The following is a 121,896-nucleotide window of genomic DNA, read 5'->3' as shown; positions in this document are numbered from 1 at the left end:
CTCACAACTCCACCAGCACTTACTTTTCTTCACGCTGAGCTTTTGCTCATCTTGTTTCCTACTGATGTGCAGCTGGACTCCCAACTTCTCTCTACATTCCCACTGGTTTTCACTGAATTTCAGACACATACAGCAAACAACTTTTAATGTTTTTAATTTACAGTATTGATTGCTCTGAGTTATGCCTTACTGTTGGTACACAGTAAATACATTCATCTGAACAAATCACTTAGTATGAAAAAATGCAGTTATAACATTAAAAATACTGCTTTACACTGTGCGCAACAGAACCTTCAAGAAGTAATGACATCGGCTACAGCCAGGCACACAGGAAGACTGTTTCCTTTTAGTTTTTCAACACATTGATTCCTGCACCCCTTCATCTGAAATTGCCTATAACAGTAGATTTCAGGAGAGTTCTTCTGCTGAATTGTGAAGATTTGATAACTCTCAGCTTGGTCTTCAGCACTTGTATTTCCAGAATAAGATGTTTTTCTCTTCTATCCATTAGACTAAGAATGGTTGGTTTTAGAAGATTTACTGAACAAAGGGTTTCAACAATACTTCAAAACAAGATGATTCTGAAGGGGAGTTACGCTCTATTGGTTCATGCAGCTGCTGAAGTCTGGATAAATTTGCTAACATGCTTCCCATAGATAGAAGAAAAGTGGCTTGGCACAACTGCCATTTCACAAACAGTACTTAAGTCAGATGAAATGCATTCTTATCACAAGCTTTAGACAGATTAAAACACAATACCTAGAACTGATTTAATTTAGAAAAATAATCTTTTTTTTTCCTTTCTAAAATCTTTAAGTAATGTAACAGAACATGTATAGTGGAAGATGCCAAAAACCACCTTGTTTTTTAATCTCAAAGAGTTGGGCTGCCAAAGTTATTATACTGCTGACTATTAATCATTTGATTACTTATATATATTTTTTTTAAACAACAAAGAGGCAGGAAATGTTTGTTTATTTTTTTAATTATATGATCAAGAATGACTGAACATTAGAGTCACTGAAATCAACCCAATTACATAGTTCCCATTAAGTTAATGGCTGCCAAACAAGCATGTACTCCAGCGACCCATCGTGAGCAATGTTACCTGATGGGTGAGACAGATTTTAAGGTTAGACACAGTACATGTAAAAATAGAAAGTTTAAAAACCAAACTCATCACAGACATTTCCATAGCCATCTCCTCCGTGAAATAAATAAGGCAGCAGATAACTTTTACTTTGCAGTGGCATCTTTGAGGTATGCTATTAAGTCTGCTCTCTCAGCCTTCTTCTTAATACCCGCAAAAATCATCTTTGTTCCTGGGATATACTTCTTTGGATTTTCCAAATACTCCATCAGAGTATCCTCACCCCAGGTGATACCTAGAAAGAATTAAAAAAAAAAAAAAAGAAAAAAAGTTAGTGACTTTAAAATAACAAACATTTTGATTCTTGTCCTTCGTGTTATTTTACTTTTCTGGTAGATTTCAGTACTTGTAGAATTATCACTGAAAACTGAATATTTTTGTCTCTAGTATCTCAGAAGAGCAGCTTTAAGTTTACCTTTATTCTTATTAGCATCTGTGTAAGAGAACCCCTCAGCCTGTCCAGTCTTGCGTCCAAACAGGCCATGCAGGTTGGGTCCAGTCTTGTGCTTGCCGCCCTTTTCAACTGTATGGCACTGGGAACATTTCTGCACAAAGATCTTCTTGCCCTTCTCAATATCTCCCATTTTCAGTACTAGACCAAGAACATACAGAGGTCAGTATCACAGTTTCAAGGTCACCTTTTCGAACAGTCCCGCTGGTTTACAAAACAGTATATACAGCCCATCAATCTAATAATTCTCCAGCAGGATTTGTAACCACAAGCTATAGCTGCTGGGCTTGAACATTAGCATAGAATGGTTAGACTACATAAAAGGCGTCAAGGTGATTAACATGTTTGAAGAGGAGGAAAAACCTTCCCTCAGCCAAAATAACTGCCCTACGGCATATAAATAGTGCAAGGATATTTTTTAAAGCCTAAATTGGACACAGCCTCTATATACAGCTTGTATACCCACCAAAGGAAAGTCTCCTAGTCACACAATTCTGTGTGAGGGGTCAAGACTGTTTCGTTTCTCGGTTTCAGCAGAATCGCACCCGCCCGGGGCCAAGGACGGCGGAGCCGAGCTGCCCCCCTCCCGCCACGGCCCGGGACGCCTCGCAGTGCCCCACTCACGCCTCCCGGCCCCGGCTGCCCTTGAGGCGGGAGGACCCTCCGGGCAGGCCCCGGTGGCAGCCAGGCCTCGCCGTGACCTTCGCTGCGCCCCGACCGCGACCCCGGGCTCCGCGGAGGCGGGAATCGCCCTCTGGGGACAGACGACAGCGCCACCCGCCCGGACCCTCGCGGCCCCCCGCCCGCCCCGGGCCGTCCCGCTGCCCCCCGCACAACGGGCCCCGAGCCCGAGCCGCCCCGCCGGGCCCCGAGCCCAAGCCGCCCCGCCCGCACCTGCCCGTCCGGCCGCCCTGCTGACGCGGTAACCACTGCCCCGGTTGCTCCCGCACCACCCGGCGTCTGAGCCCAAGGACACACCGTACCCCGCCCTATGTAACCCAGCGGCGCCGCAGCGCTCGGCCCGCCCCTCACGGCGCCGCGACCAATCAACAGCCGGTGTGCTGGTCTTCCATTGGTTACCGAGCCTGCCCGTCAAGGCGGACGCACACCCCGCGCTCTGCGACCCCGCGCTGGGCCCGCCCCTCGGCGCGGCAACCAATCAAGACCCGGTCCTCAGCCCTCTGATTGGTTCACATGCCTGTCCGTCAAAGGGGACGTTCGAGGCCGGCGCGGTGTTTCCCCCGCGCTGCGGAATTGGCGTCAGACGTAATTCCGGTGAATAAAGAGCGGCGGGGGAGGTGGTGTCTGCGCATGCGCACAGAGGGACGCGAGGCAAGACCTGGGCGGTGGGGTGGGCGGGGCCTGGACAGTGACGTCAGTGAGCCCCGCCCCTCCTTTTGCTCAGGAGGGACACGTGGGGGTGGAGGGATAGTGAGTGTGTGATTGGATCTGATAGCTTGTTTGGGATGGTGGAATCTCACCGTAGCAAGGATTAGAAATGTTAAGAGAGTATTATGGAAGGGAGCACCACAGAAAACAAGAAGAAGTCCCTGCCTTCCAGTACTTAAAGGGGGCTACAGGAAATTATAGAATCATGGAATACTTTGGGTTGGAAGAGATCATCCAGTTCCATCTCCCTCCAGACCAGGCTGCCCAAGGCCCCATCCAACCTGGCCTTGAACACCCCCAGGGATGGGGCATCTACAGCTTCCCTGGACAACCACTCTCATGGCGAACAAATTTCTTCCTTATGTTCAGTCTAAATCTACCCCTCTCCAGTTTATACCCATTACCCCTCGTCCTGTCACTACAAGCCTTTGTGAACAGCCCCTCTCCAGCTTCCTTTTAGCCCCTTCAGGTACTGGAAGGTCGCTGTAAGATCTCTGAGCCTTCTCTTCTCCAGGCTGAACAAGCCCAACTCTCTCAGCCTGTCCTCATATGGGAGGTGCTCCAGCCCTCTGATCATCTTCATAGCCCTCCTCTGGACCTGTTCTAACAGCTCCATATCCTTCTTATGTTGTGGATTCCAGAACTGAACACAATACTTAAGATGAAGTCTCATAAGAGAGGAACAGAGGGGCAGAATCCTCTCCCTCAACCTGCTGGCCATGCTTCTTTTGATGCAGTCCAGGATATGGTTGGCTTTCTGGGCTGCGAGCGCACGTTGCCGGCTCATGTTGAGCTTCTCATGAACCAGCACCCCCAAGTCCTTCTCTGCAGGGCTGCGCCCAGTCACATCATCCCCTATCCTGTACTGAAATTGGGGATTGCCCCAACATAGGAAAGCTAGGAAGGGGTTCTTTATCAGGGAGTGCAGTGATAGGATGAGGGGTAATGGTTTTAAGCTGAACAAGGGGAAATATAGATTAGGTATAACAAAATGTCTACTGAGGCTCTGGAACAGGTTGTCCAGAGATGTCGTAACTGCCCCATCCCTGGAGGAGTCCAAGGCCAGGTTGGATGAGTCTTTGAGCAACCTGATCCAGTTGCAACATGTCCCTACCCATGATTGGGGTGGAGGATAGGGGGGTGGTGGAACTATGTGATCTTTAAGGTCCCTTCCAACTCAGATCATTTTATGATTCTATGTCTTCCCAGCAGTCTGAGTGGCTGTGCTTGAAGAGAATGTGTTGGTATCCATACATGGTGGACTTGTAAACAGAATTGGAATAATGAATTTCAGATATGACCGCCACCTCACTCTCCTTGATAAGGAGGAAGAAGAGCTCCTGAAAAAGCATGGTGTAATAATGTCCAGTGATCGAAAGGCAGTGATCATGCAAGGTGTACTGTTTGCCATAACTATGGGCACTAAAACTATGTGAATTCCCCACTGTGGCATTTGAAAAACTTTACTTTGGGTGTGCGCTGCTGTCCTGTGCTAGAACTGGTATAATCATGCTCCTGTAGTTGCCCTGTGGAGCGATGCTCATCTGAAGTGCTATCATGAAGAAGGGGGGAATGAGAATAGAGTAAAAATATACCAAAGATTCCTCTGATGGCAGAATTTTGAAGATAAGTTATGAGAATATCCAGCAAATTATTACTTCCATGTTGGGAGATGGTGCATTGTTTTCCACTGCTTATGATGTCTATAGCATGAGACACGTGTTTGTGCAATTTAACAGTTAAAACTGTAATCTTCTTGAGAGTATGCTTAACACAATAAAACTAATTTGCCTGTGATACACAGATAAATTCATGTATTTCATTGGGGGGGAGGTAATATACAACGCAATGGAACCACTCTAAATTGGTATCTTGACTTCTGTGGTTGCTAAACTCAAATCTCAAGTCATGTCAGACTTCCAGAATTGTAAGGTTGACTGTAAAGATACTAAAGATAGTTTAAAATCTAAAGGCATTTTCTGATTCTTTTATTTTCCATTTGTTGTTGAACCTTCATCTTGCACTTAACTCATGTTTTTAGGCTTTTACCATGATTGTAGGAACTGTAAATTTTTTTAGTAGGGCTTTTGAATCCTATATTATTTAAGGAGTGGGATACATATAACTTTATATCACGAGACTCGTTATAAGATCTCTGGTCTCTCTTTAAAAGAGGAAGGAGCTGAAAGTATGTTTTAAGCTGCTTGAGAAATTACAGTAGTGTAAATTCTTAAGCTTCTTTTAGCACTTGATGTGAACTGATGCCTACTGACATACAGTCAAAAGTTCTTTCTCTTCATAGAATGCAATATTAAAACATCTGTAACTTTCCATTTCTGTTGTGCTTTGCCTTCTAAATATGTGTGCTGCATACTGAGCATTGCATATGGAGCTTCACGGTTAACCCTTCTGATGGATGTGGAGGGACATTGTAATTTTAGTTTTTCTCCAGGAAGCTGTTTTTGTAAACTATGCCTTGAAATTCAAGACAGTTGAACTGGGTTTTGTTACACTTTCGAAATAACAAAATAATACTTTCATGGAAAATACTGGATTTGTGATATTTTCAGTACTAATGATTGATATGCTAAAGATCAGTCTGTAAGATGTTGTCTTCTCTGCCTTACATCTGCCCGCTTGGATATCTGCCAGCAGTCATGATGCAATAACCTTTCGTGAAAGTGTAAATGATATGAACAGAGTATTTTTGGGTTTGTGTACTGTACTGTTAGTAGAAGCAGAGGTTCTGTCTAATGTGAAAATATACTAGTTTAGAAGATTTATTTCACAGAATCACAGAATAGTTTAGATTGGAAAAGACCTTTAAGATAATTGAATTTCCATGAGTAAGAAGAGGTATCTTGAATGGAGAGGACTTAATTTGTGTAAGCCTGTTTGGGCGTTACTAAGTGTGACTTTGGAGCAATGCAGTGGTAAGAACTAGTCTGTAAGTAAAATAGGCAGTGCAGGATGGGGTGTTGTTCAAGTTGCCCAGTGTTTTATGTTTTGAAATATTCTGCAACAGGACAGAGTAATAGTGAAATTTTGCCTTTCTCTGCTGAATATAGCATCTGTAGTGAATGTTAGTGTGAAACCTGCACATGTTGTATAACTTCATCTGTAGGACAAAATGTTGTGGGACTTCCAGAGGCAGTGCTGAAGACAAAGTCATGCTTTATGTGTTGCCATTGCTGGCGTTAATGAAAATGTCTTGGGGTGCATTTTCAGTGTATTATTACTTTCCTATGTGTATTAACATTAATTAGAATGTTTGCCTTGGTGTGGTTTGCCTAGCAGGTTTGTAATTTAGTCTTTCCATTATTCACTGTGGGTACGTCTGAAATAGCTTTGTCTTTTTACAACCTCAGACCATTATATACTAGAACAATAGTTCTTTTGTAGTCAGGATTATTGCTATGTAATTCTGTCCCAAAGGAAGTAAAAATAAACAAAATATGTACTGAAGTCCAGTACTACGGGAAACATGGGAAAAAGCCAACCATTTCTCTTACAGAGGTACACTGCAGATAGAAGGACAGACTACTGGGTGTGGACTGGAATTCAGGAAAACGTGGTATTTTTTTTTCCCCCTCAATTCTGTTATAAACATCTTGTTTGGTCTTTGGCAAATATCTTAGAAATCTCTTGTGTTGAAATCATCAGGGATTAGGCGCTTGAGTACCTTGGCCCTTTTCATCCTATTACTGTGTGGAAGTGGGCCAAGCCTGAGCTGCTGCTAGTTATCAGCTAACTGTCCCCGTGTTGGTGAGTCCGTGATTTGTGCTGCAGTCACAATAGTGTGAGCTGGTTTTAAGAATTTGCTTTCCCCTAGGTCGCAAATTTTACCATAAAACAATACCGACTGATTTGCACCCTTACGATTTTTGAATTGTACTGAAGCTGTTCAGTGGATCTGCCTTTTTTTTTTTAAAAAAAAAATCTTTGCCTTTGAAAGTGTTCAAGAGAAAGGAATATCTCTCTATAGTTTTTTCAAAGCCTGGTTTATCATCATGAAAAAGTGATTTTGGGCTGGGCTTGAAAAGTACTTGATGCTGGGATCCTTCAAAAATATTCTGCAGTAGCAAGCATCTGCTTTGAGGGTTACTTGTCAACACTCTTAGGGACCAAGTCCTGTCACTTGGAATGTACCGATGGCTTTGTGCTTGTTATGTCTTTCACAGGACATTTGAATGGAAGATAGGAACCTATTCACCAAAGCAGTTGAGGGACAAAGGTGGAAAAGATTGTAGCCTGAAGGGTGAATGAAAATGCCTGTTGAGTGGTGTGCATCTAATCTTTGCTGCTTACTGTGCTTTACGAGGTCTAAGACAGTAAGGGGAAATACGCTACTATTTTGAACAGCTGGAAAGGCAATGTCTCTGAGATGCTGCAGTTGCCAAGACTCACTACATATTAAGCCCCTTTTTAAGACAAAGCTAAATTTGTGAAGAACATCTACTTCTGTGTAACGTTTTTATCAAACTAGTCTTGGTTTTGTTTTAAGCTCTGTTTATAGTAATTTCTTATGGCTACATATTTATGCTTTGTGCAGTTGTCTCAGATGGCATTGTGATTTTATGTTTTTTTAATGACAGTTTTTTATTAAACTGAGTATCTGAATTGCATTCAATGCAATTTTCCATGACTGAAAAGATAGAAACTATTACTAAATTGAAAAGAACTGCTGCTAATTGTCACATGCTTGTGCTATGAAGATAAAATATTTGGGAATGGGATATAGAAGTACTTTCTGTGCCCTGGGGTGCAGTGGCATTTGAAGGATGTGATCTCAGCAGATGAAGGCAAAACTTAAGAATCCTTTCCATATCTGCTGCTCCTGTTGTTTTGGAGAGTGAGTTTTGTAGGGCTGTGGATGCAGCTGCTTGGCGCTAGGGGAGATAAGAGCTATCCTACTGTGGGAGGTTTCAAGTGGATGAAGGGGTTGAGAATTGCCTGGCCAGGATGTTTTTGTAGACTCCAGTTAGGTGCAGGGTGAGGCAATGCTGCTCATCATCTCAGTCAGCTGTCAAAAAATGATTGGGACAGGTGTAACAGAATGTTAATATTTAAAGTTAAAGGCCAGAGCAGAGTTCTGACCTCAGAGCAGCAAACAGATAACACAGGTAGATACCAGCCAATCCAGCCAGAGTGCAAAGCAGAGTGGAAGACTGCCAAAATCTTTCATAGCTGGATCAGTGGCTCAACCATTATAATGTCAGGACTTACTGAGTGGTAAATGTACTGAAGCGTCTAACAAGCGTGAAAATGCTACTTTGTCTGTTCTTCAATGCTTACAACACATGATGAAGTGTCCCCAAGAGAAGTGTAAGTGGAGGTCTATGTCATTCCCAATATCTGGGTGGTGGGAAGCTGGGTAGATTATGTATTTGGTTTGCCTGGCAAGGTTTTGGTAGCAGGGAGGCTACGGGGGTGGCTTCTTTGAGAAGCTGCTAGAAGCTTCCCCTATGTTGAACAGAGTCAATGCCAGCTGGTTCCAAGATGGACCCACTGCTGGCCAAGGCCAAGCCAATCAGCGATAGTGGTAGCACCTCTGGTATAGCATATTTAAGAAGGGAAAACAACTGCTGCATAACAGCAGCCAGAGAGAGGAGTAAGAATATGTGAGAGGAATATCTCTGCATATACAGAGTCAGTGAAGAAGGAGGAAGAGGAGGAAGTGCTCCAGGTCCTTGAGCAGAGATTTCCTTGCAGCCTGTGATGGAAACCATTGCAAGGCAGGTTGTTCCTCTGCAGCCCACAGAGATCCATGGTGGAGTAGATATCCACCTGCAGCTTGTGGAGGACCTCATGCTTTAGCAGGTGGATACCCAAAGGAGTCTGTGACCCCGCAGGATGTCCGTGCTGGAGGAAGCTCCTCGCAGTACCTGTGGATAGAGGAGCCCATGCTGGAGCAGATTTGCTGGCAGGACTTGTGACCTCATTGGGAACCTATGCTGGAGCAGTCAGTTCCTGAAGGACTGCACCCCATGGAAAGGACATGTAGAAGGCACATGTGCTGGAGCAGTTCATGAAGAACTGCAGCCCATGGCAAGGACCCATATTGGAGAAGTTCATGAAGGACTGTCTCCAGTGGGAGGGAACCCATCCTGGAGCATGTGAGGAGGAAGGAGTGGCGGAAAAAATCTGTGATGAACTGACCACAACCCCCATTCCCCATCCCCCTGCACCACTGGAGGGGAGGAGATAGAGAAATTGAAGGTGAAGTTGAGCTTGGAAAGAAGGGAGAAGTGGAGGGAAGGTGTTTTAAGATTTGATTTTATTTTTCACTATCTTACTCTGACTTTGGCAATAAATTAAATTAATTTCCATGAGTTGAGTCCTTTTTGTCCATGACAGGAGTTGGTGATTTTGCTGTATGTATCTCAACCCCTGAGCCTTCCCATTATATTTTCTGCCCTTGCCCAGCTGAGGAGAGGAGTGATAGAGCAGCTTGGTGGGTACTTGTTGTCCAGCCAGGGTCAACTCACCAAATTAATAAGATCCAGTGTTCAGAGTCCCTCTTCTTCAACTTAAAACAGTCACAGAGCTTTAGCTGAGGCCGTTGACTCAATGATCCTCTTTTCTGTGTTGAGATACTGAACTGCTCTGCTTAAGTATTTGTTCTAGGAGCTTCTCGTAGACTGTTAGAGGTCTGGTTGTCTGTAGACTCATGGAATGAGGCCTTGGACCTCAGCAGAAGACACAGAAGTGTGGCATATATCTTCTCTGTAATCAGTTCTTGGTTCCAGGGAAGTAACACAACAGTAGCATCTTTTTCGGATGAGTATAGAGGAGTACTGGGTATGAGACATAAATGCATAAAGTCACGTAATTAGCAGTGGAGCATAGGATAGCAAGAAAGGACTTGCAAATGCAAAAGTTGTCCTAGGATAGGACTGCATCACCTTCTCTTTTACTATCAGAAAACTCATTCTGAATCCTTACAAACCAGCTCCTGTATTGAAAGTAGGCTAAAAAGAAAGGTGATTTAAGGTAGTAATTTAATAAAAGACTATTTTTTGGACTCAAGGTCAAAATTAATTAAGTTAACTCACAAGGGCATTCACATTTGAAAGATTCAGGACCTAGCAATTTGTCAGTTTAGCTTTTCTTAAAAACACTTCTGTTTCTTTTGAGGTTTTGGAAGAGAACTTTAAGGGCTCAAGAGATAAAACACAAATATAAAGATATCCTTTTGATAAGTCCATTATGTTTTTGAACTTTAAAGCTAGTCTCAAGCTATTTTGGAGTTTACTGGAAAACTGAAAATAATAAGTGTCCTTGTGCATTGTCTGAAAGCCTGGTTCCATCTGACACAATAACATGCTACAAACCCACTAATTTCTAGTAGCCTCGATTTCTGGTTTTAGTTGTGAAGTGATTGTTCAGAGTTACTACTTTTTCAAATTATTTTTTAATGATTTTTTTTCTAATGAACCGAACAGATGGAACCATTTCAGCCATATCCTGTTTGGAGAGGATCACAGTTGCCTACGTTGATAATATATTTGCTTTGTGTATCTGTGGAAGCCAAAGATTACTGTGCTGTCATTTACATGGTCAGCTGGGACATTATCTTTGAATAATACAAGCTAATGAGTAAGGATTTCTTCTGCAGCACCTTAAATGAAATATCGTCAAAGTAGTCTCCAAAGCATCAACTTAGCCCTGAGAAAAGCTCCAAATTAAGACTCCTTTTGTAAGGAGATTTGCACGGTTGGGTCTTCTTATGTAATGGTGATGTGCTAATGTAAAGTAATCTACTAAAGCCTATACAGTTCTTTTATTTAAGCTATAGGCCAGACAGTGGGACCTTTCGTGAAATAAGAGCACTAGTATGGCCCCACAATTCAGATGAGAGCTTACCTTAGGATTTTCAAAGGAGAAACCAGTTACAACATAAGCAGGAATAAGGCTGTAAACTGGCAAACTTAGCTCTGCTCTCCCACAGAAATAAAACAAGTGTGCTATGGCAGGCTTAATGCTTTTGCTTGTAAACCGAGTTATACAAGGGCTTTGTGTATTGCACCAGGAGAAGCTGTTGTGTGTGAAGCCTGACCAAGTCACTAGACAATATGTTCATGATTCATAGATCTACAGGCTGTCTTCTTCATTGAGAGGAAATCGCTGCTGCAGATGTGGGCACCCATGGGATGTTTCTGTCAGTGGAGAGGTGGGATTCATCCCTGCAGGGATCTTATGCTAGTTTTGTGGCCTGTGAGCAGCTAATTGCCTGGCTGGTAGTTTTAGAATCAGGTTTTAATATCGTGGCCTTGTTGTTGCTTGTTTTTACAGAAGTGTTGTATCAGAGCAATTAGTGGTTTAGCACCGTTTCTGATAATGATCAATGTGCTTTGTGGAAAGCAAAAAGTACCTAGGACGAGCTTATTGTCCTAAAAATTGAAGTCTTGGAGCACTGAGAACACTTAATCCAAACTACTAGTGTTGCAGATGTTTTTCTTATGCTCCTGGGCTATATTTCTAAGCCTTTTTAAAAACTGATATTAAGTTCTTTGCCTTTATTGTGTTCCAAGCAGAAAACTAAACAAGTGAATTAGGGTGTACTTTCTAAGTTTCTTCTTTTGTCTAATGAGTTTGACCAAGCAAAAAGTCTCAAAGCTTGTTAATTCAGTGGCTTACAGATACATGATACGAATGATTGATGAAACTTTTCTTATGTGTTATGTACTCATTGCTAAGCTGTAGCTTATAGTAATGGGTTGTTGTTGTTTTTATTCGTTAGTGTGTGGGGGTTGCTATTGGGTTTTTACGTTGTTTTGTTTGGTTGTTTTGTGTTTTGATTTTTTTTCCCCCGGAAAGAACAAGTTCCATTTTCACATTCAAGTTCAGGCCTTCCTGAAAGCTGCCCCCTATACAATGCTTCTGTTTGCAATGTATCTGTGATTTTGTGACGCTTGTTTATTGGTGGCTTTGCATCCAAATGATGAACATTCCGGTAGCATGTCTGAGGCGGATTGGCCTGCTCTTGGCTCACAACCCATTTCTGGTCTGTGCTTTCTGTCACTTTATGCTACTGACCTAGACTGGCTGCTGTTTTTATTTTACTCAGGATTGTGTCTGAGTAGCTGGCTATGACAGTAGGAACTCTGTGCAGAGGTGGAGGTGTCTGAATGCTGGAGGAGCCCTGTTCTCGCAGAATTGATTCATGGGGTTGTCGACCTTGAAGTTAATGCACAGTGCACCCTCTCTCGCTTGTGAGAGACTAGGCAGAAATGTTTCTTGCTATATGGAGAATAGAGGAGGATTTACACTGTCATGTAGGTTTCTTATTTTAGCAGAGACTGCTTATTTTAGCAGACAATTGTCTGAGACTAGTGAAATGACTCCATTAGGAGTCTCCCAGGCAAAGAGCAGCAGCGCAGACATTCATTACTGTCTTACCATCTAGGGACTTTAGAGTCAGTCTTTGTACTTTGGAAAAGAAAATATTCTGCTCCACCCCAATGGATAAGAAATGAATGAGTATAAATGTCTTGTGCTCTCTTTTCTTCTGTAAGCATTTGTCTTCCATTTGTGATCTTGTAGACAATATGATAGTATGAACGGTGACTTGCATTGGTGTGTGTTTAAATACTTTTAGGAACTGGTGCAAGTGGGACTGAAGATGCTGACTGGCATGTGACTTTTTAGCTCTCTCAGCCACAGTTTGACCCACTGCTTAAATACTGTTACCTTGTTTTAATCATTTGTACTGTTGAAGCTTCAAATAGGAGTGCAGAGTCAAAATTGCACTGTATAGGAACTTTTCGAACATAAAGTATGATTGAGACCTACAGCCAGAGAATAGACTTCAGCACTTACCATGCTGAACAATCACAGTATTTGATGTTTAATGTATGTATCTTCTAAGTGGAATAATATTGTTTAGATAAATCAGCCTCGCCCAGGATAGGCCTCTGCCAATCTCCCTTTGGAAGCCAGAGGGAAATGAAGCTGCTCAGTTTGGAATTAATGTAAGCTGCTTATTTGAATTTTCATTTCCAGAAACCAGCTGCTGAAATTGTTCTTTAAAGTGTTCATCATCATAAAGTGAAACATCTGTTTCTTCTTCTTCATCACATTGGAGAAAAAGCTAGACAACTTTTCCATTTCAGATACGGGGATTCAGTTATCAGAAACTTGTTAAGTGCCATTTCAAAAGGGATTTCCTTACTTGGATTATTCTTTTAATCCAATAGAAAAAAAGCAGGACAATTTGGGGACTTTTTATCTGAGGCCGTATTTGTGCTATAAGAAAATGACAGCATCTTACTTAGTTGCCTGCTTCTTCTGTGTCTGTGCAGTTTGAACCCGGAAATACTGTAAAGCCAGCGGTGTTGTGGAAGGGAGGGGTGAGCAGGAATCCACTCCCTCTGCTTTACCTGCTGTATTGCATAGTCAGAATGAATTATATGGGTGTATCTACTCTGCATGACAATATACAGGTGTCATTGAATGGCATAAGCCATTACAGGTAATGAGGCATTAGCAAAAAGCAGCTCAATTTGATTTGCTATGCTTATGTACCATGTTATGCTTAATTTGCATGAGTAGCATTTAACATCAATACTATCTTTTCACTTCTATGTGGGCCACACAATATAATAATTCTTGAAGACAATTAAGCGTGGAATTTTACAATATAGCTTTGTATGTTCTATATTGTAAATCTTTGCATTAAAATAGGATCTGATAATGTTACTTAAGCACCCTTAAGGAAGAAAGGCAAATCACTCACATAATTGAAGGAGGATGAGTCATAGAAACTCTGCCAAACTGAAACTGGTGTAGTTAGTAAAGAGGCCGTAGTCTGCAACAGTAATAGGTCAGTAACCGATACCCAGTGTGCAGTAAGGACAGTAGGTTGATGAGTTCAGTGGGGTTGTCCTGATTTAACAGCAGCTGAACATCTAGCCAATATGTTTCAGTCTCTGCAGTGCTGCAGTATCCACATGAGAGCTGCCAGCTCATTTTATGAAGACTGTTTCTCGTACTTCTCAAGGCAAAAGGTCGTTTGAATTGCTGTTATATATTAGTGGCAATTTTAAATGATAAGATTAAAAATAAGCAGATAATCATAATAACTCTTCTTGCAAACCCTGAACAAGTCATTAAACCATGACTGTCAACCAGCTGTGTCAGGACTGATTTAGTATACTGAACTTTTGCCTCTGCTTTACAGCGAGCCTTGCCCTATGCTTAGGTATTGTCAAAGGGAAGCCTTAATTCCGCTAGCTGAATCTGGTAGTACTTTTGCCAGTATTACTTGTGGTGGAAGCATGAGTTTCTTAATACTTGCAGTATTAGTTGTTTCACATCTTCACCTAGTTCTCCAGTTAATCTGCCAACTGCTTTCATGTAATCGTTACCCAGGGTAAGGGGATTCATAGGACCTCTTCTTTAATGGAGACATGTTTTATTGTCACACATTTTTATTGTTTAGGAAAATCAGAATTAATGCACGGTCCACATGGAAAACCTTAGTTTACAGTTTGTGTGGCCTTTTTTAATAAATGACAAAAAATTAATTCCTTTGAGAAATTTAGGGGCTAACATTTTGTGACCTTTCATTCCTATCCCAAGTAAATTAATTTAATGAAAAATGCTTACCTGTGAAGTCCCAGCTGTATGTTGTGATCCTCAGAGCCCTTTCAGTGTTTCATAGTATATTGGTTGTTCTTGGGGAGAGGTTATGTTCTCACTCTTTAAAAGTGGAGTTGGATAGTATATTTGACCCTTTACTTCAGCCAAGTTAGGAAACTGAATGAGAAGAAGAAATAGGTACGATATAAGCCAAATATGTGTGCTGGGTGGAAAAGACTATTTTAAACTTTTGAAATTACACGTGTCACATCGCCCTGCCGCAGTCGTCTGTTTAGTAAATGCTAATGAAAGTAAAATGTAATGGGAAAATGTCTTCAGTACAATATTAGTACTCAGGTGGAAGATTCAACAGGTACATAAATCAGCAGAACTCAATTCAAATTTGGAATGAAGTTCTTAATCATAGCCACACATGATAGGCAGAACATTACGTGCTATATAATCTTTCTTTTGTAGTCATAGTAATAGATTGCCTCAAAATGGACTGTCACGTTGTTTCTCTTAACACATCCATAAGACTGTGTGTCTGTAAGGGCTGTATCTTTCTTTATTCACCACTATTTTTTCCTACACTATTCATGACTTCTTTCTGTCAACAAACTTCAGACTATCATCCTTTGGAAAGAAAACTAGTGTTTAACCAAGCTGAAAAATAGTAGAAATGTGATCGTTTATGGATGAATTCACTCTTCTTTACGAACCAGCCCAGTGTCCATCATTAAACCTGGGTAGCAGGTTTGGAGTCAAAGATCACCCACAAAGAGAACATTTATCTTCTTGAAGACATGGAAATAGAGATGCTAGACTGTGAGTGTGTTGGCAGGACTTGTGGAGAGGTAAGGAGGAGCAAAGATCTAGTGCTGCCCAAACCCATTTCTTTGAAGGGCTGCAAAGCATAATCTGGGCTTATGAATGGCAGGCACCTGCCGCTCTCAGAATGTGTGGTCAGTAGCTATTACTGTTTCTTCATATCTCCAGAGCCTTCTTATCTCCAGAGCTACTTGCCTTGGTCCTATGAAAGCTCGTTAATACTTAAAGGACTTCAGTCATGGGACAATCTGCTAGCCTATGATCTTTTTTATGTATTGTTGAGGTGGCTGAAAACTGTCTCTAAGGCTTTTTACTCTTTCTATGCACGGCCTGCAAGTGTTTGGAACAGTACAGGAGTTCTCTGTGTAGAAATATCTCCTGTGAAAGAGATGCAGAGAAGTTTAATAATAATATTTTAAGAAAAGACATTTAGCTTTTTTCTGTATGAACTATGTACTTGGAAGTATGTGTGCTGTCCCAGCCAGTACACAGCCTTCTTCTAAGGGTCAGAGGGAATACTGACAATTTCATGCCTATATGAATTACCTATAGGGGAAATAATTAACATGTTCTAATGGAACACCATTGATCAGAATGATAGATGGATCCACATTTTAAGCTGTAGACGTATGCTCACTATAAAGACAGCTGTGTGAGCTGCTGCGAATGTCTCTTCTACCTTGGGAGACTGCCTTTATGGAACTGCAGACAGAACTCATCTTTACTCTTCTGTTATGAAGTCAGCAGGGTTGGATCAGATTACGCATTTATTCATCATGAGTTAACCCAGTTGTCTCTTTTGGAAGTACTCAGTGTTTTTATCTACACCATCAGAGATGCAAGGCTAGTTGGCTTAGGCATAGAGGTGGTGACAAGCAGCTGAGGGCTGGATCTTATACCAGATTAAGCTGCCTCTCTAGGCAGCCATCTGCCTGTGGCCAACTACAGGAGCTCTGGATTGATTCATGCACCAGGAGGAAAGATCCTTAAGTTTTCTGTGCATGGTTCTTACAAACAGCAACAACAAACAATAAAGCTTGATGAATTGTGAAGCTGCCTCTGTACTCATAATGTTACCATCAGAGGAATAACTGAGTGCTACTGGGTGAAACTGCAGTGCACACTTGGAAGAGCCTTATTCTGTCACTGCTTTTTTTCTCTTGTCTTCCTGCCTCAGTTTCCCTGTTTACCTCACAACAATGCTGCCAGCACTAACTACATAATAGCTACTCTGAGTTTTGTAAAGGTGAGATGTAGATAAGGCGCAAAGCTTTTAAACACAGCCTTCCAGGGATAAAAGTCACCTGAGCGTGCTCTGGGTTATCTGTACTTAACTGGAGATTTCTCCTTCAGTCACTGAGAACTGGAGTGTCATGATCTTGGAGGAAGTCAAACCGTATGAAGAGAACAGCAAATGAAGCTAAAGTGTTTTCTAAGCGCTGGTAGTAGTTGCCCCCTTTGCTAGTAATTCTGAACCTGCTAAGCTTTGCTGAAAATAGGTCTTGGCCTCCAATGATCCTCCTGTTGTGCAAAAATAGGCTGTATAAGCTCACCTCCACGCATGATTAGTGTTTCTTAAATTGCCAATGATTGATGAAAACTGACTAAAATGGCTACTCCTAGCATTACATATTCCATGGAAAGATTTTTGGGTTTAGATGAACAAATACTTCACTAAAAATGCTCATGTACTCAATTATATACATAGCTGTAGAGCACCATGCTGATGAGTGGGAATGGTAGCTAATTAATGCAAATTGACATCCTACTTAACATTATCAGCTTTTACTCTGCTGAAAAGCATCTTATCCATGCCAGTGTATGCTATTTCACACAGTTATTGCCAAACCCTTCCTGGCAACACTGCCTTGGCACATGGAGGTGCTGGCTTTCTCTGGTCCCAAATTCCCCATAGCTCCGTGTGGTGAGCAGTGGCTGTGGACTCCTCTTCAGTTCATGTGTGTGATCTTTGAATTAGTCTTCCAAAACAAAGTATCTTTCAAACTCCCAGTGTGGTAGAATACATCCAGGGAAAAGCAGAATAAGAACAAACATTTAGTGCTCTTTTCCTCTAATATATTATGTAAAACACTCTCAGGATAAATTCTGCTGGGGTTAAAAGCAAACACCTCGTGATAGATTGCATAGTGTTTTGTAAATAATGAATGTCTAGGGCTTCATCCCTGTTTTTGAAAGAAATAAGAAGAGTTGCTTTTTCTCTCTGGACCTTGTTCTACCATCTGTGTAGTGGTAAAGTATTTTAAATTATTCAGCTCTAATTTCAGGGTACCTTTGTTGTCCTCAGCAAAGGTATGGCAGGCTTGACTTTAGCCCCCAAATTGACAGTTTTTGATCCTACTGATGCATTTTTTTTTTCTTCTTCTCTTTCACTGTTTTGGTCTGTGAAGAATTATTTGTCTGGCAGAAGATATCAGCTAAATACACTGCTTACTTTGTGGGGATTAGTAGCTGTGTTAAAAAATCTCTTGGCTTCTAAGGTTACCAGGTGTTCACATTAATTGAGTTTTTTCACCATTCTCCGTACTGAAGTATCCTTCATAAAGACTACAACTATCAGTACATAAAGCTCTAATTTAAGCCAAGATGAATAGTTTGACCATTGGTATATTCAGATTCTGGCTGTTAAGCTTCAGTAGAAAAGAGTCCTGACTTCAGTAATGTTTCTAAGTAATTTTCAAGAATAAATGGTAAACCCACAGAGTCTTACCTCTGGCCTTCCTTAGAACAATCACATCAAAAGCCTTGCTAGGGATATTGGGATGGAAGGGCTGATGACCACTTCAATCAGTCCCAGTGTATCAATGCTCAGGTGATCAGAATTTTGGGAACATGGTGTACCTAGAGATGTGTGTCTGGTAGGGATGAGAGGTGGGAAGTGGCAAGCACAGTGGTCTTGGGTTGGTTTGAGCTGGCGGGAGGAAGGACAGAAAGAAAGATAATTTCCTTATTTTGTATTTCACAGAGTTTTAACATTAAATGTAACACTTAGCAATAACAGGGAGAAATGTGAGAATCAGAAAGGTGATATCATAGTTCTTTAATCCCCTCTTGCTTGCACCCTGCAAAGAATTCACAATGAGGATTCCCTTTCAGCTTTGTACATAATCTGTCATACCAATTAACATTTACTTTTATGTGGCTTAAGGGAAACAAACTGTGGACTTCTGATTCTTGCACATCTCCAATTAATAGTAACTGAATTTGTGCTTGTGAAATCAAGATTTGCCTCTAAGAAGGCACATATTTCTGTGAGGAAGGAAGATAAAGCTAAACTGGAGATTTTTATGGGGTAGTGAGAAATGGGATTTCATGGAGCGTCCATGTTCCTGTGGCTGTTCTTTTCAGCTTTCATTTTTCCATGGTAGGATAATTAAAACGCTTATTAAATTAGGAGACTCCTGAAATCTTCTGAGGAAAATGAAAGCAGCAATTTATTCCAGTAAGAGAGACTGTCACCCTGGTTGAATTCTTCTAAACTTTACAGCAACTGCATACAGTCACTTACTGAGAGCAAATGCCTTTCCCCAACTGCTGTATAAAGCAGAGTCACAGCCTTATACAGGATCCAAATTAATTTAATTCCTGAGGCTGTGCATCATGCCCTAATGAGCTGTCTTACCAAGCTGGGCTTTTCTGAGGCTTTTCTCACAAATCTCCTTTATACATACTTTAGATTCCTTACCTGTACTGGGTAGATGCTCCCAAACACTTTAATTCACATTAGGTAAGAGGCTATGAACAACACAGCTAAGAAAACCCAGTTAGCCAATAGGCAAGTCAGCAAGATCAGTATTTGTTAGGTGAGTGGATGTGCTAGGCAAACAGTGCTAACCTACTAATATTAGAGGTTCATTCAAGAGAGAATTTTTTGCCTAGTAGTGTTGCTGCTGCTTATTGCCAAGGAACCAGCACTCTGCAATTGTGGCTCTAAGAGGGAGAGCTTGCCATTTTATTTCATTAAGGAAAGATAAGATAAAATATGGTACTTAGTCTGGTTGCTTGCCAAGCCTATATTAGGGAAGAAGAATATAATAAATAGCTTACCTGAGTTGACCCATATTCATTAGCACTTCCCATGTATCGTCTGAATCGGTGCAATCAATATACATTAGGGACAAATCAATGTGTAGGCAGTGCAGACAATAATCTTACTGATACCAGGCATTCCATGAGGAAGGTTTTGTGTTGTGAGGTGCCAAAGACTGAGAAGGAACTAGGAACAAGTGATGTACAAAATGTCTTTGTAAAAGAAGCAAGGGAAAAATCTGTCTCCTTACACTTTTGTGTAATAAGCTCTATATTAATTAACAATGGTATGTTCTATTATTAAAACCAAGTTCTTTTATCAGTAATGCAAAACAGTAATGCAAAACAGTGTCCTGTTTCCACTTGCAGAGAAAATACTTATTCATTCCATGCTGATAAATTATTTATATTTTACCATGGAGATTTATTTTATGCTTAAAATAAATTTAAAAAAAAAAAACAGTCAAAAGAAAACACTAACTTTGGAGAGTGAGAATTTAATCCCTGAGGCTAGCTAAGAGTCTCTTGGCAATGATACCAAATCAGAAAAATGTCTAAGATTTAAAACTCAATTAATTTGCTTAATGTTTCTTTGTGATATTATAAAAAGAAAAATGCTTGAAAGACAATATTACTGGGCTAATTTAAGTGGTTCACCTAGAGCTCCAAAATCTCATGCATTTCATGAAGAAGGCTTAATTACCTGGTCTTGCTTGTGTCTTTACCATGTATGGGTAGGAAAGATTGACTGCTGGTAGTCTTTTTAAAAGCTTTATTATTTGTACAGTGACCGTACAAAGTATCTTGATTCTACAAGCTGTATACCAAAATCTTCATACTGCCCCCTTGTTTTTCTCAGTGAGGAGAGGGATGTCCCAGATTCATTCCGAAGCAGGAGATGGTGATAACTGCTCAGGACTCTTCCTTTTGTTCAATTTGAGGGTAGAGCTACTTGGGATACTAATGGGCCCCATGGAGACTCCATCATTTCAGCCTTAGCAGTTCTTGTGGGAGCTCTCTTCATCCCACAGCCGGAGATTACTCAGTAGCCTGGTTAATGGTTAATGGGAGCTGTATCCAAGCTCTGTTCAAGTCACGTGTGACTCAAAAGCTGCCACTTGGCCACTCTGTTATTGAATTAGTTTCTGTAAAAATGGGTGTTGGGCAGTTATAAAGAGGAAATATGCCCTCTTGCTCAAAGAATTTAAATACAGTCCTGTGCTTATTTCTTTCCATACAGTAATGGGTGTTTTGAAGATAAAGTGACAGATCAATTTTGTTCACACGTCCTGATACAACATGCAGAAGTCATGCATTTCATTGTCAAATCTGTGCTGTGATGCTATGGAACTCAGTGCATCAACATGAGGTGTGATATCTCACAAATTACTGCGCCAGCACGACTCATGCCTCAGCTGAGCTGAACAAAAGATGTACTTTTAATGTGTGATGCTACAAAGATAATAGAACTTAAACAAAATGTTGGATTCTGACAACCATTTGTATATTGTTACATTTATAACAACCTAGGATTCTGATTCAAACATGTGCCTGTTGAAAAGGGAAAGCTTTTGCAGAAATAACCATACTTGCAAACCAGCAAACTTTAGAAGTCTGTTCCCAAGATACTAATTGTTTTTCTATTTCTACAGTTAGAGCTGGTTCTGTATGCCTGCTGGTGCTGTAGACGTGAAGAAAAATAATTCTTAGTGTTTGTCTTCAATTCACATTGTGTTACAAGACTTTTAAATACAACCTTCCAGTGGTAAAATTGAAAATAAACACTAAGAAGTATTTTCAATTTCTATTTCCATTCACACTGTGTTACAACGTGAATCATAGCATCCTTCATTGCATTCATTGGACATACTCCTGATAAAAGTATGCAAAACCAAGGAAAGTCAGTCTTCTTTGTGCTCTGGCATGGTATATTTAAATACCTTTGTAGAGCACTTTTCATTATAACTTCTAAACTCAAAGCAGTGATAAAATAAGGCTGAACATGCATTTTCATGACTATTTAGAGAAGCTTTGGAGCTCAGGTTGGAACATCAGCAAAGCTTTACATTTTCAAAAGTGGACAGTTGTTTAGACTGTTCCTTATATTTTTAAAAGTCAGACTGGGTAGTCAAGCCTGAAACCACCCAGAATGGATCGCCGTATAGAAAGGCAGAGCTATGGCTGGAAAGGAAGGAAGGGATAGCAGCTTTTCCAAATTTGGCACTGACATGCTTTCACCAAAGTTCTAGTAGACTTCTGCTGGAGTCTGCTGGTATCATACAAGAAACAGTTGTTCAGTATTATGTCACCTGCTCCTTTACATTCAGTTCACAGAGGATGTAGAGTCTATCAGTCTCTTGAAAAGAAGTCAGATTCAACCTGGAGAGACTTATTCTCCCAGAACAAGTCCACGAAGTGATCCAGATGGACACCATCCCATTACCCTAGCAATGAATGCACTGTGGGCACTCGGCAGACACTTTTTCATAAAACAGGCAGAAATCAAGTTTCATGTGAGAGTATCCTTATGGAAATGCTGGCTTGCCCACAGTGGCTCCTCTCCTCGTATAGTTCCAAGCACTGGGTGCAGAGATGCACTTTTTCAGTGATGCTAATGAAAGACACATTGGAACCTGTGTGACCTTTATGCGGGGCTTGACAAAGGTGGCTTTCACTTCGTGCTGTTTTTCTACTCTCTGACTCTGGTAGAAGCCTCTGAAGAGCTGATTCTTCTCTCAGGTGTGGAGTGGGCCTGAGAATCATACAGTATGGGGAGGCTCACGGCCTTCAGCTTCTTTTCTACATCAGGCCAGAGAACTTTTTGCTGCTCTTTCCTGTTAATTTCCCACGTACTCAGTAAATTATTAAGAGACTAAGATGTATCACTCTTGCCATTTTTAACAGGTTGGAAATTATGACTAGAGAATAAAACATTTCACATGTGTGAATTGGCTTTCTCTGCAGCCCTTTATTCTTTCAAAGGGAGACAATCACTTATCTCACCTGAACTTACAGCCTGCTTGATCAGGGAGCCGCAGGTCAGGGAACCACTGCTGGTAGGGGAGCTAGGGGACAGCCAGAGGAACTGAGGCATGGTGTGGCATGATAAACTGTGAAAGCAGCTAAAAACCCACAGGGAAAAAAACCAGTTTTGATTTGATTGGTGCTGTCACTGAACCCACAGAAAACCTCACCGATGTGACTTGTCTTTGGAAGGACAGCGGCAAATGCTTTAGCCTGTTGTTTGTGTATAACTAGGGTTCTTGGCCATGGCTGAAGAGTGTTTTTCAAGGCCCTTCAGGACTTTTGCAGTCTTGCCTGATGTGAACTTGAGGACACATTACACCTTTAGTTGGGAGGAGGCAACTTCTCTTCTCCAGTACATTTCCCTGGGAGGTCATACTTGTGTAGGCCACTGCTAATGCACTTGCATAAGCTCATCTGTACAAACTCAGTGATTCATTTTAGTGCAAAACTGCACAAGGATATGTAGTGTGCATACTTAAGGTAAAGACACAGATGTCCCATGGAAGTGTACAGATTTATTGCAAATGCCTGGTAATTAACTTCCCACAGAAGACAGTAATGGCTCAAAGGATCCCTCGCAGGCTATAAGGTAAATATACTGAGACTTAATAGCTCCCAGGTAGGCCTACAGAACACCACTCAGAGAGTATTTTTCAGGAAAGATTCCATGTGGCTGTCACCACCTAATAGTCCCTGGCAGCACGAAGAATATTTGCTCTGAAGGGCCTTGGACTATGAACGTGGAAGATTTTTTTTTGTGAGTGTTTCACTTTTTGTTTTAAAGGATCTATTCTTTCCTTCAGTTTAAAAATCTTTCAAAGACCAAGAAATATTTTGGAAAAAGGTATTGCTCAAACTAGGAGAAAGCATAGACCATAAAATATTTTTAGCATGCTTTGTGTTAAGGTATGAGCCCAAAATAATGAAGAGAGTATATCAACGTGCTGTTGTTGAAATTTTCAGAGTTCAATGTCATGTGTTTTCAGTATCATGGGTTTCCTGGGTAAAACCTCTTTCCTCCATATACAGCTAGCACAAGAGCATAGAATCACAGTAGTCCCTGGTTACTTCATCTTAAGGAAGGAAATCCCCAGAGAGGTGCCATGATCTCTAATTCCACCTGTGTACATGGACGATCCATTTTGACGAGGAGCTGGCATCAGGAATGCTCTTGCTATGAAGTGAATGGATGCCAGACCATCCTCAATGAAAAAGCATTTGAGGTTGGCCAGCTTAGGAATTACTGAAAACACAGTGGGCCTCCTACTCCATGTAAGGGGAAGGTTTTAATGAACTGCACAATTTGTCTGTTCTGACTCTTTCAGGGATATCAGTTTAAATGTCACACAACGGGACACTTACCTGAATAGCAAGTCACAGTGAACTAGATTATTCCTCAGCATCTGATGGAGTTTTCTTGAGGATGGATTAAGCAATAAAACGAACATCTGGTTTCACTGTGCAACATAAGAGTGCCCACTTTGTGTGGATGTTGAATTTTAATACATATTTAAATGTTCTCCATTATCTTAGAAAAGTGCATGGGCCAGTTCTTGTCAGTGCTTAGGAAACTTGTTGGAAGAAACCGGCTGAGAAACTTACTGCTTCCTTTTATCTCTTAATCAAACTAAACAGAAGCAGCACAGCCAATGCCTCTAATGTAGATTGCTGGTCAAAGGCTGTCCCAGTAACAAAGAGTTTTGGCTTGTACACTTGTCTGGTTAACCAGACTCAGTTCTGCTTGTGCTGCATTTGGTAATGAGAGAGAAGCCTGCAAAAAGCAATGGACTACAAAGATCAGGGTTGTGGGCTTCCTTGTGTAGCTTTTGTGAGCTGTTTACAGTTAGCTGTCCTGCTTTTCTAGTGTGCCTGAGTTTACACAGCATGGTGAGCAGGTACCTCACTTGCAGGGAGGCTACAAGGAGAGTGGTGGGGTCAAACAGTGCCCCTTGTAGCCCTATAAAGGTAACCGACAGAAGTCATTGCAGAATTATTCTCAGGATTCTAATATGGTACAGCTATCAATGCTGATATGAGAGGTGTAACTTCTTCATTTTCTGCTTTTGAAGAATTTAATTTTACACTTTAAATTACCTTGCTCTAAAATCTCGGTAGTTTGATCAAGTTTAAGCGCTTCATTGGTGCCATCAAGTGGCAAAATATTGGACTGCAGAACTCCAGCAGCAGCCAAATTCACTCGGATTTCTCTTGAACAGCGGCAGTGAGGAAAAGAATCATTGCCAAGCCTCCTCCAAGAAGATCTCTCTCTATGTATATATACCACGAAATTGAGTGGAATACACACGGTGTGATGGCTACTTGAGTTACTTCAATTTAATCTGGATTCTAACCAGTAGAAAAGCTAATATTTGTATTACAAGTTGATAAGTATGGACAATCCACAAAGCAAACTCAGAGGCCCTTGTTGAAGAGATACTAAGCTGAAGGGGCAAAATGCTATTTTCTGAGTTTCCTTCTTAACTGTGTTTGCTCTCATTTGTTGCTATCTAATCGCTTTTTACCGAACGTGGCCCTTCAGATTTCATATCATATCTGCACTTCATATTGTAAGTGCATACTATCATCAGAGTGAAATAAATGTTCGACTTCCTATTATATTCACTAAATTCACAGTCTGTATAATGCGCAATTTAAACTTACAGCTCAACATTCATGCACAGGTGAGTTTTTTTAGCTGGGTGACCCCATAGTACTGCTCAGTGGGAAGGCCTCTGTGCAAAGAGAAAGCATAAACATTAGAGAGCTTATGCTCAATTTGCTTATAAAAATCCAAATAAATTGACATGGTTTTGTCTTGATTTCTCGGATAACCCTTAACGTAAGAAAATCATCGACGCTACCTGTGTGGAAATCTGTCATGAGTTTCAAAATCTAGCGTATGCAGGACTGGATTTTGGAGGTGCTGAGCACCCATGCCTGAATCCAGAGTTCCTAAGAATACTGAGTATTTCCCTCTCTGGAGCCTGGACTTTACAGCTGCTCATCATGTACACCTAACACTCAGTAGAAGCTGTGGGATTATCTTGAATGGGTGCAGGCTCTGACTTTTGATCCTACAAGGAGTTAAGTTATTGCTGCATTATGGGGATCACTTTCAGATCCTTCTGATGCCAAAGGTCTCCCAGAATCCAGCCAAACTGCATGGTCTTTTTTACTGAAAAGAATCTGAAGAGAAGACAGCACCATACCTGTCTTTGAGTTTAAAAAATGGAAACCCAACCAATTAGTATGGGACATCAGGTTAATAAAAAACCAAAACAAAACCCACAACAAGAGAGAGAGCAAATGAGAATGGCAAAGTGAAGCTGGAAAAAAGTCAGCCATAGCCAGTAAGATCTTCCTAATATTAGAAATTGTGTTGTAGTCCTGATCTGGCCTTGCTAAAGATGGGCTTAACCCAAACGGTCTAATCAAGTGTCTGTTAGTAAAAGGAATGGGAGGCCTGGCATGTGGATGGCTTGGCTACTTTGCTTTTGGAGCAGTGCCTCTGCAAAGTGGCAGCAATTGTATCTGTAGGAATAAACCTTTATGTTCCTTGTAGTTACTTTAATCAAGAGGTGGATGATTTTTGCTTTGGAATCCGCCTCTCCCATTCAGAGTAGTGTATGTAGTTGTAGTTTGGCTGTAACTTGGAGAGAGGCCTGACTATAGTTGACCTCCAAGGTGAACCCGTCTGTGACTCCACTGCTTGGAAAAAGAAGTTGTCATGAACTATTCTCCCTATACTCTCCCTGCACCCCTGACATCTACTGGGTAGCATTGGGCATCACTTAATTTAATTTTCCTCTCAAAGCTGGCTTTGCCAGCCCCTTGTTTGTCATGTGACAAATATTCCTTTGGTTTCTGTATTCTTACACATAGGAAATTTGCCCGCATGTGTAAAAGCCACAGATTAGTTACGTAGTGGTGCACTGGAAAACATATTCTTCACTTTTTGCTCATAAAACTTTATAGGCATCTTACAAAATTATTAAAAAACCAAAGCACAGGCAAACACAACCCTCTTACAATTAGTTTTTGAACTACAGAGTCTGTGACTCTGCTGCTTGCCCTGTGCACTATACTTTCGCAGCCCAAAGTCCTGCACATATTATAGAAAATACCAATATCAGGATAAAGTAATAATGTCTTATTTACTATAAGGCTATATTTAAATTAATCCTAACAGTGGGATTTTATTGAAGTACTTTTGTACAGTCCTTATGAAAAAGCAATGTTTGCTCCATAAAAATCAGATAATTTTCACTGTGGGTATTTCCCAAACTCTTATATACAATCTGTATTTTAAACATATTTATTTAGGCTTTTCATAGTACCCCCAATGAAATTTGTGCCAGTGCTATCAGACGCACAGCCATGAAAATACTTCATTTGTATCTTACCCACTTTAGCTTTCTCCTCTATAATCGTTTGTGATAGAGTAAGTTTCTAATTAATTTCTAGCCTGTATCTTCGGTAGATTTCATTGAGATCACTGAAGGTGGTGGTGTTTGGGATACCAGAGCACAGCTACTGACCTGGAAGCTAATCTGTGTAACACAGAAACTAAGTGTGGATGAAAGACTACTCTAATTTGCCCCTACAACAGCAGTGTCAGGACTGTGGGTATCTGTGCTCTGAAAAACTCTTCTGCAGTATCACTTCATTGAGAGAGTTGCCCAAGACAAACAACAAATAGATGTAATGAACTTGGTTTTATAAAGTAACTTGCAAACCTTTTCTCCCTTTCTGACTGCTAAGTTGTTTTTCTGAGATGGGACATGTGGTTCCTGTGACTCTACCTTCTCACCAGGTATTATGCCCGAGTTGGCCAAAAACCTTTGCTTGCTAGCAGTGTGAGGGTAGGAATGTAAAGACAGCTTACGCAGTCTATATACCACCTAGGCATTTTCCACCTTGTAGAAAAGGGAAGGCTTATTTCTGGACCTCTTTTTCTCTTGAGAGTGGGATTCACTTAGGTGGATCAGGGGCTCTGCAGTAGTGTGCCTGAATGACAATTCAAGGGACTGCATATTTAGAAAAGAAAAACACTAGAGCAATGAAGATTTTTGTTTCAAGCTCATTATACATTCTTGCAGTGATACTGTCACTATGGGATCACAGCACCTTGTCATGCTCCTGGGATGGAAGTCCCATCAGCATCATTTAACAAGCGCAAGTGCTGGATTCTCCACCTGGGATGGGGTAATCCTGGTTACATGTACAAACTGGGGGACAAGAGGCAGGAGAGCAGTCCCGTGCAAAGAAATCTGGGGTTTGCATTGATGAAAAGTTGAATATGAGTCAACAGTGTGCCTTGACAGCCACATGGGCCAGCTGTGTACTGGGGTGCATCAGGTGGCTGGTGAAGGGGGCTGGTTGTCCCACTCTGCACTGCACTGGTCTGGCCCCACTTTGAGTACCATGTGCAGTTTTGAGTGTTTACTTATAAGAAGGACATCAGACTATTAAAGTATGTCCAGAGGAGGACAGATGAGATTGTGAAAGGTCTCGAGGACAAGACTTAAAAGGAACAACTGAGGTCACTTGGCTTGTTCAGCTTGGAGAAGAGAAGGCTGAGGGGTGACCTTATCACAAGTTCTATCTTCCTCAAGTGGGACAGAGGAGGGGCAGGTGCTAATCCCCTCTCTCTAGTTACCCGCTATAGGACATGAGGAAATGGAATGAAGCTGCATCAGGGGAAGTTCAGATGGGATGGTAGGAAAAGATACTTCAGTAAGAGGGTTTGTCACTGGAACAGATTCCCCAGGGAAGTGGTCACAGCACCAAGCCTGTCAGAGTTCAAGGAGCATTTAGATGATGCTCTTAGTCATATGGTTTACTTTTAAGTACTCCTACAAGGATCAGGGAATTAGTATTGACCCTTATGGGTGCTTTCCAACTTGAGATATTCTATGATTCTATGACAATTTTACAGTGAGGCTAGTCCATGATAATGCAGAGAGCAAGGACAGGAAGGCATGTTTCCAGCCTTTGAGTCATGTTTTAACTCTTGGACAGACATGCAGATGCCTAGTCTGCATCTTCCATTCCTGTTAGTCAGGGAAGCCTCCGGGGCTGAAAGCTGTTCTTGAACTTCTCCAACTCAGACTGAAGCAGTGGCATGTTCTGCCTTCAAAGCTTTCCTTAAGTTAGTAATGGGGATTTGAAACCTGGTGATTTGAATGTCTGAACAACAGAGGTTTAGTGTATTTTGTATGTAGTTTGCCTATCTATCAGCTAGTCAGTCTTTCTTTGTTTTATTTGTTTTAAATAATGCTATCTTGATGAACAAGAAGTTTTGGAACTGGTTTCAATGGAAGTGGCACCAACCCCAACTTCAGCTGTTGTCTAGACCGTTCTCTTCTTTTACAACAGCTTTCTGAAAAAGCTTAGCACTGACTTTTCATGTTTATGCCTATGGGATTTGTGGATATGGTGTATCAGTCTAAGATAGGCCAGTAGTGACATTTTTAAAGACACAAAGGGTGTTTAGGACAATAGCCAAAAATAAATAGTTATCAAATGATGGACAAATAATACATATGGTTATTTGGAACTCGAAGACTTTCAGCGAAACACTATGCAGAGATTTGTGGGTACCAATATATTCCCACATTGATATTTAGAGCAATGTGAAAAGAGTTGAAGCTCAAATTGCCCAGTTTTAAAGAGCAGATATTTGCATACAACCTGTCACTTAAACATTTTGACTGTGAGAAGTATTTGTCTAGCCTACCTTGGCAGGAAAAGGATTCCGTGAACTCCTTATATCTGAAAGTAAAAAAACAACAAAACAGAACAACAAAATGTCCATGTGATGTACAGTGATGATTACTTAGAATCTTTTAAACAACAACAATTTTCTTGGTTCTGAGCTACTCGGTCTTATCTTGAGTAAAGCTGTTGTGGTGAACTGGTGCTAGAAGAAGCACAGCAGTGATTGGCAATTGTTAATGAAAGTTGAATCAAGTCTGTTGTGTTTTGATCCGTGAGAGGAAGGAAGAAGCTGATAGCTATATGCAGCATGTACTGTTAGCAGCATAATTAAGTCTCAGCTGCCAACACATAGGTACCTGCACTGTCCTTCAGTACTACATCAGTGGCATATGGACACAGAATATATGCAATGGCACAGATGGAAGCTTTAGCACCTGATTCCCAGTGATTTCAAATTTGTTACTTGTGCCTTTGAAAATCTCTCCTCCCCAACTCTAGAGAGACGAGAAGTGCTACTACGTAGTAGCTGTAATTCACAGTGTATGTAAGCTGTGTCAGGCACTTCACATAGGTGTGCTAGTGGATGAGGGTATTCAGTACATTTCCATACATCTATATCATTTGAAATAAACAGTTCAATGCGTTTAGATGCATTTTCACCTCTTGTAGTTTTGGTTTACAGTGTTGTAAAGGTGGACACGAAAATCATAGAAACTAAAACTTTTCATTTGTGTGGCAGCAGTTTTCCAGCCAGGAGAACATACATAGCCAAACATCTTCTTATTAAGGTGATAAGTCCTATGAGGAGCAGGGAGTTGGACTCAGTGATCCTTATGGTCCCTTCCAATTTGAGATATTCCATGATTCTGTAAAAGCCAAGTGACTGGTTTAAATTTAACTAAGTTGTTCAGGATTTTCTGAAAGCCTTGTAAAGAAAGTAAAGAAGTTGTGATATGCTATGGGGATGGTCACCCTTGGGATGTTTCGCTGATGTACTGACTTCATTTGTATGAAACCAGAATGAGTGTAAGTGGATGGGTTGGGGACCAGCAGCCATGTCTGTGTTTGTTGTCAGCCCTTCCATCACTGAGAAGTCCTGATTCTTGCTTTAGCTACACCTCAACTGAACTGCCATCTTTTTCTGATATAGGATGTTTCTTTACTGTAGAGTGAAGCTGCAAACCAGTAAGAGTGACTTTGTTGACTGCGGTACAATCACTGCACTGCTATCGCAGCACAGGCTGTGGCAATTCATGCAGCTATTCCAACTCGCTCCCTCATCTCCCGTTTCTGAAAGTAGGGAGGCAGATAACAAGTCAGCTGCATGGCTCTGGTGTTTGTACTCATTAAGCCAGCTCTCAGTGGAAACAGTAATAAATCATTCCTTGTTGACTGATATCTACAGGTTACTAAGCTGCAGAACAGCCACTTTATCTTAGACAGGAAAGAGAAGCGTTGCACACAAAGGTCTAATCATCCATTCAGGCCAAACAGGACTTTGTTAAGCTGAAAATATTTCCAAGTCTCTTTCTCACAAATAAACATTTGTAGCTGATATTGATCCAGGGATGCTGAAGATCTCAAGGACACATTAAAAAATGTCTCTGCCCAGAGAATATCAAATGAGTGCTAGAGCAAACAAAGTTTTAAAGAGTGTATCGTGAACAATCCTTAAGAATCTCAGTAATATAGTCAATGATTTAATAGACTGTTGCCATCTCTAACTTTCACAACTGTAAATTTGTGATTCCAGCTTTCTGGCTCTTTTGTTGTGACAAAAGAAAAAAAAAGTTATTTTTAAAAAAAAGTTACATTTTTCCCTTCAAATTTGTGTTGTTGCAGGGAACTCAAAACAAAGTATGTGAATACGATGCTTTGGCTTGTGAGCCTGTGAAGGGCTCTAGTAACTGATTTGATCAGTGCATGAAGCCAACACTTCTGAGGGGCTGTGTTGCCAACAGCTTTCAGAAGGTCTGTGAAAGAGAGTTTTTAGAGGGAGAGGATTAGGACCTGCCTGAGTGTGAGTATGCATAGAGTGCATTCACACTGGCGTTTTAATTTGGATCAGGAGTCCACTCTTGATATGAATCTCACAATATATTTTGCAATGTCTTGAACTGGGTTCCTTCTGAGTGAAATTAACTGGAAGATGTACTCAAGGAAGGTGCCAGGAGGGCGCTGCAGCCACAAATGGACCCTCAGTCCCTGGAATCACAGTAGACGTAATACAAAATAAAGAGCACATGAAATGCATTTTTTCTGGACCTCAGATCCTCAGCACCAACTGTTTCATTGTATACACCTTCTCCTGTAGTCCACAATACTTGCAAACTGAGACATGGTTCCTGAGCAACACACTGATTTGGAATTCAGTGACTTTTTTTAAGGGTGAGAATGGCTGAAATGTTTTTTATTAACTCTTGACCGATAAACATATAAAGAACTATATACATAATCTTATTGTATGAATGCCTAATCTGACTATGTGATCATAGGGTAAAATCCTTAGGGTACTTTCTTTGTGTGTGTGTGTATATATATAACCTAGCATTGTACAAATACACATATGTACCTCTGGTTATTTATGGGCGCTGTTTATTGATGCAAATATTGGTAACAAATACTTTAGTCCGAGATGATATAGTAATAAAATTAATGGATGTGGTATTCTTAAAAACTGAGAACAACTGTGTTCTATTTATTTATTTGCTTGTAATTATATGACTAGAAAAAATGCAGCATTTATAAAATATGTGTGTTTTTGTAAAACGTGCAACCACCTTCTTTTCAGGCATAAATTGGTGAGTTCATGTGAGTATGTGTTTATATTAGCAGAAAAATGTTGTTTACTGCCTCTTTACAATACAGATTAGCCTATTCACAGAGAAAACAAATGTTATGATCTGGCCATGCTTATTTCTTTTTGTGTTTCAGAGTTGGTTCTAACATAGTTATCAACTGAAAGATGCTTTGTTCGTGTGTTCAGATCCTGACATCATTGCCCGTTCTAAGCTTCGTTTTTCCTTTTGCTGGGTATGCTCTTTAGGATTTTATCCTCTGAATCTCTCCTGTACACTCACTAAAATTTAAATCAGGCCTATAATTCAGTGAACTTTGAAGTCTGTCATAGTTAAAACGGTTCAGATGGAAATTCACCCAAATTCCTGTAATGCAAGGAATACGACAAAAACTTGCCTCAGGGAAGGTACATAAGTGGAAGGCATCAAGACACAGTTTGACAAGTGTAATAATCCAATTATATCAAAATAGTCTGACTGGAATTCAGATGGTGGATATGAGACATTACAAATAATGGAAGAAATTAACAGTAGTAGTAAACCAGAAGGCTGTCAGTAAGATGGGAACTAAGAAGTGATTGTGCTATCAAAAGAGATAAAATCTCACATGAAAGAACACTGGAAGGCTTAAGGCTAACTCTGAAATCTGTTATGTATTTAAAAATAAAAATTTAGATTAAAAAAAATTGTCACAAGTACTAAGCAGCATGGAGGTTCAGCTTTCCAGAATTTTAAAACCTGCAGGAATTCTGCTGTATCCTACCCCTTAGCTAACAGTATAACTGAGCCTGTAAAATACAGTAAAAATACATTAATACTTGAAACTTTCTGATTACATGTTGCTGACTACAGAAGCAAAATGCAAGCTTCTTGTAATTTTAAATTTAAAGTTTATCTCAGTAATTCTAGGTCAACCTGTAATCTGGGGGAGGGGAGGAGTTTCAAAACAGGAGTAGATAAAAGAATAACATGATAAATGTTTGTGATCAGTTTGTGAAATATGCTTTTTCCGAATGAGAAATGCAATATACATGTTGTTTGTATTATTTATTATAGTTATTTTGGGAGATTTTGAGCCCTAAAGCCACGGTATAACATATTTTGGCAGTGCTCTTTTCAAATGTAAACAACATACTTCCCGGGAAACTGATAGACTATTGCACAAAGTAGAAAATGCTTTGTTTCATTAATACAAGTGTGTTGCAAGAAAAACATAAACATTCGAAAATACTTTCTGTAACAGCAAATACTTTCAATGGAATCATTTACCTTTATGGATTCTGTTCTTACTGGTCTTGTGAGACCATTGGATGAGAAGGAATTTGAAGTGCAGTTAGAACCTCATTGGACTCAAAGGTTCTCGATAGGATTTCAGTTCTCCCAATATCTCCGTAGTAGCAGGGCAGGTCATGCAGCAGCATGTTTTGTATTTGAGATTCTAGGGAAAGATGCAGGGATAAAATACCAAATACTAAAGGTTTTGTTAGTGTATCTGGATGCTAAGGAGGAAATACAGATGATAATTTCTTCTGCCTAATTCTGGCAAGCTTTGACAGGAAACAATGTTTGCTTTTACTACTGAGACTGATTATTTTTACTGCCTTAAGAAAATAAAACAAAAAAAAGAGAAGCATATTAAAGAGATCAGATACTGTTGCTGTGTATTACTGATGAATATAAGATAGAAATAAACTTTTAAGTAACAGGAGGGAAAAGTCTGGACTTCCATTCAGGAAGTCTCACTTGTGGAAGTCTCACTTGGTGAATTTAGATTCACTGTAAAGTTCTGGACCCACTCTTATAAGGATTATATTAAACTCACAATACTTTTCATAGAAAATACTTTTTTTCCTTAGTTGCTATGACTTTTATCTTTCTGCCTCTGTACTGAGCAGGTATGCTTTAGTCCTCCTTCCACTTGAATGAAGTTGTATTTCAACACTGGCTGATCAGCTTTTTGTGACCAGAGGTGCTGTATTAGATCAATACAAAACCTTCTACTCTTTAGAACACAATGCTGACGTTTGTATCTAAAAAAGTTGCCTCTGATTTGAGCTGCTCTGTTGTGCAAGAGAAAAGCACAAAGACTTGTACTTTCTACTCACAGCATCAAGAGCCTTCTCTCAAAAAACACCAGCAACTTCTTAGATGAAGTATGTGAAGAATCACAGAATTGTTTAGGTTGGATAGGACCTTTAAGATAGTCGAGTCCAACCATAAGCCTAGCACTGCCAAGTCCACCACTAAACCATGTTCCTAAGTGCCAGATCTACATCTCTTTTAAATACCTCCAGCAGTGATGGCTCAATCACTTCAATGGGCAAGGCACTACTGCTTCCTTCCCCTCCACCAGGAGGCAGCAGAGCATTCCCTTCTATCTGTGTCTTGCTTCTGGGAGAATCTTCTGTTTTCCTGAGGAAGACTTCTGGAACATATTTGCGCTGTAACAAGCCCAGTAAGGCTATGTAATAATGTTTAATAGAAGTTCATGGGTTCACAAGGAAGCACTGAATTCACTCTGCAATCCATGAGCTGTGACCAGTCTCCTTTTGACCAAAACCCAGTGGAGAACGCTCCACAAGGAGAAGGCTCAGAGTTTTACCTCCTTCCATTTTGTGTTGCACCTTTAAACCACTTCTGCACTGCTCTGCACTTAAGCGTCTGCTAGCTTTCAGGTATGGATCTTACAATGACAAGCGGAGTCTGTGAAGAGTCTCAAGGAGAAAGGAGCAATATGCATTAATCTCACTGGCCCATGTTTAGTATCCTGGCTTTGGCAAAGCTTTGACAAAAAGCCTATTTTGATCAAACTCTCTTTTCAAATACATATTAGTGAAATGCAAAAGATTTTGCTTTGCCTTATTAAAATAGGACACTAATTTGAAACTATGGGAGATGTGTTATTCTTCTAGGATGCTTTACGGCTTGGACCATATGTATTGTAAGAAAAGAAGCTGATGTAGCACATCAAGTGAAAAAAATTGTATTAATTCTGTCATGCTGACAGTTTCTAGAGTATTGGGTAGTCTGCTATGGTATCTATGTGAGCACTATGGCAATTTTATACTGATGACTCAAATTCGGGTACTACTGGCTTGCAAAGAGAAAAATGTTTAGAGTTGTTGATTTGTAATCTGCAAGTGGTCAAGAAACAGAAGTCAGGCTTTCCTTCAGTCAAACTGCTGTGATTCTGTAATGTAATGCGGTTCTGAGCCCATACTGCCCAGACTCTAGCAGATTTTGCCCTCTCTCTGACTTGATAAACCTTTCAGGGAAACGTGTTTCTGGCTGTGACAATTATAGCTGGCCCCTACGACTAGTAGCTTTATTTCTTCCCCTGCTCTCACACATACAGGGAGGTGCCACAGTTCACAGCTTCTCTTTGCAGCTCCCCAGCAGCAACTGTCCACTGAGGGAGGGATCTATGCCACCAATTTTACCTTATCAGTCTTCTGGTATTTCAGCCATTGTCCATAGACCCGATTGTGATCTGACTGCATTTAGTTCCAAATCCACAAGGTACGTACAGACTTAAAGGCATCTGCAGTCTTACCCATCGTAACATCACCAGTCCCACTGATACATAGCAGTCTACACCCACTCATCAAAAGGATTATGAACATGTGTCCCTGCAGCTGCACTAGTCCAAAGCCACCACACAAATCCTAAAACCTGCCTTCAGCTCCAGAACTATAGTTACTTGCACAGCATTTCCCGGTGGCTGGTTTGGGAACCTCAAGTCCCAGCCCTTGACTCCTAGCTTTAGCAACGTGATCCAGACCAAGGGTCAACACGTCCCTATGAACAATGCTGTTTGGACACAGTCCAATGGATGCAGAAGGACACCCACTTTCTGTCCAATTCTGTACCCTGGCAAACTGGCCCAATTCCTTGGCAGAAGCAGCCAAGGGGGTAATAGCTCAGTGAGGCCACACAGGCTAGAAGGTTCACTGTAGACAGGGGAAGACAACAGCAGGAGAAAGGTGATGAAGCCAGGTGGAGTCAGGTGCTGGCAGGACCGAAGTCCCAAGCCTGACCAAAGGGATATTCCATACCATATGACAACATCCTCAGCAATAAAAGCTGGGGGAAGATGAAGGAAGAGGAGGTGGGTGTTTGGAGTGGTGGTGTTTGTCTTCCCAAGTAACCATTACTCGTGATGGAGCTCTGCTTTCCTGGAGATGGCTGAACACCTGTCTGCCAAAGGGAAGTGAATGAATTCCTTGTTTGGCTTTGCTTGTGTATGTGGCTGTTAAACTGCCCTTATCACAATCCATGAGTTTTCTTGCTTTTACCCTTCTGTCTCTCTCCCTCATACTATTAGGGGAGAGTGAGTGAGTGAGTGAGTGAGTGAGCGGCTGAGTGGTGTTTAGTTGCTTGCTGGGGTTAAGCCATGACACAGGCACAGAGCTTTCAGAAATCCATGACTAAGGCTCACCATGAGCCTTCTGATGAGGAAAAGCTTGTAGTGGTGAAGGCCGGACACTATGGGAAAGTGCTACATTTATGTCCTGAGGAATGATACTTGAGTAAAACTTTCTAAATGTAACCTTTCAAATATTGTTTTCAAAACCCCAAAGGGATGTTATTCCAAAGGGGGAGACAATATCTAGGGAGTAGCCTCTCTCTTCCCAAGCTTTATTGTCTCTGTCTTCAGAAGGCACAGGAAACTGTGTAGAGCAGACCTATGAACTAATCTTACCTTCTCATCTCAGCCTACCTGTGACTATATTTTGAACTGTGTTCCAGTAGTAGCTGACATCACGGTGAGAGAGTGTTGGGGATCTTTTGGTTGATATACAGAATGAGGCAGCTGGTGGTGTCAGCAGATGGTTAGCTGGTGTGTGAGGGGGATGGATGTTAGAATACACTTGGGGGCTGGGGTGAAAGGCACTAGGAGGTGATGGGATTTTTAACCTCTCCTGCATGAGGCAGTAAATATAGCCACAAGCCAAGCCAAAAGTAGTTCATTATAGAAAATTCAATTGGGAAGAACTGAGGGAACTCATGTGGGTGTCAGTTCAGTTCTTGATAAATTGGCTAAGCCTAGAACATTTCAATTAAGGCAAGCAGTACAGCAGCAGGAGTTCTGTGAATTGCCACTTCTCATTCCCATTCTCAGGGATATCAATATTCTTTGCCCAGGTCTTGTGTGGGATTTTCACACCATCCTTTGAAACAGTTGGATCTGGCCACTAGAGGAAGTTGGATTCTAGTTGGTTGGCTTACTGGATGCTTCTGGCTTACTGAATATTTCTGCCTTCCTGTGTTTGACAGACATGGTGATAGATTTTGATCTGTTTTACTTTCTTCTGCTGACCTTTTCTTTTCTCTCAATGTGGTTTCTGTTTGAGTTGAATTGGCATCAAAATAAATGGGTAAGTTTAAAAAGAGTGGTTTTGTTCTGTTGTTGCTTTCACCAGGCAGGGCAAAATTAGCTGGAGGTCCTACTTTTCTTGGAAAATCATTTTAAGAAAAGCTGGAAGCAAGTCTTTTGGCAAGCAATAATACACAAATAGCTTTTCTGAATACCTATTAAATGTGCTGTCATGTTATTATTATCCAGTGGAGACGGTAATTAGTGTGTTATGATTTTGGACCACTGGTTTGTTTTTAACATGGATGGCTTGGCCATCACATTAAAGTGAACTACACTTTAATGTTTGTGCCATGTACAAGTGATATAGCTGTATCAGTAATTCCCAGAGTTCAAAAGTTTAATATATTCTGAAAAAAAAAATATTGTCAGTGTTTCTTTTTCATGCTTCATCTTAGTCTAAAGCTGAGTGTACAGAAAGGCTCAGCAGAACCTTTTCCTTCATTTCATTAATTTCTCAGCTGTTGAAAACCTCTGTTATTGCCTTCCAAAAAAACTACTATGGAAGATTTAGAGTTGTGGTTTTGAGATACAATGGGAGTGACCTGCCTTAGTTGTTATTATAGAGGGTGTGCTGACTGGAGGAAAAAGGCTTTGGGCATCACTTCTACCCTCTTAATCTCAGAATCATAGAATCACTAGGTTGGGAGGGACCCACTGGGTCATCAAGTCCAGCCATTCCTAATAATCCCTAAACCATGCCCCTCAGCACCTCATCCACCTGTCACTTAAATACCTCCAGGGAAGGTGACTCAACCACCTCCCTGGGCAGCCTGTTCCAGTGCCCAATGACCCTTTCTGTGAAAAACTTCTTCCTGATGTCCAGCCTGAACCTCCCCTGGCAGAGCTTGAGGCCATTCCCCCTTGTCCTGTCCCCTGTCACTTGGGAGAAAAGGCCAGCTCCCTCCTCTCCACAACCTCCTTTCAGGTAGTTGTAGAGAGTAATAAGGTCTCCCGTCAGCCTCCTCTTCTCCAGGCTAAACAACCTCAGCTCTCTCTGCTGCTCCTCATAAGACTTGTTCTCCAGCCCCTTCACCAGCTTCGTTGCACTTCTCTGGACATGCTCCAGAGCCTCAACATCCTTGTGGATCTTGTGGTGAGGGGCCCAGAACTGAACACAGAACTCAAGGTGCGGTCTCACCAGTGCCGAGTACAGAGGGAGAATCACCTCCGTGGACCTGCTGGTCACACCATTTCTGATAGAAGCCAAGATGCCATTGGCCTTCTTGGCCCCCTGGGCACACTGCTGGCTCATGTTTAGTCGGCTGTCAACCAACACCCCCAGGTCCTTCTCCTCTAGGCAGCTTTCTAACCAGACTCCTCCTAGTCTGTAGCACTGCATAGGGTTGTTATGTCCCAAGTGCAGGACCCAGAATTTGGTCTTGTTGAACGTCATGACATTGGCCTCAGCCCAGCGGTCCAGCCTGTTCAGGTCCCTTTGCAGAGCCTCCCTACCCTCGATCAGATCCACGCTTCCACCCAGCTTAGTGTCTTCTGCGAACTTGCTAAGAGTGCACTCAATGCCTTCATCCAGGTCATTGATAAAGACGTTGAACAGGGCTGGACCCAGTACTGAGCCCTGAGGAACCCCACTTGTAACTGGCCTTCAGCTGGAGTTAACTCCATTGAACACCACTCTCTGGCCGCAGCCATCCAACCAGTTTTCCACCCAGGAGAGTGTGTGCCTGTCCAGGCCAGAGGCTGACAGTTCTTCACACAGAAGAGGTCACCCCACGTGTAAATCTGTCAGTACTTAAGTTGGATGTATCTCTGCACACCTGTATCTCCACATTAGTGAGTTTCTTCGGGAAGTAACTACTGGGAAGGACTTGGGCCCCTGATTCCTCTCTGCATATCTCCTTTACCAGGCTACAGTGGCTGTTCTGTGTTAATGGGACGAAAGGGTCAGGGAAGGTGGATATTAGAGAATCATGGAATCACAGAATAGGTGAGGATGGAAGGGGCCTCTGGAGGTCATCTTGTCCAACCCTTACTCAGGCAGGGCCACCTCAAGCAGGCTGCCTAGGACCATGTTTCCCAGGAGGGAGACTTCACAGCGTCTCTGGTCTGGAACACCTCCTGTACAAGGACAGGCTGAGAGAGTTGGGCTTGTTTAGCCTGGAGAAATGAAGGCTCCCAGGAGATCTTATAGTAGCCTTCCAGTACTCAAAGAAGGCCTACAGGAAGGGAGGGGCTCTTTATCTTGGTGTGTAGTGGTAGAATGAAGGGGAATGATTTTAAGCTGAGAGAGGGGAAATTTAGATTAGATATTAGGAAAAACTTTTATACTGTGAGGGTGGTGAGGCACTGGAACAGGTTGCCCAGGGAAGCTGTGGATGCCCCATCCCTGGGAGTGTTCAAGGCCAGGCTGGATGGGGTTTTGAGCAGTCTGATCTAGTGGAAGGTGTCCCTGCCCATGGCATGGGGGTTGGAACTGGATGATCTTTGATGTCCTTTCCAACCCAAACCATTCTATGGTTCTATGACAAGATTCTATATTACAGATGTTCTGCAGTCAGTTCCCTATGTAGTCTATTTCTGCCACTTCATGGTTTTTCTTGAGAGCTTGCCCACAGTTTTCCTTTTACCCTGGTGTCCTATTGACTGCTTGCTCCTACAGTCCCACAATCAAGGGCTATTGAAGGTGTTCCTATGCTGTGGCAGACGTGTAAACAGAATAAAGAAAACTATACCTTTTTCTGTGCTGAAGAGAGGAAGGAGCATCTCCTGAACTGGAAGTATAATCTGCCTTCTTAAGAAAAATATTCCGTGCCCAGGGAATAAAGATGGCTCTGACAGACAGACAAAATTGTAATTTGTGTTTGGCTCTGGTAGATGTAAGATCTCAGGTCAGAACTTTTTAAACCTTCCTGTTGACTAATGCAGAAAACACAAAGATTTGCACAGGCAGTTATTAAAGCATTACTCCCTCCATGCTGAAGCAGAATATGTTTCCGGTGGCGTAAAGCGACATAGCCAGTGGAAACAGAAAATAGAAAGATAATTTCTAACTGATTAAAGCTGTGTTTCTGTTACTTACATGGCAGTAGGTTGAGAAAAGGTAGGGCCAGCTCAGATAAACAGGGAGAAAAAAAATTTATCTAATTTGTATTTTTCCTCTAATAGTGGTGGTGAAAATAGAGGGATGTGAGCATTTCAGTAAAGAGGACTGAAATGTCAGTCTCTGGACTTTTCACTGATTTTGGAAGCCACAATATTGTGAGAGTTACATATGCATTCAGAGCAAAAAAGACCCAAAGCAAGCTGTTTATTAAAGTGAGAAATGATACATATTCTTATCCTTAAGCTGGTGCTTAAAGTCAAAAGTTAGAAAGCATTGATATACAGCTTAATAACACCTCTTCTTTTCTGGCTTTACATCAAATGCTGTTGTGATTATTTAAAAATGGAAAGCTGAATACAGCCAGGCTTTGTTAACGTTGGAAGTTCATGAGATGGCTTTTGTAAAACTAACTAGTTTGTTTTCCCGAACTCCTCCACAGCCTCTGAGGGCAATTCAAAGCCCAGGTCCTGTAAGGGAATACACAGTTGTCCCGGAGACCAAGCTTTACAAGGAATGCTCTTTCTGCCCTCTCGTGGAGACTGACCAGTTTTGCAGCGACGGGAATATCTAAGACTGGCATTGCATTTTGCATTTCAATAACCCCAAATGTCCTGCTTTTAGTTTAGAGGACAAAGATAAAATTCGGTTTCTCTGAGCCATTTTTTTCTGTATACAATGTACTTGTGTATATCTTTCATTTGAGTAGACAGTTCACTATTTATACTACCAAATTAATTACATACAATTTTCTTAGTTTTTCCCTCATAACCTGGAACATGAGGATGTGACTCGCATGTTAGAAGAAACAGGCAAGGATCATTTCTTTTCTGGCAACTAAGGTAATTTTAGTTCAAGGACCAGTGCCTTCTTTTTGCCCTGTTCACAAGAAAAATGTTGCATAACTGCACACAGCAGCTTCTTCACGACTTTAGTGATTCTTTAACTTATTTGTAAGTAGACCTCAGTTTCCATGTCATGCCAATCAATCAATAAATACATTGGTTCCAGCAGAGTTACTTTAGATTTATCCCAGACTGAGGGTAGGATCAAACCACGGTGCCAATTTATATTTTACAAAGATCCTATACAGTTTAAAGTTTACCATGTATCTCTTGTATGAATAACGCTATCAAATACAGGCTTATAGAGGGTTGTGCAGCTTCAGTTAAGGCCAAGGTGAGGTGCTGCTGCCTATCACCTTTTCTGACAATGAAGTATACAGAGACAAAATAGATATACATCCATGCAGAGTGTTTGCACTCTAGTGCTTGTTAGCTAGTGAGGATCTGAACAAGAAATTGTGTGGCAGACGTATGAGAGGATATAATGCAATAGTGATTTAAAAAGAACAGTATTATACAGCACAAGAATAGGTTATTCACTGTCAAAATAGTACTAACAAATGGGAATATATTTCTTTTAAGTGTTGGAAAACAGGCAAAAAAAAGCCTTTACTTTATACATCACCTGCAGACTTTCTCCTATGTATCCCTTTTCACAGTCAGCCCAGGTTAACATATCTTCATCTCTGTGATTTCTCACATAACTAAGAATATTGCCATTGTGCAGGCACAGCCTGCGCTGCTGTTATGCCACTGCCAAACTGCGCACCCTCTGCACTTCATACAAGGCAGAAAAAGAACCCAGAAAGATTTTATTACTAGTAATACATTTTAAATGGGGATGGACTCTGCAATCCTTCTGGCCACACTTGGGGATTCATACATTCATATGCAGCAGAAAAATGTGAAATACATTTGTTAGGAAATATATTGAAATATGGAACTTTTAGAAGCATGCATTGGTGGCTGGGACGGCACTGGAAGGACCTTCTGAAGATGGTCTGCTCTTTTCCCCTTCCCTGCTCTTTCCACACAACACTGACACTTCTAGTTCAAGAATGATTCAGAATCACTTGCATTCAAACCTCTTTCAAGATTCCATAGGCCATATGTGATCCCAGTATAACTACACTGTCGGTAACTTGTGTACCTTCACTGGTATTTAATTTATTCACAGACATCTAGATTAAGCTTCTGACTTTTCTTTCATAGCTGCCAAAAGAAATCAGTGGCTGAATTAGGCTGTACCATTTCATTTGAAATGGAGAGGCAAACTTGCAGCTCTCGGAATTTATAATGGTCTCTAAGGGCAAGTAAGTACTTAGTCAAAAAGGTAACCACACTCACAGACAAACTGAACACCAAACATATGCTTTTATTTTTTTCTTTAGCCACTCTCTTCAACAGTAGAGTTGAAAGGATGTTTTTCTCTGTTCTTTTACAAATAAAATTCTACATATTTGTCTTGTAAAATAGTTAATTCTCAACACTTTTATTACCCCAAAATGCAGATGTGTTTTATGTATGCAGAGTTGAGCAGCTAGGAGAAGCAGCTGACTTTAGGAAGTTCCTAAAGCTCTGTTCTCTTTCATTAACTCATGCAAAGGGACCAGCTAAGCCCTGCTGTGAATGAACAGCACATGGAGCTCATCAGACTTCACTGACTGTTCGGCATCTCCACAACTGTAAATCTATTTGCTTGAAAAAATTAGTATGAAGCTCCTCAGATATATAAGATGACCTGTTGTATACTTTGAATCTCTAGTGATGCAAAGTAGTTTAATATGTTCTCTGATGTGAGGCAGGGTGACTTTAGGAACCAAGGATCAAAAATCCAAGCAGAGTTCTGAGTTAGGATATGCCTAATAATTGCCACTGATTTTGAACCACTGCTCATCTATCACTTTTTGCCAGTATATGCACAAATATGTTATTTGCAAAGACAGATACAGTGACTTAATGCACCCTACAGTACATGTATCTCATTGTGCACGTCTGTGCACCTATGCTACAGTATGCGGCGTGTGAAGTTTAGCTCCTGTTTCTAACATTTAACTATTTCTTTCATTATGGAAGAGGTATCAAATATATATGAGGAGAAAGGAGTGTAAATGTTTTTGAATAAGTATAATGCAAAGCTGTAACTGAAAGGATGGAAAATACTCCTTATTTGGTTATTGGCTGCCCCTAGCCAATATGTGTAACATCAAACCTTTGGGTCTATCTGAATTGCAGGAATTCTGAGAGAAGTGAAAGAGGGAAGTTTCTGGTACATACTTTGCTTTCAGCTCTTTGTTGAAACACAAACTGACTTCTATTTCTTTTCTGTTTTGTGCCTACAATTTTCAGTGTGTTGGATGTCACACCAAGGATGATGAACATGGTAACTGATAAGTGCAGTAGAAGTCAATTGCTATAAGCATCAGAGATGAGATAAACCTATTGAGTGCAAAAGCTTCAAACCCAGAACAGATGTCCTAAATTTGACAAATTAGGGAGAAAGAGCTAAATGATCAGTAACTTTCAGAAGGTGGGAATGATTAGTTTCCTATCTACCTGTGATATTACTGGTCTCAGCTAGGAAGCTTTCTGCTGTGGCAAGTGACCTAAACTTGGTGAGGCACTTGGGATCAAAGTTACAAAGACATGTAAAAATCTAGAAATAAACATTGTGAAGTAATAGTTTTGTCTCATCTTTTCATCTCCTAAGCTGGAAGAATTGTAGAATCAGAAAAAAGTCCAAGTTGGAAGGGTCCTCTGAAGATCATCTTGTCTAACCTCTCGTTGAAAGCAGGGCCTTAAAAGCAATAATTATCTGCTGAGGTGCTGCTGTGTGAGACAAAGCAGTATTTGGGTGCCTCTGAAAATCTGGGACGTAGCAAAATGAGTTTTCCTGTGTAAGGCTTTTCTGACCTATGTCTGTCTTAATCACCTGATTCCTTAAATTTTAAGGCTTACAAGCAATAGAAGCAACTTTCTGCTTTTCCTTCTCTTTTGTGCACTATCAGCAGGTTGAAGGATGGTCATAAAAGGATTAATAAATTAGCATCAGCGTATTAAATAGCATTTTGTACCTTCTGCCTCAGAAAACTATTATGATCCTGTACTTTTCCTATAACACAAGCTCAATGGTAGCTTACAAGTATATCTGAGTTTTCTGTAAACCTATCTAGGATTTTTTTCCCCACCACTTAATTCTAGGGCTCTAAGTGGTTAATTGGGCTGACATCTGTAAGAGAAACCCATTTATCGATGGTTTACAACAAAATTTAGATTGGATACAGTTCCAGGTAAGGCCACAGGACCAAAATTCTGGGTAATCACTTCATAGGATAAACGTGCATAAGTATGAAAAGAATAAAAAATGTGCTTTATGCTGTCCATTGTTCTTTGAGATAAGAGAGCAGCACAGCTGTGAACCAGATATCTATGGGTGTCCATGCATCTCTGTTAGATGCACTTTAGTGGGTGTTGCTAATGACCGTTTCAAATTCGTGCTAATGGGTGCTCTTCAGGAGGGGACAGTTTTTAAAATGTCTTGTTTAGGGTTTGGAAATTTCTAGTGGTCTGTGATGACCAAGTTATCATTTTTTGAAGAAAATGCTAAGGAAGATGCAAAAGCAGTTGAATCAAAGACTGACAGTTTTCAAATGCCAGATGCCCAAGTCTCTGGCTCCTTCTGAGGGTAAAACAAGTGTCTCTTTATGTTCCACTATATCTGTCCAATTGTTATTTTGAAATCAACAACATGATGAACCCTTGGACTTGTAAATCAATCAGTAGATGGTCAACTGTCTTCTCTATAAGTTTAAGTCAGAATCTAAAATAAGCCTGGTGTTTTTGCATGGAGGCTTTAATAACAGACATAAATATTATATATATGGCAAGAAAGGCTTGGAGCTCCTGAACCCTACTAGTATTCATGCTAGGAAGCCTCGATAGTCTGTCACTTGATTTACTTGAGTTCCTTCCTTGCTTTTTCCTGATTCATGAATAATATCTGTATATGGATAATAAATAATCTGGTGAGTAATAGCTATAGCAATGTATGTTGCCTGTTGTGCCCCTTTTCCTCCAATTGCACTATCCAGTGATTGTTTTCTTGGCTCACATGCTCTCAAACCAAACAGAAATTTTGCACAGCATAGCATAATTTCTCCTTTATGTACTATTCACCTAGCTGTTCCTCTGCTGAGGGAAAATAAATCAACAGCCATCTCCTGTATCCATGCTGTGGAACTTGCGTTAAGAGGGCAACCTAATTGTACTTGCTGCTGAGGCAATGTTTAGGCTTCTGCTTTCCTCCCATAGCAGCCATCATTAATGCCAATTGATGTGGACCCTTTCCCTGTTGCTAGGTGATACGTGCCTTAAAAAAGCAGCTTGTACTGTTGCTCAGGGATTCTCACAAATCTTGTTTGCTCCTGCTTCACATGATATGCAGTGAGGTTTGCAGGACCAGATCACAACTCAAGTTCAGGTCATTTCCTTGTGTAGTTCATTTAACTGTAAATCACTTAAAGATCCCACAGTTTTCCTGACTAAAGGTAGAATGACATCCTGTTCTGGTGGCAGGCAATGACAAGACTTCTTCTTTATATAGAAGTGGGTAGGCTGGATCTTGAACTTCCCTGCACAATTTGTTGACCAGTGTCCTTTAGCATGGATTTGGCAGTAGCCAAGTGTTATGCTGCAGAACTGATCTTCCATAAGAACTTTTCAGATAAATTATTTTCTGCTCCTCAGAGAGAAGCACAAATATTAGTTTGGGTCTCTTACTTTCATAAGGTACAATCTCATTGTTTATAATGTATTAAGATGTCCCTATCTCTGTGACGCTTCAAGTCTGAGTGAGTAGAGAAAGTAGATATTCTAAGGACTGTAGTCTTACTACTTCAGATTGAATTAGATTCACCAGCCACAGGTTGAATATTGTTGTGTTTCAAGTAGCCTCATTAACTTTATAGAGGTATCACAGCCCAGGCTCTGTCCTAGCTATGAATTTATCTCATAAAAAGGATCAATTGGGTTAAGTTTTTTTCCAGGTTCTTCTAAAGATACGTGGAATGTAAGGATATCTAGTTACTGTTTTTTCAACATAGAAGACTAAGAAAAGAGAAAGAAGTAAATTAAATTCTCAGATACCCAAACCCTGAGGAAGAAGGGATAACAAGATGGTAAAAAAGAGCCTTAGATAACTGATTAGTAGTGATCAGTTATCTAACCCTTAGATAACTGATTGATGAGCCTTAAGGGAACCATTCAAACCCTTGAGGAGCTTCAGCCAGAGCTCTATAACCAGTTATCATAGATCTCATGGGAAAGAACAAACCTACAATGGGATATTTGAGAGGCCTTGTTGGATCACATAAAAGTTAGTATGGGTGTTTTAAGGGTTGTGGGAAAGTGCTAAACTTATTTTGAGATATTTAGGGGAGAGCCAAATACAGTAAAGAAGATCAAGATACATGGGGGAAGAACAGGCATGGGAAAATGAAGAAGAGGGAGGATAAAAGAGCTTGGCTGCATGCAGTCAAGCTGCTGTCAGTATTTTTTGTCAGACTGTGCCCTGTGCCTGATTATCCCAGAGTGTTTTATCTTGTTAAACTTAATAATTTAATGTTTTCCTATGTGAGTGTGCTCTCTATTCTGTGTGCATGAGTGTGTGTGTATGTACCGACCTACTTAGCAAATTTCAAGCCAGGCTAGCTGGGGAGTAGAGTGAGTGGTCTGAGTGCCAACAGCTGGAGGTAAGAAACCAAGGGTCAAAGGAATCTGCAGATCTGAAGGCTAGAAGCCATAGCATGGATTGCTGAATACCAGCTATTGAGCAGACTTAGCATCTAATGGCTTCTTACAAAGGGACCCATTTATGTATGTTATTCTAATATGAATTTAAAGCTGGACTAGCTGGTGAGCAGGAGAAGAGGTACAAAAAACAGCTACCAGAGAAACCATAGACCAGGAGAGCAGAGGGACCAAGGGGATGAGAGCCAGATGCTGGAGAGACTACAGGTCTGAAACAGCTACAGGAGGGACCTGTTTGCATGTGTTTGGGTGAGACGTCTGCTGGCAAGCTTTCAGTTTGGATTAGCCTGGAAGTGAGAAGAGGATCAGACCATTTGTATGTTTGTGTCAGTCTTGTTGATGTTTATGTGGAAACTGTAAAGGTGCTTTCTTTCGTTTATTGGTAGTCAGCTGTGGCTGTATGATGTGTGTATGTACAAGTGGTGTGAGTTTTTCTTGGGGATGCTTGTCCTCCCCATTGGCCAGACGTGGTGTCAAGGTAATGCAACATCTAAGGGCGTCTAAGAAGAAAGAATACTTTAGAACCCGTAGTCCCACCAGATTTGGCTTCCCTGTAACAGGTGCAAACACAGTTTATCTTCAAAGTTTACTGAAAATTCAGAAGCCTAAGCACACAATATTCCTCTGAGAAGGGAATGGTTTCCATTAAAAATATGAAATGCAAAGATGGACTTAAAATGAAGTAGCCCCTTCCACATGTCAATCTGGTAGCTGTAATGTCATTCAGATTAACAGAGGAATCAGGACACCCACAGGGCAGACCTTGTAGGAAATTAGGGAGGACAATCTCTCAGATATAAACCCCAAGATAATTGCATTGCAATATGACTTTGGTTAGAAGTTATTCCTCTGTGGGGGTCCAAGAAGCTAGGTTTTATTTGTGACAAAGTCTTGACAAGTTCCCTTTCAGATTTATATCTGACGTGACTCATAAACAACAGGAAAACTGCTTTCTCTGCCTTTTACTTTCTTTAGCTGCGTATGACACAAAGGGTACCAGTGGTTTTGGTCCTGCTTCTGTTTGTTATTCACATTGCAGACTTCTTTTTATTTGCACCATGCTTCTTTATTCATACTATATTTCTTATAATTTTTCTTAAAATGCTTTCAATTCCATAGCCATTGTTTTGAAATTAGATTTTACAACCAACAGGGTGCAAGTCACACAGAATTAAATAGAATTTATACTACACAACTACTGAAATGAACTACTACAACAGTCACTACAATTATCATTGCGTTATGCATTAATTAATACATTATTCATTAATGAATTAATACGTTATTCATAGCATAAAGACAGGTTTGTGCTTCAGTTTTCATGTTTCCTTTTCATGACTTCTAGTTTTGCAAACACATTGCAGCTTTTCAGATTCTGTCTTCATGATTTCATTCTGGTATTAACGTAACTGTTAGAATTCATATCCCTAAAATATCAGACAAATAAAACAATATTTGTTATAATCAGGTGAGAAAAGAATGAAGGAATCAAATTAAATAAGGAAGAATCTTGGCTTTTGATATATCAGTTGTCTTTTCTGGCTCAAACGTCTACTTTACACATGTGTCAGTTTTAAGTCAGGGGTAGCCAAGCAAAACCTGGTTCCAAGACAAATGGGCAGTTCAGATAAAGGAGAAGATATGGTAAGAAGGACTGTTATTGAAGAGCTGGGTTAAATTATTCTCAGTAACAGCCAGGAAATATTTTTCTTATTGTGAAAAAATTCCGAGTTGTCAAAAATAGTTTTTCATTGTAACTTGGAATAAAAAAATCCAAATATCAAACATTGTCTCAGTAAGACAATCTGAAAAAAAAAAAGTTTCAGATGAGAAAAAAACCAGCATTTTCAAAATGTTGCAACTCACCTTGGAATTTTGTCTGTTTTCATATGTCTAATTTGCATAAGCTTAGAAAATGGAAGAGTAATTTTTATGTAATTTTGTTTGGTCATTTTATAGTGCTGAAATGTGATATTTTAATGATCCTGAACCTTTTTCACTAAAGCTTTAAACTTTTCAAAATGAAACTTGATCTAAAAAGGTGTTGTCAAACCTAATCTCGTCATATAAACATTTTCACCTTTGGCTTTTTGGCATCTTCTTATTAGGAAAGATTTAAAAAAGAGATTGTCTACTAGTTCTTGTGATGAGACTTTTTGATTTGATGAACAACAGATCTTTCTTTTGGCAAACTGAATTAATTGAAATGCTTAGGAAATACCTCTTGAGGAAGTCTGGTTGTGTTATATTTGATCATTGCGAACCTGATTTAATATTCATTTTAATTTATGGCTTGAATATTTGCATAGTATTACCTGATTCAGATTCCTGGACGTTTTGAGACAGATTGATGGACAGTGACTTCCCAAATCTCTGTGGCAAGTTTAGAAATGATTGACTAGAACTTTTAGTGTGTGTAGATCTCCCAAGCCTGTGTGATACTTCTGATGCACTTGTAAGAATGTTGTCTCCAAAAGCTCTCCCAAATCTCAGAGGCAAATTAGCAATTGGTTTAATGCTTCTTTCTTCTGGATAATTTCTTCCAAACCTAAGAGGTAAATTAGCAACTGAATTTGGCATCTGGTTTACTGTAGGAGGGTTCATTTTAATGATATTTTTTGATCTCCAGTCTTTCCTTTCTTCAAAATTGAGACTCCTCTGGTTTTCTTCCAAGTTATTATCTTTAATCTAAAGAATAAAAATTAAAAAGAGTGTACTATTATTTTATAGGGCATTGCTCCAGCTATGAACCACAAAAAGTATTAATTTTCATATATCCTTAGACAGCTGCTGGGTAATGCTCCTTTTTGGATATCTAATGCTTTTTAGCTGTATTTACTAAGCTCTGTTGTAATGTGAGTTACTTCATACGGCTTACTTCATAGGCAGACATCATCCTGCTTACCTTTTCAGCACACTGATCACAAGAGCACATCTCTATTCAAACAGTGTCAGTTGGAAATATTTCTGGGCATGGATGTCATTACTTGTGCCATCAGTTAAGTGTGAATAGGATCTCAGGTCTACTTTTGCTAACATCATTGACTGAAGTTGTCTGGAGGGGAAGATGTTGACTATATTTAGTGATAACACAGACCCAGCCTCTTACTCATCAGGTCTGGATGAAAAGCAGGATGGGCCAAGCTACCTGAGGGTGTAGGTCACTTACTGTAAGCATTGGATGGATGCTTCTGACACAATATCCTGCTGGGCTAACAGCCAGGGAAACGAATGGAAAATGTTTGGGTCAAGTCCACATCATGCCTGTTCTGGCCTTGCTGCACGGAGATTGCCCTGAGCTTTAAGTTGCTTTAGTTTTCCATTAGTACACAAGATGCATTAGGTGCTCCTAGGCTCCTAATTTTTGTGCAACCAGCACAAAATGTACTGGCATACAGTGAACTGAGTTTAATATATTAATTGTCTCATGATATAAAGGGCAGCTGTTGCCTGAAAACAGCTATATCAACCTGCCATTTCCTTGTATAGCAATGTTCTTTCCCTGGGCGTATTAAGAACCACTTATTTTTGTCACAAAAATAAGTTGTCACAAAAATAAGTTGTCACAAAAATAAGTTTCCGAGTCTTACTAACAAATACATACAAAGACTTTTTTTAATTTCAGTTAAAGACACAAATGCTACTGATCCTAATTTCTGTTGTCTCTATTTAGTGACTTCCCTGGGAGCTTCTCCAGCTACTGGGAGAGAAGGGGTGTGAACTATTCTAGTTCATACTTCATCATTAGAACATTAAACAAACTATCCCTATGTTTGCACATGCAACCCCTTCTGAAGTATGAAACATACAATGAGCTGAAGACCAGTGGATATCACTGGCATAATTAAAGTTGTATTTTGGTTTGAAGGATCTTTATTGCACAAATGATGATGAGTCAAAAAGAGAGATTGGCTCTCATTTTCCAGGGAGTATTTGTAGGGCAGACAAGAAAAATAATACAGATGAACTGTGTGAATTTCATTTGGCATCTATTGAGACATAATAAATGTACAACCCTGTAAAGATATTTTTATAGTCAATTTCCAGAGTAGAATTTTAAGACCATTAACTATATTAGATTTGAAATGTTCTCTGTTTATCATTATTCTTTGAATATTACAAGCATGCCTTTATTAATTTTGGATTAATAATGTATCTGTTATATTATGTGCGTAGCATGCCTGACAGGAATGTTAATTGAGGCCCCACCGGTTAAGTAAGAAACAGTTCAGAAAAAGTCTCAACCAAATCACAAGTCTGTATCACAAGAAATTGAAACATGAATTGATTTACACAGTATGTGTGTCCGAGCAAATGAATTTCCTGAAAATTCTTTCAACAAGCTTTTCCCATACTGTTAGTGCTGTAGTGCTGAACATCATGCAATAAGATTAAGAGAACCTTTACCAAAAAATTCAAGGTGCTCAGGATCTGACCCACAGGTCCCCCAAATAATGTCATAGTAATATGGATCTTACCTCGTAATATTTAGCATCATTGTCTTCTCTGCTCCACAGAATGGGCTTCATCGGTTCATCTAGGCACACACTATTTGTTGCTAAAAAGACCACTGCAGCTAAAGCAAACAGAATAAACTTTTTGGTTGAAATTACTTTCATTTTTTCTCAAATTAAGCTTACTTAGAGAGCTCAGAATCCGTACAGAAAAGAAAACTGCCATCATTTTATATGAACAGAAAACAAAACGTTTTTGTTCCCTATTACATCAGTCTCTAAAGATTCATTTCTTAATATTAATTAGGGAGGTAATTTGAATATACTTGAAGAATGTTGAGAATTTCTTTTGTGAACATTTTAAACCAACATATCTTCTTGTTAGGGACACGCTGACTTCACAAATATTTTCTTCTGGTGAAATATTTCTTAATTAGCTAAATTTGAGACCTATTACAGTAGGGACTTAACAATAGCCACAATGTTCCGTCACTAGTAGACAAAACTACCTTGTTTCTTTCTTTTGTATCAGTGTCCTCAGAGGATTCTTTTGCTTTAGAGGTCCTTTTGGACCATATAATGATTGTTTATATTTATGTACAATTAGGGACATTTGGGCCTTTGAAAGCAAGTGCTGCCCATTAAAGCGGTTTATCAGGTCATAAGAGATGTTATGCATCAGTAAGATCTGTTGACGCACATAGTGTCTATGCTTTAGATTGAACATGTTAATTTGTGTTCAAGTTGAATTAGGAACATACTTTTAAAACCCTTTCAAAGGCTATTTTAGATCTATATTCGTGAGGCCAAATTTCCAACAGCAGTTTTTAAAAAGTCTTCTACTGCTTTGCTTATACACAGTGAAAGCACTGGACTGCCTGCGCATCTGTTCCAGAAGGTAATTCGGGCTACATATTAAATGTGCCTTTAAAACACATATTGTATTGGTTGCTAGATAGGCTGGTGAGCCAGACTGCCGTAAAAAAAGCATATTGTATTGTTCTTCCATTTGTTATTCTTAAACTCTTGAAATGATTGCCTTAATCTTATATGCTAATGCTTAATCTCAGCTGTGTGAAGAGAAATCTGATTACACATATAACAAACACTCATACTGACAAGTTATTTTGCAATTCAACACTGGGATTGTAAAATGTCCGTTCCACCACAGCACTGGCAAAGCTGTCTCAAGAGAATGTGTTTTATGCTATGGATAGTATGAACTGTTTATCTGTTGACAGTATGTTACTGTGTTTACTGCACTGTTGACCTGAAGGATTTGCGAGTAACCCCATTTTAGAGTTAAGTTGGCTGGTTTTACAGGCTTAAGGTCGTGTGCCATGCATGATGTCATTTCTGCCTTAGATACTCTAAAACCAAGAACCTTGATCAGCTCTGTACTATAGCTAAAGAGATACCCAAACCTCCTTTCAGACCCATGAAAACCACAGGTCATGTGTTGGAAACTGCTCTGACATGACTGCACATCTAACTTGACCAAGGTAACAGGAAGCGCTAAACCTATCACCTAATTTTTTTACTAGAGCCACTTAAAGTGAAAAAAAAAAGAAGAAATTCTGATTAATGATCTCCTTAGGAGAAATAACAACTTCTCCTTCTTTCCCTCTCCTACAATTTAATACTTATCCAATAGCAGGAGGAGCAGCAAGCCCCTGTTCTCCAAGCTTGGACTGTCTTGTTCTCATTCCCCATTGACACACAGTTCTTGTTTCCTTCAACTCCTGTAATTACTGGGGATCATCAGTGGAAGGAGAACAGTACTCTGGGGATGTCTCCTTGAAGGTGATGAGAATAAGCAGTTTTAGAGGGCATTTGAAGCCTTCTTGAGGAGAGGATAACATGAGGCTTGGGAGATGTTGCACAATGCCTACTACCAGACTCATACTTTCTAGTGAACACTCTGGCAAACAGTGGACACAATGGACAATGTGTATGATCTTGTCTGGTAATTTCTATGAAATATCATTCTTTTAGCCTGGCTATGTTGTCGTCATTCCCCATATTAATTTCAAATGAATGGTGTACCTGTATCAGAGGGGTGCTGGATTTTCTCCCATGAGCTCTTTGAACTCTGGGAGATAAATTCAAGCATCAGGAGTAATCCCATGCCCACTAGAGTTTTGACACCAGAGCATTGGTTTGCTGCTCCAGCTGAGCTGATGGGGTGGGGCTGAGACTAAGGGGTAAACCAGCTGAGAGTGCTGACCTGGGAGCCAGATGTAGAGGTAACATCTGGAAGCATCATTATGTGGGGAGAGCTTGGGAGAAAGTGTCTGTCCAGATGGTTTGCTACTGGTCCTGAAGTCAACTTGACTGGCACGGTGTCTGTGGGGAAATGCCTCCCTTCCCAGGGGAGAGGGAAATCCCATTGACAGAGAGAGAAGTGAAAAAGGAACAGTTTCTCTCAGGTAAACTTCCCCAAGTGGAAAGGTTGTGAAAGATTCTGTCCATTTTTTACATGACAGGAGACCATTAAATTGTTACAATAGATGAGAATGGTATAGTTAGTTAATTAGGAGCCCCTGTGAGAAAAGCATGATTTTAATCAGTCACTGACTTTTGTGTGCTGCTTTTGCTTTTTGTTGTAGACACTATTTACATTAATTTGCTCTTTGTTTCTTTGCTGTATGTAATCCTTCTAGCCCGGGCTGACAGCAGAAAAGCTTGGGTGCAAAGGTCTGAAAACGTCATCTGTCCTGAGAGTGCCCTTTTTTTTTGAATACCGTAAATATTCCTGTCAGGGAAATGGAGTTTTGGGGATACAAAAATTCTGGTATTTGCCAGAATTCTTTGGAAAACAGAGGGAATAAAAGGAGGATATCAATGGAAAAGACCTCTAAAAGGAGCTCATGTCCTCTTAGTGCTTTGACAGATGAGGGACAGCAATTGCCTCTTTTCACAGAGGTCTGAGTGCGGGTTCTTGAGTCTCTGGAGCCTCATGTCAGGAGGCTTCCATCTGTGGGAACAGATGGATTTTCTAAGCTCCTTTTCTTTATGGTAACAATAAAGTCAAGAATGAATGCAATTCATGAACTAATATCTATCTAACCTGTGATTATTTACTATTGGGCTTTCCTTTTACCTAGCTGCTGATTTATGAACCTTTCTTGATCAATGGTCTTTCAATTAAATGTGTGAAGATGTTTGCTTTCTAAATTAAATGGAATTGGCAAGATCCAAAAACTCTCTTGCATTGTTTGGCGTAAATACAAATTCTGTTTTCCCCAGATAGAATAGGAAAATTTATTGCTGTTATCTAAGCTGCATCAGGCTTTCTTGACATTCAGTTTGTGTCCTATATATGTTGATTTTCTAATCAATATAAAATGAAGTTTTCAGGTGTTTTGCATGACAGGGAGTTAGAGTTGTATATGCCTATACTTTCTTATGGATTAATTTTCCTTTGACGGCTCTACAGCAGGAACTCTTTGGAAACTTAAAGTCAAGTAATTGTGGTCATTGTTCATTATCTTTACTGAGGAAGGACTTATCAGACTCAAGAGCTCAAGTACCAGAATCCATAAGGTAAGCACTCTTCATCAATGTGACTGCAAATTCTGCTGCTATCTTCAGTAGCAGCATGAACTGGCCCAGCTGACTTCAAACTGAGGCAGCGAAGGCATCCTGGCACGATTTATTAAAATTATTTATGTGGGGAGGGAAGACATTTGTTGCTGGCAACAAACAGTGTTGGGGAAGAGGGCTGTCTGTTCTTGAATTGCCCCAGCCTGGTCCACAAACGGTCTGATTAAGGCATATGGAGGGGAGAGAGCTCTGAGTAGTGTTGAAAACAAATTCTGAGTTCCTAGTCTCTTGTTCCATGCTTGTTTTGTTTTGCTATTTTACTTCACTCATCAGCCAAGCTATTCAGAGTACTTGACCATAACTGAACTTCTGTTTTGAAATTCCCCGGTTAAACAGGAGCAAACCTTTGCATCCACATGTGAAACAAGCCTCACAGGCAGGGTCGATTTTAAGACCTTCCCTGCAAGTGCATGTTATAAACTAGGATAAGTTCATGCCTGCTTATTTTTTTCTCTTTTTTTTTTAGTGTAGATAGGCACAGGAAAGAGCATTTATTTTGGCTGAGTGATACAACAGCAAGGTGCATCTGATCTGTGATGAGTTACTGCAGTGACTTGATGTATATCTACTTTAAAAATTAGGCATTAAAATGTAGTTAGTAGTAATGGCAAAAGTAGCCATTTCATAAGCAACTCAGTGCATGGTAAATTATTTGATTCCAGTGAAAGAACAAATTTTAATATTGGTCTCTCTTTATATAAGAATATACTGATAAATCCTTATCCATTATTAACAACATATTGTGTGAAAATTGCATGTCATATGACTCATGCCACCAATAAGCATCTGCACATTTTCATAAAGATAAATCATTCATAAGATATTCATTTTGCCATTATGTATTGTATGACCTATTCTATGGCTCACTATGAAGGAAGAGGACTTAAAAATGTATAATTTTTTCGTTGGCAAGCAATTCTGTTCATTTTTCACCCATTCCTATGGCATGCAGTGAGTTGTGCTGGTTTTGATGTGTTGTGCTTTAGTTCTGGTGCACAGTCCAAGGTATGTTTGCCTGGAGTATATATGACTCAAAGCAGACAGTCGTACACCCAATGTGCTCAGTATCCTGAGTTTATATATAGATGTAGGTCTGGTGTCCCTTTCGTACCAAAAATAAGTATTTCGGTGACCAAGGAAACCAGTGAAAACTCAGTTTCCCGTGACTTTGTGGTTGAAAAGTGAATTACAATTTGTATTCTTAGTGGTCCATAAGGATTAATGTTACTGTAGGATCCCTTTATGAGCAGCATGTCTGTCCTCTCTTGCCATGCCTGTTATCATGAAGTGGAATTTCAGTGAGACTTCCCCCTGCCAAGTTCAACTGAACTTGGCTTCTAGTCTTGAAAGTTACCAAGGGTCACTGACAGGCACACACTTAAGCAGAGAAACAGAATTGCTTCATTTCATTAGGAAAACAATATTAAATCAGGAATGTCTGCTAAAATACCACAGGTACAGAGCCTCAACATTTGTACAATTAATGTGGGTGCAATGATAGTTTCTGTCTTTATCAATAAGGCATTAGCTCAGCTTTTTAGCTTTTGCAGAAAAATGGTGGAATTTATTCTGTTATGAAAACCCCCTTCTTTGTATACTATAGTTTGGTAACAACCTTTATGAAAGAAACCCTCTCTGATTTGCAGAATAAGACCTTCAGTTTTAAACCAGATTTGCATCTACACATAGCTCGGAACTTTCTTGTCAGCTGGGTAATAGTAAACAAAGGACAAATGCACGCAAATATCAAGGTACAAATGATCTTATTTAAGGTTAACCTCTATGAATCAGTCTCCAATGTTAGAAGATATTTTTCCCCTTGATACCTGAATCCAGGATATGAATGCGTAAGTTCACTTTTTAATAGTTTCTTTCATTTTTCTCCTTGAGCTTTTGAAGCAGCAGAACAGCATGGGAAAGCGAAAAACAATGAGAGGCTTCAGTTATTATGGTAACAAGCTGAAAATGACTTGGTAAATAAGGTGTGAACAATAATTCTGGATTAGACAGGTTCTTCAATTATACATTCATGTTAGTAATAAAATAAACACGTTTTCAATAACATTTGGGATATAAATACTACCCCGCAGAGTGTAACACTGTACTTACCAATCTACTGTAGTGTGTAGCAGCTCTACCCCATTCTCGTCTATTAAAAATTAAACCCTTTTACCATACATTATTAAAAGTGCTTTCATTGGCTGCAAATCAAGAAAGACTTCATAAAGTCTAAGAAGAGTAAGAAATCTGATTAAATCTAGGGTCCACAGGCAGCAATGGAAAGTGCATGAGGAAAAAAATGCATTAAATTATGTCTTAAAAACTCCTTCAGGACTTTAAAAAATCATTAGCAGCTTTTATTCAAGTTAACTGTTAACCAAGGGACTCTTAATAGATTCATTGTTCCATGTTCCTCCTTCCCATTTTCAGTTTGGAACCTGTGTTTAGTTATAGATACTGCTACCTTCATTCCTTGTTCTCTTATTCAGGATGAATTCTTAGAAATATTGTGCTCATTTAATAGTTCCCCTATGCCTTGTCTATAAACACAGAGGAGCATGAAGATTACACTATTTATTAGGTGAATCGTGTGTTGCAGGGTCTGATTTTCACTTCAGGAAAAAACATAAGCAATTTAGGAGAGGAAAAAAATTAAAGGAAAACACCTATGATTCTTGGAGGGAGAGACTGTAAGCGTTCTACTGACAAAGCTGGAGGAACAGGTCCAGCTTACTTGAAATAAAGCTTCTCTCTGTTTTTTCTTAATGTAGTTTCTTAAAGGGGAAAAGGGAGAGGAATAAAATCTGTTCTTTTCGTCCTTTCTGTTTTGCGACAGTAATATTAGACATTATCCTGGAACAGGAACTAGCATTTCACAGGGAAGTACTGAACTTTGCATGTGTTGGTGAAGGAACTGACTGTGCTATCACTTAACCTTGAGCTGAATGTTAGCCACCAGTCCTTGTAACATCTCTTTACAGTGTAGAAAAGTGACAGGGAATGTGAAACAGCACAGCCACTCCTCTGGGACCATGGTCCGAGAATGGGAGTTATTTTTGCTGCTTGCATAGAAATAATAATTCACAATCCTAGCTCAAAACCTCCCCATCCCACCACCGTGAGCATGGGCAGAGGTGGGGCGGAATTCTACCTCATTTCAGTCATGCATCTCCTTGCATCAGGGTCAGGGCTGTGCCCACCTCTGACAAACCAGGCCACCAAGAGGCCACCACTCCTTGCCAGCTCCAGAGGCCTGACGTCTCCTGCCAGCTCCCCTTGCTCTTGAACAAATAAACTGGAGCCAGAAAAATACTTGACAGTCTTCTCTGCTGTCATCTCAAGAAAAATATGAGGACCTGCCAGGAGCCAGAAAGCCATTGAGCAAGCCTCTTGCCAGGACCACCTCCCAGGGAGAGGGTCAAGGGCTTCTCAGCTAGTTGAAGTAGGGCTGGAGAAAAGATGTACTAACTTGACAGAAAACAGGCAAGATTAACAATGCAGACAGTTGTCTGATTATTGCAAATTTTGTGCAGCTTTCTTTGAAATATAATACCGGATATTGCTTGAGAGAGCATGCTAGGCTAGTTGGACATCTAGGCTGCTTCAGCAGCGAAATGTTTGTAGTCTTGTGAAAAAAGAGACTCTTCACTACCTTCCTTCCCTCATTTTGCTTTTTTTAAAAAAAAAAATACAACCAAAAAAAATTGACTAGCATCCCTGTTCATCTGAAATATAGAGGACAGATTCTTGTGAAGTTCTGGTCCCTGTGGTCTGACCATAGCAAGTAAGTACTAAGCCCATGCACTGGCTCTTCTGCAGGTCCTCTGTGATATCTCAGGGCAGTTGAATGGGGAAAGCCCAAGAAAAAATTAAAAAGAAAAAGCACTAAGAGGACAAATCTGTCACCTGAGTACAGGATAGGACATGCCACTTTCAACTGAAAGGATCGAGAGTAAAAAAACAGAATTACTCAAGTTTAATCACTGTGCCAATTTTGGAGCCCTTATATACTGAAATGACGGTGTGCAACCTCACTTTGTTTTGAAAGAGAACATTTCAATACTTTTGCACAGTGTGTCCCTCATGAGTAAAGAACCGATCCTACCAGGAGTTATCTGTAGTGCCCAATGTTTCTGGGATGGGCTCGTAATGGCCTGGAAGAGTCACTTTTAAATTTAATTTAATATTGTTTTGGGCATCAAAAAGTACATTAACAAGTACCGGATAAATTTTTAATCACAGAATCACAGAATCACAAGGTTGGAAAGGACCCATTGGATCATCGAGTCCAACCGTTCCTAACACTCCCTAAACCATGTCCCTAAGTACTTCATCCACCCGTTCCTTAAACACCTCCAGGGAAGGCGACTCGACCACCTCCCTGGGCAGCCTGTTCCAGTACCCAATGACTCTTACTGTGAAGAATTTTTTTCTGATATCCAACCTGAACCTCCCCTGACGGAGCTTCAGGCCATTCCCTCTAGTCCTGTCCCCTGTCACTTGGGAGAAGAGGCCAGCTCCCTCCTCTCCACAACCTCCTTTCAGGTAGTTGTAGAGAGTAATAAGGTCTCCCCTCAGCCTCCTCTTCTCAAGGCTAAACAACCCCAGCTCTCTCAGCCGCTCCTCATAAGACTTGTTCTCCAGCCCCCTCACCAGCTTTGTTGCTCTTCTCTGGACACGCTCCAGAGCCTCAACATCCTTCTTGTGGTGAGGGGTCCAGAACTGAACACAGTACTCAAGATGCGGTCTCACCAGTGCCGAGTACAGAGGGAGAATAACCTCCCTGGACCTGCTGGTGACCCCATTTCTGATACAAGCCAAGATGCCATTGGCCTTCTTGGCCACCTGGGCACACTGCTGGCTCATGTTCAGTCGGCTGTCAACCAGCACCCCCAGGTCCTTCTCTTCTGTGCAGCTCTCCAGCCATTCTTCCCCCAGTCTGTAGCGCTGCATAGGGTTGTTGTGCCCCAAGTGCAGGACCCGGCATTTGGTCTTGTTAAACCTCATCCCATTGGTCTCGGCCCAGCAGTCCAGCCTGTTCAGATCCCTTTGCAGAGCCTCCCTACCCTCCAGCAAGTCGACACTTCCTCCCAGCTTAGTGTCATCTGCAAACTTGCTAAGGGTGCACTCGATGCCTTCATCCAGGTCATTGATAAAGACATTGAACAGAGCTGGACCCAGTACTGAGCCCTGAGGAACTCCACTTGTGACTGGCCTCCAGCTGGAGTTAACTCCATTGACCACCACTCTCTGGGCCCGGCCATCCAACCAGTTTTCAACCCAGGAGAGTGTGCGCCTGTCCAGGCCAGAGGCTGACAGTTTCTGAAGCAGAATGCTGTGAGAAACTGTGTCAAAGGCTTTACTGAAGTCCAAGAAGACTACATCCACAGCCTTTCCCCCATCCAGTAGTTGAGTGATTTTGTCATAGAAGGTGATCAGGTTAGTTTGGCAAGATCTGCCTTTTGTAAACCCATGTTGACTGGGCCTGATCACCCGGTTCTCTTGCGTGTGCTTCATGATAGCACTCAAGATTACCTGTTCCATGACTTTCCCTGGCACTGAGGTGAGACTGACAGGCCTGTAGTTCCCCGGATCCTTTCTGCAACCCTTCTTGTATATGGGCACAACATCAGCCAGCCTCCAGTCTAGTGGAACTTCCCCAGTCAGCCAGGACCTCTGGAAGATGATGGATAGGGGTTTGGAAAGGACATCCGCCAGTTCCTTCAATACTCTTGGGTGGATCCCATCCGGCCCCATAGACTTGTGGACGTCTAGCTGGGCAAGCAAGTCTCTAACCGCCTCCTCTTGGACCACGGGAGCCTCAATCTGCCCCTCTAACTCTTGGATTTGTAAACAGAAGGAACAACTTTCTTTGCTATTAAAGACTGAGGCGAAGAAGGCATTAAGTACCTCAGCCTTGTCCTTATCCCCTGTCACTGTTATTCCTTCTGCATCCACTAGAGACTGGATATTCTCCCTCGTCCTCCTTTTCCTGCTAATGTACTTGTAGAAAGACTTTTTGTTGTCTTTCACAGACTTAGCGAGTTTTAATTCTAGTTGGGCCTTGGCCCTCCTGATTTTTTCCCTGCACGATCTCACTTCGTCCCTGTAGTCCACCCAAGATGCCTGTCCTTTCCTCCAGAGCACATAGAGCTTCTTTTTCTTATTGACGCATCTTGAGATCACCCTGCTCCACCAAGCTGGCTTTTCCCCCCGCCGGCTCCTTTTCCGGAACACAGGGATGGCCTGCTCTTGAGCTGATAGGATTTCATTTTTCAAGAGCGCCCAACCCTCATGGGCTCCCTTGCCCTGAAGGACTGTTTCCCACGGGACTTTGCTAATCAACCTTCTGAACAGGCCAAAGTCTGCCCTCTGGAAGTTTAATGTGACTGTTTTGCTAACCCCCTTCTTAATCCCACCTAGAACTGAAAACCCTATCATCTCATGATCACTTAATCCCAGGCGTCCTCCAACCGTCAAATCCCCAACAAGACCTTCCCTATTCACAAACAGCAGGTCTAGGAAGGCACCCTCCCTTGTTGGTTCGCTAACCAGTTGTGCAAGGAAGTTGTCTTCGATGCACTCCAGGAACCTCCTAGACTGTTTCCTTTCTGCTGTATTGTACTCCCAGCAGACATCCGGAAAGTTAAAGTCTCCCACAAGGACAAGAGGCAGAGATTTAGAGACTGTCCCCAGCTGTTTATAGAAGAGTTCATCAGCAGCTTCTTCTTGGCTGGGTGGTCTGTAACAGACTCCTATCACAAAGTCCCCTTTCTTGTGGGCTCCTCTGATTTTAACCCATAGGCACTCGATCCCGTCCTCACCGTAATCCAGTTCGAGAGTTTCAAAGCACTCTTTGACATAGAGGGCTACCCCGCCTCCTTTCCTACCCTTCCTGTCCCGCCTGAAGAGTTTATATCCCAACATAGCTGTAGTCCAGTTATGTGAGTCATCCCACCACGTTTCTGTGATGGCAATGACATCATAGTCACCTTGCCCTACAACAGCTTCCAGCTCATCCTTCTTATTGCCCATGCTGCGTGCATTGGTGTAAATGCACTTCAGCTGGGCTGATGAACCTTCAGCCCTCATAAAGGGAAGAGAGTTTATTCTCGATTGACTGGTCCTTGGAATAACTAATTCCACAGACCCAGTTTTATCCTTACTGTCCCCACTTATACTCGCCCTCACTTGCCCTGTTGTGGTGTACTGGTGGTCCTCTCCAGCACACCATTTCTCAGCCGCTGGTTTCCCACTTCCAGGCTCATTCCCAACTAGCCTGGTCTCCTCCCCTTCCCCCTTCACATCTAGTTTAAAGCTCTATTTAAGAGCCTAACCAGATTTTTAGAGATAACTTTAGTTCCCCTTCGAGACAAGTATGACCCATCCCTAGTAAGAAAACCTGGGGGTGGGTGGGTCACCCCATGATCAAAGAAGCCAAAGCCTCTCTCCTCACACCAGGCTCGGAGCCAGGCATTAATCATCTGTACGTTCCTGACTTCCTGCTCCATATTCCTTAGTATTGGGATGGAGCTAAACACCACTTGCGCTCCAGAGCCCTCAATCATCTTCCCTAAATCCCTGAAGTCTCTTTTGATGGCTTTCAGCTTTCTGCACTGTAAGTCATCATTACCTATTTGAAATACTAAGAGGGGATAGTAATCCGTTTCCTTCACCAAGGAAGGGAGTTTTCTATTGATATCCCTCACTGAAGCCCCCGGCAAGCAGCAGACCTCCCTGTGGAGCGGGTCCGGTCTGCAGATGGGACCCTCCATTCCTTTAAGAAGGGAATCCCCTAAGACGATCACTCTCCTCTTTTTCTTGACAGAGGATGTTTTTAGGGCCCTCCGAGGATGCTGGAGCCTAGGGAATGTTTCCAGGCTGTGGGGACCATCTCCTTCTTCCACTGCTTCTTCCTGGGGAATAGGTTCTACCTGCAGCATTTCATATTTATTTCTGAGGGCTATCTGGGGGTTAATTGTCTGGGTGGGGGGAGCAGGTTTCCTAGCCGGACAGGAACCTGCTGCCATCCCCCATCTCTTGTTCCCCCTGCCTCACAGATTATAGGATCAAGCTGCTCCGCCGCATTGGCTCCAGCAGCCTGCTGGGTTTGTGCGAGGGCACTGCTCCAAAGATCTATGTCCCTCTCACATTCCCTGATAGTCCTTAACCTATTCACCTCCTCCCTCAGCTCTGCCACCATGTGAAGGAGTTCTGCAACTCGTGCACAGCTCCCACAAGCGTAGCCGGTATCAGAGGCACAGGCTGGTGTTGGAGGGGGGCATTGCCTACAACCCAGGGTCTGCGTGGCTGCATGGACCCACTGAGGCTCTGTCTGGGTGGCAGTATCCATCCTGCTCGCTGCAGCACCCGGAGCAGTTTTAATCTTCTGCCTGGTAGCCACCATGGTCAGCCACCAGCCTCTCCCTGAGCCCTTCCTGCTCGCCCTGACCGCTCGAACTGCCGCTCAAACTGCCCCTTCGTAATAACGTGCCCTGCACCTCTTTGCCTCGCTCCTCTTCGCCACGCTCCCAGTCGCCGTGCTCCCAAGAGACCCAATATATAATATAACACTGTTCCTCAAAATCCTTATCAGTTGCCAAGTCAGTAAATTTGCTACTCCTTTTCCTGAAAATTGCACAGATTTTCTTAGGGACAAAGCCAGAGAGTTTTAGTCCTGGTAGCAAAGGAACTCTGGTGGCAGTTGCTGTGTTGTGAGGGAAGTGCTAGGAACAATGAAAGCTGTGTGTGGCAACTACAGAGGAGAAGAGTAAGAAGCAGAAAGAACAGGAGGAGAAGAGCAAACCTGGACGGTCTGTGCAGGGCATTGATCCAAAGCTCAGTTCCTTGCTCTGTAAAGTGTGAGAACTAAGTAAATTTTGAGTTATAGGGCTATAAATCCATCGCTGGATTGTGGTGACTGTGTAAGGCCACTTTGAGCCTTGCTCTTATGTTTTATATCACCACAGTCCCCTGGTGGATTTACAGCCCTGTAATTTTTTACAGTAGTGAGCTGTTTATTTTTTTATTTATAACAGTACATCACTAGAGATATTGATAACAGTCACCTACTTCTATCAAATAGTTCCCTATTCTTTTGCATTTGGTTTTGTAGAAATAATTTAAATCATTCTTTAGGAGCAGGTTGCCATAGGTTGGGAGGGCAGAGGGGAAGCTCACTTTCTGCCTATCTTTGTACTTTTAAAGACTGCCTAATTTAGCAACTACTTATCCAGAAGCAGGAGGGTAGAATGACTACCAATTTCACATCTCTGTATGACAAACAGCTGTATGACTCCCACTTTCACATATTTCTTTTTTCTTTATTGCCCCCCTGCTGTATATTAATTTCTCAATTAAAATGCATCCCACCAGCATCTTGCAGAGAATGTCATCGTAATAGAAAGCTGAGGGGAGGTCAGAGTGGTACATCACAGACGAACGCCAGGACTAAGCAAAAGGCAGGTCTTGGGCCTGATCCCACCCTAACACTGTGCCACGGATTTTGGTTGGAAACAGATGGACGTAATCGTTAATTTGATTAGTTGTGAATGTGGCAGGGAAGTAATCACAGCAAACGGGGGTGAGCACGGTAGGTAGCTAATTTAAGTGTCATGTGCTAGGCTGCTGTAGCGTCACAGCAATATTCTGCTCCACAGGTAACTCTGCCAATTACTTAGTGGAGATAAATAAATAAATATAAGCATCTAGCAATCAGCTCCGTTGGAAAATCTACCCATTGTACCCCAAGCACTGAGAGCAGAGGCATCACAGACTCGGCAGTGGTGCTGGGGAGCTGCTTAGGAGAGTTAAAAGTGTTTGAACAGAGAGGTAGGGAATACCCAGAAGCTTTTGATATTGATGGGAGTAATTGACCTTGGCATTTAGAAAAACTCAGCATCTTCATTAACATCTTTCAGTACAGCTTTCAGTGATTTTACTGTGGGTTACAAAGTGTGGCCAGGAGGAACTGAACCTCTGTCTCCCCATGCAGACTAATGAGTGTATAATAGGTATGTCTGCAGGACTGTGATTTTAGATGACAACAAATAATTGGAAAGGAGTTTGATTGCAAATACTGAGTTATCTCCAATTCCAATCCAGAAAATTACCATTGCAGTGTCATAGGATCAGTCACATGGGTATTTTTTGTTTGTTTTTTTTTTTTTTAATAAACAAGATGCTGGATGTGGCTCATGATAATAATTCTGTCTTATTCTTCAGTCTGGGATGTGAAGAAATATCTAAAAAATCTATCTTGATATCTGTTTTGCCAAGACTACTAAGACAGGACATTTGTTTAGGAAACACTTCACTCCCTCTTCCCGACACTAAATCAAGTGGTCTACATAATAAGTTCATATTTTCAGTGTGTATTTTTAATTAAACTATACCTAAAACACTAAGATGCCTAGACATTAACAAGTGGGTTTTAGCCAGTGCCCTCTTAAGCACTGGTCAATGCAATACATACTACAATTTCACATGAAGAATTTTTTTGTCAGATTTCTGTGCCCACTGTCCTAGGTGAGATTATAGTACTGCTACAACAGCTCAGCATTTTCTACATTTCATTTATATGCAGACCTTCGTTATTGGTAAAATATCTATATTTAGGCTGTTACGCAGTTTAGTTACCATTCTTCCTTTGGGCACACACTGCTGTATGCAAATACGAAGTAATGGAAAAACAGCTCTGAAGGATTTATTCAGCAGTCTCTCAATTTCACCACATGGTGGCATGAGATATTTATCTAAGAGAGCTTTTTAGGCACAGGATTGGGAACTAAATGGTGATGGGAAGCCTTACTGGTAAACTGGGATCAGAACTGTCGCTTGCTCTTTTAGCTCATTGTTTGCAATCAAAACTACTTAGCAAACAATTATTGCAAGTGACATTAACCTAAAATACAGGAACAAATAAAGAAGACACCATGAACAGATTTTAAATATCTCTTAACCTGGCCTCTAAATATGTTTTTATGATGCTATTTTAGTGCCTCTATAAAAAAAAATCTGAAATCTTCCATATAACCCTGCATATCTGCATAACTTAAATAACCTAAACATTTAAATTAAATGAGGAGGAGGCTGCTCTGAGGTATAGCAACACAGATTGGGAGTAAATCCATTTCATTAATTGCCTAGATGACATTAATTTTTGTCATTCACTTGCAAGATGAGTAATATGCTCCATACATTTCATCCCATATCCAGCAAAGCACATAAAATCATAGTTAATAATATTAAGTGCTTGAGTAGTTTTCCTTGAGCATGGGCCTTAAGCTGAGTACTTACCGAAGTGCATTCCCACACAGAAAAAGTGACACGATCAAACCTTTAATTGGTTTTAAAATGGAATTCAAAATGCAATGCAATTCTTTGCACTTTACATCGAAAAAAATGCATGCTGTGAGACTCTCTTGGGACAGAGATGACTAAACCTATTTATCCACTTCGGTTTCCAAAAGGAATGAAAGCTCATTGTTGTCTGCTGTTGTTCTCCCCTGAATTTATAAATTTATATTGCTCAGTCAAGTGATCTGTTTACTGCAGAGTATTTATATGAATACTTCCAAATCTGTTATTTTATGGACTTTCTTATTTATAATTCACACATTTTATTGGTATTTGGGAGGGTGGAATATTTTTACTTCTGTTTCTATAATTTTATATCAAAGTAAAAACAAGCAGCAGTAACAGAATATAAACAAGTGTTCAAGTACCTGTAAGCTTGTTTGTTTTCAAAATAAGCTGAAAATCAAGATTTTGTACTGCACATTTCTGATCCAAGTATTTAATGCCCACACAGCTCAAAGGAATCATTAGGCATTGTGTTTTGAACCATTGTGTGCTTTCCACTCAGCAGTTTTTGGCATGTGCCTTTGATATATCTATCTCCATCCAAACAAGATTGCTGCACACAGGTGAATTCTGTGTCTGAGAGGGAACACTGTCCTCCTGTTCCTCTCGGAGACAAGAAGCTGAGATAAACACCCTGAATTCAACTCATACTTCAACACAACATAGAGCACTTTGTACTTTGGCTTTGGTCTAGACCCATTTTCGTGGTAAATATATTTCTACAGGGTGTCTAAATTATGCCTAGAGTCACGGCAGGCAAAGGTAAAACTATTTCCAAACATAATGTAGCTGGTACAGCACATCAGAACTTGTTCTTGAATTAACAGACTACAGCTAATTTCCTAAGCTACAAAACCTTCTTATTTCAATGCCTAGGCTTAGATCCATTTTGTTTGCTTCAGCAATTTAATCTTGACATCTTGCATTTTTAAGTGCTCTATCAAAGCTTGCATGAAAATCCTTCTCAACAAATGCTAAAATAACTTGAGGCTGTTGATCCACTTGTACAACAAAAAAGCTCAGGTGTCCCTTGACTATGTTCTCACTCAGAATTAAAACACAAGCACACATAAGGAATAACAACAAGTAAATAAAGTGAAAAACGGCCACTGACTCTAAGTGTACAACTTCTGTCCCTAAACGAAGTCTGTAGTATGTTTGTCTGTGTTTCTTTTATGTTCCTTAACGTGTCTGTTTCCTGCTAGCAAGGCAGCACTTGCATGTGTTAATCTCTAAAGCCATCAGCTTATCTATATCCTCTCTCTCTAAAATGAATGAGGCAATGAATATGGTGTCAGATACTGTTTTCCGGTAACTTTTTCTGATCCACTAATGCATCAAATATATTTGAATTTACTATTCACATAACTTTTTAATGGAACACTATTAAGCCAATTTTGTTGCTAACTACTGTAACCTTTTTAGTAAGTTACAGCAGAGTGAGGTCACTATTCCTGGATGTGATTTGCTGTATCATGCATTACATGCTGATGCCATGACATCCTTACATGAGGGAGGAGAACTGAGTTTATTTGGGTGGGTTTTGTTTTATTTTTAAAAGATTGCTTGTTCTTAAATGGAGAACCGATTAGAGAAATGATTTAATATTGCTCTGCCTCAAAAGCAATGGAATCTTGGGCAAGGATCAAACAGTCCCTCTAAGCTGGCTACCACCTTCCTGACTTCATATTGTTTTTAAATGAAACATCTGACATATTCTCCAGCTGTGATGTTATTTTGTTCTTCTTGACAGAGTAATCCAGAATTTACTGAAAAACAAGCTGAATGGAAGAGGGATATTTTTATTTTTTTTCCATAGACATCTAGAGCTTTCTTTCAAAGCTGATGTGATCTTTCATCTAGACAAAAAAGGCTTTGATCCAAAGTCTAAGATCCCCCTATCTCCCAGTTAATCAGTGTTAGCGAGGTTTGACAGTCCCTAATGCAGTCTCTGGGATGCCTCACTCTGTTAAGACCTGTCTATTGTGGCTCAGTCAGCACAGACATCAGCTTTCTCTCATTTGACTTCTGTTCCACCGGAGATGGTTACAGGTTTTATTTGCTTTCATTATTTTCTAGTGTAAAACCATTAAATGCCAACAAAGGAAAACACTTTTGAAACTAAACAAAATTTATCTCTTACAGATATTCCTGATAAGCTTTGATTTTCACAAAAACTCATAGATAAGAGAAGGAGAAAGAGGGATTGCATCCAAAATTTCATTTTTTGAGATCTTGCCCACCTTTGCAGGTGATCGTGTCTCTTTTCCTGTAATGTATTCATTAATTGAAACAATATAAGCAAATATTTTTGCTCTTACCATCTGTACATCAGTTATACACTGTGCGTATCAAAGTATTAATTTCTAAATAAAATGCTGATTTTGAATCAAGATTTTAGCATCACTAATTTAAACAGTATCTGTGCCACTCCTTCATGGTAGGGCACAACAGAATAAAGTAAGCCTTATCTTCTCCACTGTATAGCAGTTGGCACTCAGGGTAATAATTTGACAAAGAGATCTTACTGTGTGTGGATTTTTTTCAAGCTCCTCTAATAACGTAGACTGTACACAGTGAATGAACAGAGCCACACAACTATCAGAATGAGAAAGAGACAGGAAATAAATGCATAAAGTTAATTTCCTTTTCTCCTTTAGGGGCACTACAAAAGTCCTTGTCACTTCTCCATCAGGGCATACGGCAACTCCATGTTCCCGTACCTAAACTTGAAGGAGCAGTACACCTAAAGAGCAAAATAAATTTATAGCACTTACAATTTCCTGGGTGAATAGTCCAAGTTTCTACAGCTGAAAAGCTTGAAGCTTTGTAATCCATCCCTTTTCCAATGGAACTAATTAACTTTTCTCTCAGACAGTCCAACAATTGCAAATATCCGTATTTTAAAGATCATGTGCCTAGAAGTATATGATTTTTTTTCCTGCAACAATGATCAGTATCATAAAATGTTATGCTATTGCTTAGACCCTGTCCACTTCTATACCTTTGCAACTGCAACAAAGTTACAACTCCAACAGAATATGCAATTGTCTCTCTTGTCTGTGAGATAGTGAGAATCAATATCTCTTGATGGAAAACCATGGGAGAAAAGGATTCTTAAGTAAGTGATTCAATCTGATGATGATATATTCCTGAGGATCTAGGAATATGCCAGCTATTCTTTAATGTACAGGAAACAGTATGATAGAGAACAGCTCTGAAGTATCATGCTGAGCTGTTGCAGTATTGCTTTGGTTGCTGGCAGACAATTCCCCAAACCAAAAGCTGTTGGCCAGTTCTGTTACCGAAAGTATCTCTGACTCCACATTAACTGAACATTACAGAACTGCATTTTGGAAAGAGTATAGAATCTTCACGGTGTGTTTATTGTCTGTTAAGCTAGGGGATAAACTTAGTCATGGCCCTGTCATCTGATCACAAGAGTGTATATGAATTTCAATACTGAAAATATTAAAGATGAAAGTAGAGATTCTTCATTCCCTAGACATAAAAAACACAAAGCAAAAATCGTCATCAGCCGATATGTTTGAGAAACTATGTGACAGCTATAACCCTGTAGCTGTTATTGAGTTTGGCAGTTAGAGGTTTAATATTGATTAGAAACTGATATACCACTAACATGCACATATCCATTTCTCTCAGAATATATGACTCATCTTTTTTCTATAGGTTCATCTCTAGAGCAAAGCTCTCAGAGTTCAATGAGCTACTCAGTAGAAGGTTCTGCATCCCACGGATTTTTTTAGCACAAAAAATTGATGGAAAGGCAGTGCCTTTGAACTGCAGTGAACGTATATAGCTGCAGAGTATAAAGTTTGGTCATAAGTAGGAAGCTCAGGTGTGGGGTGGAAAATGGAATAAGCCTATAAAAATCATCTTTCAAGATGAAAAAAACCAACCCATCTACCATTGTAAGTAATAAGAATAGAAGCCAGCATGTAAATGGAGACCCTGCCTTATGATTACTTTTGCTAGTCGGGGCCAAGACAAAAGCCTTAAAAGACCTAGTCCTCTGCTCAGCAAAGAAGAACGATTTAAGGTTCAATACTCTTCTCACAAGTAAAGCTGACATGCCCAAGTTTAAACTACCTGCAACAAACACATCAGAGGACATTGAGATTGTTCAGGTGTGAGTGACTTGGGGGTTTTGAGGAGATGGGGAGAGACATATGGATCCAAGTGTCTAATTGGTTCTGTGAGGTCAGAACCATGCTGGGGTTCATGGTCCTGTGCCTGAAGCAGCTCATAGGGCTTTGCCTGCCCTGGTCTGATCCGTTATCCATGTTAGGAGTTTCTACCGCTCTGGACTGGAGCACCTGGTTTCCCTGCACATGAGATTTTCAGCCTTCCATTTATATGCTGTTCCCAGTTGCAGAAATGAAGGACTTGAGGATAGTTACTCCACTTCTGCAGCTGTAAGTAGCTGTTCTGGAGCCTGAAGAAGAAAGCATACATAACCAAGGGCATTAAGCATCTGCTGTTTAGTGATTCCCACTAATTTTGAACTAAGGATTTTTATTTATTCTATTGCTTTTAAGGGTTGCAGTAATTTATTTTTAGCACAGTAGTGTTTAATTTTTCCATACTCTGACTTCTCTAGGAAAGTGTAACAAATGTAGTTATCATATTATCCTGAGACAAATGCCTGTTTCTACAGGCACTACATCACTACAGTTTCTACATCACTACTGGAATCTGAAACCAATGGGAGATTTGCAGCAGTTGCTAAGTTACATACATAAGCTCAAAATCTCCTGCATGAAATTAGGGTTTTTCACACGTTTAAGCACCTAGGGTTGATTCAAAGCAACTTTGATGGAATAACCATATTTTATACATTAGACTTGAGAGGCATTTGAATAAATTCCAGTTCAGTATTTAGATCTGGCATTTTCAAGATTTGGTCTTAGCTCACTTGCTTTCAAGAAAATTGGGACTGTGCTTTACCCAGCTTTTCAAGCATTTCCCGAGAAATAGCTCTGGTGAAAAGAAGTCTGGCTAAAGAATGTACTCACATTCTTTACTTATTCACGCTTTCAGCAGCAAACGCTGGTAGTTTATCTTTAACCTCTTCAGGACTGAATACGTCAGAAAGTTCAGTCACACCCAAGGAGTTGAGTTCCATTTACTTTTCTCTAACATTTTTGACTAGCATAAATGGAATCTCACTAGGGAAGACTGACATGCAGAGGGAAGTACATCTATTGTTTACTTGTGCTATATGTTGGGATAATCTGTGGAGCCTAAGTGGAGTTGTAACTCTGAACAAGCTGATCAGAAGCATTAAGGAAATTAACATAAAGCTCTATTATGGCTTAAGGAAATATAACTAAACAAACAAGGCCACACTGAGCAATAAATGTGAGTCTCAGACTACATGACTTTCCTCATAACTACTCTAATTAATTGCTACAAAAGATTCATTTTATAATACAGCATGGATATCAAAGGGAATGGCTTAGTGATTTAAGTGTTGTGTGTCTCCCTGGGAGATGCAGGTTCAGTTCTTCATGCAGCTGTTGTCAACCTTCCAAAATATAATAGTTAAAATGAATTTCTTGTATTTTATTGCTAGAGTTTCTAAGAAATAAAGACTTCAGCCATTCTTCTGCTTCTTCTGCTTCTCCTGAAAAAGGTGGCAGGGTTGCTATTAATTTCAGTGGAAGCAGAAGTAGGTTCTCAGACATGAAAACCAATTTTTTCGTAAATTAAAACCTTGTGTTCACACACAAAATATCCTTGCCAAAACCCTGCTCTCCAGCAGTGGTCCAGCTACACATGGTGACATGAGCTCCATACAGCTCCTTTACAAACTCACAAGTTGGATGCATAATTAGCTGAAATAGATAGCATTGGTTTCTGAGTCAAGATGTGGCAGAAAGATGAGTTAGTGTGCTTGGAAGTAGAGCAGAGAAGGATCCTAGCTAGGCTAATAAAATTTCTTGTGAAATATGTTAGAGGAGGTAAATATGTTAGAGGAGGTGACTGTAATGGACTGCCTTTGCATAGAGTCTCCTTTGGTCACTAGTTCAATTCTGCCCTAGTCCAGAACAGAAAAGTAAGATGGAGTTCCCTGAGGGAGTTTGAACCCAGTAAGTGCTTTATTTTTGGACTAAACCAAAAGACTTACAGGGCATTTTTTTTTAATGTGCTGTTCTGCTGCTGCATATGAACCTGGATTCCAAACTGGAACTCTCAGGTTAGAGGACAGAGCAGTTGTCTGAGACCTCAGGTGTACAGGATGGGACTTGTACCAGGTAACATTATTTCCTTCCAGTTTAGTTGTCTGTCTGAGGTTGTTTACTTGGCTCCCTCCATAACTAGGAGAGAAAAATATGCACTTTTCAGGTGCAACATCTGACTTCGAGACTTGGATTTTAGGAGGAGGTGGATAGAACCCAGATTGTCTCAGGAGTAGTGTTACTTTTGGTTACATGGATCACAACTGCAATAAATCTGTTGCTTTTAATAGTTGCGAGTATTGCCTTTCAGTGCCACGACTGGGCCTGTGGTATCTACACGAATGGTTTTAGTGACAGCACATATAAGGCAACATGACTTTGATTAGTCCCAGTGAAGGAGGTGAAGCCAAGTCACGTAATTTTATATTTGCAAGGCCATGCACATAGGAAGTGTGCTGATAACTCAGCTGATGTGTGATGCCCTAACTGTACATCTGAGTCCAAAGGGTCATCAGCTAGGCTTGTTAATCACCTCAGTGAAGAACTGTCAAGCAGAACATTGTCCATCGACTTGTAGATCTTGGCTGAAGCTATTCTTATAGGATGACTGACCTGATCTTTCCTTTCCAAAAACTTGTGAATGGAAACCAATAATTATTCTTGGTTTATTTTGACAAGTGTTTCCATTGCTTCCCCCTCACTTAATATTTATCTACATGAGCCAAATTGGAGGCTTATGTTTTAAAGCAAATGAATGGTAAAATAAGACTCTGCATTCAGAATTAGGAATCTAAGTAGGTGACCTGATTTTTAAAATGCCGATTGCCCAGAAAAGACTTCCAGCTCTAGAGACCATTAAAAAAATCTTTGCTTTATATCTGTTATTACAATTATTATTTATGGTATGTATTGCAGTAGCACCCTGGCAACAGACAAAGATCCATTGTGTGAGTCTCTATATGACCACAGAGACGAAAGTTACATAGATTAGAATTCCAACTGCCTGTTCTGCGGTGGAAAAAAAAATCAAAATATGCATAACTCGCACAACCACTCCTTCTTCGGAAGATATCTGTCAGCTATTCAGGTGTCCTACTTTTAAAATGAGTAAGTCAACTAGTAGCTTTCACAGGGCAGAAGAAGAGCCAAGAAACTCTGTCCTGTTCACCCCTCTGGCCACTGGTTAGGGACCCTCTCTGTTGCTCTCCATCCCTGGGCATGTCGCATGCTTGCTCAGTATGAGCCCAGCCAGCTTTCTCCACACAGCACTAATGACTTTGCCTGAAGTGACAGGTCCTCTTAGTTGTTGCTGCGTTTGTGCCTTTCACGCCTGATCGAAAATGTTTACAAAGGTGCAGTCAGGGGGTGAAGGCAGAGGAAGCAGAAGAAAAGAAACCCAATTTTGTCTGGAAACAGTTTCAGAGCTTAATTAGTAAGGAGGGGGGTGGGAAGGTGGACTGAACAGGTGGTGTATTATTCTGCCAGAGATCTTCAAAAGGGAGGGAGTGCGTATTGTTAGCTTGCTGCAGAATGAAAAATGAGAAGTTCGACAGTACCTGGGTACTTCAGAGCAGGTGAGCTACTGAAGTAAGGTCAGAGTTATACACTTACGGAGTTATATACACACAAAAAATCTGCATGGGGAAAAAAATAGATTTCCCTTTTTGCCCACCAGGGGACAGATCCCAGCTCTGCATTGGAGATTTACATGGATTCATATTCATTACATTAGCACTAGCCACATTTAGCAGTGATTCCCAAAGGAGCAGGAAAATGATAGCCTCGAAGAAAGCTGCCACATTTCAAACTCTCCAGCTGTGCCTTGCCACCATTGCTACATTCCACTGCCAAATGCAGTAATCTATTAATTTGTCTTTTTTATCTTCAAAAAATGTTAATTTACAGAATGAAGAGAAGAATAGAAAAGGACTAACATGCTTAGAAAAGGAATATCTACATTTTCTTTTAACTGCTTTATAACTATTTCTCTGGTGCTGTAAATGTTATTTGTGTTCATAAGATCGTTATTATTTTGCTTTAGATGCTTAAAAGAAAGCAGGGGTGCCAGCAGATAGAGCATTCCAGCTTATGAAAGAGTCATTCTAAAGAGATGGTAGCCCAGCAAGACTACTATGGAGTTTGAATAAATAGAGAATGAATTATGAATGATAATGATTTTTTTGGTTTATTTAAGTACTGAGCATATGCCATAAAAGAATAATAGATATTGCAGTTGTTTCAAAAATGTGATGTTGCTTTGGATGAAACAGTGTACTTATACATCCATTCCAGCAGGGCAGATTAGGACCCATCTATACATTGTTTTGAAATTACTAGAGTAATACAAAGTCCTTATAAGTTCTCTGACACTAAAAGGAAAAAAAGATTATTCCTTGTTAAATATTTGTCCCTCTGTCAGCATTGTTGCTGAAAGCATCATGCAGGGCTATTTGTAGGACCATTGAAAGAATTGACTTTTGCAGGCTGAAAAACATGCACGTAATAATCTTATTCATGGTTTGATTCCATTTCGCAATGTTTATGTTTTCAGTCTAAGGGAGACAAATTGCACTGCATACATTTTTTTGTTTTATGGCATTTAAGGCAGGAGATTATAAGCGCAGCTTCCTATAAATGTTTCTGTACCTTGTGAGGCACCAGCTTGGAGGAGTCCAAGGCTTTCTTGCATTGCAGTTTATAAGTAAATTCAGCACTATACCTGATATGCAGAATAAGCCCTTTCTAATTCAAAGAGGTTTGCTGCTGTGGTGCTGAAAGGAATGAACATACCTTTCAAGTGAAAGCAGTTCACATGCAGGAGTATCTGCCGGCAAATCAGCAGGTAGAGCACTTTTATGTGCTCCTTTGTGAAAGCAAACATTTATAATGTTGACTAATTCTGATATCTTCTCCCTGGTACTTAATGATTCCTAATTTTATGGGCTACTTAATGAAGCAAAATTCTCCATTAGTTTTTAAAATGTCTCTACTTTTTAATGCCAGGGGCTGTCTTTTCAAAATTATGCCTGCCTGGACAAAAGGCTCTCACTCTGTTAACAAAATGCGAGCAAGACACTCACGAAAGGAAATAATGAGCTCAAACTTCCAGGAAGAAAAGGTACATTTTGTACCTTGCTGGTAGAAAACAAACTATTTGGGGTGAAAAGTAGCTCTCCATGGAGACTCTGCCCATTTTGTTCTGCAAAAAGATGATGCAGATGAACAGTTTGAGAGGAGAAAGAGTCACTCCTGTGGTCTCTGTCCTGACACTTCCAGCACCGTAGGTTAGAGGTATAAGCATGCTGTCCCTGCTGCATGCTGCCTGTGGCTTCGCATCTGGATGGCATCTGTAAGCAAAGACCTCAGGTGCCCCTCAAATGCCCTTGTGAGCAGGCAGAAGTTATTTTGCCATGAGTCAAGGGCAAGGCGGGTGTTGTGGCATGCATCACAGGACTTAGTTAACACTGAATTCTCTGAATATCTCCTAGGCTCCCTGGCCAGGAACGAACCTCAGCAGGTAATTCCAATATCTCATTGATCTTTCTCACTGAACATGTTTCCCTTTATTTCACTTTATGGTTTCTTCTGTTCACTTTTTATTCCTTTTATTTTTTTATTCCTTTTCCTTGCTCCCATACTAAAAATAACAATCTCCTGGCCTTCCAGGTTTGTCTGCTGCTAGTATTTCAGGACTGTGAACCAAAGTCTACTTTTACTCACAAGCCTTTCATAATACCCCTGATTTTGGTCACAGTATGTAGGATTTATACTAGTGTAAATGGAATCAGTACGTGACCCTAGACAGGAGCTCCTTAGTGGTCTTTTCTCTAGGCTGTGTAAATTAATTTTTCTTGAGTCTCCTCTCAGGATAGCATAAATTACAAGGCAAAAGCCTATAATTTACTGCTAGGCAAGCAGCAGTAATTCCCTCTCTACCACTTTCCTGCCAAAATTATGGGAGAATAGCTAGTGATCTAAGCTCATATTTGCATGGCATGAATAAGAACAAGATGGAAAAAAGACGTGTACCACTGCCTTGCTTCTAAAGTGGGCATATGCACTGGAGAGCACAGAGGCACTGTCTGTGCTTGCTTTCTTCTTGGTCTCTTTTAATGTGGAAAAGGAACAATATTAATGTAACATCGAAATTGTGTGCTGATGAATGCACAAAATATTGTACTGGTGTTCCTGGTTGCTGAAATTACATCATCAAGCCTTCTTTTCCCCTTCCCCCATCTTCTTTCATCCAAGCGCTCTCTGTAAATATTGACTACAGCTATCAAGAGCTGGAGGAGAGTTTCAAGAGACCTGGCCATCCGATGTCAACCCTTTAAATCATTATAATATTTCTTCTTGCACTGTATTTTAAGGGTATGCCTGTGCTGGCCCCACACAGAGAGTGCTGCCTGATGGAAACCTAAAAACCCCACAAAGCTCATCTTTCCTTGTGGTCTGAAGGCTACATCTGCAGATACTGAGACTGCATGTGACACCCTCTGGCTGCTTACCAGCCATGCATCAGCCATCTCCTCAGAAAAACTGGAGTGGCTCAAATGTCAAAGAACAGAGCTCGAGAGATAAGAAGCCCTGCAAGCCCCCTCTCCATTTCACGGCAACAATGTCGCTGCATAGGCTGCTGAATCAGATGGTCAAAGTGAAGAAGCTGGCAGATGACTCTGTTGGCTGACACACTGCTTGTTGTGTTGGGGTCAGACTGACCCAGCTGGCTGAAGATGCTCCTGCCTTCAGCACAAATCCAGTAATTCCTTTTATTATGCAGGTGGAGATTAGAGCAGTGTGGATTTTCCAGTTGTTTTGGCAACTGCTCGTCTCCATTTCTGTCTGCTAATGTATCATCAAGCTTTCAAAATTTAACCTTCTTTATTTGCTTCCCAATGTAAAAGTAGTATTATAAGCTCCCTCGTATTTGGCAACAACTGAAGGTTTTCATGTTGAGGTTCAACCCTTACTCTCTGCTGAATTGTGAGAATGAGTTACTACCTTGTAAGTAACTCACAGGTATTTATTATCCTGCGTATAAAGGTCAGGTTTTAATGTTCTGTATGATATATGGACATGGCTTAAGATCAGGCAGCCTTGAATGATAGATCTTAAATTATGATCCAGTGGAAGGGGAAAGAAATGAGAAATCACAACTTTGGTAAAACAAGCCTGAAAAAACACTTGCACATATGAGAGCTGGTGATGGAAATCTGCCAGTTTCAGAGGCTGGTTTGCTAAGCTATATTATTGCGGCTCATGGAGCCCAACTCAGAGAACTGAGATGAAATTTTTAAAAGCCAGATTCATGTTTGTGCTTGCTTTCTGCTAAAGTCTCTTGCAGTGGGAAGATCCAATGTCAATAATTAGCAGGGCTGATAGCAGACCCTAAAAAGGAGAATTGGAGAATCTCAAATACCTTTCTGAGTGAGTGTTGGCATTCCCACACCTGCAGGGCACTTGTAGGCAACCTTACCTATACCTATGCAACAGAGTTGTCCCCAGGGATCTTGTTCCTTTACGTGTGTGCCTAGTTTTCAGGCATTGTTCTGTTGAGCGTGTCTGTAAATGGAGTGCTTTTGTGGATCTTCCAGAAAATACACACTGTGTGATACAATTTTCAAGAAGAACTCAGATCCTAGGGCTTTGTTGAAGGGTTGAGAAAGACGTTGAGGTGGCAAAAGGGCAGCAGTGGCACTTCTTCATCTCTGCTTCCTGCCTTCCCACAGGGAGGCAGGGTACTGGTTTCAAGAGGTGAATGAGAAGTGTGACTTTCAAGGGTTGGTGTAGGACTAAAGTATAGAACATCTCCTGGTGCTCCATCAGGTTGGCAGTCCCTGTAGGGACCACTGCCAACAGCGTATGACAAACCAGTCTAGGACATTGCAGGGAGAAAAAGGTGAAAACTGGCTCAAAGCTGCCTTCTTTACTCTCCACTTGAGCTGTTCCAAGACAGAGTTTCATGCAATTGAAGATTTGACCACAGGCCTTGTATTTTTAAAATATTTTACATAGGCAGCCTACTTCACCCTCAAAAGGCTCTAGAAATATTAGTAAGGAAATTTATGTGATTTTACATCTGAGAAGGAGGACAACAGAACTTCTGATATTCTATTCATCTGCCTTTAATCTTGGTGACAATTAGCTCAAAACTTACTCAGGAAGTTGCAGTTTTGGGTGTTGTGCCCTGACTTTATTCAGAAATGGAAGACCTAAGAGAGATTTGTTACATAGAGCTGTTGTGGGTTTGGCTGTCTGGAAGAAAATATGGAATTAGAGAACTATATCATCCATGAGGTGCTTTAACCTGCATCTCTCTGTGTTCCTCTGTTTTTTGCTACTAGAGAACTGGAATTTTATGTGGTTATTTATGCCAGGGCTGTAATCAGTAAAGTGCAGAAGTGCAGAATGGATTTAATACTGGGCAAAATTTTATTGAATTTGGGAACTGGGACTTAAGTGCGAAACAGAGTAGCAATAATTTTAGTGACTTTCAACTCTTAATGTAGATTTCTGCTACTGCACTTTCTCTGTCCTGTTAGTAGTGATGGGGTTAGTCTGCATTCATACTGCCATGGGGGAGAATAGAATTTCATGTGATTCTGTCTATTGTTGGGAAAGTATGTTCTTTAGAAAAAGAATAATATAATTAAATGTGGAGTCAATATTTCACTGGAATAGTACAAGAACTGTTATAATTATTAATAGAAAAAAATCTACTTACTCTGTCATGCATATGGAAATATGCCTTTCTTTTAAAGTGGAGAAGGAAATTACAATAATGATATTGGTCATTTAGACAGGGAAATTTTAGCTGCTTACAGAAAATGGAGGCTTCCTGCTGCGTTCATTTTGGATACATTTTACAGATGTTGATTTTAGTCTCAAATATTGTTATTTAAATTTGATTTATGGTTATGATACATCTGAAACAGTAAAAAAATCAGAACTGAAAATTCTTAAGAAGTAACTTCTTGCTGGTTCTTAAGTAAGAAAATAATTTTTGTAAGTAGCATGGAAATTAGGTATGCCATAGGAATGACTATTTTTGAGTGTTCAAAAGTTAACTTTTTGTAACTGACTGCTGAGTACATGGGTTTCAAATTACTTTCTTCATCTAAATAGGAATTTTTTATTTATCATCACTTATTAGCTGACTTAGGTTATATTCCTCATTTTGTCTAAGTGAGTAATTGTATTTTATATTGTTCATTATGCAGCCAGTTTACAAAAAAATCTACCATTTTCCTCAAACTGATCTGAGAGTTCAAAATAAGAAACTGTTCATAATAGCCCCAAAATGTCAAAATCAGACTCTATTTGATGGAAACAAAGCATGAACATTCCTGACTCCCAACATTTTGATTTTTCTTTTAAATCAAATTGAAATTTTTTTTTCTGGCTCCACTTGAATGTCATGTTCCAAATCTTATTTATCATTTCATTTGAGTTGTAGCGTGGATTTCTATAAGTGAGGCCATACCTCTCATTATATTCTGGGAACATCTGACTATCTTGATGCCTGTCAGTAGGTGTGGAGGTTTCATAGGGAAGATAATTTAGCAAAGCTGTCCAACCTTCAGAGAGAAGCAGGAATACAGAAAACCCAAATGACATCTCTGATCAAGCATTGTAGCAATTAGCTGAGCCTCCATTAATTTAAACTGATCCAAAAATCATATATTTGAGTTCCATTTGAAGAAAAAAACCAGCCCTCAACATTCCATGCAAACTACCCTTGCCAAACTACATACTTTGATTGCATTTTCCTGTCGAACTGTTGTTGAAAAGTTAAGAAATATATGGACCCAACTGCTCTCTTTCCTCTCCTAGACTCCAAGTGAACAGGTAAAACTCTTTCACTTCTAGGAGCAACTTTATGGTCCTGATCTGATGGTCTTGTTTGAAAAAATGTAATCCTTAGAGCTACGCTGACAGCCCTGTTTAAGAGTTAGTGAACACATATGTTGTGCCTAGATTTGTGAGAGGTCAAAGAGCCACAGGTAGCTACAATTTTGGTGCTTCTGAGTGGTGTAACGCAGCCACACGCAGCTGGCTTTGTCGGATTGGCTGGTGTCGGTATGGTCCTGGGCCAGCACCGCACTGTGTGGGACGCGAGCGGATCTCACACCAGAGAAGGTCTTTGCTTGGCACTTAGCACTAAGGGCTGGGAAATGCCTAGTCCAGTTGCCTCATTATTTATTCATTGGCATCAAAAGTGTTTCTCTGCAGCGTGAAACCCATAATGGAGACAGGCTTGAAAGTAAATAGCTTCCTGCACTCGCTAGTACACCCAGGCAACATCATTAGATCATGTTTATAGAATTTGTTCATTGCAATCTATTATGTAAAACAGAGAAATATTTGAGTGAACTGAGAATAAAGGAGTTCGGAGTCATCAGAAATACATTCTCTCCTCAATATTATTCACCGCATCAGAAAATTATTTTGAAAAAAAAACCCACAAAAGACCGCAAATCTAAACTAAAAAGCCAACCCTAAATCTTTCAAAATGAATCGCAACACTTTTATCTAAATCTAGCTTCCAGAAACCATTTTTTGTGTTCTGCATCTCAGGTTTTAAGGACTGTTGCATTAACTGAGAAATGAAATCCAGGCCTTAGCTGTGCTCTCATTTTAGTGGTGTGATGTAGTGATAATTTCATGAGGGCTCTAATAAGCACATGAGATTAAAAAAAATCAGCTAAATGGTAGAGGTGAAAATGTTCTAGCCCAGTGCTATTACATAGGTTTTATGCTTTTTTTCTGCCTCTTCCATAATAGGATGTTTTGCAAATTCTTCTCTCAGCAGGTTTTGAACATGAACTTGCATTACCATACTTACGAAATAATAAACAGCTTTGGGTTGTAAAATCTCTCAAATTGTTTTCCACAGAAGGGATTTGCATGCTGACTCATTCCTACTATATTTATAACCCACTGCCAAACCACTGCAACTGCAGGATTTCTAATAAAGCTATGGAAATTAGATGCATTGCAATGGGAGTTGAATACATTTACATTTGTAGTATTTTACCATTTCAAAATTTATGGCAGATTACCTTGTTTGTGCATGTCTGGACTTTAATGGTTATTTTTTGTAGCAGAAAATAGTAGTTTATAGTGTTATTCCCAGTAGAAGGTTTTTATGGATCCACCATATGGAGTATTACATAAAACTAAACTTGTATCAGCAGTGATTTTATGTAAAGTAAGACAGTGAACATTACCAAGAATTAGTGATTACAGAAAATGACAGAAAACTCAAAATTTTATGAATGTGATTTTTTTCCCAATTATTTTTAGCTTGTATTAATAGTAGTCCAAATGCCAGCTTTTTCATGCAGGAAAATTCTTAATTGTCTGCAGCAAACCCTGGGCATTTCAAGTGAGTAACATTTACTGCAGCTGACCTTGTCACCCCATCACCTCTCTTTAAGGTAGCCTTCATGGAGTTGTGATGTTTGGCACAACAAAGAGACATGTGGTGATTTATGCAGGGGAAGACTAAGGAAATCTGCAGTCTTCCCGTTTCCCCAAACGCCTATCTCTGTCAGGTCACATATTGTAATCACAGTTCCTTTCTTCACCATTGGTGGTAGAAGTCTTTTACCTCTGCCTTCCTATAAATGGAAGGAGTAGATTTCTGCTGGCAAAACCTACAGGCAGGAAAAGTTTCACAATTCAATAGGAGAACATGAAGATGGACAAAGCTACTCTCATGGAAATACATGTTTGCGTAAGTATTGACATCAGGAGACTCTACACAGATTTCTCAAAGAGCACCTCGTGGATTTAGGAGTCATTCAGCCAGCAAAAAGAAATGTGCCATGAAAAGTAGGTAACCAGTCACACTGAGAGAGCAGCAAATGGTGCATCAATGAAGCGATTGTCACCGCCAAGAGCCTGGCACGTTCTGCAGGCTGAAATGTATCTGCCTCACTAATGAAGCAAGCATTTGGGTAGGAAACATGTATGAAAATCTATATATGCTTGCAAATAAGTTGTAAACATGCTGCCAGGTTTATATCTAGGATGTAAAGAAGAAGATGGAAAAAGACACAGCTGTAGGTATCTAATTTTGCTTCTTTTGCTGGTCATGATCCTGGCAGAAACTCCTGGGCAGCTCAAAGCAGGTTTTGACCCCAAGGCATGGTGGATCAGGGATGGTGACCTGGGTAAGCACTGCTTCTCTATACTTTCCCAATCCCTGCACCACAGCTCGCTCATTACACCAAATTGGTTTAGGAATGAGGGCATAAGGCCAGCTCTGCCCATTGGGGAATTCACACCTAAAGGAAACCGTGAGTTTTCTAGCTGTAAAAAAGGGCCAAATCCTAAAGAATGGTCCAGACCTTAGACCCGGATACCCATTTCTGTAGAATGGCACTGAATCTACCACATGGGTCTGCTATGTTTCTTTAGGGTAATTCAGGTGAACAGTGCAGAATTTCCTCTTCTTGCTGCTTTTCCCACAGAAATCCTTCTTGCTAGAGAGAGTCTTGAAATCGGAGAGGATTTCAGATCAGGCTGGCGTATGTGTATGTAGGCATATCCTGCATGGCTGTCAACTTCTGGAACATTTCAAGGTCAAATAGGGCCGTTTTTTCATCTTGTCCAACTTTTTTAGAACTCTGTTGCTTTTGTGACTCAGAAAACTTCCAGCTTATCCCCATGGGAAGGATGCTATGTGAGAGAGCCCACCCAGCCCTTCCCTCTGGCAGAAATCCCCAGCTGGATTTCAGAGACCCAGGGATGCTACTATCTCTGTTCCTGCTAACTAAGGAACTGCCTTTTGGCTTCTCTACTTACATGAATCACACTCTCTCTGCTTTTTCATTAGCTGATGTATCATAGCCTTACAGCTGTCTCCTCTTGATCTAAATTGCATGCTAATACTGTACATTATTGATTAAATGACTCTACAAATGTCTTTTTAATACTGTATGGGTTGATCAGTCTTCTCAGTTAGTGTATAGCACCTCCAGTGGGCTTTAAAACCTAGTGAAGCAGCTTCTTATCCCATCTTACTGGGAATGAAAAAGCTATATGGCAGGCTGTGCTCATACACACACAGAGGTATATGTTTTAGCAGCAGGGAATTGGTAATTTCACTTAAAGCTCCCTGTGTTCACAGGTTTGGATTTTGATAATCACGATTAGTGATCTACTTCTTTGTAACTAAAAGAATTCATGGGAGATTCTTGTCATATACTCCAGTGGCAAAGCTGCATTGTCATAGTTGAGCTACTTTAGCAACTAATTTGGCTTTTCCTTTGATTTTTTTTGGAGGAGAAGTTTCATAGCTTTTCTTTTAAAAAAAATTTATATACACAGGATGGAAATAACTGCATTTCCCAAGTATGACGTTTGATGGTAAAGATAATAGTATTCTATTACAAGTGATTATTTGCACTATATAAACAGCATTCAGGAAAGACTATAGTTTCTGTCTCTGCTAGTTAATTATTCTAATTTATCCTTTGCTTTCATTCTAAATTCCTCTTTGCTACCCTTCGTGATTCAATCTATACACAAGTATTGGACCATTTAAAACATACTAGGAAACCCATGTTTGTGGTTTTGGGTAGGTGTCGTGTTTAGCTGGTTTCATAGAATTATAGAAAACTAGACTGAAAGGGCCTGGAGAATTCACTTAAATCTACCCTATTCTGTTTAAAACAAGGAGACAATAATGAGTTTTTATCTGCACATATCTGCACATACACTTCTCATGATAGGCTTGGTCACAGAGTCAAAGTTAAAATCAACCCAAAACACGTACCCTCCTTTGTCATTATTCAGATAGACATCTGCATTATGAAAAAAGCATAAACCTCTGAACACATTGGGTCAGTATGCGTACATTTAGTCAGTACAAAGCCTTGAAAGGCAATTAAGGGGTTTCAGTCCTTAAACTGAACTGCTGGGAGGTGACAGCTGCCCAGTGACTGGTGAACTAGTCTCTTGGTGCTCTCCTTTGTGATGTTGGGTATGGCTTTGTGATGTTCAGAAAAACAATGGAGAAACGGACAATGAGGAAGAGGAGAAGCCACAAAATAGAGCAGCAGATCTGAATTAAATGAGGTGGCAGCAGCTAGACTGGAGAGGATGGGGAATTGCACGGCAGCAGGAATAATGCAGAGAAAGTGACTGGTTGCTGCTGTGACTCCTGGGTGATATGTGCAGCTCCAGAATCCACTCAAGTCTTAAAAGACAGAAGATTTTGCTAACACTTCAGTAAGCAGCTTCTCCCAGGTAATCAGACATTTAGGTCCTTGTCAGATCCTTTGAGCCATACATTTGCAATGAAAGAGTGATATTGCCTCTATCGTTCCTGATGATTCAGCAAGGAGCAAAACATGATAGCCTTTCTAACAAGGCTGTTATTCAAACATATCACTCAGTGTCCGCACTCTAACTGCTCACTGGCTCAGAGTGTTAATGCTCTGCATATTGTGCTTAATAGAATTTTAAATTATTTTGATTAAAGTGTCAAGGGATGAGGATTCAAGATTTATCAAAGCTACTTGCTCGCACTGTGCCAGTTGTTAACCAGCTACTTCCAGAATGTTATTACATAGACTTAAGTGATATAACATTCAGACATGAGAAATATGAGAAAATATTTCTCCTGATTTCACACTGGGGGACTGACAGGGCAAGAAGGAAACTAAGGAGATACATATTTTGTAAGTTGTGACTTACTTGGGGTCCCAGTCCTTCTGTAATAGAAGTCAATGGGACCTTTACCATTGCCTTCTATTCAATGACAATCAATTGTGGTTGAGGAATGATAAAAATACAATATGGAAAGCCTTCAATTCTTTGAGCAAGGACTGTGAACATTAAAATATGATTATGTAATGAAGAAAAATAATGGAGGCTTGCCTGGCTGTGAAGACAGATATCTGGAAGTAGAGTCAATCGGCACTAAGTTCTTGCTTTGAAGCTCACTCAGTTGCTGGGGCAGAGATTTTATGTGATGCTTGTTTAATTATGATGAAAAAGAAGGAGTAGGACATTCCCTTCATGTACAGCCTTCAGTTAAAACAAAATACTTCAGCATGCATGTAACATTAATTATGCAAATAAATCTACTGAAGCTAACATAAAGGGAATGTTTCACAATTCTTAATCAAGTACATGTTCTTCAGGACATCCTCTGAGTGAAACCTTAGAGTACACAGTGTCCAAAACTTTGTCTCAATTACTGTGTTCGTTAATATTTTGACCTGAATCAGAGTCTAGTGGCCTTCACTGGGAATGTCTTTCTTGCTAAGAAAATTATTATTCAAACTTAAGGGACATTAGCAATGCAGTGAGACCAAAATCTATTCCAGTCCTATTCAAGATGATGCAGTGTTCTTCTCTACTTGGCTTCTAAAATAAAGAATAACACTGTACAACTCTTGCTATAGCATCTCATTAACAGATAATTGCTTCAGGTCTCAAGATAATTTACAACCGCATGTGTAAGTGACTGTATGATGCTTTATGGTAGAATATACTGGGCTAGACTGGTTGGTATGCTCTATCTACCCGTGCAGTTTTAATGGTGTATAACAGTCATAAACTCACTGTAAGTGGTTGGTTAAGTCAAGTCTGAAGCCACCCTGAGTGACTGTGCTGCTGAAGCCACCTCTTGTGCTATATTGTAGGTTGTTTAAATAAGTGTTTTGTTGAAATGCCAAACTTGCTACAAAACAATATTTTCTTCTACTTGGTGTAACCTAAAGAACTGTAATTCTCGAAGCTGCTACTGCCTAAAATTATTTCAACAGAAATAAACATTTTGATTGCTGTTCTCTTCAGCAATTAAGTGTGAACTCTAGTAACAGTCAAAAAACATTTACCTAAAATAAGATTAATTTAGCTGAATGATAACTGGACTATTGTTCACAGAGTAAATATCAGAATAAAATCAGAATAATAGCTGATGTTATGAAAATTGTTCAAGAGATTTAAGTAAGGGATATGGTAAATCCAAAATGCAAATATATGGTTAATGTCCATCTTAGTGCTTCTCAGTTTGCGTGAGTTGGTACAACTACATTTGTGGTCTGTTGCACAACATGAAAAGAGAAGAGAAAGTGCATTGCAAGTACAGCTGTTTTCCTATAGTCCCTTACTTAATAGTTCTTCAGAATATTCTTTTGGTGAAACAACAAATAAAAGTATTTTATATCAATCTACAAAACAATATGTCTACCTATTATTGCATGATAGAAAATCTCTGCTTTTTCACCACCCTGCAGCCATGGAACAGTCTGGTGGGCTGAAGGCTTCTGATGTATGAGTTTCATCCTGTTTCCAGTAGGGACGTCCAGCACTGCAGCCATTTAACAGACAAATGAATGCAGAGCCATTAAAACACATTAAATGCTCATACATGTGTTTAACTGCAAGTACATGACTAATCTTTTTTACTCCAGAAGCAGCAGGACATACATCTTAAGCAGGTACTTAAGAATTTCATTGAATGGAGATCATAGAACAGTATTTCCTTCATTGGAGTGTTAGATGGTGTAATTGTCCTGGGGATTATCACTCTTATGTGGAGAGCAGGGCTGCCATCACACTGCCCTCCTTGTGCACTCTCAATGTGTTCACTGTGTAGTGGTGTGTCCTCCATGACCTATTTGGACCACCTATAGGCACACATGGGAGAAATCCTAGGGGAAATATAAGAAAACTGAAACTAGACAAGGCTGACAAAATGGAAATCAGGGGAAAAACAGAACTGAGAGCTAGAGGCCCAGAAGGTAGAAGCAACACTGGAGTTTTTGTGCTGTATTTCATGTTAAGGAGTAACTTCCAACCCTGCATACGAGTCAGGGTGCGGTAAGCACCAGATCGGGACTAAGCTTGCAGCATTGCTACTGCCGGATCAATACTTACCCTGTGGCTGCTGCTATTGACTATACTCAAATACCTTATAAAGCAGGACAAACTTGCAAGTACCAGATTGAATCAGAAAAGGTGTTGCCTGTCACTCATGGCTCTTGGGTTCTGGCATAACCAGGGAGGTAATGCTGCAAAGGCAAAGAACTTTGCTAGAGAAAAGTTACATCATAATTTAAAGAGTAACCTTTACACTGTGAGGAAAAGTATTTTTCGTAGAGACATGGCAAAGACCTGGACCTCATTGTGAAACTCTCCATTCCTTTACTTCTGTCCTCATTTAAATGAAATAGGGGGACCCATTTGCAGCTGACGAAATTAGCTAAAAGCTACTCATATAAAGGCAGAGATTTCAATGAAATCGAATCCATATATTATATCATATGAACAGTTGTCCAAAGTTAATTTCTGGGTTAATAGACTATTATTGCCATTTTCAGATAAAGCAATTAAAAGTAATATTCTTATATTACTGATAAGGAGGATCACACTGCACTGGCTCTTCAGCTTATTTTTTCAGTGCTCTTGGTCAAAGAGTATCTAGCGCAAATTGTTTTAGGCTAAGGGAGAAGAAGTCTGCCCATAGGAAAAAAACCCTTTCTGAAGTAATAAACTCTACTTCTTAATTTGTAAGATGTGTAAAAAGTATTCTCTGTCTAAATATACTTCAATCAATTTTTCTCAACAGAAAAGCAGAGGTAAAATGAGATGTTAATTATACACCAGGCATACTTTGCTGTAGATGTTGATCGTTCTCTGTGGAGCATGTGTAATAGGTTAAACCATAATGTCCTCCCTGAAAGTTTTTTTGTGGAAAATCTCAGAATATTTCCAGTTCTTTACTGCAAGAAGATATACACCATATAGGCAAAAATCTGAAACAATATAGTTTCTCAAGGGGAATTATTGTAACACATGAACTAGAAAACATTATTTTCCTCTTGTAAAATGGCATGACTCTAACATATGTCCCACTCCAATTATAAGCTGTCTTTTTTAGATTATCATCATGTCAGCCTACACTTGTGAAAGCAATTTTGACAGATTTGGGGCAAATTTAAAAGCAAAGGAGACAGCTAGTCTTAGAATTTATAAGCAGGCATTAATTTTGCAGGGAGGATATTTTTTGTCTGTTTGAAGGAGACAAAGAGCTTAGTAAATACCCCTTATTCGTGCTGCTTTGGTGGATAAATGCAGATGTGTTTCACAACAGCAAAATAACCATGCTCAGCTACTTTGAGGGGCTTACGACACTAGAGCAATGTGAATTTTCTGAGTTGACATTGTTTCTGTCTGATGAAATCTCCTCCAGGTTTACTGTTTCTTTAAGCAGACTGATCTGTCACTGTGCTGGAAAAGTTTTACTGAACACTGTGTTGATTTGGGCTGCAGTTGGCCATCAGTCACAGGCCACTCAGGGAATCCTGACCTGGGAATGTACCTCATGGTGATGAGTTCCTGATGTTTCTGTGTCTTCGTGGATCTACAGCAGAGATCTGGGGTACAGCAAGAGGGAGTCAGCTCCTGACATTCCTCTTCACAGGCCCCCAGACAGTCTTTGGATTTATGGGAGACTGCTTCATAATTTCCCAATCCAGCAAACCTTTTCATCCCTGAGAAAACACCTGTGGCCCATGTTTAATCCTGCAGACCTGTGAAAGTTTTGACACATGCCTAAATAATGCTACAATTTGAAAGGTATAAAAAATGACCTTCTAGTGCACCTTTCCCAGTCACTGTCATCTATTCACCAAGTGGAGCAACATTAAGAAAATGGCAAAGGTCTCTCTTGATTTCAATCATTGTAGGATAAAACCCCCTTGATAAAGCTCATCCTCTGGGTTCTGATTCAAAGACTCGGATGCAAAATACGCCTGCCTTTAGGGAATCCTGGGTCCAGCCCATGCCAAGAAAAATAATATCTAAGTCAGGCTAACCACTGATGATTCAAAACACATGCCATGTTGCTCAGTGGTACTGGAGAGGGACGTAAGAGAGTGGACTTCCCAGTCCCAGGGAAGTGGTGCTTGCAGTGCACAGGGTACTTTCAGGTTGAGTTGTGAGAAGTAGGTGTCATTACTTCATCCCTTGAGGCCAGCACAATACCTGTGCTCTTCTAAGCCCTCACATCAAACTTGCTTTGACAGTATAAATCTTATGTTTGTCTTTGGGAAAGCCCTTGCCAGAGGGATGGCACAGTGCTTAGCAGGACATAGGCTGGCTTCTGCTCTTCACAGAGCCTCAAAAATGTGTGAGAAGCATGAAGGAGTACTTCTCACTGTCAGCAAGTGACACTTTGTCTTTCAGATTACAGTTTTTAATTAAAATGGGCATCTCTGGCCCGAATATTGGCAGCCACAGGACTGCTGAAATGTGATATCTTTTATGACTGCAGCAGCAAGGAGTTCTCTGTCCATGATCGTAAAACAGATTCTAGTCTTGATTTGATATCGATTTAACAGTCAGCATAAGTTTGCCCTTTAATATTAAACAAAATATGTCAGGCTGAAGCATTAATGGTATTTTTCCTCTGGGTTTCTCAATGGATATTTCCTCCAATTTCTCCAAGCAGCAGTGCCCAGCAGACAACAGGCTTTAGACCTCTGTTCTCTAACACCACTTTTCTGGAACAGCTGTTCCTGTTATCTCACACTGCCCCATATAGTGTAATCCCCTTCACCACTCATTTGCGTGTAACATAGACAAAAGTAATTTCTGCCAGACGTCTTCTGTTACAGTAATTGCCAAGGGCTGGTGAATCCAGTCTTCATTTCTTTCTGCAGACATGCTGCTAGTTTCTAGCCCTGTGCTCAACCCTCCCTTCCCAGCCGTCCCTGTTCTAATGGCTTTAGTCCATTCTTGCAAGGCTTATTTATTTTCTTGCTTCCTTTGGACATGGGTGATACAACACTTGACCTCTGAGTTGTCTGTCTCCTGCCCTAATATTTCTGATATTCGTTAAGGAGATGTTCACTTTTCCAGCTCTGCTTTTCCACATTGTGAGCTGCACTTGGTGACTCACATCAATGTCTCTTGTAATGGAAACTTCTGATCTGATTTCAATCTCCAGTGTTTTTCTTCCTGGCTTTGGCCGTAATTCTCCTCCCATCTTTTGTCACTTTGTTTAAAAAGTGACCAAAACCATAGAGTAACCATTGTTCATTGAGACATCAGGAGGTACCTGGTCTTCTCAGGAAAAGAGACTATCCCGTAAGAACGCCAGAGTTATATTTGAGATGGCTCTCCTGAGATCAAGTGAGATCAGTTTTGACAACTTTCTGCTGTTGTAAGCTAAAATATCCTGATAGCAGCATGCAAGATTTTTCTCTCAGTACCACCTCCAAACCTAAATCTTTACTTAGCATTGAAGACAGAAGCTACATTTTGACCTGGCACAGAGCTTGAATAGTCCCTCTCTGTACTGTTCTCTGAGAAGGTGTTTGGGAGGGCTGAGGATAATTTAATTATGAGCATGTCACAGTTTGGAAAATTTGTGTTCATACTGTACTGATTCATACAGTCATCGGGATGAGGAGACTCCTGGTACGTGATGCACTTTGAATGCTTTGTGTTTTGTTTTTTTTTCATTAAATATCAGGGCTGATGGAAATACAAGAAAATGTTATGGTGCATCTGTAATACAAATGGAAGTAAACAGATACATTAGTAAACCGCTTGTCTATTTAAACATATCTTGCCCTTGTGTCACACTCATCCTTGCTACCATTTCTTCTTTGCCAGAGTAAACTGGGATTAATTTGATCAGACATTTTAAATCCTGGCCTGGTTGGGAGTGCTGGCTTTCTAAACACAAAAAAAAGTAGTTTTGTCTGAGTTGTGTGCAGCAGCTTATGGCTGAGAGATGTGTAAACTCCACTTTGGCCCTCTGCTTATGCTGCAGCTTGTCCAGAGAAGGGCAACAAGGCTGGTGAAGTGTCTGAAGCACAAGACTTATGAGGAGGAGCTGAGGAAACTGGGTCTGTTTAGCATGGAGAAGAGGAGATTGAGGGATGACCTTATTGCTCTCTACAACTGTGTAAAAGGAGGTTGTAGAGAGGAGAGTGCTGGTCTCTTCTCCCAAGTGGCAAAAATGGAAATGGCCTTGAGTTGCACCAGCGGAGGTTTAAACTAGATATTAGGAAAAAAATATTTACTGAAAGCATTGAATCAGGCTGCCTGGGAAAGTGGTGGACTGTCTACCTCTGGAGATGTTCAGAAAACATGTAGATGTGGCACTGTGAGGCATAGTTTAGTAGACGTGGTGGTGGTGTTTTGACTGTTGGACTTGATTATCTTAGAGGTCTTTTCCAGATTTAATGATTCTACATTTCTATGTTTCTATGATTTTTAAAGTTATAGGTGGAAGCACCTCTTTTGTGATATTTTACTACAACATCTGTAAGAGATCTCGGGAGTGAAGTTGATTGACTAAAAGCCTTGTGAAAATTTGGTTGATTTTCACTGGTCAGAGTGCAAAACATGGAAGTAGCAAAGAAACAATGTGATCAGAGCCAGAAAGGAACTACTAGATTTTAAAATTATTTCTGCTTTAATTCCCTCTGCTGTTAAGACTACAGAAAAATCTCTGTTGATGATATCAGTTATAGGGGCTTTGGCCCCAGTGGTCAGTGTGTTTGCTACCTGTGGCTTAAGACCTTTGCCTCCTCATCACTTTCTGTAGCATTTGCTCATGCACTTGTTCATGCCCCTTGCTCATGTCCAGCCCACAGTCACTGCTGTTGGTTCTAGGGGCCAAAAAGGGCAAATTTCACTTACAAATTTCATCCCAGACAAGGTTTAAATGTATTTAAAACCTGCTGGGTTTAAGCCCTTGTGCTCCGAAGTGGTATCTTACCCTGACTCCCTACAAGCAAACTGGGCATCCCTTGATTGATCCACATCATCTACATATTCCCCAACTGGTGAATAGGTTTAGTTTTATCCCATGATTACCCAAAAGTGATTTGGAAGAGTACAGCCCAATACTGATATTTCTATCATCTTGTATGGACGACAGCCCATGATTTACATGCAGTGATATGGTTCTGAGGGATCTCAGACTGGTTGAAAAGAAAGGTTTAATGATTGAATTATACATTCTCTTCCTGTGATAGAACATAATATAAGACAACCTACTCGGCTATCAGACAGATTACATAAACCCAAGTTAAGTGGTAGAATAAAAATGAGTGATATTCATCCTTGACTTAAATACAGCACTAAGTAGTAAGCCCTTGAATTCAGTGTAAAGCAATTTCCTCCTCCTTCATAACAGCTAGGGGGCATTCCAAATGCAAATAGAGTCAGCTTTGCATTTTTAATATTTCTTATATACATAATTCACTGCCTCGGTTTAGAAACGTTATTGCTACCTCTTCTGTGCATTTAAATTATTTTGCACCTCTGAACTTTCATAATAACTTTAATGTCAGTTCTTAAAATGTATTTTGTACAGGCAACCTTGTGCTTATAGCTTTTGAAATTCACAGATTGCACAAGTGTGCATCCAGGCACAAATATATTGTACTGCTTAACCTGTGTCATTCCAGTGGGACACAGGGGGTTTTACTAACTACAGGCACAGTTATACCAAAGCCCTGAAAATCAATAGGTAACAAATAGGAGGAAACCAACTACAACCAGCATTAGAATATCATTTTTGTGTGTGGTCTACTCTACATACATAACCCATGGGTATAATGAAAAGTCTAGCTGATCAACAGGAAGCAATGCTTTTCCTAAGTAGTCAAGAGAGTAGAAATTAAGGATGGAAGATACCCACAGTGGGAGGAAGTCCATCCCCATGCTAATGTGGGATTAATTAATGCATTGCATAAAACCAGGAAGGGTGAGATGGTTCTTAGCAAGCTTTACTTCATTGCATGTGTCAGAAGAGAGAAATGGTCCCAGCCATCTCCTGTGTCCATGATTAGTCTTGAGAAATTTTCCAGTCTGGAGGAAATCAAGATGAAGATTTACAGCATCTGGCTTGACTTGTCAAACTTCCTCAATCACAGGCTGACATTGTCAGCTACTTGAAATCACAGATCTCAGGGAGGTATATGACGCATTTGTTCCTCTGTGCTCAAGCTGTTCGTGAGGTCACAGCTCTGTCTGTCTCTTCCTAGCTCCACATAGGAAATGATGCCGGAATCAGTATTTTGTTTAAGGGGGATGAGTGGGATCGTCTCATCTCTGCTCTACTCCATTTGTACCAGACCAGGGTGATCATAATGAGAAAACATATGGCAGCCTTTACCAAGTGTTTCCCCGGATGCTTCTCCTAAGGGTGGCACAACCGAACCTGGACAGAGTCAGCAATGTCGTCTTGAGTGCTGACAACTGTACCATCAGTATGACTGTACTCAGACTATAAATTGCATTTTCTAACTAAAAGAGGCTATAAACAAAATATATGGCCAAGTTGTCTGCTGGTTTGATTCCACTGACTGTTTCTTGATGAAAATTCAGTTTGGAAACTGAAAACCAAGACTGCTGCCTACTGCATTGCAATCAAGAATAGATGTCCTGACTCTAACTCTAATTTCACATCAATTTACGCCATTTTGATTGATGGAGAATCCACTGCCAGTTTGCACAGACTTTGTGTACTTCACGTGGGCTGCTATAGATCTGTAAAGCCAATGAAAGGGCTATAGCAGGGATGCTGGCAAGAACCTGAAAGTTTTCCTGGCTGCAGGTCAGTGCCACGTACCAAAGCTGGTGGGTGGGTGCTGTTACTGAAAAGAAGATTGCTTCTAGGCTTATCATGCCCTGGCAGTCGGCATCTTAGGGCCTAATCCTGTATCTTTTCCACTAAAGGAATGGTGGGTTCACCCTCCAATTCTATTTTTCTCCTTATATGAAATAATTATTACTGATGAAGTTATGTGAGAAACACTTAAGTTCAGGTTTCACACTAATGTTACTGGTGGCACTGTGAGAGAGAAAAAACATGCTTTGGCTTACAGGCTGGACAGCCATGAGAAGTCACTAAGTGAGTGAGGACACGGCTCTGGAAATCTGATCTAGCTGAAACCAGCCATGACTAGTGCAATGCAAATAGCTCAGGGCACTGCCAGGGATCCACAGGAGAAGCAGCTGGGGCTGCCCATGCTCTCATCCCACTGCAGAACATTACTCTCCTGGAAGTGGGGTATTGTTACTGGCCCGGTGACTGCTCCTGGTCCATTTTCAGGAAAATGAAAATAAGTTCATTTTGATCTTCCTAAGAGGTAGTGTCATCTGTGCCTGTAGCTACTCATGTTCAATGCAGGACAAACCAGGTAGGGCAGCTAACTTTGTAGTTGCAGCAGCTGTGTCACAAAGGATTACCTGACTTGAGCCTAATGTTTTGATTTGCTGGACAAACCAAATGAAGAAAAAGAATTCATTTTGAGTTGAATCAGTAGTTCTTTTATTACTCTAAGTGGCAAAACAAATCTCCTCCCTCAACCCCTTCCTAATAAAATGGGTTCATTTAACGCAAAATGTCCTACCTGAGATGCAAAAAGAAAAACAGAAAAAAATTAGTAGTTCCTTTGGGGGCCTTAGAAAGAGAAAGCCTTGGGTTAGATTCATGCAAACTACCCAGCAGATCTGTGGTTGGGACACTCACCTAAAATGAGGAATCTGAATTCAGATTTGCTTCTTTTCCTCAAGGCAGTCATAGTTCCCTGTCCTAGAGGAAAACCCTCACTACCCGCATGGCTACAGGGCACGGAGATAAGGCTGTATGCCATTTTGAAGGGGGCACAATGAGTCTCTTCAATTGCTGCTTCTCTTTTTGAATAAATTGATGAAAATAGGATCCATATCTTTCACCTTCTGCTGAATAACCTACCTGCCAACTCAGAGAGCTGTGCAAGAACAAAATTTCTCAGCTAAAGTTTCATAAGAAAATTTGGAGGAATAGCTCAGCTTCGCTGTGGGGGTTGGTTGGAATTGGTTAAAATGCTCCACTCTTCTCTGCAAGAGTTTTGAGGATAGATTACAAGTATGGACAAAACTCAATGCAAACTTTGGTATAAGTATTTATAACTGCATTCTTATTATTTATTAATTTCTTTCATAAACTGGCTTGTAAAGTAGCATATGGATCTGGTTGTATTAATAGCCAGTGTGTTGAGCCACAGAAAAGCCTGTATTTGTGCCAGATGTTAAGTCCCTCTCTGCCCATGTCTCCTTATTACCCTCAGCTCTAGAAAAAGTTGGATTTCTTCAAAGAGTGACCTCTTAAGTTGCCATCTCTTATCTTATTTATTTCTCAATTCTGCTGTTGTTCATTACATTAAAGGTTATTTTTTTAATGAAGCACCAAGGGCAGGGTGAAATAACTTTTACCTTCTGTTCTAATTGATGAATGATGTGTGAACTAATCAGAAAGCTTTGCCACAGCCACCATTAAAGCAACAGATGTATGTGGCTCAGGAGAGATTTGTTGAACAGCTTCAACCTTTAAGTGCAGAGGATAAATGGGTAGTGACATCATTATACCTTGACAAATAGAAATTATATCATTCTCTTATTTTCATTACTGATGGAAGATTTATTCCTATGGCTTTCATTTTCATAAGATCCATTCATTGTCTCCAAAGCTGAAACCTCTACAAATTGCAATAGGTGACTAAAGCGGTGACAAAAATTTGCACATGATCTGCAAGATGTTGTCTTCTGAGCTTTTCTCCCGAAAGCTACTTTTAATACAACAATTCTGTGATGTGCAGTATTGTGAGACAAAACGAAAAATTTGGAATTCATTCTTGGGTGCATTTTTCAACCAGCCACAAAAACATTGTATAAGGATTCAGAGGACACTTGATGTGGTTGTATGGGATCTCCGTCCGTTGCTGAATTATTTTATTTTTGCAATGAACTTGTAGCCTTAGAAGAGAGAAAGCTGTTCTGCAGAGCAGTTCTGTGCCATAATAAACAAGCAAATGTTTCTCTTTCACTCATATCTCACCAGTATATTTTGATCACTTGCCTCGTTTGATTGCATTTCTCATACAGTCACTGAGATGGATCAGAATTTCCCTGAAAGCTTCGGTTACTACTGAAGATTGCGGTTTTTCCACTTTTACTGCAGCTTACAAATCAGAAACTAAAATAGTGTGCATCTCTTTGGATAATCTGTTTCCCTAGAACAGATTAAAATAATGGAATAAATCTTGAAACTTCTTGAAAAAACTTTAAATGAATTACAGTAAGAGATAAAAACAAGGTGAGTTTTGCTTGACTAGGACCTAAATGGGGGAATTAAGCAGAAACTGTGTCAGGGCGAAGTTTGCAAAATAAAGTAGGGGTCACTAGCATGTAGTTCTGAAGTATAAAGAGCAGATTAAATGTGACATTTCTAGCAGAATGTCTTCATGTACACTGGGGAAAACAAGGCATCAAAGTTAGTTATGAAAGAAAGTAAGTCAGGAAGATAAGATTCATATAGAATATTTCACAGATGCTGGCAGGGTTTGCCTGCCCCTGGCCACACACTGGAAAGCAAGGACAGAATAAGTGCTCATCCTTGGACTCTGCAGAGGGGCAGGCAAGACGTAGACAAGGTGGGTTGGCAAGTTCTCTACTTCTTCAAATTCCAGTCAGGAGCTTTTAGATCAAAGCATTCCTATATGAGAAACCCTTAAAAAAAGAGACCCTGAATATGTGATCTGATCCTCAGAAAAGCCAATGAGTTAATCCCAGCATGCAACACATTTTGAAGGGATAGATTGCCCCACAAAAAGCTGTTGGCTGCTTGTGCTAATGATGCCACCAACATCGCTGCTGCGGCCAGGAGCGGTAATGCCTTGCTGAAACTGAATTTAAAGAAGTGTCTATGTGTGTCTAGGTATGGTTTAAGGAGTCAAGCCTTAGTGTTCCTCTTGCTGTCAACCAGCTGCCTTTAAAATGGTAAATTATGCCAAATGCAAGAAAAGGAAGGAAGTTACCATTTGATGTAAATATAGAAAGTTTCGGTAATGTCACTAAAGAAATCTAATTATAACAAAATCCACTTTGGAAAAGCTGTTCTTAGCTTCACCAGAAGCAATGTATTTGTTTCAGGAGCAGCAATGAAAAAATTCATGACATTTTTAGAAGAGAACTGGGAACAGATGATCATTCAGGTCCCTTTTGGCCCTAAAATCTATGAATCTAGGAAATGATGCCTCATTTCACAATCTAAGTCATTAAAAACACACTTTCATTACTGAAGTAATCACATTTCTTGGAAATGCGGCTACAATCTCTTAAGATGATATACCAGATGATCAGTGCTTTATTGAAATTCACAAAAAGAACAGTGTTTGTTACCAGAATTATTCTATTTTTTATTATTTCCACAAGCTCGTTAGAACTCCATAATGTAGAAAACCACTCAGTGTGATAATATAAAAATGACATAAATGAATGCACACCAAAGCAGCTCCTTGTCTGACCCTCTTTTCCTGTAAGAGCAAGTAAGGCAAGAAGCATTCACAGAAAGGGAGAGGTATGTCAGAGTGTCACTGTCACATATATGCACCTGACTAACATGTATCAAAAGAAGATTTTGGAGGGAAGAGAGGTGCTAAGCGTTGGTTAGTCCTTTTAAATCATATTAGACACATTTCAAAATACTTCCCAATGTTTTCTGAATATAGGAATCACTCACATCGTACAACTTTCTAACTGGAATTCCCACATCCTTGCCCTCCACATGAGGGGCAAAGCTGAGTTTTCTAACAAGAGTGTTTCCAAACCATACAGCACTATACTGGGACAGACTATTCTTTTTTTATTGCATTCTCTAACATTTCGCTGTGGAAGACAGAACGGTGCTCTAAAAACATCAAGAACAACCTAAGGAGGTGGTGATCAATTTGTATGTGCTGTAAATGTGTTTTACAACAAAAAAACACAGGCAGGCACTGTCTTTGGTTTTGTCTTTCTCAGTACCTAATGCAAAGGAGGGTGGCAGATTCATCTTGAATTTCTTGATGGTGCTATAAAACATGACCGATTAAACACATCTGATGAGCCTCATGGTGAGCTCCAGTGTCTGTACTGCAAACATTTACCTTCCTATGCATGAGGCTGTATTGGCATAAAAGTCTTCTACACAGAGGCACTTCTGGGTAAATAATAAGCTCAACCAGAGAGGATAGATAAAGGAAGAAAGTAATTTTTTTGTAGTGAATGAGTACAAGATACGACTGGAGTAAATGAAACTAATTGATTGAGAAAGTGTGTTCAGTAGAAACTTCTGGTTTTGATGCACTGTCTCTCCAAAGAACTGGATATGCTTTTAAAGTATCGTTTCTGATTTATCTGCTGTTGCCAGATAAATTTTCTTCTGAGGGGAAGAGTAGAATTCTCTTTATTTAATGTACCATGTCTGGAATGTGGACTAGATTCAACTACGTGTCGCTTATAATTATTTATGTAACTTATTAATCATTGGGCTGTCACTCAGCTGTTTATAAAACACAAAAGAACACTTGGAGCCTGAAAAATTACATTTTTCCTCCCCTGCACCTTCCCAAAGGACCCTTTGCACTTCTGAGGACACCTCCATTTAAATGAAAATCTGTTGCCCAATCTAAGTAACAAGGAACTCTATAAAGATAATTTAAAGAACACACACGTACTTTGTGCTTGGGAATTGAATGATTTGCTTTAAGGTGCTGCAAAACTTTCCTTTCAACTTTTCTGGCTGATGTTCTTGGCTCATCATTTAGATTTTTTTTCCCTAACAGGGCATGGATAGAGTCCCCCTTTTGCCTGCTAGGCAACCTGTTATCCCCATATTCAATACTTGGAAAACCACAACATCTCCCAGATTGCTACCTGTGGATTATGCCTGCTTGAAACTGGCTGATGCTTTAAGATGCATGCACTGACACGTACTCTGGTTTCACACATCTCATTTCGCTTGTAACCCTTTCTGTGATGAGTTAATCAGTGTGTTTTTTCTTGAGCTCCTGTCCAAAATAGCTCTCAGATTGTCTTTCAGGAGAAGGTAACTTGCTAGTTCACAGAGTCCATCATCTGGGGTTGTAAACAGTACCCAGAAGAGAAATTACTCCATTCAGCTGCATTACATTTAAGATTTGATTATGGATGGCATCTTTGAAGTGGGCTATTCATCATTTGACATTCTACATGGGTCTCAGTGTCTTGAAGCTTCATAAAGGCAATTCATTAAACAGCTTTAGCCAGACCAGGATGTGAGACAGTGAAAGTCAGTGGCTGGCACCCACGACTAGATGTGGTATTCCTGTATTATTGCTTTGGGCCTCAGTATACCAGCAAGATATTTGTCCTTTTGGTGCCTCTGTTTAGCCAGAAGTGTAATAGCTATACCAGAATTTACCTGCCTTTTCAGCCATTTGGTGGTCTGACTAGAAACATGTTTTCAATCTTTGCATGAAAAGCTTCACATTAATCCATGCCATGATTTGCTTTGTTTGCATCTACCATTAAAATTACTTGTTTCCCCAAAGATCTGCCATCTGTCTCTACTCACCTTTTACATTTTTTGTGCTCCACAGTTGATCAAACACCAATGCCTGAGTAATTCTATTTCCCATTATCAGCCTTTGGAATTGCCCCAAGGTCAGGGCAGTTGCAAAGTCTCACTCCTGGCTGGATTCCTTGGGACCCCAGGGCTTACCCTGCAGCCTTGTGCTCACTGCAACGACTAATAGCATCCCATTTTTTTCATCATAGCATTTGTTCATTCTTAAAACAAAATATTTTGTTCTGTTTTCCCCACATTGCCATAATCTACAAGAAGTAACACAGAGTTGTAGGAGGGAGAGACAAAAAGACAAGACATTGCCTGGAGCAGATGCACGCAGCTAAGAGGGACCACTCTGAGCTCTCCACATGGTTAATGATATTGCAGTATCGTTGAGTACCTTTGTCTGCGCTTGACAAAGAAAAGGGGCAGATGCTGGGTGATGGCCAGAATGTGCAGCTGCAAGGCGGAAGTCACTGTCTTGGTAGCCAGTTGCAAATGATTTCTGTGTTTTCATAGTCTTTGTGAGTCCTGTCAAAGTCTCATCAAAAGTTATTAGTCCCTCCATAAACTGGTACTTCAATATGTAAACTTGCCTTGTAATTAATTTTATAAGCTATGTCCCTGGCACCATAGAGCTCTTATTTCATTTTAGGAGCATAATTGATTAGGTTTCCTGTAGCTTTGATATAGACCAAGGATGTCGTTACCAAACAAGTAATTTGTGACAGCTCATTTATGAGGCGATATCTACTCTTTGCCAGCATTGATCACACATAAGGCAAAGTAAAATATTTTCTATTGCTGCTGCTGTGCCCTGCTTGAAGTTAAAAAAACAAAAGGAAAACCGAAGAGACTATCTAATTTTATAGACAAATTAGTAAGGTTGTTTGGTATATAATTTGTACAGCCACTTTTATCCTCCACTGGAAAGGTTTTTCCTCTCCACTGAATTCCTTTGAAGATCTTTGACTCACTACAGTGCCAGATGACATTCCCATTCGAGCAAATAGATTTTGCATTGCTAAAATTTCCCTGTTTCAATTGTATCATATTTTTTCTGCTTTCTTCAACTGTTATGACATTATAAAGTCTTCCTCTCCAATATGCCTTTGAGCAATTACAGAGTCCATCTTGATGCCAACCGTTTAGTAATAGAATTTCCCATCTTTTATCTCCCTGTTTAATATTTGAATAAAAGTTACCTGAGAGAAATATTTAGATACTCAGGCTGTATTAGCTTAATTTATGGTTAGCATCAATGTGGCAATATTTCCTGTGGATAAGGTCAAAAGGGCTTTGTATTCTATTAATTAAAAATAGGCTTATATAGAGCAATGCCTGTATGTAATAAAGACATAACAAGTATTTGTGTGGCCGTAAAGAAAAGGAGCGAGGTTATTCATAGACCACCGATTATAGCTGGAGTTTTGCCCTGACCCTGACAAACGAAGGAAAAAAAAAAAAGGTATTTATTCTTTCTGTACCCCGCTTATGTTAGCTGGAGAAGTGAGCTGAACGTCCAAGGAAGGCAAATCCTATGTTGCTGCAGACTCTTAAAGCCTGTAAGCACAAAGTTGAAACAAAAACTGTCTGGTGCTTGCTGCCTCTCCAGGGGAAGCTATGTATGGCTGAGTTCAATAGGAGCTCTGTCTGAAATAAAAAAGAAGGCAAAACCTCAAAAACCGAATGGTTTAAAAATGAAACTAAGACAATTTCAGAGGGGAAGTCGGAAGAAATGAGAAATGCTTCCCTCCAAAACTGCAAGAAAATGATGAATTGCTTTTGCCTTTCCAAAGCCAAGCTAAAAAACCTCTGCTCACCTCTATTATCTACTTCTGGTCTCTGAAGATACATTACCATATTAATTCATTGTGTTATACAATTTGAGCAACTAAATGAGTTTACCTCATGCCCTCTTAATAGTGTTTTCTTCTAATGCTGACTATAAGAGATACATTTTAGGGGATACTTGAAGCAGAATGCATCACAGAAATTTATTTAAACTCAGTTATGTTTACAAATTATGACTTATCCCTTCTTGATGAACCAAGTATAGAAAAACCACACAGTTTTTCTGTGGATGAAACATCTCTTGGCGTTGAGACTGCTGCCATCTCCTGACTAACACAAGGTTTTAGTGGGGCAAAAAGATAGCTGCCATGTCTCAGGAGGTCAAGAGGGATTGTTTGTGTAAAAGACAACCAGAGCATCATAGAGCAAATGGCATGCATGATGAATTAGGATGGTTATATCTGCCACCCATTAGAATGGGTGGGGTGGTGCTGTGTCACACATCATATCCAGTGTGTGCCAGGGTTGTCAAATGGCTACATCATAAGTGGAGTCACCAGGCAGCAGGCTGCTGGATATGGGACTTTGGCTGAAGGCCAGTCTGCAGCAGAAAACATCAGAAAATGTTTTCCGAGTGTTGAGGTTATGGGAAAGCTGATCAAAAATGGGTCAATTGAATTTTCAGTCTACATTATTCCCATCAGGACAAGAATTTTATGTCCTGTGGCTGTGATACTGACAGGGACCCCCCACTCATGCACTTGCTAGAGTTTTCTCCATATGCATATGTATTTCTATGTTTACATTAAATAGGCCTACAAGCAACTTATAAACAGAAGCAGCAACCTTACCTGTACCCTCACATATTTGCTTGTTCCTTCCTATCACCCAAAGGACTGAAGACTTGAGACTCCTGGGATTACCCCAGTATTTCTGCATTGATGAGCATGCCAACTGCAAATGTGCCGAATCACCTTCTCATGTTGCACTCACAAAGGTTTCAAGGAGTAAAAAGCCTGACAGAAGGTTCTTCAAGCAGCTGGTCCCCAGGTCTTCTTGTTCTTCTTCCTGGGCTTCCTGCTGGTCAGTGCCTTTAGCTGTTCAGTAAGATTTCTGTGCATATAAAAAAATTCTGAAATATTTTAGTTTATCAAAATGACCATTATGTGTCTGTCCCCTGTAATTCACAGCCTTTATTCAGCAAAGCTCTCAAGTCCATTCTTTAGCTGAAGCATATATTCCTGAAACACTTAGAGTGAATGTAGTTTCATTGAATATGTTCCTATACCAGTCATCCATGGGAGGAGCAAAGACAACACTGCACAATTTAAGTATCGAAGTTTTTACACAAACATTTCGCATACAATCTGAAAATCACTCATCCAGTGTCATGATTATCAACAAATTCTGACTATTAGGAATAAATGAATACTTTGATCTCCATGGGCAGAAGAGGACTACAGCTCTGTATTCAGTGGAACTATGTGAAGTGAAGCACCTGTGTAAAGTTTGCTGGCCTGAGGTATACATATGAAATTATGGTTTTGTCCATGAATGATTGAAACACCAATATTATGGACAGAACTATCACATTATTTCAAAAAACAAATAATAGATACTTCAAGTGTAGTTGCTCCCAGTGTTGTTTACCACTCTTGGCATTTTGTTTTTGTTGTGTTTTGTTTTTTTTAAAAAAAAATTAGACTATTGACTATTTACAATGACTGATAGAAGTGGTATTAAGTTACTGCCAATTGGAAATCAGTATCTAGTTGACCTTCTGATATGTACTGACCACCTTTCAACTTCAAAGACAATTTAATCTCATCTTTGTGGCATTACAATGAGTTAGTAAATAGCAAGTATCTTCATTTGACATTTTCTACTGTAAGTACGCGATCAACAGAGTATTATGTTCAGTGATTTTAATTTAATATGTTTATCCCTGTGCTAGATATAGTATTCATTTAAACTGGCTTTGCTTTATTTGAATTATTGCTCAGATTTACACAATTACAAATGACCTTATCTTCCAAAATATGTTTGCTGATCAACATAAGCAAACAGACTGAAGAGGTAATTACATAAAAAAAAAGCTTTAAGGAAACAAATGGGTCTATAAATAAAGAAATACTTCCTAAACACAGGCCCCAAAAGCGTGCTATTTTTCCTTTTTTTTTAATTAAAAAAAGTAGTTAAACTCAGTGAATTTTAATGTTCCTGAAAGTAACGGGCCAAGGGTACTTTAGGAAATTGAGTAGAGTGAAAGCAAAAGCTGCACCAGCTTTTTGCCAAATCTCAGCCAGCATAGCTGCATCTGACCAGTACGAGCAGTACCACCTCTGAATTTCCAGATCTGCACAGATCAGCCAGAAGTTACACGGAAAAAAATGCCATTTTTTTTATTTGAACCTGTAAGAGGGAAGGTGATTTTTTTTTTTACAGGTCAATATGGATTTTTATCCCCCAAAGTGAAAGGCAATGCAAAAATATACCACCCTACACACCTTTGTGTCTTTTCTACTTTTCACCTTGCCATGGCCCTGGGGTACCATTGTTTGTTTGGATTTATGCACTTATTCTTAAATAGAGGAAGGATGTGTGAAAATATATGTTAAAAATTTATCTGAAGGGGAACTTTCATCCACCCATGGTATTTGGGCAAAAAAGTAATTATTAACATTTGGAATAGAATTACAGGGATATGTACTACAGTTGTGTCAACAGGAATGAGAAGAAAAGCAATAGGTGAAGCTTGGTAGTGGAGACATCAGTGCAGTCAAATGATTTTCTCACAGGGAATAAATCAAGAATATCTAACTAAAGATGATGGATTGTTACACAGTTGTACGTTGGTATGAGCAGAGCCTCAAGTGTAGGAAGAAGAAGGTGGGTGAAAAGGCAAAAGTCACTTGACGTGAGAAGGAGAAATTATATTGCTAACGGAAGAGAGCAAGAGCAGCACGATGGAAATAAAAGCAGGATAGAGATATCCTTCTGTGGAAAGAAGACAGGTATACATTAATGGAGGGTATACCATATCAGGGAGATTAGAGGGGGAAAAGAATCTTTAAAAGCCCAAAGAAATGCAGGAAGGTAGAAGCACAAAAATGCTAAAACTGAGTATGAACCCAAACTCCACATACTACTCCAAAAAAACTGTGCCTGCTTTGCTGTGGCTTGTTCACAGGAGCACAGCTTGGACTGTATCTCAGTCAGGGTCATGAGCCCCGGGTATTAGGGACCAGCACTGGGAGCCTGTGGAAAGATGATGAAGGAAAAATAGTTTTACTAGAGGACAGGGATGCGTGTGTGGCAGATTTAGAGACAGTTCTTGTAGTCCTATGGAGAAGCTATGAACTGCTAAATAAAAAAAAGAAAATAAATCAGATACTGCCCCCGTGCTTCTCAGAAGGGCGCAGGAGTGAGACAAGCTCCGTATTTGCTGGCACTTTGTAACATTAATAACACTTCTTTGTCTGAAGAGAAACAAAAACTTGAAAGAAGTTCTGCAAGAATTGGTTCTCCTTTCTGTGACACTGGTGAAAACTAGCAGCTCCTCCATCAAGGTAAAGTGGTTCTCACCAACATAAACCAATTAATTGAACAGAAGATCTCAAGCTTGGATCTGAGGTCATGTGCTACTCAACGGTATGTCTGTGGAAGGGTGCAAAAAGCTGGGAGAGTTGACATTTTATTAAGGCAGAAGATTGACTTTATATCTTCAAGCCGACATTTTTTTACACGTCAAAACCTTCCAAGTCTCTTCCAGTCACCATGCCCAGCATTCTGGAGTTCTAGTGAAATCCTTCACAGTTCTTGACTGTGTCAAAATGGTTTAGGGCACATCCAGTTAAGGTAGTAGTTTCTATACAAAGGGTATACACACCTTTACTGTTTCCATAGGGTATACAAGAAAAATGGGCAAAAGAATTTGAGAGATTTCATTAATACAAAAGTTAATGGAATATGATACATGTTTTCTCTCTTCCACCCATGCTAGAAGAAGACCTTAATTTGGGGTTGCACCTCTTTAGGATTTAGTCTTAAATACACCTATGCTTTACTTAAGACTTAAAGTCAGACTTTAAGTCAAGCACAAGACTGTAAACAAAAATCACAAATAAATCAAACATAAACCGCAATTTTGAATGTAATTGCTAGGTACCTTTACTGCTGCATACCATAAGATGTTTCCTATATAATGCAGCTAAGGTTAATATCACTTCTTTTCCAGCTGTCTTCTGTCCCTGTTTGAAAGCCAGTGACTGGAGTTATCCCACCATAATACCCTTCTAGGTCTCAAATTCCTTTTTGTTCCCCACTTTCATTTTAAAGCTGGTTTCCTTCTTTCTGGTCGTATGTGAGCCACCTCAGCAACTCTGACCTTACACCTCTATTGACCTCTAGAGCTGGACTGTAGGTAGAAATGCAAATACTGCTTGCAGTCACTCTGTTAGTTGACCACAAATGCTTCCAAATTAAATGTGCAAATTATCACTTACATGCATATTTTGAAAGTCATGATTCTTGGTGTGATGCTGGTTTCCTGTAAGGCATGGCAAATGGCTAGGGTAGCTGACAAGTAACAAGTTGCTCTGTCTAATTGTACTCATAAATGCAAAGTTTTCTCTTCCGGTTTCCTTTGTCCTAGGATGTGGTATGGATTATCAGAAGCATACATCTTCCCAAGCCTATAGCTCTTTAGATAGCTAGAAACATTAATGTCTTTTCACATGCACCTTGATGTTCTTCCAATGTCTACAGGTTAACATAATCCTTATGATAAAATACTCTGGGACAACAGACTGTTTTCACCTTGATCACGCTGCAGCTGCTGTAGGGGAAGTGCAAAAGTAGGTGTCAGGTCCCAAGTAACTTATATATTGTGTAAATGAAAGGAATGTCTCTATAAGGGTTAGGAGTGCCAGCATGGTGCCATCTTGGAGGACATCTGTTCCCAAGCAGACATGGTGGACAGGTCCTTGTTAGTGACACTGCAGTCTCCCAGGATGGAGGAGACATATTTGTCACATCTCCAGGTGACTGCCTACACTGTCTTTGTTGATGTAAATCAATATATTGTTTATGTTGCTCATGTCAATGTCTTTCTAACTTTGATGCATAAGATAAGAACAAAAGCAGTGTCTCTGGAAAAACAAGAGCCTTTTAGATGTACAAATAATGCTGTTGTTTACAAATCCCTTCCTGGCAGGGGAGAGGGAGAAAGTGCTAGGCACAGTAGAGGCAGCATGTTAAGCAAATATTTAAGCTTTGTCTCTAAGATACATTCTGCCCTTCCTAAAAATAAGTATGCTTCTACCTTGGAGAGAGGAATAAAAGTGAAAGTGTGAATACTTACAGAAGAGACACAACATGAAATTCTAGGTTAGATGCTTGCTCTTTTACTCAGACTGCCGAGTTTCTCAACCACCTTTCTTTTGCATACTTTGGACCATGGAAGATGTTTCCATGGTGACAAATAGACGTTATGCTTATTTACTGGGCAACAGGGAATGGCAGTGTCAGCAAATGACGTTTCTGTTACTTTCTTGTTGGTTTTTGTTTTTGTTTTTTTTTTCCCAAGGGAGATGTGTTTTAGTTAATGAAACTGGCAGCAACATTAGCATTTTTTTAGATATTCTTCCCAGCCACACTTTGAGTGTGTGTGGGTGTGTGAGACAAAAGTATTTAGCAGTTACTGTGACTGTGTGATCCTCTGATCAGCCCTCTAAAGCCTTTTGCTCTATTCAGTATGCACATAGTTTCTCATGAACAGCACTGCCTGTGAAGTGTCAAGGAGATTTCAGACTTTACTCATGGGAGAGGACCTAAATATTTCTTGCATTAGGTGCCTGGCCTTTTCTTCAACCCTCCCACACATCTGTTCCTGTTGACAGCTCTGCTACATTGTCCATAAAAAATGATCTGATAGCTAAAACTCTTGTAGTTGATACCGCTTTTTAAAAAATAAATAAATAAATAATCTTAATATTTGCAGTAGGCTGTGGAAAGTAGAAAATATATTTTCAGAAAGAGTTTTCTGAGAGAAAAGCAAGGTTCTGAAAAAAGAAACACAGTTTTGGCAGGTTGGTTAGTTCATGGATTTTACACCTATTGAAACTCTTCCTGAGAAAGAAAAAGAAATATATAAAATATATTTCCTTTGTAACAGTAACAGGCTGCTGCTGAAATTAGTTAATTGAAATTAATGCCAGTCTGAAACCCTCTGCAGCGTCTCAGGGTTTGCCATCAGCTCTGCTGGGTGATGTGTCACCCAGGGGGAAAGTGGAAGGTGGTAGATACCTCAATTGCTCCTTCTCACATTCATCTCTGTAGAAAAATAGTGTGGGACTTTCCTCTCCTAGTTCTGGACAGCTATGGTGTCCGGCTTCATCTTGCCACCCTTGTTCCCTTGGAAGACAGTGAAGCAGTGACTGTGCTTCCCACTGGGATTCAGAGGGGCCCTAAAATTATTGCCAGGGCATAAGGCTTTGTATTTGATCCTTTTCTCCCTCCTGTCTTATGTGCTTGAACCAGAGCTGGCTAGTGTCTGGCTGTGTCTGTCAAAACAGTGGAATCAGACAGACAGACAGACAGATGCCTGCAGTATTAACAAGGTGGAGGTAGAAGCTGATGATAATAACCAGTGAGAGACTGGATACAAGTTTCAGTGATTGACTTAAACTTTCAAGAGTAGTGAGTAGGTAAACTCCTACTGTTTCGTTTTTCCTTACACAACTTCAGCCCTGAAAGTGTTGTAACAGCTCAAATTTGTATTACCGAATTACTACAGAAATATGAGGATTAAGGGGAAGAGTTACGTAAAAACTAAATGAATGTATGGCTGGAGGAAAACAAATAGGCAAAAAGACCAATTACACCCACTCCTCCAAAAAACCCAATCCAATCAAACAAACTCTATTAGCTCAGGAACCATAGTGTATTGGTTTTGGATGGGATACAATCAATTTTCTTCACAGTAGCTTGTATGGTACTGTGATTTGGATTTGTGATGAAAAGAAGTGTTGATAACACAAGGGTGTTTTAGCTATCACTGAACAGTGTTTGCACAACTTCAAGGACATTTCTGCTTCTAACACTGCCCCACCAGTGAGAAGGAACAAAAAGTTGGGAGGGGATATGGCTGGGACAGCTGACCCCAATTGACCAAAGGGATGTTCCATAGCATATGATATTGTACTCAGAAATTAAACTGTGGGGTATTGCTAAAAAAGATTAAAATGGTACCTGCATGTTTCACAGACTTAACCGATTTTCTCTACAGAAGTGGAATCCAGTCTCCAGTCAGAGGATACACAAATCTATACAAGTTGAAAGAGTCAGCACTTTACTACAGCTTTTATAGTCTGGCATATATGTGTGTGCATATATAAACACACAATTACAGAGAGAGGAAGAGGTTGGCCTCTCTGTAACTGGTTACAAAATCTGTACTTCATGTGACCTTGGAGGTTTTTTCTTCTTACAACTTCATTGTTGGTTTGGTTTTGTTTTTCTTTTTCCAGGTGTTCTGTGTTATGGATGTATCCTCACATTTCTTCATCCATCCATCTGCCCTGGACAAGGATTTGCTGTTTCCACTAAAATTTGCAGAAAGCTAACCCTGAGAATGTTAAATGAAAGCAAAGGCCTGTTTCTAGGTCATAGCAAAAACACAGAAGAGAGTTCGTTCTCTCCTTTAAGACACTGTAACCCTGCTTATGCCCTGTTTCCAACTGACAGTGAATTTAACTATGGAGATTTGATCCTTACGCCTTGAAAATATATTTGGCAGGGTTTTTTCCCTTTTTTTTCTGTTAGGTCGCGCCCACCTGAAGCTGGCACATCTCTACAGTCACGGGAATGTAAACTAAAACTCTCACTATTTCATGAAATTAAACAATGTGGAGTCCTAGTCACATCAGCTCCTTCAAAATCATAGTTGTGTGCTTTAGTAAGGAATTCTTCAGGCTGATGTCAGATGGATCCCTGGGATGGCTATTAAATTCTCCCTGTCATGGGATCAGAAGAGTCTGTGTAGTTGCCTTTGGCCCTGAGACAAAAAAAAAAATCTTGTGGCACGGTTTCAAGAGAAGGAGGAGCGAATAACAAGGAGAATGAAGAAATGACTTGACCAAGCCAGAAAATGTGAAGTTGGAGACAATCCAAAGCCCTAAGACAGAATTTGAACAGTGAAAAGCCCTGAGGCAACTGGCCCTTTGCTCACTGTGGGTAGGAAGGTGCACAGCAGTGCTGGACCAGAGAAGCTTGAATTCTTCCTTCAGGTCCTTCAGCCCTGTATGCTCTTGCTCAGGTCAGGAATGCCGGTCAGCAGCCCCAAGACAGACTGGAAGCCAAAACAGGAAAAGAAAAACAAGCAGGAGAATTTATAGGGTTATTTGATTGATTTTTAATTACTCTGACCAGTGGTGGGGTGTGAGGGCTTTCAGTGCATCTGACGTAAAGAGCATTTTGAGATGTGGTAGACTTCTCTGGTCTTGATGAAGGGCAGTGACAGCTCTAAGAAGGAGTCCAACCACACTTCGTGGGTGAGCGGGTAAAGGGAAGCTCTGATGCAATCCTGCTGTCTGCAGAAGGCAAAATTACCAGACAGGGAAGACTTAGATAGCATCACTACTCACCATAGCATTCCAGTTTCTCCCTCTCCAAAAAATATGCATCTTAGAGACTGGATATTTATTGGGGAATTATGCATTCCCATGCTCAGTGGTTTTTGAGGTTCTGTCCAAAGCCCTTGGAAGTCTTTGATTTGACTGTAATGGTCAATGGCTCCGGCTTACAGTGTCTTTTATATGGCTTTGACCAAGAACTTCATAGTGATGTGCTGTCCCTCTGAAGTTGAACTTCACAAGAAAAATGCTGTCCCAGCTAATTTGGTTTGATGACTAGCTCGCATTGTTTTTCATGCTGAAAAGGGAAGAAACTAGCTGCAAATTCTGGTTCTGGGGCATCGACATAAAGCTAGGAAAAAAAACAAAAACAGATTTGAAAAATGGGTCCTGTTCTTTCTACAACAAACCTACAATATTATTCCTCTGCCAGTTTTTTATCATCCCTGGTGGATCACTTACAGGCAAGGCCCATCTCAACGTAGAAAGGCAAAATGAGTAAATGAGGCAGATGTGGGTGTTACAGCAGTAGAGGAGAGTGGAAGGCAATCTGAGGGTGGGCTGGCATCAGAGAGATCAGCAGAGGACCCTGAAATGGTCCTCATCATTGAACAGTGGAATGTTCTGATATGAATTATAATGGTGCAAAACCAAATGTTGCGTGGAATAAATGCACTAGACATCTGAAATATACCCATTCACATCTGAGTAACAACCTCAGCACCCATCATTCCAAACGCTTGTGTTTTGTGGCCTATGGTTGTACTGGCTTCCAGAATTGAGCTGGAGGGGCACTCAAGAAAGCCACACGCCCTTACTAAGTGCCCAAGGCTTATGGGTTCTGAGGAACCAGCATTATGCCTTCTTTGTGACTGAACCATTGCCATTCTTGATCAGTACAGATTATGGTTTCAAATTGTAGCCCTTTATTTCAACCTAAAAGCAGGCAAGGATACACCAAGCTAAATAGATAAATGTTATATATAAATCTTCTCACAGGGGCAAATGAGAAGAGAAAAAAAAGTCCTTCTATAGTATACGAGCTCTTTTTCACCTCTGCCTGGGTTTCTGCAGGCAAAACATGCCTTCCATGTGACCCTGAGATTTTCCTGTTGCCGTATACTCACAGATTCAAATTTGTCCAAACTGAGTCCTAGAGGTAAAAATCTTTAGCAGCAAAATGCCTGGCACAAGCTGTAGAGACAGGATGCTACTGGAGGTTGCCATTCACGTTGAATTGTGTGCCTGTGGCAAGCTAGGAGAGCGTTCCCCACACAGATAGTTCTGTCATAATTCAAATGAAAAAAGGTTTCTTCTTAACCTAGGTGGCCTGATGAGATAAAGTCCTTGTGAAGATGATGACTGAGGTTGGTAGTATTAGGCAAAAACGTAATCTGTCATAACCTTTAGTTCAATCTACCCCTTTGGACAGGAAACAATAAATGGCTGATTCATTTTAAAGATGGCTTTTATTCTGTGCAGACATCAGAAAGATAACCATCTGTCTCTTTTCTCACATACTCACCCTGTGACCCATGGGCTCTTACACTGCTTAGTATTCACTGGGAAAAATAGGAATTTCAGGGTTCAAGATCAAAATGTGACTCCAGTTTCTATGCTGACAGGATTTATTCTCTAAAAACAATCCGTGTGAACGGAAGAATATGCTTTCCTTTTATGTATCAGAAAAGGTGGTGCTGAAGGATCTGGGAGATTTCAGGGTTTCTCTGTCTCAATATGATAGACTTTTAGTAGCATGCAGTTTTGGTAGACCCAGGCAGCAAGTCAGTGCAATACACATGCTGTACAACTGTCATTCATTACTGGAATTGCCCTTTGATATGTTAGTACACCCATGAACCTTCTGAAAAGACTAATTTGCACAGCAACTGCTGACACAGGTAGCTGACAGGAAGAGTTGAAGCAAACAACGTTTGCATTACACATGATCAGTCTTTAAAACATGAAGTTTGATGGTAAATCATGAAAAGATAGAGTGCATGTGCATGAATTTGGATCCTTAAAAAAAAACAAAACACCAAGAAATCTATCGTATAACTATAAAGTCATAAGATTTTTCCAAATGCATTTCTAAGAACAGCCTCCAGACTCCAGCATGGAGCATGCTGCTGCAGCAATCATTTAAAATTCTACTAAATCATTCTGCGACTCTCTAACCAGTACTAATAGCTTTTAGGCTGGCTGGCAGTCTCAATCCAATAGGAAGCCTTGCACAGGCTTCCAGACCATTTATGTGTGCGGATGAGTAAGAGAGAGCACCACAGATTTAATTTAGTACCCTTGGTGGCTTTCAGTAGAATATATATATTAATCACTTGTGACTTCTGGTTTGGGGGGTAGGGGTTCATCTGGAGTACAAGAAAATCAAATGAAACTCATAAAGATGAAAGTTGTCTTGATTTCATTTGCTGATTATAAACAGCAGATTGTTTGTTACCCATCCTTGCATGATAATTGGTAGATGTACTGTAATGGGTTATTTGATTTTCAATGGACTCTCTGGGCAACCACACAAAGAGTTCAGAATGTGCCCTATAGGTACGATTGCTAATCACATTGCTCAAATAATTTCTGTCTGGGAGAAACGCATTGCATTTTGAAACTGGCATCTTGCAACTAGGAGGCAGGGACATCTTTAGCTGTGCCTGGTATGGGGTCCCCAAGCAGACAAGAGGCTGTACATAGCTCTTAAAATGTGAGCCATTGACTCAGCTGCAGGGAGTAAGAAATGGGAGTAAATTGTGTGAGATGAATGAGACTCAGTAGGTCTGTAGGCAACATTACTCTGCAGACAGGAGTCACTTCATCAGACATTAGGCTTTGAATATTGCACTTTAATTTGGTTGAATAGTGGCTCTCTGTTGCCCTCAGAGGGCAATTTATCCTGTCCAATGATAAGGACTTGCATTTCCAGAACAGGAGTAATCTCCTTATCTGTGAATAACTCCCGTTCTGCGTGTGCCTTTGAGAATGGATGGAGCCTGGTTTAGGCTTGTGTACCGAACTCCTAGGTGATCATGGCTAGTAGGATTAGAGTCGTGCCAGGAGCTGAGTTTGATCTAAGAAGATCCGAGGCAGAATGGTTTGGTTACAAGAAACTAAATCTGGAGTGCGGATGAAGCTACAGGAGTCTGTACTGGTTCAGCTGAGAGCAGACCATGCCCGTAGTCTGCAGATTACAACAGTGGGGGCGCTTCACTGATTCTTTTAATCTCATGTCTACAGAAAGCAAGGAAGAGTCCTGTTAAAGAAGTGCAACTACTGCAAGGAAGCACGGGCACTAGTGGAGACTAGGAGTGCCCTGTGCTCTGGGTGGTGTTTCTGGTACCTGCAGTCCAGGAGGAGAGCCCCCCAGGAAGCACTGCTGACAGAGGGGGCATTGCACTTTTGTCCTTCAAAACCGGCAATACAGTGTATTTGAGCAGTTCTGCTGAAAATAAGGGAAAAAGTAATCACTCAGCCACAGCTGCTGCTTCTCTCCTCCTCTTCCACAGAGCTGCTGTTGCCATGGCAGCAGTCATTGCTGTTGGAGGATGCTCTGGAGGGCCTCCCTCTCCTCCTTCTTGCCTGCTGTTCCTACTGCCCCAGGAGCATCAGGCTGCTCCCATGAAGGAGTCGGTGGCAGGTTCCTTCGCTGTCTTCCCCAAGGAGCACTTGGTCAACTCAGGAGTCTCTGCAGTGGCATGACTGTTTTGTTTACTGGTGGCAGCACTGCACAACAGGGTCACAATGGTCTGCTCTTACTGCACCAGTTCAGAGTTGCTTTGCAACCTCTGGGTCTAGGTCTGTACGTGTCATTGCGAAACACATGCACTTAGTATGTATAAGAGCATTTTACAGGGTAACAACATTTCTTTGACCCTTTCTGTTTTATTCCTCTCGGTGTGACAATGTTGTAATCTGCCTGTCTTTCCCAGTTTTTGTGCCTTCATCAGACAATAGGAATTAATTACACTTAAATCTCCCAGTTCTTCCTCAAAACTGCACTGACTATTTGTTGTTTGAATTCCTAAGCTGTACTACTGATTTTTGGGGTCCTGACAACTCTCAAACTCCAATAGGCACATACAGGAAACAATTTGGTAGAGTCTCGTTTGCAGAATTTGGAGTATGTGGGGCAGATAGATCTTGGAGACCAACCAACCCATGCCCTGCCTGACGTTAAGCAAGGCAAAACGAAATATGTTCAGGCAATTTCTTTAATTCACTTCCATTATTTCTCACTTCTTTTCTAACTAACTGAAGGCCTGGATCAGACCTAAGCAGAAGTTCAAAGTAGACTTATGGAGGGGCTGTTGTGGCAGGCAGACATCCCAGTCAGGTATTGTCTTCTTGCTCCCTTATACTATGGGTGGTTCTCATGAGCAGAGGATGAGAAAAGGATGACCTACAAGTTCTGGTGGCAGCTGTATAGCAACAGAAAATATCTCCATACCAGAGAAATTCTTGGACTTCTTGTCTTTATGTTCAACTGTATTTGTTCTCACTCCGGCCTCATGGAAATTTTCGGCTTTGATTGAAAAAAAAATAGTTACAGGAGTTGACATTAAAAACTTTGACTTGGTTTAATATAAAAAAATACTTTGAAAAATATTTTCCTGTTTGAATCCAGGCTAAAACTAGACTGTTCATTCTCTGGAAAATTCAGACCAAAACAAACCTCAATCAACTTATGAAATTCCCCTCAGCAGGGATTTTCTTAAAGGAAACAATTATAAAGCTATCAAAAATGTCTCACTTCAAGGCTTTCAGAAGGAAACCTCACTAGGGGAGTTCAAGCTCCCATATCCAGGAGGCACCTCTTTCCCTGCTTCCTACATGGGATCCAGTCCTGCCCTTGGACCCTGGCAGCTCTGCAGGTCCTGGCCGCTGACCTGCGGCTACAAGGGCTTTTGAGCTCATGGTTCCCATCTGGGAAACCTGAAGTTTTTCAGACCTCAGGATTTTGATGGTTGCTAAGTTTAGCAGAGAAGGAAGGGAGAAGGTAGGCTGCAGATGGTGCTGTGCTGGAGATCCTGCTAGGTGAGTGAAAATCACCATCCTTTTTCCTGAATGGGAAATTTTCCATGGAAAATTGTTTTTGTCACATTTTTCCTGCCCAGATCTTCCCTGTGGGTTTTTACTGTCAGTTCACCATGCCCCTTCCCTCCAGGCCTGGCAGCCCATCTAGCCTTAGAATCCCATGGACAGCAAGATCTCCTGTCTGATGGACCCACCACATGGTTGAGGCCCAGGAAAGCGGTCTTTCAGGCAGAAATGGGGCAAGCGACTGAGAGCTTTCCAATGGGAAGTGGGAGCCTGGGCTTACAGGATACTCATTCTACAGCACCCAGAAGTCACTGCACCAGCAATTCCAGCTAAAATAATTCTGGATACTCGGCAGGGGTGTTGCTCAAATTTTCCAATTTCTTTTCATGGCAAAAACATTTTCATTTCTGGAGTCATTGGTGGTTTGTTTTTTTTTCCAAAACCACCTTTTTCTCAAGGGAAGGGAGATATTTTTCATGACAATTTTCATGGAGCTGAGAACTGGACTATCAAAAGAAAACCAAGTTTTTGGATTAAAATTAGGTTAAAATGACCATGTGCAGCTTATAGCTTTTACAAAACAAGGATTAAATCTTTAAAGAAAATCTTTGTGTTTGCCACAGCCAAGGTTGTACCTAGATAACATTGTCTTTCATTCAGGATTAATAGTGTTTAGATGTTATCTGTACTGGGTTTTTTACTGCTAGGTTCAAACTGATATAAAAGTATATTGGTGCGAGCCATACTTAGCGATAACAGGTTTTTTTTCCATACTGAGGATTCCATTAGTGCTGCTACACCAATTCAGTAAAAAACACACTGCGAACAAGTAGTCATTTGGTAGGAAACCCAGAAATATTCAGATGGCTTAAGCCAGAAACTGTTATTGCTGCTGCTGATAGTGTAATCTTTAAAGAAAACAGAGACCATCTGTGATGACTTAGTGTTGTGCTTAAGTCCTCATGATAGGTTTTGAACCCTGCTGTTGTCCAGAAAATCTCCTGGCAGCTCCAATCTACACTGTTTTGCATATCATGCTGCATGGCCTTATGGAGTGTTTTTACCCCAGAAGCTGAAAGGATGAGATGCTGGTGCATCTCATACTCTCATACCTCTCTCAGGCAGGAGCAAATGGTTGATTTTTGGAGGGATTACTCTGAATGTTTCTAATGTACTCCATGTTCTGTTGATGGGCAGTGTTGGGAAGTATTATTAAAACTAACAAGTCCTAAAGCGCATATTCTCTCATGCTGACATGACACCAACATTACCGTGGTGCACTTGAGAAAAATCAACAGCTTTATTAAAAATATTCCGGTACTGGGAACTGCTAACCTATATGGCAGGCTAGATATTAATTAAATTCATCGATCATACAAATCAGCCATTTTATGAATAATATTTAAATGAGTATGATACTAGCTAAATTAAAGAATAACCAATCTCAAGTAATTCTTACAATTCTGAAGCAGAAGTGCTGGTGACATTATCATCACTATTAGAACACTTTCTGCAACACTTCTGACTCTGGAGGGGAAAAAGTGGGGAAGCAGTCCAGCATACTGTTGTAGTTAAAGAATTTCTTGCTCCTTTATCAGCCACGTTGAACTGCAAATTTAGATCTGCCTAGGGAAAAAGACTGGAATAGGCGAGATCAGCTGGGAATGAATAAAAAGGAAAAGACAGTAGTCCGCAGAAAGCAAAATTATCACCCCAAAGAAAAGAAACCTACTCATAATCACAGTCAAAGCAGGACTGCTCACATACAAGTGTGGAAGGAGAGGAGGTGTCTGAAGAATTATCCAAGGGTGAAGGAAATAAGCATATGAGGTGTTAACATTAAGTATTCTCTTCTGAATCAGTCTTTCAAGCAGTTATATTTTAAAATAAGAATTGAAAAACCATGGCTCATAAAAATTAGATCTCCTGCTTGTGGACACAATTTTAAGACCTAACTGATTTCTTTTGTTTGCTTAACTTTATTGTTTTAATTTGTTGCTAATAGTTTGCTAAAACGAATAACAAGCCATTTGATGAGAATAAAGTATGTTTTTTAGGCCTGTAAAGCTCTTGACATCATTTAGTCATTAAGATCAAGTCAACCTAGGCAGATCACACTAGTGTATTGAACCTTCAGGTGTTTGAGACCAAAGCCTTTGCTATGGGTAATAGCATTAGTCTGGAATCTAGTCAGATATCTTGGAAGGAGCAATGGTGATGGGGTGGGAGATCAGGCAGGGAAGGGTAAAATGGGAGTTAGTACAAATGTTCAATTTCTCACCTGATGATGCTGAACAACAGTGGACAAAAGTTCTGTTCTGAGACTCTGAACTGTGATTTAGCTTTTAGACATTACCATTAATTATTGAAACTCAGAAGGCTGCAAAAACATCTTGATTCATTGGCAAACTGACAAACATATGGTGTGTTTTGCAAACCTCTAGGTTTCTGTTCAGAGGAGGAGAACATTAATAGCATACAAATCCTATTGGGAGTACTGAAACCAGCCATCGTTAACATTGTTAGATATCGTATCTAAGAAGCTCAGTGCATTTTAAAATCTGGGTTGAAAAATCAGACCTTTTGTAAGGCCTATGAAAATAAAAGTGACGAAGTGTAGTAAACGCAAAGAAGAGCATCAAAGTATTTGGTGTCGTTTTGTATGCGGTGTTGCTGTATCAACAGCTTTGTTTGTTGATTGATAGTCCGGATGGTAGGTTAATATTCGTCCTAGTGAGTTAATCTCTGTCAACACTTACAAACTGGCATCAGGATATGTTCTCTGTTGCCTGTGGCTGCCTACCAGTTCTGGTTTGGCTATTTGATTGCCAGTTTGACATCTGAGATCCTATGAATGTCAAAACTTCAAGTCTAGATTCACTGAACATAGAGTTTAATCAACACTGGCAACAGACCATAGATGAATGAGATTGTGCTGTGATTATTGATACAACTCAGAAAACCAGAGAATGCTGCAACGCATCATGTAGAAAATGAATAACCCTCTTTTTCATCTAGGTTGTGGTTTGACAGCTGTTCTTCATCTGCTAAAGAAGCACACTGTCCAGTCACTTCTCTGGCTGAGGATGGGTACACAGATACAGCACTACAGACAGACATGGAAGGACAGATTTATAGGGGCTGTTTGGACCAAAGTCTGCGGGATCACCATGCATGGTGACCTACCCATCAAGTTTGCGGCATTTACCTTAAAGAAGCTAGCAGAGCACTCACCACAGGCTATAACCTGCAGGATGTTTATTCCATTGTGGCATGACTTCAAAATCTGGAGTGATGGAAGCTGTGATATCTCCATCTTGAAGATCTAGCTGAGTGGCCTATGAGTTTGTCCTTTAGCCCCAGCATGCAGAACAGAGGCTAGTTCTGACGAAGAAGTCTCTGTGGCACAGCGCAGAAAAATACTGGGCTGTGCTGTGACACAAAGGACCTGTCCCATACATCAGGTCATTCCCTCACATCAATCTATGTTATTACTTTCCCACTTTTATATTACTTCATTGGCTTCTTTTCTTTCAAAAGGGTTAATTCCTCATCATTTAGCAACTTGTGCATAGTGCTAATGGTTTCTCTGTTAAGGGCTATCTCTGCTGTATTCAAATCTCATATTTCAGTGCCAGTAGTCAAACTCCAGAGAGAAAGCAAATCTCATTGTACTTACATGCACACCCTTGAGAACACTCTTCTACAGCAGTCTTTGAAGCTGCAACTGCTGGGTGGATTACCTTGCTTTCATCTTCCATCTCACTTTCTTTATGAGTGTAAAATAGTTTAAAACTGAGCCCCAGTGTGCTTATAAACTGCCAGGTCATTGACAATAGTGGCACTCATTTGCTGTGGTCAATTTAGTACTAATAAGCTGAAACTGTCCTGCAGGGATTCTTCTGCATGGAACATAAACTCTTTTTCCCTCACTTAAGAACACTTTCCTATAAAATGATTGCAACCTAATAGTTTTCCTCCTCATTTTAGTAACTAGTCTCACTCTACATTAGGGCTATTTCCCCCAGCAGCTTTCCCTATAAGTCCTATTTCAAGGCACTGAATCAATGATTACATGATATGCAGTCCATTGAACTGTCTATCCTGGGAACCCAGTGTGTAATACAGCCCCTAATATCCTAGTGCCACAGTAAAAGTAGAATTTACTGCAACAGGCTAAATTCAATGCTCACATTCTTTTGGTTTTTAGTTTTCTTCCTTTTCATCCAGATATCTTAAAGCAGGTGGGAACACCTCTCAGGTGTCTCTCAGAAGTGCTAAGTCTGCACATGGGTTTCCTGACCCTCTGTGAATGCAATAGCAGCAGCAAAAAGGAGGTTTCGTATCTTCCTAAAGTCATTATTCACTCAGCTCTAAAGACTGTACTCTACATGTATTAATCACACTGGTCACTGCATCTCTTCTCTCTTTTTTTATCTTGTCCTGTCCGTATAACCAGTTAATTTCCCAAATTCCTATTCCTTTTGCACATTTCTCCTTTTGCTTTCTGTGTAGTTGAGGATGTTTCATGTTGTAGTAAATCGTTCTTCCATCCACGTTACTCTGAATCTTTTTAGAGAATGCCTTCTATGCTTGTTGCTACACAGATTTGCTGCAATCTGGAATGAAATAATCTAAACAGAACTGTAAACAAAACCTAGACATCTATAAATGAGTGTAATTCATTCTCTATCTCCTTCTGTACCCTGTTTGCACAAGGCATTGCTTTCTTCTCTGAGCAAGCCATATGGCTGGTACGAGTTTGTATATACTGTTGATACTACACGTATTTTCACCAACTGCTGATCAGCTCTCTCTGATCCTTTATTGTAAAGATATGAATTCACAGCTCAGTGGGGCTAGAACCCCTGGTTTAGTGGTATTATTATTAATAATCCAGTGTAAATCTTTCCAGCAAGGAAGTTACCTTGTCTGATCTCTCTTTTACAGCATAAGTGGAGTCTCTTGTCTACTTACACTCTGGGAAGAGAACTATATCATTCACTGATAAAATGACTCTAGTAATTTTATCCCTAATAAATTGACTGTGTGACATCATTAACTTCCCGCACATTCTGTGTGGCCATAAATAACCACTACTTCCACATATAAAATGGATGAAGCATCATTTTTTTTAGCAGGCGATGCATTACTATGAATTAAAATTTTTTGAAAAAAGGACTTATTAATTTTACATTAATTAAACTAGTATTTTAACAATAACATCATTGTCCTTATGTTTTCCTTAGCAGTAATCAGATTCCCTCATTCTCATAAACTGCCTGGCCTTCAGCCTCATAGCTTACTCACTTGGGAATTCAATGATTGCTTCACAAAACAGAGGGTTGATTATATAATCACTTAATTAAATGTTGTACTCAGTCATTGCCAAGCTATTCCTGAAATGCACTTGGCATCTGTACTCACTAGGCAAATTTAAACATTGAAAGAGTTATTTTTTTCAGATGTGCTTCTTTAAAGGTTATTATTTCCAGTGTTCCTTTGTCTGTGTGGTCTGGTTGTTTTCCATGTGTCAAGCTCACTCTTAATCACAAAGGAGATGAAATGCTCTTTGTGTTCCTATCAGACCAGCAGATTGCAGTCAAATTCTTGCCATTATAATTTTGGAAACATTTTTCTTGCTTCTGTTTGCAAAAGCATTCAGAGGTAGAGAGCCTACAATAAGCTATTCTGCAACTCAGTTCTGAGCGGATATTCAGAACCTCTCCAACAACCACTAAAATTACTGTAATGAACTGTGCATCAGACCTTGGAAAGGAAAAATCCAGCATTACTGCCCCAGGTGAATCCCATCTGCAGGCAAGTACCAGAGAGATGCCAAGGGGGCTGTGCATGAAACAAACTCTTTGCTTCTGCTATGCCCAGCCAGCGTCCAGATTTGGCTCTGCATGTGACTTTCCAGTTCCTAAAGGAGAAATATCAATGCCAGTATGCTTTCATAGGGTATGATCCAGCAGATATAGGTCCCGAGACCACAGGGGACATCAAATATCCCCTCCTGCAGCCTTGTCCAGAGCTTCACCCTGACAGACTCTGTGACTTCACCCTTCAGGGATTTGGTGACAGGGAGGGTGAGTAGAACACTTGCTGTGAGATCACACTTCTAAATTACATGAACATGCACAGAGTGTAAGGCAGACTTCTGAGGACAAAAAAACCTAAACATACTTGCTTCTCAAACTTTTCAGTTTCCTCGCTTTACTCGGAGATTTATTCAAGCCTTAGATGATAGGTGCAGTGCAGAATCTGTTGACAAACTGTCTCTGCTTCAGTATTTCCATCCTC

At 40.4% G+C, this 121,896-nt stretch overlaps 3 protein-coding genes across 4 annotated transcripts; all 3 read right to left on the bottom strand.

The window, feature by feature from the left end:
• Window positions 1-920: 920 nt before the first annotated feature.
• LOC104061004 (cytochrome c) lies at window positions 921-2,652 on the bottom strand. Its single transcript, XM_054060540.1, has 3 exons — window positions 2,496-2,652; window positions 1,566-1,742; window positions 921-1,385 (listed from the first exon to the last, which is right to left on the bottom strand). The coding sequence occupies exons 2-3, from the start codon at window positions 1,732-1,734 to the stop codon at window positions 1,237-1,239; spliced, it is 318 nt and encodes a 105-aa protein (XP_053916515.1). The 5' UTR covers window positions 1,735-1,742; window positions 2,496-2,652; the 3' UTR covers window positions 921-1,236.
• C2H7orf31 (chromosome 2 C7orf31 homolog) lies at window positions 2,082-33,417 on the bottom strand. The gene is given in 10 exon segments (XM_054057893.1): window positions 2,082-2,686; window positions 11,829-11,975; window positions 12,057-12,197; window positions 12,200-12,233; window positions 14,286-14,385; window positions 14,597-14,687; window positions 15,855-15,950; window positions 18,133-18,333; window positions 29,218-29,252; window positions 33,287-33,417. Coding segments are annotated over 10 exon segments (1,581 nt in total).
• A 14,830-nt stretch (window positions 33,418-48,247) lies between these two features.
• Window positions 48,248-57,329, bottom strand: NPVF (neuropeptide VF precursor). Of its 2 annotated transcripts, XM_054059715.1 has the most exons (4): window positions 57,257-57,329; window positions 51,566-51,663; window positions 49,403-49,775; window positions 48,248-48,514 (listed from the first exon to the last, which is right to left on the bottom strand). In XM_054059715.1, exons 2-4 carry the CDS (start codon window positions 51,614-51,616, stop codon window positions 48,507-48,509), a joined length of 432 nt encoding a protein of 143 aa, XP_053915690.1. In that variant the 5' UTR covers window positions 51,617-51,663; window positions 57,257-57,329; the 3' UTR covers window positions 48,248-48,506. The 2 variants fall into 2 exon arrangements, with proteins under 2 accessions (XP_053915690.1, XP_009558963.2); XM_009560668.2 differs by lacking the exon at window positions 57,257-57,329 and having other exon boundaries at window positions 51,566-51,706.
• Between the last annotated feature and the right edge of the window lie 64,567 nt (window positions 57,330-121,896).

Source organism: Cuculus canorus, chromosome 2, assembly GCF_017976375.1.
Source record: "Cuculus canorus isolate bCucCan1 chromosome 2, bCucCan1.pri, whole genome shotgun sequence".
In the NCBI taxonomy this organism is placed as follows: domain Eukaryota; kingdom Metazoa; phylum Chordata; class Aves; order Cuculiformes; family Cuculidae; genus Cuculus; species Cuculus canorus.
The sequence above is the reverse complement of the archived record's forward strand: the minus strand, read 5'-3'. Positions and strand labels throughout refer to the sequence as shown.

Excerpts from the sequence above, each read along its gene's own strand:
- LOC104061004 (XM_054060540.1), bottom strand. The coding sequence starts at position 1,734 with ATGGGAGATATTGAGAAGGGCAAGAAGATCTTTGTGCAGAAATGTTCC. Across the intron at positions 1,386-1,565 it reads AGATGCTAATAAGAATAAAG|GTATCACCTGGGGTGAGGAT; the intron begins GTAAACTTAAAG and ends AATTCTTTCTAG.
- NPVF (XM_009560668.2), bottom strand. The coding sequence starts at position 51,706 with ATGAAAGTAATTTCAACCAAAAAGTTTATTCTGTTTGCTTTAGCTGCA. Across the intron at positions 49,776-51,565 it reads ATGATGCTAAATATTACGAG|ATTAAAGATAATAACTTGGA; the intron begins GTAAGATCCATA and ends TTTATTCTTTAG.